This window comes from Tachyglossus aculeatus, chromosome 5, assembly GCF_015852505.1.
Source record: "Tachyglossus aculeatus isolate mTacAcu1 chromosome 5, mTacAcu1.pri, whole genome shotgun sequence".
In the NCBI taxonomy this organism is placed as follows: Eukaryota; Metazoa; Chordata; class Mammalia; order Monotremata; family Tachyglossidae; genus Tachyglossus; species Tachyglossus aculeatus.
Window position 1 is genome coordinate 54203523 of NC_052070.1, and position 124848 is coordinate 54328370.

At 44.9% G+C, this 124848-nt stretch overlaps 1 protein-coding gene and 1 long non-coding RNA gene across 4 annotated transcripts; one reads left to right on the forward strand and one right to left on the reverse strand.

Moving 5' to 3' along the window:
- Positions 1 to 14757: 14757 nt before the first annotated feature.
- On the reverse strand, positions 14758 to 20527 carry LOC119928348. The gene is made up of 3 exons (XR_005451073.1): positions 20476 to 20527; positions 16171 to 16271; positions 14758 to 15089 (listed from the first exon to the last, which is right to left on the reverse strand). It is a non-coding gene; the product is annotated as an uncharacterized LOC119928348 (long non-coding RNA).
- Positions 20323 to 115186, forward strand: SPEN (spen family transcriptional repressor). Of its 3 annotated transcripts, none has more exons than XM_038746518.1 (15): positions 20323 to 20518; positions 46366 to 46686; positions 49963 to 50439; positions 78423 to 78583; positions 80804 to 81004; positions 90197 to 90348; positions 94616 to 94741; positions 95073 to 95186; positions 96264 to 96377; positions 97566 to 97666; positions 102186 to 110148; positions 111698 to 112111; positions 112291 to 112485; positions 113184 to 113342; positions 114503 to 115186. In XM_038746518.1, the coding sequence occupies exons 1-15, from the start codon at positions 20436 to 20438 to the stop codon at positions 114632 to 114634; spliced, it is 10713 nt and encodes a 3570-aa protein (XP_038602446.1). In that variant the 5' UTR covers positions 20323 to 20435; the 3' UTR covers positions 114635 to 115186. The 3 variants fall into 3 exon arrangements, with proteins under 3 accessions (XP_038602446.1, XP_038602447.1, XP_038602448.1); XM_038746519.1 differs by having other exon boundaries at positions 78426 to 78583; XM_038746520.1 differs by lacking the exon at positions 96264 to 96377.
- Positions 115187 to 124848: the final 9662 nt, after the last annotated feature.

A 124848-nucleotide genomic window follows, 5' to 3' on the forward strand; every position in this document is an offset into this window, starting at 1 on the left:
TTCCCATTTATTGTGCACGTTTGTAGCTCAGATATAAAGGCATCTAAACCGACCCCAAAATATGTGGCACCCTGGCCAAGATCAGCGTTCAAAACCTCACCTTTTATTCAACGGATTTCAAATCATTAGGGAAATGGCTATTTTTAGGAGGTGGAGGATGAGGAGACTGATCTCTCAGGCATTTCTATTATTTTTAGCCATCTCGCTGAGTCCAAGAGCAACAAACCGATCTCTAAAAAAACAACAGAAAACCTCCCACTCATTACTTAAGCGCTTAGTACAGTGCTCTGCACACAGTAAGCGCTCAATCAATATGACTGACTGAATGAATGACCTATTGTAATTTACAAAAGACAAAAGGAACAGTACTAAATCCGAGTTTTGTAAGCCAAGACCCAAGAAAGATCTTTCTTCTTAGGGTAAATTAGTTACACAGAGTTCATTCATTCATTCACTCATTCAATTGTATTGATTGAGCGCTTACTGTGTGCAAAGCACTGTAGTAAGCACTTGGAAAGTACAATTCATTCATTCAATAGTATTTATTGAGCGCTTACTGTGTGCAGAACACTGTACTAAGTGCTTGGGAAGTACAAGTCGGCAACATACAGAGACGGTCCCTACCCAACAGCGGGCTCACGGTCTAGAAGGGGGAGACAGACAACAAAACACATTAGCAGAGTCGAGGATGACGCCAAGGTTGTGAGCTTGTGAGACGGGAAGGATGGTAGTGCCGTCTACAGTGATGGGAAAGTCAGGGAGAGGGCAGGGTTTGGGAGGGAAGATAAGGAGTTCAGTCTTGGACATATTAAGTTTTAGATGGTGGGCAGACATCCAGATGGAGATGCCTTGAAGGCAGGAGGAGACACAATTCAGCAACACAGACGGTCCATTTTATTTGCACATATTTATTTTATTAATGATGTGTATATAACTATAATTCTATTTATGTATTCTGATGGTATTGACACCTATCTACTTAATAATAATAATGATGGCATTTGTTAAGTGCTATGTGCAAAGCACTGTTCTAAGCTCTGGGGAGGATACAAGGTGATCAGGTTGTCCCACATGGGGCTCACAGTCTTCATCCCCATTTTACAGATGAGGTAACTGAGGCCCAGAGAAGTTAAGCGACTTGCCCAAAGTCACACAGCTGGCAGTTGGCGGAGCCAGGATTTGAGCCCATGACCTCTGACTCCAAAGTCCGGGCTCTTTCCCACACTGAGCCACGCTGCTTCTCTGTACTCTTAGTACAGAGTAATCAATCAATCAATCATATTTATTGAGCGCTTACTGTGTGCAGAGCACTGTACTAAGCGCTTGGGAAGTACAAGTTCGCAACATATAGAGACAGTCCCTACCCAACAGTGGGAGTAAATACAATTGAAAGACTGTGAGTCCCACTTGGGACAACCTGATCGCCTTGTATCCTCCCCAGTGCTTACAACAGCGCTTTGCACATAGTGTGAGCCCATTGTTGGGTAGGAACCGCCTCTATATGTTGCCGACTTGTACTTCCCAAGCGCTTAGTACGGTGTTCTGCACCTAGTAAGCACTCAATAAGAAGATTGAATGAAGGAATGAGTAGTAAGCGCTTAACAAACGCCATCATTATTATTGGCCGCCCTAGTTTCAGACAACTAGAGAAGCAATTGTCTAGAGACAATTAGAGAAGCAGCGTGGCTCAGTGGAAAGAGCACGGGCTTTGGAGTCAGAGGTCATGGGTTTGAGTCCCAGCTCCGCCACATGTCTGCTGTGTGACCTTGGGCAAGTCACTTAACTTCTCGGAGTCTCAGTTACCTCATCTGTAAAATGGGGATGATGACTGTAAGCCCCACATGGGACAACCTGATCACCTTGTATCCCCCCAGCGCTTAGAACAGTGCTTTGCACATAGTAAGTGCTTAACAAATGCCATCATTATTATTATTATTAACTAGAAGAAACAGAACCGGAGCAGCAACAGTCTTCCAGACTGTGAGCCTGCTCTTCTAGACTATGAGCCCGCTGTTGGGTAGTCACCGTCTCTATATGTTGCCAACTTGTACTTCCCAAGCGCTTAGTACAGTGCTCTGCACACAGTAAGCGCTCAATAAATACGATTGATAGATTGATTGATTAACAAACGCCATCATTATTATTGGCCGCCCTAGTTTCAGACAACTAGAAGAAACAGAACCGGAACAACAACAGCCTTTTAGACTGTGAGCCTGCTCTTCTAGACTATGAGCCCGCTGTTGGGTAGTGACCGTCTCTATATGTGGCTAACTTGTACTTCCCAAGCGCTTAGTACAGTGCTCTGCACACAGTAAGCACTCAATAAATACGATTGATTGATTGATTGATTAACAAATGCCATCATTATTATTGGCCGCCCTAGTTTCAGACAACTAGAAGAAACAGAACCGGAGCAGCAACAGTCTTCTAAACTGTGAGCCTGCTCTTTTAGACTGTAAGCCCGCTGTTGGGTAGGGACCGTCTCTATATGTGGCCAACTTGTACTTCCCAAGCGCTTAGTACAGTGCTCTGCACACAGTAAGTGCTCAATAAATACGATTGATTGATTGATTAACAAACGCCATCATTATTATTGGCCGCCCTAGTTTCAGACAACTAGAAGAAACAGAACCGGAACAGCAACAGTCTTTTAGACTGCGAGCCTGCGTAGGGTAGGGACCGTCTCTATATGTTGCCAACTTGTACTTCCCAAGCGCTTAGTACAGTGCTCTGCACACAGTAAGCGCTCAATAAATACGATTGATTGATTGATTAACAAATGCCATCATTATTATTGGCCGCCCTAGGTTCAGACGACTAGAAGAAACAGAACCGGAGCAGCAACAGTCTTCTAGACTGTGAACCTGCTCTTCTAGACTGTGAGCCCGCTGTTGGGTAGGGACCGTCTCTATATGTTGCCAACTTGTACTTCCCAAGCGCTTAGTACAGTGCTCTGCACACAGACTTGGAGTCCAGCAAAGGCCAGTCTTAGTCCTCATCAGTTGAGCACCTGTGGAACTGAGGACTTGGGATTGTACCCCCCACCCCCTTTCCATCCCCCCCGCCTTACCTCCTTCCCCTCCCCACAGCACCTGTATATATGTATATATGTTTGTACCTATTCATTACTCTATTTATTTTACTTGTACATATTTATTCTTATTTTATTTTGTTAATATGTTTTGTTGTCTGTCTCCCCCTTCTAGACTGTGAGCCCACTGTTGGGTAGGGACCCGTGTCTATATGTTGCCAACTTGTACTTCCCAAGCGCTTAGTACAGCGCTCTGCACACAGTAAGCGCTCAATAAATACGACTGAATGAATGAATGAAAGTAAGCGCTCAATAAATACGACTGAATGAATGAATGACAGGAGAGAAAGGGAGGTTTGTCAGCAGAAATGGGCCTCAGGCGCTGCCCTCCTCCACGTGACTTCTCGGCCGAGGCCGGGCTCTCGGGCGCCACGCGCCCCCCCGGCGGCCGGCCCCGGCTACTGCAGCCGCAGCTCCAGCGCCTGAAAACCCGGGCGCGCGCGCCCCGTCGCTCTCCACAAAATGGCGGCCACACACCCTCTCCTACAAAATGGCGCCCAGCGACCCGAGGAGGAAGGAGCAGGACGCGGAAAAGCTCGGCCTGAAAACGCCACAGAGGCCCAGAAATGCCTGCGCGCGGCTTTTAATATCATCGCCTTCGATTTAATATTTAGTCTGCTGCATTAGCGCCTCATTAAACTCATGTTTAATGAGACTGGGACTCCCAGACTGAGCCCCCTCCTTCCCCACAGGCCCTGTATGTGTTTGTACAGATTTATTACTCTATTTTACTTGTACGTATTTACCATTCTATTTGGTTAATCTGTTTTGTCTGTGTGTAATAATAAATTTATAATTTATTATTTATTGCTCTATTTTACTTGTACGTATTGACCATTCTATTTATTTTGTTAATGTTTTGTTGTCTGTGTGTAATAATAATACTGATGGCATTTATTAAGCACTTACTACGTGCAAAGCACTGTTCTAAGCGCTGGGGAGGTTACAGAGTGATCAGGTTGTCCCACGGGGGGGGGGGGGGCTCACAGTCTTAATCCCCATTTTACAGATGAGGTAACTGAGGCCCAGAGAAGTGAAGTGACTTGCCCAAAGTCACACAGCTGACAAGTGGCGGAGCTGGGATTTGAACCCATGGCCTCTGACTCCAAAGCCCAGGCTCTTTCCACTGAGCCAGACTGTGTAATAAATTTATTATTTATTGCTCTATTTCACTTGTACGTATTTACCATTCTATTTATTTTGTTTAATATGTCTTGTCTGTGTGTAATAATAAATATCAGACTGTGTAATAATAAATTTATTATTTATTGCTCTATTTTACTTATGTATTTACTATTCTATTTATTTTGTTAATATGTTTTGTTGTCTGTCTCCCCTTCTAGACTGTGAGCCCGTTGTTGGGTAGGCTCTCTTCCTCCCTTCAAAGCCCTACTGAGAGCCCACCTTCTCCAGGAGGCCTTCCCAGACTGAGCCCCCCCTCCTTCCCCTCCCCACAGCCCCTGTATATGTTTGTACAGATTTGTTACTCTATGCATTTTACTTGTATGTATTTACTATTCTATTTTGTTAATATGTTTTGTTGTCTGTCTCCCCCTTCTAGACTGTGAGCCCATTGTTGGGTAGGCTAGCTGTCTTCCTCCCTTCAAAGCCCTGAGAGCCCACCTTCTCCAGGAGGCCTTCCCAGACTGAGCCCCCTCCTTCCTCTCCCCACAGCCCCTGTATATGTTTGTACAGATTTATTACTCTATTTTACTTGTATGTATTTACTATTCTATTTATTCTGTTAATGTTTTGCTGTCTGTCTCCCCCTTCTATACTGTGAGCCTGTTGTTGGGTAGGCTAGCTCTCTTCCTCCCTTCAAAGCCCTACTGAGCTCACCTCCTCCAGGAGGCCTTCCCAGACTGAGCCCCCCTCCTTCCCCTCCCCACAGCCCCTGTATATGTTTGTACAGATTTATTACTCTATTTATTTTGTATGTATTTACTATTCTATTTATTTTGTTAATGTTTTGTCTGTCTCCCCCTTCTAGACTGTGAGCCCGTTGTTGGGTAGGCTAGCTCTCTTCCTCCTTTCAAAGCCCTACTGAGAGGTCACCTCCTCCAGGAGGCCTTCCCAGACTGAGCCCCCTCCTCCCACTCCTTCCCCTCCCCACAGCACCTGTATATATGTTTGTACGTATTTATTACTCAATTTTATTTGTACATATTTATTCTCTTTTATTTTGTTAATTCGTTTTGTTGCCTGTCTCCCCCTTCTAGACTGTGAGCCCACTGTTGGGTAGGGACTATCTCTCTATGTTGCCAACTTGTACTTCCCAAGCGCTTAGTACAGAGCTCTGCACACAGTAATTGCGCAATAAAGACGATTGGATGAATGAATGAATGTTGGGTAGGGACCGTCTCTGTATGTTGCCAACTTGTGCTTCCCAAGCGCTTAGTACAGTGCTCTGCACACAATAAGCGCTCAATAAATACGATTGAATGAATGTTTATCTCGCCCGACGGACACCATGAACTGACCACTAAATGCAGAATTATACTCGTAACAATCGTACAGATTCCGGATCACGCATGACAATATCGCTCGTAAATCAATGAAAATCGCGCCCCGTGCAGAAGTATTGATTTCTCTCAACAAAACTGGAAGGTTTTGCGCCTTTTTGTCCGCTCCCCACCCCCCCGTATTACCTTTTCTTTCCTCTCTCCAAGTGGCTTTTACTCAATGAGTAAAATCTGGAAAAAAAAAAAAAATACACAAAGCAACGACGGCCCGGGACCCCCTGCCCACCCCTGCACCCAGGACCAGTCCAGAGCAAGGCCGGGGGAGGAGTCGCCTTTGTGCCCCTTATGTTTTCCAGAGACGCAGCTTTCTCTCCAAGTCACAGAGGGGAGTGAGGGAGGCAAAAAGAAGAAAAAAAGGCGGAAAAGGAAAAAAAAAAAAAGAGGCACCCAAAAAATGTCAGTTGCAAAATTCAATCCTACTGGAGAGGGCCGAGGAAGAGACTCTGGTTGAGACTCTACATGGCCCAGGAGAGAGCTGCAGTTCCACGGGAGGAATTTCAGCCTTTATTCCACCATTTATACATCCATTCAGCACACTGTGTTTTATAAACGGCTTCCCCCGCCGGGATGGGGGGCTATGGCATAATCACCTCTTGCCCCCTCTCCCTCCCTCCTCCTGTCCCTGGTAAGGGCCCTGGGCAGGCCAGAGGAAGCAGCAGCTGTAGAAAAAATTTTCCCCCTTGCGTGAGGGTCTCTGAATGCCTCTGCTTGTCCCTCCATGGTTGGTTGCTAGGGAGGGTGGAGGAGTGCGGGTTGTTTTTTTTTTTTTCCCAACCCCCTTTCTCCTTGTTCCTTCTTTCCAGAAATTTCTCAGGGAACTCAGCGAAGCCGCGCATGCGCAAAGCGGGGAGGGGGAGAGAAGGCCGGGGGAGGAAGCTTTTTTGCCGCATAGCTACGCATGCGCGGTAGGCGTCTCACCGCGAAGGTGGCGGGGGGGGGAACGGCACCTTGAGCCAAATTGCTCTCTGCGCCTGCGCGCTGGAGGCTCTCCCAACTGAGCCTTATTTAGCCGCATTTTGTGGCTGCTCCTTTTTCCTAAAAGTAGATCTAAAAGCTGCATTTTTGGAATACTACCCCGGAGGCACTGCTGTTGATCCTTCCTGGTGGCACTCTGCCTGCCAGAGGCTCCTGCGCAGTTCCCATTTTTTGGGAGTTTGAGAATGGACTTTTGGGGGCCCTCTTTTTCTAGGATGAAGGATTTGAGGGTTTCTCATTCCCATGTAGTGTCTGTGGGCTCCCGGCCTGGAAAGCTGCGCTGGGCCTCGGTGGACTTGAGCAGTTGCAAGATGGAAGGCACCCTGACTAGAGGGCTGGATTAGTGTGGTGGTAATGGCTCGCACCCGTGTCGTCCCATTAAACCAAATAAAGAGGACACGGAAAACTACTCTTGTTTCCCAGAATGATCACCTGTTCTGCTTGCCCTTCGGCTGTGGATCGAGACAAAGGCCTGTTTCCAAAAGCCTCTGCTTCCTTTTGCAGGGTTAGTGCCTGGAGTAGGGCCTGTGGTAACCATAGAAACAGCAGTTACCATATCTTGGGATAGCTTTTTCTAAGGAATGCCGGGGAAATTGCTTCCCTGTTTGTGACATGATGAACGTGAACTTTTCCTCCCTCTCCACCTCCACTAAGGCTTAGCTGAGAAATATAGTTTGCCCGCGTTTCTTTGTTTGCCCTTCCATCCCCTAACCAGGTAACTCTTCACACTTCCACCTTCCTTGGCTTGTCTGCATTTCTGTGATACAATGAGTGCCTCGGGCGTGTGTGCTTTTGACTTGTAGAGCACTTTTAGGTCTTTAAACATTTAAAGAACTTTAAGCAGGCGATTTCTTGTTTTGAGGTGTTCTTGAAGAAAGCTACTAAAAAAAAAAGAGAGCGTTCCAGTTCACCGAGATTCCCCCACCCTACTTTGGCTCATTCCAGATTGGCCACGGTTTTTCCTTGAAGTGCCCAGGCAGGTTTTAGCATGCCCACAGGTGGGTGTGGGTGGGTGTGTGTTTGGAGGTGGGGGGAGAAAGAGGGAGAATGATCTATTTAGCCTCACAGAGGTCAGCCCAGGAGATCACTCCATTGAGCTAAACTACCCAGTGGAACTAACAAGGTGAGATCTTTCTTCTTGATGGGAATGCTGGTTGGATGCCAGATTCCTGTAAGGAACGCTTAGTACCCAAAAAGCTATCTGAAGAATGTTTGGGCAATGGCAAAGGCTGTGTACGTCTCCTCCAACTTTTGTGGTTGTAATAGAGGCTGGTGTAATTACATGAGTTCAAATGTCCCCAGCATTCACAGTATTTCTGTTGTGCACCGTCTTGCAGAAGTAATGGCTTGAATCTGGATACCAAAACTGGCAGACACCCTCAGGGCTCTAAGGCAATTAACTAAGGGAAAAAAGTTTGAGAAGATCGACTTCATCATTTTACATAACCTTAGTTTTAAATATTTCTAAAAATACGAGCAGCTACTTTTTTAGTGGCATTTATTAAGCGCTTACTACGTGCAAAGCACTGGGGAGGTTACAGGGTGATCAGGTTGTCCCGCGGGGGGCTCACAGTCTTCATCCCCCATTACAGATGAGGTAACTGAGGCCCAGAGAATTTAAGTGACTTGCCCAAAGTCACACAGCTGACAAGTGGCGGAGCCGGGATTTGAACCCATGACCTCCGACTCCAAAGCCCGGGCTCTTTTCACTGAGCCACGCTGCTTCTCTTATTGAGAGAGTAAATTATCTTGGTAGTATTTTTTAAAATCTGGTTGAGAAATCTTGCTCAGATGAGGGAAAGACATTTAAAAGTTAATTTAAAATGAAATGTACGCTTCAACTGATACCAGTGATTGTAGGTTTAAGCATCTATCTTGAGAGATGGGAGGAAAATATAATGAAACTCTTCTCGAAGGTCATACGCTTGTGAGCAGATAATGGCCGTGAACTTTTGTATTGGAAAATCACCTCTTGAAACGAGTCTGATTTTGCACATACCATGTTGGTTTTGAGAGCTTTGTAAAATAAATCTTTTTTTTTTTGTATTAATCTCTTGACATAGCTTAAGCTAAATGAGGCAAAGTTATGTTGAGGAATCCTCTCTTTCTTTTAATCCAAAAGTAATTTCCCAAAAGTCTTCTTAGGTATCTCAGTGGGCCGTTCAAGTGGGTTTGGCATTGCTTTAAGTAAGTTTCAAAATACTGCCATTTGGCTCTTTTTCGGCCACCATAAAAATAAAATCATGTGTGCTTAATGCAGAATGTTTCCTGCCCTCCTAATCTTTAAATAGAGGTGTGGTTTTATTTTTAAGCTTGAAAGGTTTCAAGTTTCCCCACTGTGGAATATTACAAAATTAGCAGCACTACCATTGTGCAGTGTGCGTGCCAGTTTTTGAGGCAGGGGGAAACATCCATAAAGAGAGGCCATTTCCAAAATTCAAAGGGCATTAATTTTAAGTGGCACTGAAAGAAAATTTGATATTTAAATTGCTACATCTTTTTTGGGGGGGGCGGGGAGGGTCTTTTTCAACCCGAATTTTTCACTTCAAACTTTTTCCAGATCTTGGAATGACATAAGATCCTAGTTTAAAAAAACAACAACAACAAAAAACCAGCTTGAAGCCTTTGATTTCTAGGCTGGTGGAATTCTTAATGGGTGACTTCAGAATGTTTAACTTGGAGCTGCTGTACTCTTTTTGAGACTTTACAGACTACTCTTAAATGGGGTGCAATGCTTTGGACTCTACGGTGGATGAGCTCGGCTGTGGGTGAACAGTTCTCCCACAGTTCAGAGGTAGATCCAACCTCTAGTAGAACATCATTTTCGCCCGGCTATAGGGTCTGTGGAAAAGATTTTATAAAAACTTGTTATCATTTTAAAGAATTATTGGATGACATATATCCCTCTAGATTGTAAGATTGTTACGGGCAGCGAACGTGTCTGCTAAATCTGCTGTACTCTCCCAGGAGCTTAATATAGTGCTCTGCACATAGTAAGGGCTCAGTAAATACCACTGGACTAGCTAATGGCTTTTATTCACTCATTCAATCGTATTTATTAAGTGCTTACTGTGTGCAGAGCACTCGTGGCTTTGTTGAAAGAGCACGGGCTTGGGGGTCAGAGGTTGTGGGTTCTAATCCCGGCTCTGCCACTTGTCAGCTGTGTGACTTCTCTGTGCCTCAGGTACTTCACCTGTAAAATGGGGGTTAAGACTGTGAGCCCCACCTGGGACAACCCGATTACCTTGAATGTACCCTAGTGCTTAGAACAGTGCTTGGCCCATAGTAAGTACTCAACAAACTAATTATCATTATTATTATTATTACTAAGTGCTTGGGAAAGTACAATTCAGCAATAAAAAATGACAGTCCCTGCCCACAACAAGCTCACAGTCTTGGTGGGGATGGGAAGATTTTGTTCTTCTGAATATTCTTCAGGCTGTAGTTGATGTCCATGCAACCTAAGCTACAAAAATACTGCCTGGCAGGAAGCCAGATACAACCTACGGAGTGCCCGTAGGCTCGCTCGGAGACTTAGCCTAATGCTTTGAGTAGCCTCTTGTTGGTCCGGTGGGGCTGTGGGAAATGGCTTCTGCAAGTTGCACAGGGCTTGCCGGGACTTTGTCATCAGTGGTGGGAAGCGGTGTGACCTCGTGGAAAAGAGGACAGGCCTGGGAGTTAGAGGTCCTGGGTTCCAACCCCAGTTCTGTTACTTATCTGCTGGGTGACCTTAGGCACATCACTTCTCTAGGCCTGTTACCGCGTTTGATTAGCTCATCTCTACCCTAGTGTTTAGTACCGTGCCTGGCACATAGTAAGTGCTTAACAGGTACCATAAAAAAACCCCGAAGAAAACAGTGGTGAAGGTTTCTGACAAGCCCTATAGGAATCCTGAGGAGTACTGCCTAACATGGGTGGCAAAGATCACAGCAGCGTCCAAGACTTATGTAACAGTAATGATAATTGTGGCACTTATGTTTTCCAGGGGCTGAGCACTGTACTAAGCACTGGGGTAGATAATCAGGTTGGATGCAGCCCTTATCCCATCTGGTGCTCAAAGTCTAAGTAGTTCCTGATTAACTCCCAATATCCCAAGGCATATCAATGTACTTCAACTCCCACTAGCATTTCATATTTATTTATACCCTCTCCTGGCATAAATAATATATATATATTATATATATTTGTATTATATATATATATTATATATATATATAAATATCCATATAATCAACTGTACAATTGAGTCTGATTACCCCTTTTGTAAATAGTTTAATGCTTGTCCTGCTAGGGTAGCAGCATGTCTCAATGGCAAGAGCATGGGCTTGGGAGTCAGAGGTCATGGGTTCAAATCCCGGCTCCACCAATTGTCAGCTGTGTGGCTTTGGGCAAGTCACTTAACTTCTCTGTACCTCAATTCCCTCAATTACCTCATCTGCAAAATGGGGGTTGACTGACCCCCCATGTGGGACAATCTCATCACCTTGTATCCTCCCCAGTGCTTAGAACAGTGCTTTGCACATAAGCACTTAACAAATGCCATTATTATTATTATTATTATTATTATTATTATTATAAGCTCCCTGTGGGCAGGGATTATGTTCAATATTTCTGCTGTTCTTTTTCATGCCCTTACTATAGGGCATTGTACCCAGAAGGCCCTCAATAAATACCTTTACATGCTTGCTTACTTATCAAGGCAATCACCTGCTGGATTATGGTGTTACTGTATCGTATTGGCAGTAAACTGTGGTTACTTTGGCCCAAAATGGGTCCAGCAGGTAAAAAATCTGGGCACACTTAATAATATTAATAATAATAATGGTATTTGTTAAGTCCTTACTATGTGCCAGGCACTTTACTAAGCGCTGGGGTGGATACAAGCCAATCAAGTTGGGCACAGTCCTTGTCCTTCGTGGAGCACAGAATCTCAACCCCCATTTTACAGATGAGGTAACTGAGGTGCAGTGAAGTGAAGTGACTCACCCAAGATCACACAGCAGACAAGTGGCAGAGCCGGGATTAGAACTCACCTTCTTCTGATTCCCAGGCCCATGCTGTATCCACTGCACCATAATATGTTGCACCCCTGCCCGCTTCCTTCCTCGTTGCATTCTGTGCTACAGTGGTAACCCAAGATAATGTAAGCCACTATCATCAGAATTAAATCCTCTGCACAGGTCTTCCAAGCTGAAGTCTGGCTGAGTTTCATCCATTGTTCTTGGCAGGAGCCACAAAAACCAGTCTTATAACCAGAGCTCTTGAAAGGGAGTATTGACTTCAGGGTATTAGGGACAACAGTGGCTTTTTTTCTAAATGGAAAGGCAAGAGTAGACTTATTGATGAATAAAAGTCAAATCGGACTAGCTAGAATTAAAAGGACATCCTTCTCTCTTGCAGGATTGAGAACCATTTTCCAGCTGCTTGGGAGAAGTGACTTTCTAGTTGGCAGACAGCATAAACCAGTTTATGAAATGGTATTGTGATCCCTATGTTGTTTGACCAAAGAAGAAATTCGCTGGAGAAAAATACGGCAAATCATTGATCAGTATACCGGAGATTTGATAATTTATGTAGAGATTATACCTCTAGGGCCCAGGCTCAGCCTGCTATATCAATGTTAAGTCTGTTGAATTAATGGGCTAGCCTCCCATTCAATTCTGCCCTTCATGAAGAGCAAAAGGGCAAACATATCCACTTTCCACGAACATCCTTTTGTGTTCATCAGCTATCTTAATCGCCATTCTAAAATAAATCTGTTATACTTAAGATACTGTAGCAAAATCAGCATTCGGAACCCTAGTCTGTAGAGCTCTTGTCTGGTTTCGTGCTTTGACTTTTGTCCTGTAATTGAATATTAATGGGTGTTAATAAGAGCCTAATAAAATATTTGATTATGGTAACTGCTTTTTTTTTAGTGTTTTAACAAGGAGATTTGGAGACAGATGAATTTCAGGAGCAGAAAGGTACTAAAGTTTAGAACACAGGCTTTGACTGAACACGTCCATGTGAAATAGACAACTGCTGACCAGCAATATGTGAAATATCTAGTAATTCTTCTGAACCCCTTGCTTAAACATTTCAGTACTGCGCATACCTGTTATAGCATTTAGCAACATTTAGAGAACCAGGGCGTATGCCTCGATCATTTCGCCAACTGCGTTTCCATATGCATGACTGAGTTTTCCAAGCCTGCCCAGCATTCTAAAGCCCATTGCTATTCAGTGTAAAAATAAAGTCGATTAAAAACATAGTCAGAAAATACCCCCTTTGCTTGTGGCTCCATTTTATTGTCACCACCCCCAAATCGTGCCTGAATATTAAAATAGGGAAATGCTTTTCACTCTCCGTTTATCTTACATAAAAGAGATCAGACACTGCCTTCTGACCTCATTTTCAATGGTTATCAATTATTCATTTTAAAAATAAGATGACTATAAAATCATTAGGGACAAACACACTGGATTGCATTTCTCACTTCCTTTGTCTCCAGACATGCTGTATAAATAGGGTCATGCCTGTAATATAAGGAATTCTACCTTGTAAACAAGAGCAGAAAGAGAGGTTTGCCAAACTTTCGTAGTATAATTCTGGGAGGAAGGAAGAGCACTGGGAAAATAAGTTCCTCTTCTGAGCTGTTGCAAAAAGTGCACTAATTATCCTATAAGTTGCATCAAAAGAAATGTCAGCAAAGATGGCTGGGAACTCCATGGGGCATAATGCACACTTGTTTGGAAGGGACTTGGCTCTGATAATAGCAGAGCACCTTCATCTGTTTAATTTTCTTAAGCGTGTCTTGCAGCTGATGGTTGCATTTGCTTTTTCAGTTTAACTAGAGTTGTAAGATAAGTAGGTCACTATTTCCAAATGAAATGAAGTAATGAAGTTTACTATTTGCTGCAGTGTCCATTTTAAAGTAGTTATAAAGGTTTTCCTTGAATTGCAACTTCTCCCCTTTGAATTGACCATAATAGAAAGTGTACTGTTTTCCTTTCATGGAAATTTTCTGTAAAGTCCCCTAACGAGAGTAGGACAGAGGGGCAGATTTGATCCTACTTATCATGGGAATCTCAAAATTATACCTGTTTAGACGTTTTCTGTCGATCTTAACTGACTTTCGATAGGTCTAACTTGAAATTAAAAATTAACTTTTGCATTAGAATGGTTGCTTCTGTTGCTCTTCACTATTTACCATTGACCACCCCCCCCCACCCACAAAGGAAGTTTGATACCAGCCCTGTAAAAATAGTCAAACACTAGAACTACCAAGAATTACCAAGAAGAAGCTGAAGGTGTTTGTCTTATTTTTGGATTTAGTAATCCAAGTAGCCTATGATCTTTGGTTGTGGGACCCCTTTTGGAATTTGTATATAATAGAAAAGAGAGTAGTCTTGAAGAGGATGCTCAATTTCAAATTACTCTTTAATGACTTTCTATTGTACCTTGTCCCTGAAAGAAAGAGAATTGGTTACAGTATTCTACAAAACCTCTAGCCTGCTCCTTCAGAATTGTCTGTTCTATATTGCTTTTTATTTTCACGTTATAGTCCCACATCTTCTATCATGAAGAAAGTAAATAACCCCTAATTGATTCTTCCCTACCACTTGTTTTTATGTATTTCTAGCGCATCCCCCCCTTGTAGTATTTCCATTTGTGTGTCCTTTCGAAAACCAGATAGAAATGATCATTACTTGTCATGATTACATATGTTTGCCTCCTTTCTAAACAGGCAGGAAAATAACACTTTCATCCCACAGAGCTAGGCCTCTTAGAAATTTCTTTGTCTTTCTTTGTACATTTTTTCAGTGATTAGAGCTCAAGATAGCATCCAAGGTGAGGTGTGCACTCTCTTTGTATAATCACATGGTTGAATTTTCTGAACCACTTGCATTTCCTAAATGCTGCTGTACCCTGAGCCAGCTTCTTCCTTTTGCTTTCGTTGGTGATGTTTACATCTTTCCCAAGAAGTTACCACTAATTCAGAATCCATCAGGTTTTATAAGAGTAATTTACATTGTTTCTTCCCATGCGCCTCGCCTTGCGGTTGCTTGCACTGAAATTCATTGTTCATTTTAAGACTGCAGACCAGTTAGGCTCACCAGCTGCAGCCACTGTATATTTTGTAGGCGGTTCGAGTTTAAGTAATAAATAGACCGGCAGTCACCAAACTCAATCTTGCTTTATTCTGGTACAGGAATTATCTATTTTTGTCTCCAGTCCTAAATCTCAGGGCCAATTATTTTCTCTTATTCCCTTTTTCAAGGGACCACCTCCACTGTCTTTTCAAAGATGACACCCATTTCATGCACTGGGATATTTGTTTTCTGGAGGACATTTCGATCCCTATCGCGACACTGTTTTATTATTTTCACCGTACTGTGAATGAATTCTGCTGGGATGTTTCTTCCAAACTGTAGACTTCCTTTTTCTTCCTCTTTCTGTTCCTCCCTGCAAAAGCGCAGAACAGTTATCTGCCGAAATAGAAGATAGAAACCACACTCCTGGAAAACACAAGTCAAGTAAGCCTTTTAATCAACATCCTACAACCTGGAGACTTGACAAGAAACCCGTCAAAGGCACAGATTCAGTTCATTGGAAAATCAAACCCCTTGGCAAGGTTGACCCAAGAGCCAGCTCACTATGTACTGTGCTTGTTGCTCTGGTGTGGTTATGGCATACAGTTTGTCGAGGGTGCAGTGTGGGGACTTGCTTAACCTTGAGAATGTACTGGGGGTGGGGGGGTGGAGAGAGATTCTCAATAGGCCCAAATGAGATGGCTTATCAAATCCAGGAAATTAAATGCAAGCAGATATTGAAGTGGTCAGGGGTTAGTGTGGCACTCGACTCTCTGCTCAACAAATAAGGTCATTATTTTGTTGGAAGTTAGAGGACTCGAAGGGGGGAAAAAAAACCCTGAAGGATTATTCTCTGTCACCGCAATAAGGTTGTAGTCAAGGTCACATGATTTCATAATATGAATCCAGAGTTCTACAGTGTGCAGTTTTTCTTGCTGTTCACTTTGTGAAAAGGGAAATTTAAACGTGAGTTTTCTATTGTTTTTAAAATGTGGGAATTCGCAAACTTGTCCAGGTCTAAAAAAGGCTTTCCCCTAGAGGGAAAATCCTGGCTTTGAAGGGAAGGTAATTAACGATCAGCCTGTTCAAAATGTGATTTGCGTGAGGGACTGATCTCTTCAATAGGGAAGAATGGCCATGGATATTGTAAATCCCATTCTGCAGGGCCGGTCTCTAGGCCATTCCATTCATGATGCTGTACCGTATTCCTGACCGGGCCCAGAAGTTGCCTCACCTCAATGCTCATTGTGTGAGTGAGTACAATAGGCTCAGTTTTGTGCAAATTAGCCAAATCCCTCAGGACTTTGCCTCTTAGCTGAGCAAAGACTGACGTTGCCCCCACATTGCATGTGCCATTTGGAGGAAGTGACTGGCCGGTGTTCCTTTTGTACCCGGGTACAAGCGCTTAGTACAGTGCTCTGCACACAGTAAGCGCTCAATAAATACGATTGAATGAATGAATGAATATTCCTAACATGGGTGATGCCCACAAAAGCAGACTCCTCACCAACACTCCTCGAAATTGATCTCACCGTCCAATTTTCATCCGATTGGAGCTACTTGAAGAGACATGAGAAGCCTTTTGCTTTCTCCTGTGGATTTCTCTTCCTGGTAGGAAGAAAATTCTTGAGGTCCCAGTGATGCCCAAATGATGACTACTCCTTAAAATGGTTTATACAGTCATTCTTTTATACAGTCATTTATACAGTCATTCTTTGAAAATCAGGTTACAAAAAATCTTGAGATTTTTTGAATAGCATATGTGGGGAAGGATGGGGGGGATGGGTGTTTTAGTCTTCCCCTGCAGTTAGGGGGGATTGAGGGAAGGTGTGGAAACATGGTGTGCCCCCGGGGTGGGCAAAGGCCTCAATCCCTGGGCCTTGTGGGACCAGAAAGGATTGTGGCTTATCCGGTGGTGGGAATCGGGTCAGGTGTTTAATAATAATAATGATGGTATTTGTTAAGCACTTACTATGTGCCAAGCACTGTTCTAAGCACTGGATATGCCCCCATGAAAGAGCCAGGACTCCTCCTTGCTTCCACCAGGGCAGCAGCTACAGATGCCTGTGAATCCCTGAGAAGCTGCTGTGTCTCCTTGGAAAGAGCCTGGGCTTTGGAGTCAGAGGTCATGGGTTCAAATCCCAGCTCTGCCAACTGTCAGCTGTGTGACTTTGGGCAAGTCCTCTCCCCCACTTCCCCCTCCCCATCCCCCCTGCCTTACCTCCTTCCCCTCCCCACAGCACCTGTATATATGTTTGCATGTATTTATTACTCTATTTGTACATATTTATTCTATTTAGTTAATATGTTTTGTTTTGTTGTCTGTCTCCCCCTTCTAGACTGTGAACCCGCTGTTGGGTAGGGACCGTCTCTATAATGTTGCCAACTTGTACTTCCCAAGCGTTTAGTACGGTGCTCTGCACACAGTAAGCGCTTGATACGATTGATTGAATGAATGAATGAGTGAACTTAACTTCTCGGTGCCTGTTACCTCATCTGGAAAATGGGGATTAAAATTGTGAGCCCCCGTGGGACAACCTGATCACCTTGTAACCTCCCCAGCACTTAGAACAGTGCTTTGCACATAGTAAGCACTTAACAAATACCAACATTATTATTATTATTATCCCTTCCTGAGGTGGAGAGGGCCTTTCTTCCTTGTCTTTGGAATGGGAGCAGGTCCCTCTTTCCCTCCCCTTCCTATCTCTCCACCTTACCTCCTTCCCCTCCCCACAGCACCTGTATATATATGTATATGTTTGTACGTCTTTATTACTCTATTTTATTTGTACATATTTATTCTATTTAGTTAATATGTTTTGTTTTGTTTGTCTGTCTCCCCCTTCTAGACTGTGAGCCGGCTGTTGGGTAGGGACCATTTCTATATGTTGCCAACTTGTACTTCCCAATAACTTATCCCCCCCGCCTTACCTCCTTCCCTCCCCCACAGCACCTGTATATATGTATATATTTTTGTACGTATTGATTACTCTATTTTTTTACTTGTACATATCTATTCTATTTATTTTATTTTGTTAATATGTTTTGTTCTCTGTCTCCTCCTTCTAGACTGTGAGTCTGCTGTTGGGTAGGGACCGTCTCTAGATGTTGCCAACTTGTACTTCCTAAGCGCTTAGTACAGTGCTCTGCACACAGGAAGCGCTCAATAAATATGATTGAATGAATGAATCTCTGTGTCTCTGTCCCTTCTGGACTCCGAGCCCACCGTTGGGTAGGGACCGTCTCTATATTGTTGCCAATTTGGACTTCCCAAGCGCTTAGTCCAGTGCTGTGCATACATTAAGCGCTCAATAAATGTGACTGAATGAATGACGGTGAGAGAAGTTGCTCAGGGTTGGACTTTGACTCCAACACGGGGGCGGGGGGCAGCAGGATGAGTGCATATTTGTACTCACTTGTACATACTTATTATTTTACTATTCTATTTATTTTATTTTGTTAATAGTTTTGTTTCCTCCCTTCAAGGCCCTACTGAGAGCTCACCTCCTCCAGGAGGCCTTCCCAGACTGAGCCCCTTCCTTCCTCTCCCCCCTCGTCCCCCGTCCATCCCCCCATCTTACCTCCTTCCCTTCCCCACAGCACCTGTATATATGTATATATGTTTGTACATATTTATTACTCTATTTTACTTGTACATATCTATTCTATTTTATTTTGTTAGTATGTTTGGTTTTGTTCTCCGTCTCCCCCTTCTAGACTGTGAGCCCACTGTTGGGTAGGGACCGTCTCTATATGTTGCCAACTTGGACTTCCCAAGCGCTTAGTCCAGTGCTCTGCACCCAGTTAAGCGCTCAATAAATACGATTGATTGATGGTCTGTCTCCCCCTTCTAGCCTGTGAGCCCGCTGTTGGGTAGGGACCGTCTCTACATTGTTGCCAACTTGGGCTTCCCAAGTGCTTAGTACAGTGCTCCGCACACAGGAAGCGCTCAATAAATGCGACTGAAGGAATGAGTCTAAAAGGGGAGTCTAATTTTAGACTCCCCCCCTTTATCATCATCATCAATCGTATTTATTGAGCGCTTACTGTGTGCAGATCACTGTACTAAGCACTTGGGAAGTACAAGTTGGCAACATATAGAGACAGTCCCTACCCAACAGTGGGCTCACAGTCTAAAAGGGGGAGACAGAGAACAACACCAAACGTAGTAACAAAATAAAATAAATAGAATAGATATGTACAAGTAAAATAAATAAATAGAGTAATAAATATGTACAAACATATATACATATATACAGGCGTTGTGGGGAAGGGAAGGAGGTAAAATCGGGGGGATGGAGAGGGGGACGAGGGGGAGAGGAAGGAGGGGGCTCAGTCTGGGAAGGCCTCCTGGAGGAGGTGAGCTCTCAGTAGGGCCTTGAAGGGAGGAAGCCCACTGTTGGGTAGGGACTGTCTCTATATGTTGCCAATTTGTCCTTCCCAAGCGCTTAGTACAGTGCTCTGCACATAGTAAGCGCTCAATAAATATATATATGTATATATGTTTGTACATATTTATTACTCTATTTTACTTGTACATACCTATTCTATTTATTTTGTTAGTATGTTTGGTTTTGTTCTCTGTCTTCCCCTTTTAGACTGTGAGCCCACTGGTGGGTAGGGACCGTCTCTGTATGTTGCCAATTTGTCCTTCCCAAGTGCTCAGTCCAGTGCTCTGCACATAGTAAACGCTCAATAAATATATATATGTTTGTACATATTTATTAGTCTATTTTACTTGTACATACGTATTCTATTTATTTTATTTTGTTAGTGGTTTTGTTCTCCGTCTTCCCCTTTTAGACTGTGAGCCCACCGGTGGGTAGGGACCGTCTCTGTATGTTGCCAATTTGTCCTTCCCAAGCGCTCAGTCCAGTGCTCTGCACATAGTAAGCGCTCAATAAATATATATATATATGTATATATGTTTGTACATATTACTCTATTTTACTTGTACATACCTATTCTGTTTTATTTTGTTAGTATGTTTGGTTTTGTTCTCTGTCTTCCCCTTTTAGACTGTGAGCCCACTGGTGGGTAGGGACCGTCTCTGTATGTTGCCAATTTGGCCTTCCCAAGCGCTCAGTCCAGTGCTCTGCACATAGTAAGCGCTCAATAAATATATGTATATATGTTTGTACATATTTATTTATTTTACTTGTACATATCTATTCTATTTATTTTGTTAGTATGTTTGGTTTTGTTCTCTGTCTTCCCCTTCTAGACTGTGAGCCCACCGGTGGGTAGGGACCGTCTCTGTATGTTGCCAATTTGTCCTTCCCAAGCGCCCAGTACAGTGCTCTGCACATAGTAAGCGCTCAATAAATACGATTGATGATGATGATGATGAATGTTCCTCACTCCACTTTTCCCAGTGGCTTCCCCTCCCCCCCCCCCCCTTTTATTTTTCTTTCGCGCCTGCGCCGTGCGGAGTTCCCGCTCCCCCGCCCTCCCGCGCCTGCGCGCCGGCCGTGAGGCCTCGTCAGGGCCGAAGCGCGCCCCCGCGGAGGGAGGTGGGGGGGGATAGGAGGAGCCGAAGGGGTCGGGCGCGCGCGTTTTCTCCCCCCCCCCCTCCGCGGAGCGGCCAGTGCGCATGCGCCGGCGCCGCGCGAGGCTCGGCCGCGCGCGCGCGTGCGGAGGAGCCAGAGCGGAGCGGGGAGTCCGGACGGTGGGAAGCCGGGGGAGAGGGATGGTGGCCGCGGGACCCGACCACGTCGTCGACGCCATCGCCTCCTCCCGGCTGTGAGGGGCCCGCCCGGGGAGGGAGCCGGCATGGTCCGGGAAACCAGGCACCTCTGGGTGGGAAACTTACCGGAGAATGTGCGGGAGGAGAAGATCATCGAGCATTTCAAACGGTGAGTGGCGAGGAGGGGGGAAGGGCCCGCGCTCCCTCCGTCCCCTCCCCTCGGCCGCCCCTCTGAGGAGAGCGGGGGGGGGGCTCCCCCGACGACGGAGGGCCCCGCCCGCCCGCACCGGGCCCCGTTGCTGCCAACGAACTGGGGGTGCAGCCCCCCCCCTCCGCCTCCTTCCAGCTGCGCCCCCGTTTCCGCGGTTGGTTTCCCAGCTGCCGCCCTGGAGGGTCTTGAGGCCTCCTCCGTTTCTGTGGTGGCCTCCACCTCCCCCAAGCCGCTCCTAATCAATCAATCAATCGCCTTTATTGAGCGCTCGCCGGGTGCAGAGCACTGGGCTGAGCGCTTGGGAAGTCCAAGTGGGCAACATCTAGAGACAGTCCCTACCCGTCGGTGGGCTCACAATCAATCAGTCAGTCGTATTTATTGAGCAATCACTGTGTGCAGAGCACTGGACTAAGCGCTTGGGAAGTCCAAGTGGGCAACATCTAGAGACGGTCCCTACCCGTCGGTGGGCTCACAATCAATCAATCAGTCGTATTTATTGAGCAATCACTGTGTGCAGAGCACTGGACTAAGCGCTTGGGAAGTCCAAGTGGGGAACATACAGAGACAGTCCCTACGCAACAGTGGGCTCACAATCAATCAATCGTATTTGTTGAGCAATCACTGTGTGCAGAGCACTGGACTAAGCGCTTGGGAAGCACAAGTGGGCAACATATAGAGACAGTCCCTACCCAACAGTGGGCTTCACAATCAATCAATCAATCGTATTTATTGAGCAATCACTGTGTGCAGAGCACTGGACTAAGCGCTTGGGAAGTCCAAGTGGGGAACATACAGAGACAGTCCCTACGCAACAGTGGGCTCACAATCAATCAATCGTATTTGTTGAGCAATCACTGTGTGCAGAGCACTGTACTAAGCGCTTGGGAAGCACAAGTGGGCAACATATAGAGACAGTCCCTACCCAACATCATCATCAATCGTATTTATTGAGCGCTTACTGTGTGCAGAGCACTGGACTAAGCGCTTGGGAAGTACAAGTGGGCAACATATAGAGACAGTCCCTACCCAACAGTGGGCTCACAATCAATCAATCAATCAATCGTATTTATTGAGCAATCACTGTGTGCAGAGCACTGGACCAAGCGCTTGGGAAGTACAAGTGGGCAACATATACAGTCCCTACCCAACAGTGGGCTCACAATCTAAAAGATCAATCAGTCGTATTTATTGAGCGCTTACTGTGTGCAGAGCACTGGACTAAGCGCTTGGGAAGTACAAGTGGGCAACATATCATCAATCGTATTTATTGAGCGCTTACTGTGTGCAGAGCACTGGACTAAGCTCTTGGGAAGTACAAGTGGGCAACATATCATCATCAATCGTATTTATTGAGCGCTTACTGTGTGCAGAGCACTAGACCAAGTGCTTGGGAAGTCTAAGTGGGCAACATATAGAGACAGTCCCTACCCAACAGTGGGCTCACAGTCTAAAAGATCAATCAGTCGTATTTATTGAGCGCTTACTGTGTGCAGAGCACTGGACCAAGCGCTTGGGAAGTACAAGTTGGCAACATTTAGAGACAGTCCCTACCCAACGGTGGGCTCACGGTCTAAAAGATCAATCAGTTGTATTGAGCGCTTACTGTGTGCAGAGCACTGTACCAAGCGTTTGGGAAGTACAAGTTGGCAACATACAGAGACAATCCCTACACAACAGCGGGCTCACAGTCTAAAAGATCAATCAGTAGTATTTATTGAGCGCTTACTGTGTGCAGAGCACTGTAGTAAGCGCTTGGGAAGTCCAAGTTGGCAACATATAAAGTCATCTTAGTTGGGCGGGGGGGAAGGGGGGGAATAAAAACAGATCCCACTGCGGACCCCCAGGTCTGTACCCCGTCTCCCCCCCCCCTTCAAACTATTCTTTAAGGGCAAGGGGGGGCTTGTGCTCCCCATCCGTGGAGAGAGGAGGCGGCTCTCTTTCTTTCTTGTGTGTGCGTCTGAGATCCCGCTACCCCTCCCCCAAATAGGATCCGTCTATCGAGTTACTGATTTTTTCCATCCTCCCTCGCCGACCCCCCCAACAACAACCCTCATGGACTCCAGGATGGGAAACTCTGGAGTCGCATAGCAACTCTTCCTCCTCCTGCTGCCGCTGCTACTCTTCCTCGCCCGGTGGACTCTTGTGTGTGGAAATAGCTGTGCTAAAGGGGTTTCAATGCGAAAGAAAACGAAATGCAGAAATGAAGATCTTTTTAGATTTTTTTTTTTGACCGAAAAATTTTGGATCTGGTTTTTAATCTGGAAATTTTTGATAGACAGTGGCGACTTTTCACGTCGAAGATTTACAGGCACAGAAGATAAATGGAAATAAATATATTTTGTGAGCAGCCTCGTGTCTGGAAATAACAGTTGGTGGTTCGCCTGTTCCCCTCTCCCTCTCTCCTTTCAACCATTTCCAGCCTCTGAATAAGGAGGTTGGTGGGAACTAGACGGTTACAAACTAAAAAAAAAAAAAAATAGAAATTCTCGAAGACACAAACCTCAAATAGAACCTTAGTTTGCAAGAAATCTCTGGATCTCTAATACCGCGGGCTGCACGGTATCGTTAATGGCATACTTACACTTATAAATCCGGTACTTTTCCCACCATAGACGCTTCAGTGTAATGGTTAAAAAAAAATGCATGGTTTTGATTAGAAGTTGTAACCTCCTCCCCCCTCCCTGTAAGTTTTGTCCATGAAATACAATAATGAAAGTGGCAGTGTATCCGTTTTTATTTAATTTAGCACCATTTGCTAATTTCTTTGTTTGGGAAAATATCCATGTAACTGCTGTGGGGAAGTAGGAGGAGTCCGGTGGAAAGAAGGCGCTCAGATTACCGCTTTACCTTAGAAACAGTTCGGGGTTTTTCGATGGGTTGTATAAAATATTATTTTAGAAGATCGTTTTGGAAAATCAGGGCCTAGAGTTTTTCAAGACCCCGAAAGGTCGGTGAGTTTTTTTTCTTAGCCCTCAAGTTCTCCTTCCTTCTGTGTAGTGAGTGGAGGAAAATTATGGAGCGTCCTTATTAGTGAGTCACCATGGGAAAAATAGACTCGGTTGCTAGCACATGAGCAGCTTGGACGAGGAAATGGAAGCAGTAGCAGCAGAGCTGCCGGGTGGCTTTTTTTTTTTTTAAATGGAGGATCATTGATTATTTTGGGGGTTGGTGCTTCGGGGATCTTAAATCTTACCGAGGGTGAAAAGGAGTTGTGCTAATAGTGCGACCATTCAGAAGCGCCTAAACCGGCCTTGGGAGGAGTGGGGGAGGCGCTCCCTTTTTCTCCGTCTTCCATCATCATCGTCATTGTTATTATTTACTCGGTTGTGAGCAAAAGGCCAGGGAAGCCTCCTTTGTAATTGTGATGTGAAGAGCGGTTTTGTAGGATGGATTTTTTTTTCCTCCCGTGGCCCCCTCCCAGGTTGCTCGTAAGAGGTGGAAAATCTGTGCGATTTAAGCGTCGATTACCAGAGCGGATAAACCTTTTTTTTTAGGTTAAACGTGCTCAGGCGGAGAGAGAGGCAGCGCTATCCTTTCTCCCCTTGTGGTCTTTCTCCGAGGGTCAGTGTCATCGGCTTCAGAGGCTGGGAAATTTCACATACACCAGGGTGCAAACACGTGCATTGCAGCATTTGCTTTGCTGTGCGGTGGCCTGCAGCCAGGCTTGTCAGCATGCAGCTTATCTCTGTAGGTTCCAGAAGCGTTGGTCTGTTTTTTTTTATTATTTCGCAGGGCACAGGGGCCCGGTTGAGGAGAGTAAGGGGAAGGAAGAGAGGAAACCTTCCCAAGGCGATTTAAGGAGTCTTTTCAGGGGAAGGCTGAGCTTGTGTGAATGACTTTCTAAAATGGCGGCTGGGGCCCAGTTTTCTGTGGGAAACAGCAGAGCAGGGCTCAGACTGCAGCGGGGGGTGGAGAGGCTCTGATCTGCAATCAGAAATAGCAGTTTAGCAAGACCCCACTTCACAATTGCACTTAGGAGATGGACCTGGCCACAGTGCCAATTCCATATTTCTTAGAGAAACTGGTTGTTCTCTAGACTAGCAGACCCTGGGCTGGGGCCCTCCCTTATTTTAAAGGCTCCCTCTCTCACCCCTAGTTAGCCAACTAGGGAAACTTCTATTTGGACACACTACTGCGCAATTTTTCCCCCCTCCTCTGCTGTACTGTCAGCCCGAGGGGGGTGGGTAACATCCAAAGGGATTCAGAGGGAATCTGGTTTCGGAATTCAGAAAAAGCAGGGAAGAAAAGGCGGCCGGGCCAGATTGTCTGCCCTTTTGGATGCAGTGATCATCATCAATCGTATTTATTGAGCGCTTACTATGTGCAGAGCACTGGACTAAGCGCTCGGGAAGTACAAATTGGCAACATACGCAATAAACCGTTTGGGTTGTTGAGAAATCCTGAGCGTTTTTGGTTGTTGAGAAATCGGAGTGAGGAGAACCTGATTAAGCCCTTCGTGTGAAACTAGATAAAAAAAAAGACCACTTTACCCCCAGCCGATCACTGCAGTACCTAATCACTCTCGTACGGGTTTACGTGGTTTATCGTGGGAACACGGTAGAAGACTATTTTCAGGAAAAAATATTCTCCGCAGCCATCTCCTACCCGCGCGGTTTACTTTTTAGAGCGTGTGTGCGGACGGGCAAGTGAAAATCTGGCAGCTTTCTAGCATTCTGGGGTTATTTTTCGGTTGTAAAAATAGCAGTGGCACTGTTCCATAAAGGTGGATCAGGAAGATGGCAGTGCCTGTGTCATCATTTTTTTTTTTTTGTCTCGCCTCTTGCCTTTCGATTTGGGAAATAAATGCAAATTGGTGTTAAACTACATATACACATTTTGCTTGGTTATTTTTAGCCAAAATTATAAAATAATTTCCATTGGAAAACGTGGAGGGATAGAAAAACCCTGATGAATACAAAGCACGGAAAATACTGTATCTTATCCTTAACCGGTATCTTCTAGTCAGGTATTTAAATATCTGCTGATTTAAAATTCGATGGTATAGCTGTTAAATTGCCCCAGCTACTGTTTTTGCACAATAGAGTCAGTCTTTTCCTTTGTATGTGTGGTGGCTGGAGACAGGGAGGGACAAGATAAGAGAATTGTATCACAGCCTTGTTTTTGTGGCATTAGGGCAAAAAATAAGTTGTGAATATGTGTGGATATATAAAGGCAACCCCTCGAATTTGAATATGTACTGAATAAAGCTTGCTAAGTAATTTTTGGCACTTTAAAGCTGTTTTTCAGATTTTGCTGATCTTGAGTAAATCAAATAATCAGGTTCCCACCCATCCCCCACCCTGAGAATAGGGTAAAGAATATGCAAAGAAGGTGACTGAGCGCCATTAAGAAGTCCCCTTTGTAGCAATAATTATTGTTTGAGCGAAATCTCCAGAATGGCAAAGGCCTTGTTTAGCCACAGAACAATGGATACCTGTTGTTCCGATATGCTAATTGAATTTTATTTATGTCAAATAGTTTTAGGGCTAGTGTTTTTCAATACTGCCTAATTCTAAAATGCCATAATGACTCTTCTGCATATGCGAAATCAACTCAGTGGGATGTATTGTTCAGCTCTGAGTTTTTCCTTTGGGACAGAGCAGTGTGTCATATTACAGAATATTTTCCTTTTCAGTATTTTGCTGTACTGCATTTTGATTGGGAGGAGTTATTTTTTTTCTTGACATTTTAGATTGACATTTGGTGACTGGCAAATGGTATCAGAATGCACTCTAAGAAAGGATAATATATTGAGGACATCTTATAAAGCTTTTTTTTTTTCCAGGGTTGGGGAAAGTGGGGAAGAGAGGTTATAGATTGACAAGGACTGTTGAAGGTGTTCCTTACAAAATCTCAATATTTTGAGGAATAGGTTTTAAAAACTTCCTTTAATGCATAAAATGTGATATTTTTTCCTTTAGAGAATATTGGGCCCAGTGCCGTGGAGAGGTTGAGTTCTGACTTGGTTCAAGGCTCCCCCTCCCCCCCAACTATATTACTAGACTTTTTATCCTGTACTTCTCTGGAGGTTTTAGGTGGTATATTTGTGAAGTAATTGTATTAATGCACTAGGAAGTTTTATATATTATATATACATATATATATGTTATGTTTATAGGCATACATATGTCAAGTGGGTGATGAAGTGGGCTGATATTTTATTGAAAAAATTTTCAAATGACTCGGTGGTGAAAGGCCTACTGATCTCAAACCTTGTTTTAAAATTGCTTTTTATATTAGAAAACTTTGATAGCAACTGGCATAGGAGATCGGAAAAAGCTTTTCATAGGAGGAAAACCTTTTTCCTCCTATGATTTCACTTCCTGATCCCTAATGCTTGAAATCTGAGTCCCAGTTAGCCGTAGAATTTAGTTAACTTTGTAATCTGGAAATACCTTCAGAATTCATGTCATCCTTCATTAAAATGGGTTCCAAATTGCAGTTTTGGATGGTAATAAAGAATACGCAGCACTACTGAAACAGATGTCCAGCAGTTTCAGAACAAGGAGACTAAATATAGTAACGTTTGTCCCTAGTAGAAGTGCCAACCTTCCATACTTTTTCCTTACTTTTTCTTCCCTCCACTTATTCAAGACTATGCTTTGTTGCCTTTAAACTACTCGCATTTTGAATGGAAATGCATACTGGTGGAGGCCAATTAGAATGTTTAATCATTGTTATTAGAAACCATGTAATTTTTGTATGATAGCTAGCTGGCTTTTAGGGCGTGGGAAACCAGGTTTGCAGTCAAAAGATGTTCTCAGCAGTGCAGATGAGTTTAAAGAATGTAATAATATTCAGCTTTTTTTGGCATAAGTCAGTCAGAAGTTAAAAGGTCAAAAAGGAAATACCATCTCTAAAAATCTTAGTGAATTTAACTTTTATCTTCTACCCTACAATCTTGGCTTTGGTTTGTGCTGATTTCAACCTTTAAAAATGTGGAGGAAATATAAACCAGCTTGTTTAATGATTCATGAAGTGTTCCTTATGGTTTTATGGATTATTTCTGGAAAGAATGTTAGGTAAACCAGTTCAGTATTAAATTTAGGCAAATACTGTACAATACTCAAAAGAAAAAAAATCACCATTAAGCTTTGGTCAGTTGAAGGGAATTTTTTTACAAGGAAATGGAGACCCAGTTTTTTCGTGGTGTTATTTAAATGTTTTATGCTTCTGATATTTTTATGAAAAAACATATAATTTGATGTGATGTTAAGCAACCAGTCTAGTTACCAGTGGGATAACTTTTCCCCATTTTATTGATTTACTCTCTTTGGTTGGAGAGTAGTCAAAATTCTGTTGATATTGGTAACGGGTGTAAAAATGTGTTTGCAAAGAATTTCGTGATTACTGGCACCCGAGGCAATGGAAGAGAACTGCAGGGTGTCTAAATGTTGTTCCCAGTGGAGTTTCATTAATTTCATCTTGTTACCTTTCACTGAATTTTTTTTTTTTTTTTGCTGTGCACCTATTCAGGCCAGAAATACTAGGTTTTTGCCACTTATTCAGGATTCTGAATAAAAATGCCACTTCTTCCTCCTGAGACTAGTCTTTTTTCCATATTAACTTGGGACAGCTCCTGAGTTGACTGTTCTTATATTGTAGCATCCTGCTTATTTCCCATCAATCAGTAGTGCTTAAAGAGCATTTACTGTGGGCTGTACTAAGTACGCAGGAGAGTTCACTATAAGTAGAAGACAAGGCTGTTGCTCTCCGGGAGCTTTACAGTATAATGGAGACAGAAACGAGCAGAAAAAACAGCAGGAGTATGGAAGAGTGAATATGAGATATGTAGTGTACAAAAATCAATGTATTCAGTTTAGATACTTTTATACAGGAATCAGTTTGTCCACATAGTGTGTTTTTACTGCCCAGTTTGGGAAGAATGCAATGGCAGGAAGGGAACATTCATTGGAAAATGGGTATTTGCCTGCATTACGCTTGATGTGCTTTCGCAGATAATGGTTGATTGTGTGCATGTGGCATCAGAAACCTAGTGACTACTACAGCATTAGTTTTCTTTATCCTGGAGTTATGCAAGAATGCAATCCCCTTGTTGAGTTGAACTGACTTTATTAAAATGCAGCTGGCTGTTGAATTACTTGCCCTAATGGAAACTTCTTCAGTGTAATTGTACTGTGTAGTGCAAAATATGTTTAGTTGAAGGTCTAACCTATTTAGTAAGTAGAATTTCAAACACAGTTGGGGCTTTAATTGATTTTCTATTATGAAAGATATTTAAGAGGCTACCTTGGGAAGGGTTCGGTACTAAGCACTTGGGAGTACATTAGAGATTAAAGACATTCCTATGGTCAAGGACCTTATCTAAGGAGGGAGACACAATTTGTTTACAGAGAGGGGATAGAGAATGGGAAGATAGGTCAATAAATATGTTTAGGAAGTAGATAATGCAAGTTGAGATGTACAAAAGTCCTAAAGTGTGGAGCAGAGGTGCTAACTCTTCGTTTTGAGTGCAGAGGTGAGAAGGGGGCATGGGAATTGGGAGGGGACAGACTTCCAAAGGCTAACAGGCCAGAAAGCCACTGTTTTGAGTCTTTTCAGTTCTGTGTGACACCTTCATGTTGGAGAACTGGGATGAGCAAATCTGTTCATACAGCTGTGGGGTCCTCAGTGTCCCCATGGAGTGGGCATCTATGACTTGGAGAAAAGAAAATTAATTGGGGAATATGCCTCCTGAATATGCCTCTGAACATGGGGGGGAAATGGTCTTCTGGGCTTCAAAGAGGAGGGATTTTCAGACAGGGGAAGACATGAGCAAGGGAATGAAGGCAGGAGGGGTGAAAGCAAGGAACTAGCTGGGTAAAGAGCAGTTGAATAGGAAAAAGCTGGTGGGGAACCCTGAAATCAGCTGTCGGTTGTTTTTGGTTGATTTTGGAGTTGGGGAAACATATCACTCTACCTATGGATAATTGGGGTTCCAATACAGTTTACAGAAGCAGCATGGCTTAGTGGATAGAGCATGCCTGGGAGTTAGAAGGTAATGAGTTTTAATCCTGGCTGTGCCACTTGTCTGCTTTGTGACCTTGGGCAAGTCACTTTACTTCTCTGTGCCTCAGTTACCTCATCTGTAAAATGAGGATTGAGACCGTGAGCCCCACGTGAGACAGGGACTGTGTCCAACCCGATTTGCTTGTATCCACAGTGCCTGTCACATAGTAAGTGCTGAACAAGTACTGTGATTATTATTATTGCTTATACAGATTTGGAAATATTGCAGGGTCCTGGAGGGTAAAGTAGTTCTGAGTTCTTGCCATTGAGGAATTTGCTGTCTTGGGTGGGATGGGATGAGAGGAAGAGTGGATAAAATAACACACCTTAATGTTTTAAATTGAACGTGTGTGTAGTTCAGGCTGCCCCCTTCTAGAGAGTCAGTTAAAGGGCGGGAACTGTACAATAGTGGGTGAGGAATGTTGGTCTTGTTGAGGCTGTCTAAGTTTTTTTCTTTCTCTAAATCCTAAGATTTTTAAGGACAAATTGTGTTCTGTTTCTTTTATTTGAAATGTTGATGTTGACTAATGTAAAGCATATGCACAGAGGGTTATATACTTTACAGGTATCCTTTAATTTTTCTTGATTCTCGGCTTTCCCAGTTTTTTTGGTAGTCACCATGAAATAATCCCTTGTTCTCCATAATGAGTTTTCAGACAGATGGTTTTATTGTTGACCCATTTCAGCATAAATTGCTTGGTCATTCTGAAAAGCAGAAGTCCAAAAGAGAAACTTTTTAGTCACAGCTTTGAGCCACACAGGGACATGGATAGCAAACTTGCTTGTAGGACAAGCTTGCTAATTTGATTTGTTGGAGTTGCACTGTGGGAATTCTAACATATATTGTGAGAGTTTTGAGAGTTTTGTAGAAAAGCTCTCAAGTGATGCTTTGGAAAATGCTATTAGTAATGGCTGGGTGTATTCCATGGATACTATATTTATGCTCTAAATTAGCATAATGGAAAGTTATTAAGTTTTGCTGACATTTTATAGTGTAGTACTTTTCTAGGAATTAGTGGGAGTTCATATCCTGAAGAGTCTTGTTTTGTAGACTTTCTAAAAGTTGAAAATCATGAGCATTGCATTTCTTGTCAGTTAACTTTCAGAGATGAGTAAGTTGGGGATCATATTTTTTATGTTCTCTTGTTCTTCCAATGGAGAGGTTCTACATGAGTAGTAGTTACTTTATAAAGTCAAAATATAGGAAGCTGTGTGCTTGAACTTGTAAGGAAAAATTACATTTTATTATTCCATTGATTCAATTGGAATTAACCTGTTATGTGGAAGGCGGCTTGAAGGTAGCACCATGATGGACGTTTTTGAGATACACGTTCCTGGATTATTGCTGCATCCACCACTAGCAGAATATTTTGCACCCTTGCCAACTTCAGTTTTCCTCAAAAACTAAAATGCCTGAAGTGACTTCTCTTAAATTGAGTCCATAAGTAAAATAATATAGGTTAGAGCAAGAAAGTTAACAATCTAACTGCATCATTACAGTTTTTGCTTCTGAAAAAGTTGATTAAAAAAATCTTTGGTAATATTTTGAAGAAGCATTTCTAAATCAATTTCAGCAAATGGGTGGCGGAGACTTTGGGTTACTTGAGCTTATTGCTCTTGTCTGCTCCATTTCTACCCATTTCTCACTTTCTCTTCCCACTTTTCTTTCTCAATTTAGGGGGAGTACTGTTTAGGGTTTTATGAAGTATTTCCTAATTATAAAGCTTTAAATATATTAATTTGGTATGTACCGATGACTTTTTAGTAAGAAAATTCCTTTTAGTGCCGTTAGTGGGTAAGCTTGGGGGGCAGGGGCTATTTGTCATTTAAAAAAAATGTTCCCAAGTGCTTAGTTGAGTGCAATACATCTGGATGAATTTGTTAATGCTGTTACTACATTAGATTGTAAGATTCTAAAGGGCATGGACCACTGTGTGTGACTTATAAGGTATGCTCCTGGTACTCTTCTCTGTATACAGTTGGCTGTTTGTAAATACTGATGAATGAATACAAAAAAATTACTTGGTGTATGGTCTTCCCAGAAAAGTCAGTAATGGCCCAAGCACTTGCTCTACACTCCCTGCTTATGCATTTCCAGCGCTTAGAACAGTGCTGGGCACATAAGTGCTTAACGAATGCCATTATTATTATTATTATTATTTTCTGATCTTGGCGGTTGATTCCCACCTTTCCCTGAGGTAGATCAAAGAAGGGGATTCTCTCAGATGAAATCTGTAAAAGAACTAGGTCTCTACTTGCCCTCCCTGGACATGTTAAGAATTCAATCGCTTTGAGACTTTGTGTTCTTCCAGAGACCATTTTGATTTCTGGTTGAAAACAGTAGGCTTTTGCAGTTTCCAGAGTTGTAGAAGTCCCAGAAAGTGTATTCATCTGTCTCTTTCAACCCCATTCCTGGGCACTATTCATGCATAGAAATTCATTGGGCTACCTAAGAATGTGGAGCTGACAAAGCTGGTAACTAAACCCAGCTCCTCTGGGGATATATTTAAGGCTCAATCTGGTCATCCAAAGATTGATTATATTTCTTCGAGGATTCTGAGACAGTTTACACGCAGGGTCAATGACCAATCTTGGTTACCCATTCAGAAAAGACGACTGATAAAATCTGGCAAGCAAAAATGCTCAAACCCTGTCGTAGAGCTGCTTAGCCAAAATCATATTCCCTCCATACATTAGGAAGCTCTAGGATTGAGTTTTTTTAAACTACTACTTGTTGGGGATTCCGAGAAGCTGAAATTTTGTGACCCAGGAGCGAGAGTGTGTAAGACAGCTATCTTGGGTATTAGAGATTTAAGGTGGAGACTGAAAGTATAGGAATGCAAGGCCTTTTCAGCAACAATATCTGAAACAGCCAGTCAGGCCAGTATTCAAAAGTGTAACAATGAAATCAGGAAGTGCTTGGAAAAATGTGGGTTGATCATCATATTTTTGAGTGTTGATAGATCTTCATTGTTCTAAGTTTAATACCGCCTTGGGGAGCATGATCAAGAGGATGGGAATCAAATGTTGTGCAAGTAGTTGATGTCTCACTTGGAAAACTCTGTGTTTTACTATTAGTACATGCCTACCGAGTCGTGGGACAAAGGTCGGCTTTGTTTTGGTGTCTTTCTAAACTGGACTTCAGTAAATAAGGTTTTCTTGGACCCATATTTTTACACTCTAGAGATAGTTAAATTGGCAAAGTGTTTTATTACAACCCTTCAGTCTTCGAAATGCTTTTCTCTCTTGTTTGGAGATAATTATTGGTATTCTAGTCTCGTAATGGCTTTTAAATGCCAACTGAAGGTAAATGAAATACTTTGAATAGTTCTTTACCACTTAACGTTAATATTTTGTATGATTCAAGCATGCTAATTCCAAGTAAATATGATCTATTTAATATGTCCCCTTGTTTCTTGGAGTATTGCAGAACACAGAGCATTTTAAAACATGTACTGATATTGTAGAAGAATAGATTACCATAAATATTTTGTACCGCAGCAGAGATAAATAAGCATTTTAAAAATAAAATGTGGAAAAGTCCTAAAAAAGGCCTTTGAGAGGGAATTCCAGGGCAAAGACCACAGTTTTAGGGATCTTTTTTTTTAGGGAAATGCATTTTCAAAAGTGTGACTTTAAATGACGAGGGGGCCGAAGTTTTCTTTTCAGCATGGGAAGCCAGTGAATGTGTGTTTTCATTTCTTGCCTGGTGTTCACCCTTGGGAAGTGGACTTTGATCCTGAACTTTGCCATCTCTAATATATAGAATTTTCTTTTCATCCCAAAGTTAATGAAATGGCTTGAAAAGTAATACCAGTATATGAGAAACATTCATAAAGACTTTGTGTGCAACCAGGAGAAGTCTTCCTAAAATTATCATGTAAATCAAATTTTATAACAGATTTCTGTGGTGCACAGCAGAAGGATTCCATTCCCACAGTGTACATAAAATTGCATTTGAAAATAAAAATCTGTTATATGGACTCAGGAATGCTTGAATTAGAAAATGTCTTTATGTTCATAAAATGATAGGTTTGCAATAAAACATTGCAACGTTTGGTCTGTTTACACGATCTGGGAGTAAGGAAACTAATTTTTTTAAAAGAAATCTAACCATTTGTGTCAAGGAAAGGGACATTTAATCATTTCATCCCTCTGTTTTTTCAGGTGTGCCATTAAAAATACTAAAACCACATTTGGAGAATATTTTTAATTTTGGTTATGTAAATTGACACCAAGACCATCTGAGTTTACTCTCAATTTTGGGGTTATACCAACTATTCTTTTTAGGGCTCATTTGCCTGTATCTGACCAAAGCAGTGCTTGATCTTTGTAGCTCACAGTGTTGTAAAGCGCTTAGTACAGTGCTCAGGCGCTTAGTACAGTGCTCTGCACACAGTAAGCGCTCAATAAATACGATTGATTGATTGTAAATGTGTTTCCAAATAGCTCTGAATCTTAAAAATGTGCTCTTTCACAACATCTCACATCTCCTCTTCTATACTGTAAGCTCTATATGGACTGGGATTGACTGTCCCAAGCCCTTAACACAGTGCTCTGCGTATAGGAAGTACCCAGTCAATACCATTGACTGGAAATAGTCAAAGTTACTTTCCCTGGGAGTTTATACAATCATTAAATTGTATTTATTGTGCCAAGCACTGTACTAACGCTTGGGAGAGTACAGTATAAAGAGTTGATAGACAAATTCCCTGTCCACTGTAAGCGTAAGTTGAGTCTAGTCTACAGTTTAGACCAACATCAGATGTTTGATTGCTGCGAAGATGCAAGTGATTTTAAAAGGAAAGAGTGGTAGGGTGAAGGAGGATGGTACTTTCGTGAGTAGCAACTCCTATACCCCCCACTTCCATTTGGTTGTTGCTGCCCCAGATCATAGCTTTTGGTTTTTTAATACCTCCTGATGGATGGGTGACGAGCTAGATTTGGAGTGGGTTGGGGTACAGGCAGGCTGAGAGCCTCCAACTATTAGTTCTCCAGGAGACCTGGCTTGACATCAAAAGAACCGCAAATAGCTCGAGCCAGATTTGAGGCACCCCTGCCCCTCAGCATTATTAGTATCAAATATTTATTGAGGTCCCATTAAGAGCCAAGACATTATTCTAGATACTGACGGGTCTTTAATGGTTTACAGTTTGAGCCTCAATAACTGTTCTAGCAAGAAAAGAGCCCTCTTACCCATAACTCACAATTCTCTTATTATTTGTATTCTTGTGTTGTTTTTTTGCATTTCACCATTTCCTTGGGTGGTAACGTCTCCTTCCCTCTCCTCCAATTAGATTATGAGCTCTGATTTGGGCCGGGGACCTGTGTGATTTATCCTCCATTGTGATCTTCCCCCTTTAATACAGTGCTCTGCACAAAGTAGTTCTCAATACATACTTTTGAATATCTTTCCTGATTTCTATAGTTACGAGACCCATAAGATTGTTAGGGCTTTGAATGCAAATACCATGTCTTTTGGGTGCATATAAGAGTAAGAATCCAGTACAGCGCTTTGTGCACAATAAATGCTGTTGGTATGGAGATAAATGTAGAATTTTAGGTGTGGCTTTTTTGAGGTACGCAGTTTATGGTGTTCAGACAAGAGAAAAGCTGGACTATTTTGGAAGGTCCAACGTTGTGTTTTATTGAGCTTGATTCTTCCAGATTTTGAAACGTTTTAAGCTCCCCTCTTTATAATTCTTCAGGGAAAACTAAAAAAACACTCACATTTCCATTAAGTGTAGCTGAGTTTTCACTCTTTGAGAAATGGCAGAATTACATTCAATATTAATAAATTATTCAAGAGCCTATGGATTCTTGGTCTGCCTGAAGTGCCAGGGTCCCAGAAACAGGAAACTTGGTGATAACATAAGAAATGCTATTATTGATTCAAGGTAATTCAGTATCCTGTCTGAGTGGCCACAGAGTGCTTGGAAGAACAGTGTGATGGTCCTCCTCTTTGACATCCTAATGCTTATGGAGGTACCATTCATTGTACATTCCTGATCTCTCCCCTCACCACCACCACCAACAGTGAATGTAACAAAACAAACAATGCTATTGCTGTGGAAAAATCAATCTTTTAGCCTCAAGATACAGATAGGTGGGTTTGGTAATCAGGAACAAAACTCAAAATTAAGATTTGAAAGGGGTCTAGTGGAAAGAGCCCAGGATTTAGGAGTCGAGACATGGATTCCAATCCCAACTCACTTGCCTGTGGTGTGACCTTGGGCAAGTCACTTAACTTTTATTAATCAATGGTATTTATTGAGCACTTTTTGTATGCAAGGCACTGTTCGAAACACTTGGAAAAATACACTTCAGGTGGTGGTGGTGGTATACACGATCCCTGCCCAAGAATCCAGAGGGGGAGACAAAATGAAAATAAATTATGGCTAGGTGAAGTAGAATACAAGGATATACTTACCCGGTTGCACAGTAAAGTGCATAGCCAACGCTCAGGGGGATGATGATTTTAGGAGGTGATGTGATTTTAGGAGGGTTTTGAAGGTGAAGGAGGGGTTGACTGTGGGATATGAAGGTGGGGGGAGGGAGTTCCAGATCCAAGGGAGCATGTGGGCAAAGGGTCTGTGGTGGATTGGATGAGATCAAGGTACAGATGTGCCTGTTTCTTCATCTGAAAAATGCATATTAAGTAAATATCTGTTCTCCTTCTCCCTCAGATTGTGAGCCCCAAACATGAAACAACTGTGTCTAATCTGATAGTATTTACTCCAGCTCTTAGCACCGTGCTTGGCATATAAGGGCTTAAGACGCATGCCACAATTGTCCAAAGAATAAGGAGGAAGTGTGTCTTTGCTGTACTATCGTTTCTGTTAGAGTGGAGCAAGAGATGTGGCTGATAATTGCTTTGTTCATTACCGTACTGTCTGACTTCAAAAAGAAATGGTCTTGAAGCTTTTCCTTTTAGTTATGAAAGTCAGTTAATTGGTTTTACGGTGCTAATAACCCAACTATATAGCGTCACTCTCCCAACCCTTTTTTACCATCGTGCTGCGTCCAGCTACTCTGGCCTTTGTGTTCTTGCCGATCCGTTAAACATTTCTTTTGAATATGGTACTACTTTATGATGATATGATTGAAAGGTGCTGATGGGACACAAAACCATTTTATGCCTAATGGAATATACCCTCATTAAAAAGTGACATAGTTTAGGTATTTTTGGCTAAGTTGCCTGAGTATTCAGAGTGGCTGATTTCTCTCCTCTGCCCTCTCCCCGCTCCCTTTGTCTTCAGCTGCATATTCACTGAAGACAGAGAGTGGCAGGCCATGGTAATAAAACTACCCATCTATTTTATGAATATATGCATATTGTTGTCTTTCATATTTGAAGTTGACACCCCGGATGGTGAAATTCACTATTGGGTCTGGGGGTGTGTGTGTTTAACCAAAAAGTTGAATTTTTTTATATGGTATTTAAGTGCTTATTGTGTGCCAGGCACTGTACTAAGCATTGGTATAGGTACAGGACAATCAGGTCGGACACAGACCACATCCTATATGAGGGCTCATAATCTCAATCCGCATTTTATAGATTAGGTAATTGAGGCACCAAGAAATTAAGTGACTTGCCCCAAATCACACAGCAGACAAGTGGTGGAGCAGGGATTAGAACACATGTCCTCCTAGAGGGGTGTCAGAATCAGCACGGTCTCATGGCTGAAGCATGGGCCTGGCATTTATAGTAGATTTAAAATAAAATTTCATTAAAGCCCATAGGTAAGAGCTCTATCAGCTCTGACAGACCTATCTTTAGCTGCTTTGACCTCATAAGACAATAAACAGAAGTTTTATTATTTTTTTTTACTAGAAAAAGGTGGGAGAATTTGATCTAACATGAAAAATTTAATAAAACCTGAATATTTACAGAATTTAGTTTTCACCAATGGAGATGTTATACTAAGAGTTTTTATTTAGGAGTTTGCTAAGCTAGTTGGTATGTGTAAAAACCTGTTTTGTAAAAGTCAGCAATAAAGGACCTCATCAGATGCTTTCTGCTGCAGATGTCCAGAAGACTGCCAGTACAATTGGATTGCCCGATCGTATTGCCAGACAGAAAAATTTCCCGCCTGTTTTTATGTAGTGAATTTCAGGCAGAGAATTGAAAAACACTGAAGGGTTGAATATGGAGATTCCTTTGAACCTAAACACTGATAAGCTTGGATTAAAGCAGTGCCTGCTCTTCTGAAAGCTTTAGAGAAAAGCATCTGATTTTGCAAGGCTAACTGCTGTTTCTGAGTTGGAGAGTGAGTTGAGATCTCTAAAGTTTCTACTATAGAAACAGTTTACTATCTGGATTTTCTCTGTTCAGGCTGTACATGTGTCATTTTCCCCTTTAGTCCATTTTGCTTTTTATTACAGTTTTTTTCTAATTTAATCTCAAATGTATTTCTCTTTTGTGTTTATAGCCTGTTTTTATAGTGTCTTTTAATGTCACCTTCACCTTTTACTATTTCTCACCTTTTTGCTTCTTTGTTATAACTCAGCTAGTAGAGGAAATTTAGAGTTGTCATTTCATGCTCCCAAAACTCAGCTGACTCAGATCTAAATTGAGATGAGACTATATAGGATGCAGAGCCCTGTGTATTGACGTTGAAAATAAAATAGCGTCTTTTAATTCCCAGGCCATCTGGAACAAATTTTCTAATTGATGGATTAGTTGGCATCTTAAAATGAACATCATAAAGCTTCTCGGTCCAAGAGCACCTCTGCGTGACCTTTGTCTGCGAAGCAAGAACATTTCAAAAGGCCTGTGTCTAAATTAACCTGGATTCCAGAGCACGTGGAAACCTCTTGTCAATGGGATCTCTAGGCTTGTGTTTATTTCTTGGATTTATGCTCTGTAGAATAAAACAAAGGTCTGTTCTGTCCAAATTGAAGAACAGAAAATAAACTGATTTTTTTTTTTAAATTATGGTATGTTTATAAAACAAGCAAGGTGTAGTGATGAAAGAGGTCTCCTGTTGGTTAGTAGAAGAGTCCCCTTGCCCCTCTTTGGGTAGTTATAGAGGCCCGGCCTTACTGACCGTACTATCCCACCATGGTCTGACAAAGAAAACTTCTGGAATTTGACCTACATAGGCTGCAACTTCCTGAAGATTCTTTAAAGCAGTTGGCTTTAGGACTGCATCATCAGTGTCTACAAAACATTTTAGATGTCTTGTGATAACTGCACTCTGGATGTATGTGACTTAGAGGAGCAGGCATTAAATCGTGTTTGGGGCGTTCCACCTACAATGAAATTCATCTAAGGTGTGGGCAAGAAGCACAGTCCCGACCTGATTTACATTTATAAACACCTATCTTCCCCCAAACGAAAACTATCCAAAAGCAGGATGCTTTATGCCCTGCTTCTCCAAGTCACATACATTAAGAGCACAGTTACAAGAAGGCATCTAAAATGACCATAGGCCCCAAGGACCCAGGCCAAAAGCCAACTGCATGAAAACCTTCAGGAAGTTGCATCGGAAGTTGATTTACACATTATTATAGGATATGTTGTGCAACATGCCCATTGCCTACTGGTTATTTTCGTTAGTTTAGCCATGGCCACTTGGTCTTGAAATGTTTACTTGCGAAAAACTGAAATTATGACAGTTCTAATCAATACTTAATTTGCTGTGAAGCCAGGCCGCTAATTGTCATTTGAACCACGTGCAAAGCTGTTTTTGGGAAGCCAGCTGTAGAGTAGTTTTTAATATTTGGGTTTCTCCTCCTTCTGCACTGATCCTTGGTGGTTTGAAGAATTGTTAGGGATGGGCAACTTTGGTCAACTCCATTATATCTCTCCCTCTGGCAGAGCAGGTTTCAGTGACACTTGAGCCCTGAGAAAGTGGAGGGAGATTTTCTTTGGGGGCTGGTATGTCTTAGCCTACGGTCACCCTGTGTGTTAGGGGAACTACAGAACGAGTGCTGATAGCAAGAGCCCCAGTGCCTTGATGCTAGAGGCCGCTGGATCTAGAAGATTGAAATTAAGAATCCCTTTTACTGGGCTCTGGAGATGCATTATGTAATTTGTAGGAACTGCCTGGTATAATAGTTTAAAAAGGTTAGCGTCTCTCTGATTTAGGCATTTCTAAAGTGCAGTTTCCAAGGAGAAACCAAAATAGCCCGCCGCCTGCATGGCTAGTTAATGATTAATTGGCACACGAAAGGAAAGGACATTAAAGAAGCAGTTGTGGTTGATGTGAGCTATTGTTCCGCCAGGGCTTCTTCATTTGTACTCTACTTTGGAAAATGTGGGTGGTCTTAAAGGCATCTAAGATCTGAGAACTCATTTTTAAAACTGTCAACTTTGCTAAAAGTTGTAAACTCTGTGGCTTACTATTTTCACTTTATGGTGTCATGCCCTGAAACGACTCGTGACCCAACGCCCATGTTTGGGCTCCTACCATCCCACTTTCTGGAATCTTAAATTCTTCGGGAAAATTGTAGGAAATATAGCTCCCGCTCCCCCCCGACCATTATTGTTACTTCCTCAAATCATTATTTCTAGGTACTATACTTGGCCTTGCCAGTAAACTTATGCCTTGTGATGCAGCACTGCAGATTTTCACTCTCCTTCAGGATCTGATAACATGGAGCGATGGAGTCCTGACAGCTGGTTCTGCAGGGCAGGAGCAGCTAAAAAACTAGCGTTTGGGAGGGGTCTGGCTGGGTCACTAAGGAGGGTAATCTGAGTGATCTGAAGACTAAGAATGTATGTATGGGTAATTCAATGTAGGGAGATGAAAATGCAGTCCTTCCTTACAGTCTGCATCACTCCTGTCCTCAGGGTTCTCTTGATGAGCTGCTAACACCCCCCCACCCCCACCCTTCCTACTCAAGATGATACTGTTGGTGAAATTCACCTGTGGTGTGGGTGAGACCCACCGTCCCATTCTCATTCTGCACACACAAAGACTGTCCCTCACTGTTCAAAGTAAACAAAGTGCATTGATGCTCTTGACCAACTAAATACAGGATTAAAAGGTGCCAGTGTTTGGTTTACAAGTGCCATTGCAGCATTAACAGGAAACCCAAGTAATAGTCTCACCCAGTTTAAGCAAAATGCTACCACCTGGAAGAATGCTTTTATACAGCAGACCCTAAGTGCAACCGTTTCAGTGATCTGGATTCCAAGGAAAAAAGTGGCCACAGATAGAAAATGTGTTTTGTTGGGTAGGGACCGTCTCTGTATGTTGCCAACTTGTACTTCCCAAGTGCTTAGTGCAGTGCTTTGCACACAGAAAGTGCTCAATAAATACGATTGAATGAATGAATGGTTTTTTTCCACCCTGGGAGTATTTGCACAAATTCCTTTTTAGATTTTCTTGTAAACCGCCACTCTCCCCACCATTAAAACCTTATCATAATTACATCTCCTCCAAGAGGCCTTCCCCTATTAAGCTTTCCTTTGCCCTACTCCCCTTCCCTTCTGTATTGCCTGTGTACATGGCTCTGTATCCCTTAAGCACTTGATATTTGGCCCAAAACACTTGTGTACATGTCTGTAATTTACTTTTTCTTCGTCTCTAGACTGTAAGCTCTTCATGGGTGGTCAATCATATGTATTAAGCATTTACTGTGTGCAGAGCACTTTACTAAGTGCTGTGGAAAGTACAGTGTAACAGGCACATTCCTTGGCCACACCGTGCTTGCGATCCAGAGGGGGAAACATTAATATAAATAAATTATGGATATGTGCATAAGTGCTGTTGGGTTGGAGCAGGGGGATGAATGAAGGGAGGAAGTCAAGTTGACGCAGAAGGGAGTGGAAGAAAAGGTAAAGAGAGTTTAGACAGGGAAGGCCTCTTGGAGGAGATGTGCCTTCAATAAAAGGCTTTGAAGCGGGGAGAGAGTACTTGTCTGATATGAAGAGGAAGGGCATTCCAAGCCAGAGGCAGGATGTAGGTGAGATGCTGGTGGCAAGGTAAGGGAGATCGAGGTACAGTGGGTAAGTTGGCATTAGAGGAGTCAAGTGTGCCTGCTGAGTTGGGGGAGGAGGATAGCGAGGGGGCAAAATGATTGAGTGCTTTAAAGTCAGTGATAAGGAGTTTCTGTTTAATGTGAAGGTGGATCGGCAACCACTGGAGGTTCTTGAGGAGAGGGGAAACATGGACTGAACGTTTTTGTAAAAAAAAAAAAAAATGAGGCAGTAAAGTATGGACTGGAGTGGGGAGAGACAGGAGGTAGGGAGGTCAGCAAGGAGACTGAGTAATCAAGGTGGGAAAGGATAAATGCTTGGATTAACATGGCAGCAGTTTGGATGGAGAGGAAAGGGCGGATTTTAGCAGTGTTGTGAAGGGAACAACATTGTGGGCAGGGAACGTGTACTTGACTCTCCCAAGTGTTTAGTACGGTGCTCTGCATCCCTTCAGTCATATTTGAGTGCTTACCATGTGCAGAGCACCGTACTAAGCGCTTGGGAAAGTATAGTACAACAATAAACAGACACATTCCCTGCCCACAACGACCTTACAGTCTAGAGTGGCACACAGTAAGCACTCAATAAATTCTAATGATTGGTTAGTTTTTTCCAATGGTGTTGGAGAGGAAGTTCCAGCTGGTGTCAGATTTGTAAATCCCTGTTTAACAAACATTTTATCTCACTTCTTAATACCTAATGAAAGCATTTGAGGAGGTGGGGCACACCTGTCCCACCTGTATGAGATTACCTTAATCCTTTTTATTCCTCCCCTCATTTTATTTTCAAATTCCTTTGTTTCTCTGTGTCCTTGATGCTACTTCTCCTCTTCCCTCCTTTGCATGTTTTCCGTGTCATATAGCCAGTAGGAGACCACTCTCAACTTCAGAGCCAAATAGGCGTACAAGTGAACCACTCATTCTTAGAAGTGAGAGGATCATGGGCTGTCTAATTTATTTACGGCTCACGTTTGCTGTGAAGATGCAGCCGGTGAACTGTCAATTCAAGGGCTGCAGCTGTTCTAGAGCCCCCCAGATTTTAATGGAGCCCTCCTTTTAGGTCTTTTTGCTCATAGCATACCTTTGGCTCAGAGATTCCAGTTTGTTAATGGAACTTTTAAAGTTTCCTGTAAAGAAAAAACATCACTTCTTCATTGTCCTTTTTCCCCCCTGCCCCCCTTCATCTGGGTGGCCAGGGGTAAGTTAGTGTTTAGAGTCATTTTGTAATAGATAAATAATCTGTTCATGTAGTTGAATTCATTCATTCATTCAATCATATTTATTGAGCGCTTACTGTGTGCAGAGCACTGTACTAAGCGCTTGGAAAGTACAAGTTGGCAACATTTAGAGACAGTCCCTACCCAACAACGGGCTCACAGTCTAGAAGATATAGAGATGGTCCCTGCCCAACAACGGGCTCACAGTCTAGAGGGGGGAAATGGCTTTGGTGGGGTAGTAAAGGAGGTATAAAAGATCTGGACTTATGGATTTTTTTAAATTGTTGCTAGATGACGGGTAAAAAGTTGGTGCCGTGTTTTATTAGAGACATCTTAATATTAAGACAAGCCAGAAAGTTGTCACATAGTGAACAAAGTGCCCTTTTGAATATGTACTCCTAGTAATAATAATATAATAATTTTGGTATTTAAGCGCTTACTCTGCCAGACACTGTACCAAGCACTGAGGTGGATACAGGCAAGTCGGGTAGGACACTGTCCACATGGGGCTCACAGTCTCAGTCCCCATTTTAGAGATGAGGTAACTGAGGCAGAGAGAAGATAAGTGCCTTGCCCAAGTTAATACTAATAATGATGGTATTTGTTAAGTGCTCACTATGTGCCAAGCACTGCTGTAAGCACTGGGGTAGACACAAGGTTATCAGGTTGTCCCGTGTGGGGCTCACAGTCTTAATCCCCATTTTACAGATGAGGTAACTGAGGCACAGAGAAGTTGTGATCTGTCCAAAGGCACATAGCTGACAAGTAGCAGAAGCAGAATTAGAACTCATGACCTTCTGACTCCCAGTGCTCTATCCACTAGGCCATAAGGGATGATGTCTGTCCTCACTATCTTCTATCTGCTATCTACTGCAGTGCTTAGCACAGTGCTTCATGTATAGCAAGTGCTGAACAAATACTATTGTTATTATTAGTAGTACTGTTATTCAGGAATGGGCCACACTTAGGGCAGTGCCTTCTGTGTCTCACTAATGTTCTGATAACATGCCTGCTTTCTTCTGCGAGTGCCTGCGGCTTTATGTCTCAGGGCTGGGCCTGTGGGAGTCAGAGCCAGCTGAGCTGGGCCCAGGGCTATTTATTGAGCTTAGTGGGAGCTTGAGTCAGGAGCTTCTGAAGCAGGAGGAGAATAAACTGGAGGAACCACACAAGGGCAAGGCTGACAATAATGAGCAATACCAGGGAAACGAAAGCAGCGTGGCGTAGTGGCTTCAGATAGAGGACAGTCCTGGGAATCAGAAGGACCTGGGTTCGTTCCACTCCCAGCAAAAAGCCTTTTTGCAGATACGTTATTCATGGGGTGCAAAAAAGCATTTATACTCACACAATCATGTGCATAAAAACATTTGCTGATTAAAAAGAAAATCCCCCACCCCCAAAAATACCTTCTAAACACGTAGCATGGCTTAGTGGAAAGAGTACAGGCCTGCGAGTCAGAGGACCTGGGTTCAAATACCAGCTCTGCAACTTACTGCTGTGTGACTTTGGGCAAGTCATTTAACTTACCTGTGCCTCAGTTCCCTCTTCCACGAAATGGGAATTAAATTATCAGTTGGCCTTCCTACTTAGATTGCAAGCCCCTTATGGAATCCTGATTATCTTGCATCTACCCTAGCCCTTAGTTCAGTGCCTGTCATATAGTAAGCACTCAACAAATACCACTATTATTATTAACACACCCCTTGCCAACAAATTTATATAAAAATGAAATCTGTAAACTTTCTCTTTCTCTGTGCTGTCAAAACTTGATTTCAGGATGATAGGTTTTATCTGGTAATATAAAAGCCTAAGGCAGAGCAGGAAGTCTCAGGCAAAAAAAAAAAAAGGCAGCAGCATGGTCTAGGAGATAGAGCGCAGTCCTGGGATCAGACAGATCTGGGTTCTAATTCCGGTTCCTCCACTTGTCTTTTGTGATCTTGGGTAATCCATTTCTCTGTGCCTCAGTTATCTCATCTGTAAAATGGGAATTCAGACTGTAAGCCCCATGTGGGACAAGGACTGTGTCCAACCTGATCAGCTTGTATCTACCCCAGCGCTTAGTAGAGTGCCTGGCACATAGTAGGCATCTAACAAATACCATTAAAAAAAATTGTGTGTGATATCACCTGCAGGGGAAATAAAGAATCATGACCTAGGGTTTCTAGCAGGTTAGGGAGGAACTGATTTTCAAATACCGTATTTTAAAACGTAATGTACGCCTTCTAGTAAAATTTATTGAGCACTTAATAGGTACAGCTCACTGTTCTAGGCACTTGGGAAGTACAAAATAAGGAGTCAATCAGTGAGTGTTATGCATATGAACATAAGTACTGAGGAAAGCATAAATAAGTTTGAGTTAAAGGGATGATATGGCTCAGGATGCTGGGAGATTAATTAGGGAAGAATTGGTGGAGAAGGTGAGATTTTGAGAGGGCTTTGAATGTGGGGAAAGCTGTGGTTTGTCTTACGTAGGGAACAGTGTGAGTGAGAGGATGGAGACAGAAGAATCAAGAATGAAGTACAATAAAAAAAAAAGTTGGTTTGGGAGAAAGAAAGACGAGTTGGGGAGTAGGGAGTAAAGAAATGGGGGAAATAAATGGTGGTGAGCCAGTGGAGGGTTTTGAGCTACTTTTAGAGGAAACAAAAGACTAAAGTTTATGAAAAGGCCTTTTGTAGTATCCTTTTAGTGAAATGGTCCCTTGAAAGTAACACTTAAGATGGATTCCTATTTGAATATAGACTTTTCTTTATTTTTAAATCAAATGTTTTAAGGTTCAAATGACCTTGCAAAGTAAATTTTCTAACAGGACATGCCCTCATTTAATGATTAGAAAAAATTGAAGGATGCCTGAAAGCACGTCCAGTTTATTAATTATTGTTAATATTATTGTGGTACTAAGCACTTACACCAATGTCAAGAACTTTGCCAAGTGCTGGGGTAGGTACAAAACTGAAATCAGACCAGATTCAGTCCCTGTTCCAAATGGGGCGCACAGTCCAAGGAGGAGGAAGAGCAGGTATGCAATCCCCACTTTGCAGATAAAGAAACTGAGGCAGAGAGAAGTGACTTGCCCATGGTCACATGACAGGCAGGTGGCAGAGCTGGTGTCAGAACCCGGGTCCCCAAGCGACCAGTTCCTTGCTCTTCCAGTGGTCATGTTATTTTAATTGAGTTATAAAATAGCTGAATGTGGTCACACTTTTTATTTTTAAGTGAAGACTTTTAGGATTTTATTTTTAGCTTTTTTGGCACTGTTAGATTTAATCATACTTCCTTCCACTCTGAATTGTCAAGATTTTTTTGAAACTCTCGCAACTTCATTCCAGTTAAGTGTCTTTGTAGTCAAAGATATTGCCATTTTCTATATTACTGTGTACTAGAAGATGGAAAGCCTAAATGTTTCAACTGATTAAATTATCCATGAATTAAATGTTCTCTTCTGATCAAGGGAAATATGAATCTTAATGGAGTGGTTTGTAGCATCAGAATGGAAAATTCTGTCCCTTACATGAAATTGCTTTGGAAGGATTTTTGGTTTCGAAAGCTTATTTAGGAAACGTGAGCGTGTTCCCTTGTATTGCTCTTTAGTCGTCGTCTTGATGTTTAGAACTGCACTGGCATAATTAACATATTTGCTTTTCTTCCCCTCCCAGATATGGACGTGTTGAAAGTGTCAAAATTCTCCCCAAAAGGGGATCCGAAGGTGGAGTGGCAGCCTTTGTGGATTTTGTGGACATCAAAAGTGCACAGAAGGCGCACAATTCAGTCAACAAAATGGGAGATAGAGACCTTCGGACGGATTATAATGAACCAGGCACCATTCCAAGTGCTGCTCGGGGATTGGATGATACAGTTTCCATAGCATCACGTAGTAGAGAGGTTTCTGGGTTCAGAGGAGGTGGTGGGGGGCCTACTTATGGCCCCCCACCATCACTTCATGCACGGGAAGGACGCTATGAGCGGAGACTTGATGGGTAAGTTCCAAGGTTTCTCTAGGCAGGTATTTTGTATTTGATATGGTGAGAAACACAAACTCATATATAGGGGCCCCAGATGGATTTAAAATTTTGGGCATTCTCTCTATGTTTCCTATTTCGGGTTGGAAACAGAAGTGATTCCCATCCCAGAGGCTGGTATCTTGTGGAGTCCTAGAGGATATTTCCTGCAGCTGGTTGGATATCTACTCTTGAGATAAGGTGGTGGTCTTAAGATGGAAGATTTCCTATGGCAGCACCATTTTTGGAGTTATCCTTCTTCTAGAGTTAATAATTCCTTTTCTTGGATAATGTTGAGGCCTTCCGCGGATATATCCCTACTACCAGATGGAGCTATTTTCTACGGCTTTTGTCGCAGTTCTATATGGAGTATCTTCGGAATACTAGAGCCTACAGAGAGTCTTTGAGAACATGATGTGGTTCTCAGTTTTCACTACATGCAGTTCACATATTAATTGGATTGTCACCAAAAAATAAAAATTCTAGCAGACTTTAATTGATGCAACAGCTTGGATTCTACAAACAACATTTAGACCTGGAAATGTGTAATTGGATGGCGAAGAGAGAAGGCAATGTTTGATGATTCCCTTTTGGATCTACATCATTTCCATGTTTACTGGGATTACTCTTCCTGATGGTATGGGAAAAAAAAATGAGATGATGGACGTTCCTAAAGCTTGGAATTATAGCCATTCTTCTCAAGTGCTGGAATAAGGACCACTGCCTTGAATTTATGGGATGGTATACAGTCAAGACTTCAGTAGCCCAGGGGGAGTGGATTACTATCTAGTTTCTTAAGCAGGTCGCTGCTGCCCTCTTAAAGATACCGTAGCTTTTAAAACATGGTGATATTCAGTTTGTGGATACGTCAATCAAAATTTGGCTGAGCTGGATGGCTACAAAGGTGGATTGCTTGCCAGCAACGTTGCATTCCTCAAACGTTGGGTATACTTCTACCAGCTGCTTGATTCAGACTTAGGGCTGGAATTTTTTTTTTTAATTTTTAATGTGGATGTTTTATAAATGTCTACTATCTCAAGAAAGAAGCCTGGGGCTTGAGAGTTACGGTTTCAGTCTGGGACAACTTGCTTCCAGTGGAATTTTTTTTGCCTTGCCACTAAGATTTTTTTTTTCTTGTTCATCTAAATATCATTTGACACCCTTGCCCATTAAGAAGGTGGATTACCCCTATAAGAGGGGCCAAATTGGGGAAGTTATGTTCACAATTCTCTCCCTAGATTTAATTGGGATTATAGGTCGTGTTTCCACACTTGGAAAAGGTTGGTATGTCCTGCCCTGTGTATATTAGCCCCTCTCCTAACCTAAGTCAAACCCTCTCTTTCCACTAACTCCAGTAGCACTTAGTACTAATAGATAAATTGAAAAAGCATTGTAGCCATTAGATTTTCAGCTCTGCTAGCTCTTGTGCCTGTCTTCTGTGTCCTTTTATTGGAGTAAGGATTTTGTTTCTGTTTTTCCTATCAGCTGTAGCAGTAACCTTTCTAGAAGTATTGTTTTCTTTTATACCATTAAACCAGCTATCTCTGATTAACATTTAATAGGGTGCTAAAATAGATCATTTATAGAACTGTTGATCTTGAGCCTTCCAAAAAAACCAACACTGTTTGCTAGACCTTGGATTAGCTTTCTAAATGGCAAAGTTGTGGCAGTTAAAATTCACTAGGTGCCTTTTTCAACTTTATTAAGTAGGGGAGTCATTATTACATTTTTATGTTGGCATTCTGTCACATTCTTGAGAGGGCTCTGAAATTGAAAATGCAGCCCCCGAGACAGATTGCTGTCAGGCAAAGAGTGAAGGGTAGAAAGTTTGAGTTTTTGGAATCCAGAGCAGATATATCTTGGGCACAGTTATAGTTAAGGTGGAGGCTTTTCAAGCTGCTCATCATCAAGGAAGATTTTAATTCCATCGTCAGTTTGAAAGAACATTGAAAACTTTGTCCATCATTCCTTACTCCCTTTGATAGAAGATATGTCAAGTGACTCAACTGAAGAGGAGAACTGGAGTGAGGTGGGCAACTAGGATCCAGGGAATTAGAGGAAATTGAATTGATTCCCAAAGGAAGAGTGGCAAGAAAGCGGGAAAGCTTAAGGTGTTCTTTATCAAATGGGAAGTACATTTGAAAATTAAGAGTGTATACACTTGCATTGTATTTCATAATTTTGCTTCTCTTTTTTTCAAGACCTCAACAGACTATCATTACTCACAACCTCAACTTTTCAATTGGAAAATTAATCTCAAAAGCCATACCATCCTGGTAGCTATCCTAAAGTGGAGCATTGAACCCTTCAAAATTTTCTTTTATCTTTTCACATTTTTGCTATTCTGTAATCTTATAAGAACGCATACCAACATTCTCAGCACATGCAACTAACTCTTAGTTGTATTCCAGAATGGGAATTTTGTTTTAACGTATGGCAGAAGGGAACTGTAAAAACCCATGCCTGTCAAATGAAGAATAAAACTTGCACAGAAAAGAATGTTGCAGCTAATATTCCTGGGACCTTTTGAATTCCATTTTGCTATTATTTGGACTTAGCATCCTAAGAATCCTAGTGATACCGGTGATGGAATATTTCTTTAGCAGGAAGCAATGTGCCTGGGAGTCAAGATATAATCATCTAATGGGGGCGGGGGGTGGGGGAGGCGCTTCCTAATAAAGGTGGATACATTTAATAGTGAAAACCTACATTTCTGAGTTTGTGTGGGAAGTATAACCCACTTTTTTGGAAGTGGCTTCTTATTGCTGGGTCATGCTTTGCACTGGGGCTTTCACGACTATGATCGTATTTCTTAGGATGAGTTTTCGGGAGGAAAAGAAGGCCAAAGATGCTCAATTGAATGTTTTTTTCCTCGAATGGGGGGAAGATTTGTAGTGAAATTTAATAATGTGGCCCCAGCGCTTTTGAAGTTTGAAGTGAAAGATGGAATTCCTCCTTATACCGAAAAAGAAAACTTTGCGAGTTTGACTTTGTATTACGTTGTTCTGTACAGCTCTGGTCGTGAAAGCCCAAGATATCAAAACAAAACGATTGCTCAGCTACACTGAATCAGAAAATAACTTTTGGAGTTGAGTAAAATGTTAAGCTCGTCAGTGTTCGCTTACTAGGTTATTGCCGACTAGAGCAGAACTGCCAAAGTCAAGTCAGTGCTGAGGTGAATGTTTGCATGATTGCTTTTAGTTTTGCTTGCCCCTTTCTGATTGATTAAATATTTTTCCCCCCTCCTAAATGCAGGGCTTCAGATAACAGGGAGCGTGCTTATGAACATAGTGCCTATGGACACCATGAACGGGGGACGGGAGGATTTGATCGGACACGGCATTACGATCAGGATTACTATAGAGATCCTCGAGAGCGGACTTTACAACACGGGCTCTATTATACTTCTCGGAGTCGAAGTCCAAACCGCTTTGATGCTCACGATCCCCGTTACGAACCTAGGGCCCGGGAGCAGTTTACATTACCCAGTGTGGTACACAGGGATATCTACAGGGATGACATTACGCGGGAGGTACGAGGCCGAAGGCCAGAACGGAATTACCAGCACAGCAGGAGTCGCTCACCACACTCATCCCAGTCTAGGAATCAGTCTCCCCAGAGGCTGGCTAGCCAAGCGTCTAGACCCACGAGGTCTCCTAGCGGCAGCGGTTCTAGAAGTCGATCGTCCAGTAGCGATTCGATCAGCAGCAGCAGCAGTACCAGCAGCGACAGGTAAGGTGAAAGGCCCTTTTGTTCTCTCCAATGCTCAAGACCAGTCTTGGGGCGACGGTTTCTAAAAGGGATTGATTCAATACAAGAGTCTGTATTCCCCGCCCCCGATAACCCGCCTAGCGAAGAACAAGAGCAAACATTAAGTAGTCCGCGGCCGTGGAATTGACCGTTTGTCGGGATCTGACGGAAAACGATCATTTCCACAGACGATCGTTTCGTCCCGGGTCTGCAACTGGGGTTGGGCAGTTGATTTTCAAGAAGGGAGAAGAGGTGGCCACATAGATGCCGGAAGCGTCTCTTCCAGATAGTCCTCACCCTTTCATTCATTCAATCGTATTTATTGAGCGCTTACTGTGTGCACAGCACTGTACTAAGCGCTTGGGAAGTACAAGTTGGCAGCATATAGAGACGGTCCCTACCCAACAGCGGGCTCACAGTCTAGAAGACTTTCCTCTCTGCACCCTTGAATCCAAGGGTCAATGAACTAAATGCAAGAAATTGACCGCTTTCTAATTTCAGTCAGTTCTTTCGTTCAAGGAAAATGTGTTTAAAGTGAAGAATTTATTGTTAAGTCACGAAAAACTCATTCATTTGCATCACCAAGATGCACAGAGCACTTTTCAACTCCGTAAATTTCAAAAGAATGTTCAAAATTCCAGTTGTAGCTTCATTCCAATGCCGAGGAAAGAGATGGTAACAGGATGGAAAATGCCAAATCAAGGGCAAGATGTATTCCCGACTTAGAATTCTGTAGAAGAAACCGACAATTGGAAACCATTGCAAATTAAAGTATCATTCATACTGAATAATAATCTGGTGTTCCGGAAAAAAACATTAAAATTGCTATTTTCTGGAGGTTTCTTATTAAAAAAGATTGAAATTTTCATAGTGTGATGGTCAGCACTAAAGAGCATTGCGGTCTCCTTACGGTATTATTTTCTCCATTTTCTGAAGGACCGTGCAAAAGCAGTAAATTTTCGACAGAGTGAATTAGATGATCCTTGTAAGGATCTTGAGACAAGGAGGCAAAAATGAAAACAGCTGCAGGGATTGCAAACATCCAACATGACAACACAGCAAGGAATAATATTTTTGTGTGTGTATGCAGTGTGGTTGGAATTGTGAGTCCCTCATTAGGCCTTTTCAGCCACATGGGCACCAATGTCATCATCAGTGCATTGAGTTGTCCTTGAGTACAAAGGACAACTATATGTCGATATAAAAAAAGAATCGTAGATGAGTGGACAGTATGCTTTTCATTTTGAAACAAAAAATTGATTAGGCTAAAGGTTGTTAAGTGCCCTGTCGTTGAAACCATCAGAGGTTTTTCAAAACCCACCCGATGTCCAGTTTCATTTCGCTGTCCTTGAAAATGTAAGCGAATCGCTATAAAAAAATGCTCACTAAATCCACAGTAGTGTTTTTGGTCTTCTGCTGAGATAAACGCTCAAGAAATGCGATTGAATGAATAAATCCATTTGCTGAAATGTTCCCTAGGATCTTTAATTGTAAAGTTTTGCCATGTCTCCAGAAACCCCCTGGGACATTCAGAGAAACAATGGTGCTATGTATCAATTGACTAGTGGTTAAAATATGTCGCTTTTACCTGTTTGTTTTTGTTTGCCCATCTACTGGAAAATGCTTTTTTCCTTCTGCTTAATTAAGACTGATTCAGTGAATAGATTCATAGCGATGCATTTCAAATGAGTAAACATTGGATTAATGGCACGCCTAGTTGTGAAGTCTTTTTAAAGACACACCTTGTGTTTCTGCAAGACTATTCACAGCATTTAACTGGTGTGAATTGGATCTTTATAGTGGAAATTTATCGCTACTGCCTGTGTTCTCTATTTGTCACTGTATAGGCCACTTAAGGAGTTGCTCTCGTTTAAAAGAACTATTTAATGGTAATTCTGTTGAAAGAGTTTCCGTTTGAATCTATTGATTAAAGAAATGGAAATAACATAACTAAGGATTCCTAAGAGCCTCTAATATTTACTCATTTACTTAATTAGCATATTTGTTTCCACCAGGGTGTGCCAATTAGATTTCTCAACATTTTCCTTTTTCTGCATCTTCACAGCATTTTTTCTGTTGCATGCATTTGAAACAGTTTAAGTGCAAGTTAAGTTTATTCAGAAATCACCCAGAGTTCCATAATGACTTTGAGAACAGACCATATATTTTTGGCCTTCTTGGCTCTTATCCCAGATAAAAGGTTATTGGAATCGGACCATTGTAACTTTTAATGGCTCTTAAATGGTGAAAGTTTGGGGTCAGTGTCTCAGAGGTGATCACTAAGTGCCTCCTGAACAAAGTGCTCGCGAGTGCAACAGAGAGAAAACAACTTTCCGTCCTACACCCCAGTCCACAGTCCACGTTCATGACCTCCTCACTGGAGTTCATTTGCGGATCTCTTCCCTGGAAGTCCCTAAACCCTCAAATCCAGCGCGCTCCTCCTTGCCTCCTCTCCAAAGCCCTTCTGAAATCACACCTCCTCCGGGAGACCGGCTCTGGTTAATTTCTCATTTCCCTAACTGCCCCTTCCACTTCAGCATCACCTAAGCACCTTCCCCTCCTCACCCCAGCATCCTTTACATGCATATTTTAGTGTGCTATCACTTCCAGCTTTCTGTATTTTATTTTAGGTTCAAGACTCCCTTTGGTAGATTGTAAAAGTACTTGAGGGCAGGGCTAATGCCCACCAATTCTATTGTATTCTCCCAGGCACTTAATGCAGCCAGCCCTCTGTGAAGATTAAGGGATAAATATCAACACAAGGAATTTACAGTCCAGATGGATGAAATAATAATCTGCATGTAATAGTCATTGTTACCAAAAGTAGTTCTTTTTCCTTCCATTGTCTTTCATATTTGGTCTCTTGCCTTTACGCCTGCCATGCACAATTGTCAGTTGTGCTGTATATCAAGTAACTGCAGAAGTTTACTTTTAGGCATAGAGTTTAAATGTTTAGATGACTTCTTGATTATACTGTACATTAGGGAGGAAAGATAATGTTTGAAAAATAACTTTTGAGGACTGCTGTTCTGTTTATTTAAGCTACATGACTTTCATTAAACCACACTAGTAACTGTGAGGGTAGAACTACTAGATTTTGGTCACATGGCCTTGTTTGAAAAGGGCTCTGAACAAGGTTTCCTTAACAGGCCGGTTGTTTCTGGTTCTCAAGATTGAGTTGACATTTGTATCTTGTGAACCTCGTGTAGTAAAATCCCCTTTTACTTCTCATTATTGGTTATGTTGAAAACAGCAAGGTATTAATTGCGTAGATGATTAGGGGAGGTGCTGGGAAGAGGGAAAGTGAAAGAGACCATCAGTCTCTCCGGAGTAATCAGACAGGAAAAACCGATTTCTGTGAAACGCCTGTGTGATTCATGCTGTTTGAGTGTTACTCTGAGAGCAACCTACAGAGTTTTGAGCAACAAAGACCTCATGGGGTGGGGTTTTTTTGGTTTTTCTTTTAGCAGTTAAGTGGTGGCACCTTTTTTCACCCTAGAGAATATATTCCAGAGGTTCCTTTTTTCATCTTGATTTTTAAGGGTTGGGTAGGAGGAAAAGGGAAATCGCACATGTTTTTTTTTAAATCCCAGCTGAAATCTGATTGATAAAACACAATTTATTCACTCTTGTAAATTGCAAACTTGTATCTTTTTTTAAAAAAAAACTCAAAAACAAGAATATGTGGCAGTTAGTTTGCAATTACCACAGAGCTGAAGAAAGATTTTTGTTATTGCTTGTCTTGGCAAATGCTTTTAGTTACTGAATTTAACAAAAACTGGTAGACCATGTGATGTTCCATTCAGCTAGCAACTATGCACACAGTTCTCCTTGTCCTAAAAGGACTTCTCTTCCTCTCTAGACTGCAAAAAGGAATGTGGTGGCCCTGTTGTGAAAGTCTTTTTTTTTATAATTAAAAAAAGTAACAATCTCTGTTCTTCAGACCAAAGATGGTAGAATTTAGGATTTCTTTACGATTTCCTTGGTAGTGATATGGGTGAGGGCAATTTCATCAAATAGAAGTGTTGTTTTTTCCTTCCAGCATACAGTTTTGAAAGAGTAGCTGGTTTCCTGCATTTTTTGGTTCATATTTGTGCTGAAATATTTCCCTCCAGCACTGGCTGGAAATGTTTCTGCATTTCAGTGATCTTGCATCGGGGAAAACTTCCGTCCTGATGCAGAAAGGGGTGAGCAAGATCATTATGAATGGGTGGCGTAGCATGTGTTGAGATGACTGATGGATTTTCTTACATTTTAATTTTTTTAAGAATATTTATTTGGGTATTTGTGATGAGGGGAGTGATAATACTGATTTACTAGCTTGCTGCACAGTTAGTTCTGATTTGCATTATCGAATGAAAACTGATGTCCAAATTTGGCAAGTTTTAGCATATGCAAAAAGTAATGTTGATTTTTAACCATTAATAGCGATCCCAATTAGTCACTCGCATAGCATTGTATCAAATTTGAGACAAACTAGAATAGTTCCTGAGGTGCATTTGTAGAGTTTTAAGTTCCTAATAAAATTAGCTCAATTATACTAGGTGAATGAATGGGCAGAGAACCTGCAGATTGTTGGAGGTAGTTATCTCTTTCTGTTTGCTTTTATTAAACTCCAGTACAGTTCCCATTCTGAAGCAGCAGATGTGTTGTGATTATTGTTGTATTTGAGGGGTTATGATGTGTCAGGGCATTGGTGTAAGCACTGGCGTAGAGAGAAGTTAATCAGGCTGCACAGTCTGTGTCCCTCGTGGGTCTCACAGTCTAAGTAGGAGAGAGAACAGGTATTGAACTCCCATTTTACAGATGAGGAAACAGGCACAGAGAAATTAAGTGGCTTGCCTCCACTTACCTGCAGACAACTGGCACTGCTGGGATTAGAACCTAGTCCTTCCATTTCCCAGGCCCGGGTTCTTTCCACTAGGCCACACTGCTTCTCATAGTTGGGAACCAAATTTGTGAGTTACTCATTGACTTTTTAAGCATGCGATATACCAAGGAAATCCACTATCATATAGATTAGTGCATTTTAATCTTAGAAAAACTGATGCAACTAAATTGGTGATTAGAAGCATAATCTCTTCTGGTGATTTTCCTTGCAGCCTCATATGGCTGGTGTGAAAGTAAAAATTAGTGAATTTAAGTTCACTGCATAATTCTAACCTCCCCTCCACCGCCCCCACTCACCAACCCTATTTGCTGCTCATATTCCACTTGCCAGCCAAGGTGATACACATAATTTAAAAATGAGACTTTTTGCTGGGGACAGCTGAATGAAACCATTGGAAGTTTATGCTAAGTTGTGAATGGAAATGTTTGAGCCTTGATGTTAAAAATTCATACATGTAGGGAATTATTTAGGAGTAAAGTATTTTCCCCCTCTTTTGCCTTTCACATCAAAATTGCATATGGAGGAATGCAGATTCAATTGTATTTATTGAGTACTTACTGCAGTTCCTTTGCACGTTTCTTTGCAAACCTTCCTTTGAACGTTTCCTTTGCAGATGTAAAGGAAAACTGAGGAAGGACAATAGATTATCTTGTAATTTCTATATCTATGAAACGTATTACTTATTTTACTTTTTAAGTGAAATAACGGGTTTCCTAAGCGCTTAGTACAGTGCTCTGCACATAGTAAGCGCTCAATAAATACGATTGATTGAAATGGTTTTTCAGACCAAATCTTAACAATTCTCCGTGATTTTTATTTATGGATTTAGTAGTAATCTCTCATTCTCATGTTGTCTTTCAGTACTATTTTTATTTCACTGTCCATTTCATGTCTCTGGAAAACTAATCTCTACGAAAAAGCAAATCCTATTAACTGAAAATGCGTATGAATCTGCAGAAAGGGGGAGAAAAAAGATCTTGCCGTAGATGTATCGTGATGCCGGCGCTTGGGCCTTCCAGCCGCTTAAGTGAAGCCTGCATATTGAAATTGGCGATGGAAACCAGTAAAAGCCAATTAGCAGTTTAATTGTATGAGGTGGATTAAATATTTATTCCCCCCCCCCCCTCCTGAAATGCAGGAGCCCGAACGCTTAAAAGGATTGGCTCTTTAGAAAAGGGGAGGGGTAGAGAGAGAGAGAGGAAGGAAGGGGGAAAAAGCATGCACGTTGTATTAGATCATCTGGAGCTCTCTCATCTATTAAAAATGTGCATCGCATAATAGGTTTTGTTGTTTTTTTTTTGTTCCGAGTGTGTGCCGGCTCAGACGCCTACCATTTTCCAGAGGCTTTGGCCTTGGCTACATTGTAGAGTCGGTGGGCTGTGGAGGAAGGGGTCACCCCAATTTTTATGGTTCTCCCCTGCGAAAACTGCAAGGAGGCCTGTGGCTCCCCCGAACGTTTTCGGGGCACCGTTCCCGTTCAGGCGGCCCGTTTTTTCCCTACTCATGTCTTGCGTTTGAGTAGGAGAAGAGGCCCCTCGGGAAACGGGACTGGGTTTTTTTGGGAATGGTCGTGGAAGGCCCGACGCCCCAGGATGCGACGGCACCGCAAGGTCTTTCCCCGCCGCCGGTCCCCGGGGGGGGCAAGTCTTTGTGGAGACCCACGGCCTTGGGAAGGGGGGGAGGTTGGGAAAAAGAAGGCACGGCTCGTTTGTGTCTCCAGAACCGGCCTCAACTGGAATTATCCAGTCTGGAATTGGCCGGCCGCCACCTCCCAGGGGCCGGGCCTGCGCGCCGCTTCCTTAAGCCTGCCTGCCTTTGCTGCCGACAGCAGGGAAGGGGGGCGGGAGAAGGGGAAAAGGAAAGAAGGGAAAAAGGAAAAAAAGGAAAAAAAAACCAGACAGGAAAAGGGGAGGGGGCTCCAGCCCCGTGACACGTGTCTGTGGTTGAAAGGGGAGGGGGCGCTTGCAGAGGTGAAGTGGTTGCCGATTTCACCCGGATATGTTCCAAAGGAGGTGGTTCAATTCAATTCAGTCCAATCGTATTTATAATAATAATGTTGGTATTTGTTAAGCGCTTACTATGAGCAAAGCACTGTTCTAAGCGCTGGAGAGGCTACAAGGTGATCAGGTTGTCCCCTAGAGAAGCAGCGTGGCTCAATGGAAAGAGCCCGGGCTTTGGAGTCGGAGGTCATGGGTTCAAATCCCGGCTCCACCAATTGTCAGCTGTGTGACTCTGGGCAAGTCACTTCACTTCTCTGGGCCTCAGTTATTTCATCTGTAAAATGGGGATTAAGACTGTGAGCCCCCTGTGGGACAACCTGATCACCTTGTAGCCTCCCCAGCGCTTAGAACAGTGCTTTGCACATAGTAAGCGTTTTATTAATGCAATTATTATTATTATTATTATTATTATGTGGGGCTCACAATCCTAATCCCCATTTTGCAAATGAGGTAACCGAGGCCCAGAGAAGTGAAGTGACTTGCCCAAAGTCACACAGCTGACAATTGGCGGAGCCGGGGTTTGAACCCATGACCTCTGACTCCAAAACCCGAGCTCTTTCCACTGAGCCGCGCTGCTTCTCTTATTTATTTTATTTATTGAGCGCTTACTATGTGCAGAGCACTGTACTAAGCACTCGGGAAGTACAGAGAGAAGTAGAGAAGCAGCGTGGCTCAGTGGAAAAGAGCCCGGGCTTTGGAGTCAGAGGTCATAGGTTCAAACCCTGGCTCTGCCAATTGTCAGCTGTGTGACTTTGGGCAAGTCACTTAACTTCTCTGGGCCTCAGTTACCTCATCTGTAAAATGGGGACTAAGACTGAGAGCCCCATGTGGGACAACCTGATCACCTTGTAGCCCCCCCAGCGCTTAGAACAGTGCTTTGCACATAGTAAGCGCTTAATAAGTGCCATCATTATTATTATAGATCGGCAACATATAGAGACAGTCCCCACCCAACAACGGGCTCACAGTCTAGAAGGGTTCAGATAGGGTGAAGACGAACGTGGGCGGCTGGAGGAAACCGGAATCAATTGAGCTAATAATAGTGTTGTCATTTGGTAAGCGCTTACTATGTGCGAAGCACCGTCCTAATTGCTGGGCAGGGGGGCAAGGTGATCAGGCTGACCCCCGTGTGGCTCACAGTCTTCATCCCCATTTTGCAGAGGAGGGAACTGAGGCTCAGAGAAGTTAAGTGACTTGCCCGAGGTTGTACATATTTACTATTCTATTTATTTTGTTTTGTTAATGATGTGCATCCGGCTTTACTTCTATTTATTCTGATTAATTCATTCGTTCAATTGTATTTATTGAGCTCGTACTGTGTGCAGAGCACTGTACTAAGCGCTTGGGAAGTACAAGTTGGCAGCATATAGAGACAGGCGCTACCCAACAGCGGGCTCACAGTCTAGAAGGGGGAGACAGGCAACAAAGCAAAACATATTAACAAAATAAAATAAGTAGAATAGTAAATATGTGCAAGTAAAACAGAGTAATAAATCTGTACAAACATATACACAGGTGCTGTGGGGAGGGGAAGGAGGTAGGGCGGGGGGGTGGGGAAAAAGGGGGCTCAGTCTGGGAAGGCCTCCTGGAGGAGGTGAGCTCTCAGCTCACAGTCTTCATCCCGTTTTTCTACATGAGGGAACTGAGGCTCAGAGAAGTTGTGACTTGCCCAAGGTCACACAGCAGTCGTGGTGGGGCTGGGATTAGAACCCATGACCCCCCTTTCCAAAACGAGGTCATGGAACACCCCCCAAGCAAACGGCTCCTGCTGCCCTACCAACCCTGGCTGACCTGGTGCTAAAGGCAAGGACTTCCCAAGCGTTTAGTACAGTGCTCTGCACACAGTAGGCGCTTAATAAATACGATGGATTGAATGAATGAATGAATTCATAAGGAAAGGCCTGCGGTTGTTTTTTTCCAAGGCTCCCGCCTTCTCTCACTTTCTTCCCCCATCTCCCTGGAATCCCTCATCCATTTAGAGTCTCCCGGTGCCCCCCGTAGGCCGGGAAGAATTTAGAAGTTGGCCTGTTTCAATGAGCTTTTTCCTGAAATCTGTTGTTGTTGCTTTAGCTTTGGGTGGTGGGGCCTATTCAGGGTGAGTAGGGCAGAAAAATGCAGAGCAAGAAGCCAAGCTCACCACCAACTTGGACTTAATTTGCCTTTAAAACCGAAATTTTTTAAAAAAAATCCACACGAGCCGAAACAATAGATCGCCGCAGACATCATTTCAGGACCGAATGCTTAGCTGCTTTGTGAACAGTGTAATGTAGTTGTGTGAGCCCGAATTGTTCTGATAGGAAAACTCACCTGAGACATTTAGGCCACGAAACCCAACATGAGAGGAGGAGGCAGCTGAGATAACTACTCCTTTTGTGACCAAAGATGACTTCTAAAATTTACAGGTCCTTTGAATAGTAAAACAGCTCCAAACCACAACAAAGGGCAGCTTTAGAGAAAGTTAGTCGCCCCATCGCTTTACTAGGCACTGAAGAAAAGTCAGAAAAGCCGCTGAGAGAAAAGTGTAATAATCTATAGCTTTCATTTTTAAAGCGTTTAGTCCTTTGAGACTTTAATGACGAGCAAAAAAAAAAAAAAAACCCTCACTACACGCCTTGGTTTAACCCATACCCTGCCTTGTAAGTGGGATCCCCTCCCCCGTTCTGATTCTACCCTTACATCCGGTTTTTCACCACTTGCTTAAGTCATGGAGTAATTTCATTTTTTTTTAGAGTATTAATCATGTCACAATCTAGCATTTCTGCTCGATTCCGTAAATGTCAGAAAAAATTTCGCTTTAGGAGCAGAACTGGTTGATCCTCTTGTTGAATATATGTATATTTTTTTAAGGCTGAATTTAGATTTATGCCCCACGGGTCAAAATTCCCTCCAGGAAGACCGTTTTCTGTAGCGTAGGATCTTTTTCCTGATGATGGGCTTCCAATCCTGGAGAAAAAGAAAAGAGCGCCCTCTAGTAATTTCACTACGGTTTTTAATCCGTTTTAATCATCCTTCTGCTGACCGAAGTTAAACCCTAGGCCTTTTTTTAAAAAACAAAACAAAAAACAAACTGCCTCGTTATTAAACTATGAACGCAGCCCTTTCTTTCCAAGACAGGGATGAAACAAACCCCGGGTAAAAAGGCAACTAATCCGTTCTTAACCCAGACGTTTTGAAATGTCCATTGTTTTCCCTTCACTCGTACAATTTAATAGCTTTCTAAAAAAAAAAAGAGAGAAATGTGATTGGGATGCAGGGAGAGGACGATGCTGTTTTTATGTTGTTGTCTGTCTCCCCCTTCTAGACTGTGAGCCCGCTGTTGGGTAGGGACCGTCTCTACGTGTTGCCAACTTGTACTTCCCAAGCGCTTAGTACAGTGCTCTGCACACGGTAAGCACTCAATAAATACGATTGAATGAATGAATGAAAAAAATACTCTGGCATTATTAGTAGTTGGGAGTTTATATTTTATATTTATAAAATTTATAGATTTATAGTTTATATTTATATATAGTATATTTAGTATATTACTAAATATTACTATATTACTATACTATATTAGTATATTGCTATAGTAATATAGTATACTTGTATATATAAACTATATATACATATAGTTTATAGTTGAAATGTAGTGGGAGACTTTCAAAATTTGGGGAGTTTGTCAGCGCTAATGGTTGACCTTTTTACTTGAAGCCACAAAGGCTTCAAGGAAAACCTTTTTGTGTAATTTTATTATATTAACACCTGTTTGTTATTGCATTTTTCCTTCAAAATCCTCATCAACAAATGGAAAATTAAAAAGAGGAAATGAATCAGCCAGATTACACAGACATTCCTCTCCAATTAGTCCTGTTATTGCTTAAAATAAAAGGTTAACCTTTAGCAGCATAATACTCGGTTATTTAACTGCAGGACTATACATTTTGTTAAAATCCAGGTCTGAAATAATGTGAGTTTTTTCTTGCTGGGATTGTGGCTTTTTTTTTTTTGAGAGTTTGGTGCAATGGCAAATGTTTTTAAAAGTGCTAAACTTTCACGAAGTGATATCTCCCATAAATGGAGTTTCTATATTAAGTCTCCACTTGTGCGCTGGGCCTTGCTTAGCCGAGGCATTGTTTATCAGCTGTTTATTTTGGCAAAGCTTCTTTTTGGACTCCCATTTGCAGTACAATTTCATTATTGGAGAGGTTTCACGATCTTGAAATTACTTTAGTTCCCAGCAAACTAAAGTGCCCATTGGTGGTATTTTGTACAATCAGGCATACTTCCTATTCTGCTAGAGGATAAGGGGAAGGAAGAAGTGGGGAGGGGGTTTTAAAATGGAACATTCCTAAGGCCCTTGTATTTTATTTGTTTTGTATGGATTACATCTCAGCTGGAAGTGATTTTATGAAATCTTGGGCCTAGCAATACAGTTTGGTTTCCTGATAGCTGTATTTGGCAGATTTGGAGTTGGTCAGTCCAAAATACATTTAGGGTATACTCACTTTTAAGAGCCCCAAGGGAATTTTTCATCTCTTGCAAAGACAGTTAGGCCAAAAAAATAAATTGACTTGTGTTCTCAGGAGTAAGATTTAAATGCACTTTTAACTGGAATTTTTTAAGGGTCAAAAATCGTTAGAAAACCCTATTAAATTGTTTTTTAGAAACAATTTATGAGGAACAGTTGTAGATGTCAGTTGTTCAAAATTTTCCTACTTTTAAAAACTGAATATTTCCAGGTCAGGAGAGTTGTTGAATCCACTTAGACGTAATATGCATTCCCATTACAAACGCCTTCAGTCAGATATATGTTGCCAACTTGTACTTCCCAAGCGCTTAGTACAGTGCTGTGCACACAGTAAGCGCTCAATAAATATGATTGAATGAATGAGTGAATTACTGGATCTAAACAGGATGTAGTCAATTTGGGTCTCTTCTTGGCTCCAATAAACAAGGTGTTTCTCAATTAATAAGAAATAATACCCACTTTAATATGCATGGATGAAGTAAGACTAGTTCAAGAGTAATCTGCCCCAAAGAGTACACATTTACCAAGCACAGTAAGCCATTTCGGGAGTGATGTTTGTGTTTTCAATAGGTGTTGTAGTATTAAAATTACCCCTGTATTTAGCCAGTGAATAAGCAACTGGATGAGTAAATTGCACTGCCCTATCATAGAAATTGTGGGAAGGAAGATGAAGCATTCTAAAGAGCATTTGGGATTGGAGATCTCCTCCAGGAAGGATTTTTAGCACCTTTTTGAGGGTTAGCGCTATTGGCCAAAACAAGGATCAACAACTGGAGGAAGCATAATTCTACACTAAAGGAGGAAATAACGTACCCGGAAGAGTAAGGGAATGTGGTCATTGGGACAGCATTTAAATGACAAAAGCTACTTAAATGGTTTGAAATCCCAGATCCCCTTCCCTGTGAATTTGGTTCAGGAATGACACAGGCTACAACAAAAGTAAATCAACTTACTGCTGTCTTGTTCCCTCAAATTGTGTAGTGTTAGGTTATTTTGGCTCAATCCTGACTTGCACTTTATTCTCAGGTCTGAATCTTTCTAGTAGAGAGCAATTTTCTAGATTTATAAAAGTAAGATTAATTGAGGAGGGAGGGGGACAACAGTTGCGCAAAGGCAGCTCTTTATGGCTATGTGTTTTAAACAATTTATCCCTTGAGTGGGACGTGAGGTGGGTTTTCTAAAAGGTTTCGTGGCCATTGCTCGGGAGGTTTTCATGCTTCCTAGGGTAAGAGTCATCATGCCTGTGCTGCGTTTTCAACTTTATTCTAGCAGTATACAAGCTTGATACTTACAGACCAGAGATTTTTGAGTGGCAGAGTTTCAGAGTCTTGGGAGATTGCCAGGAATGTCATGAATTTGCATTCCAGCACACTTTTAGAATAAAACACAAAAGGCCAAGGTTGCGGACTCGGTGTAAATATGTGGAAAGAGGATTAATTATATCACCCCACCCTCTTTGAATCCTGGGCCCATTGCATGTTTGTACAAGTAGAAACTGCTGACAAATCTGTTCATGAAATGGGAGAGCAAAGTTTGAGTAGTTCTTCATACTATTCCATTTATCTCCTCTTTATCCATTTTAACCAAGTTTCAAGTGAGACCTTTAATGGCAAGCCTCCAGTATAATTACCCGAAGAGAATTCCTACAGAGTATCTTTGTACTCCTTGTCCTAGACTCGAAGAGGGACAAATCATTCTTAGTCACAGGCTGCAATGTAGCCTTGCAACAGGTTAATGTAATACAACAGAGCCACCAGTAACTGATCCCATTTCCATTTAGGTCAGTGGTATTAGAACAATCAGCTCGGAGATCAAGCTTGCTAAATAAGCCTACATGCCAGGACTCTCGAGGTTACAAAAGCCATGTTTTTTAGGACAACTTTTGACCCTGTTGTGTGTGCCAGAGCAGAAGTATGGATTACTACAGTTTGCTAATGGCCAGCCCTAATTAGCTTAGGGTTGATCAGAGAGAATGTTATGAAAGAGAAAAGAGAAGTCTTAGTTCATCCGGGTTTGAGAACAATAAAGGTTTATAGTTGGGGCTCCCAGGGGATTTGGAGTTCTTACAGTATCAGGTACTCAGCACAGATGTATTTTACGGGCCGCTCCTTCGGATACACCAAGGCTTTTATGCAAGTGTGTGTACAAGCGAATGCCAATCCACCCTTCCTTCATGGAAACCTGCAACTCTGTTTGACCAGTCAGTCAGTTGTATTTACTGAGTGCTTACTGTGTGCAGAGCGTTGTACTTAAGCGCTTGGGAGTGCACAATACAACAGTAAATTTATCTGTAACTTGTTAATCAATCAATCGTATTTATTGAGTGCTTACTGTGTGCAGAGCACTGTACTAAGCGCTTGGGAAGTACAAGTTGGCAACATATACAGACAGTCCCTTACCCAACAATGGGCTCATAGTCTAGCAGGGGGAGACAGAGAACAAAACCAAACATATTAACAAAATAAAATAAATAGAATGGATATGTACAAGTAAAATAAATAGAGTAATAAATATGTACAAACATATATACATATATTTATGCATATGAATGCTGTCTCCCCCTCTAGACCGTGAGCTCACTGTGGGTAGGGAATGTGTCTGTTACATTGTACTCTCCCAAGCGCTTAGTACAGTGCTTTGCACACACTAAGCGCTCAATAAACACGATTGAATGAATGGATGACTAAACAGATGCATTCCCTGCCCACAGAGTTTACAGTCCAGAGGGGGAGAAAACATTGCAGCCTGGCAAATGGAGTTGATAGAATTGCTTTCATATTAAGCAACATCATTGACCTCACCCCAATTAGTAAACTCTGTTTATAGATGATGCGCAGCTAGGTGGAATGATTGAAAATCCTGCTGGGGACAACGGTCAGACAAGCCCCCGGGCCCTTGCAGAGGAGTCGGTTTTGCAAAGTGTCACTTTCCCTGTCTTTGCTCACCCGATCGTGTTTCCTCTGGGGCAGTGGGAGCAATGGGCAAGTTGGCTGGCCAAGATGGCAAAGGGCCTCCTAAGGCCCTTTGAGAAGCAGCGTGGCTCAGTGGAACGAGCACAGGCTTTGGAGTCAGAGGTCATGGGTTCAACTCCTGGCTCCGCCAAATGTCAGCTGTGTGACTTTGGGCCAGTCACTTAACTTCTCTGGGCCTCAGTTACTTCATCTGTAAAATGGGGATTAAGACTGTGAGCCCCGCGTGAGACAACCTGATCACCTTGTAACCTCCCTAGCACTTAGAGCAGTGCTTTGCACATGGTAAGCGCTTAATAAATGCCATCATTATTGTTATTGTTATTACTAAGGGTTTATGTGTGCGGGATGAAATGACCACAGGACTGGGAAGCAGCATGGTCTAGTGGATAGAGCCCGGGCTGGGAGTCAAAAGGACTGGGGCTCTAATCCTGGCTCTACCACTTGTCTACTGTGGGACCTTAGGCAAGTCATTTCACTTCTCTGAACCTAACCTGCGAAATGGGGACTAAACTCACGAGCCCCATGTGGGGCGTGGGCTGTATCCAACCTTATTTACTTGTATTCACCCCAGCACTTAGTACAGTGTTTTGCACATAGTGTTTTACAAATATTGTTATTATTATCATTATTATGCATCATCATGGGGCCACGACCCACCACAAAGACCAGCTGTTGTGGTCTTTGTCATCCTCATTGTTCACCACCACCCTAGACTAGAACCCAGGCCTTTGGATTCCCAGAACGGTGCCCTTTGCACTAGACCCACATCAAGGTTAATTTATTACCCCCGAGGCCTTCATTGAGTTTAGTCCTTTGTGATCACAGCTAACCACTTAATGGATAGTGTCCTGCACACAGTAAGCGCTCAATAAATACGATTGAATGAATGAATGAATGGATATTTTGAGGAGCCGAGTTTCTCGATTTACCACTTGCTGCTGTACTAACATTACGACTTGCTAGAATGAAGCCTTGCTGAAAGTTTAGCCCGTTAGTAGATTTTTTTCCCCCATGACAGAGTATAGACTAGAGGCAGAAGAAGAAATTGGATTTAACTTTTGCCAGGTTTGTCTTGAAGAAAGATACGTACAGCTTATGAGCACCCCATATGTCCTTTGGAATGTGCTAATTTACCACAGCCCCATTCTTTGGAGGTAATCAATTCCTCACTTCCCAAATGCTCTGCACTGCTCCCAACAGATTCCTGCCCCCCACCCTCCCAAAACTGATCCTCCCCACCCACTTCAACATTTTTTTCTTTTTTTTTTTTTTGAATAAGGCCGTCCAGTGGTGTTGCCACCAGATATTGCTGCAAAGCCATAGGGCACAGTCATGCCCTCCCCACTTTTGTTTTCCACTTTAGTTAATCATTAATATTCATTGAGTACCAGCACTGTACCGAGTATAGTCCTAAGCACTTGGGAGAGTACAGCAGTCTTGGAAGACACCTTCCCTGCCTTCAAGGAGCTTTCACCCTAATAGGGAAATGGAAATGTCACATACATTTACCTGTAGGTACTTAAGTGCTTAGGACACTTGAAGGCCCAGCTCCAGAGATGGGAATAAGAGGATAGGGAAAGACCAAAGTAAGGTGGTTGTAGCTTGGGAAGGGACGTGCGGACATACGAATGCCCGCTCCAGCCCTTACCCACCCTCATCTCTGTTCTCAGCTTTGGCTTTGTTGGGAAAGGCTGGAAGCCACTGAAGGGGAAGTGTTAATGGCTGCCGTGGTAGCCTCTAAGGTTAAAATTAAAGGTGCACCAAAGACTGAAAGCACTGAACAGTTTTGTTCACAGAGAGCAGAAGAGCTGCTGGGAACAGCAGAGAGGAGGGGAAGGGTGGCGGCCAGAGGGGATGGGAGCTCCATGAATGCAGGGATCGCGATTACCTACTCTATTGAACGGTCCTCTGCCAAGCACGTAGCACAGGGTTTTACTCACAGTGAGCACTCAGTAAAAACCTTGAAGTCCTCAGTTCTGATCCCGCCCTGCCACTTGCCTGCTGTGTGATCTTAATTTCTCTGTACCTCAGATTCATCATCTGAAAATGGGGATTCAGTAATTATTCTCTCTCCCCTTTGGGACTGTGTCCAACTTGATCAGCTTTATTTACCCCAACACTTAATACAGGGCTTGGCACGTAGTAAGCGCTTAACAGTTGTTATTGTTACTACAAAATTAGTTTGTTTCAGTATAGTTTATGAAGAGAAAGGGTGCTGCTGATCCTTAGTTGGGCAAATTCTTCAGCGTTTGAAGGGTCACCTCCAAAGTCAGCAGTATAACTTTGTATTCTCACAGCCACTTGCAAAGATTCATAATCGTATTACAACTTTTCATATAATGTTGTGCTTTCCATTACCTTAACAGAGTTTACACCATTAAAGAGAGGTGTCACATTACGGTATAGCAATCAGTCAATCATTTATTGAGTGCAGGGTGCTGTACTAAATGCTTGGGAGAGTACAAACAACAATATAACAGACACATTCCCTGCCCACAACGAGTTTATAGTCTAGAGGGATTGTAGTCTGTAGTACACGGTTAATCGTAGGTATTTATTGAGGGCTTACTGTGTGCAAAACACTATACCAAGCACTTGAGAGAGTACAATAGAGTAAGTAGACACTACCTTTGCCCTCAAAAGGTTTATCGTCTAATCAGCGAGATAGCCTTTAAAATAAATTACAGGTAGGGGGAACAACTGAATATAAAGTTATGAAAATAGATAGTGCTGTGGGAATTTCACACCAATAAAGGAATGTATTTTCCCTGGGTTTTTGGGTCAGATTCTGATTTATAACGGTAGGCCTCTGGGCTAATGTACTCTACAATCCAGCCATTAATGAGTCAACCACACTTTCAAGGAGCATAACTGGTATCATGGGATTTGTTTGTGTAGTAAATTGGGCCATACAAAGCGCCAGAGTATTTTGAGTTCAACTTTTTATTGCTCTTAGCAGAACCTTTCCAAAACTTTGGCGTTTCAGTAAATCTAGTCAGAACATAGGTTTTTCTCTTTTTAAGATACATTCAGAGTTCAGAAGACCATTAGAGGTTAAAAGTTTTTAGTGGAATTTCAGTTGTGCCCAGAAATCTTTTGGGGGGAAGTGCTGTTTGAGGGCAGGGATTGTCTATTGTACTCTCAAGTACTTAAATCACTGCTCTGCACTACACTAAGCAGCCAATAAATGCACATCGAATGAAATAGTTGCTGATAATCTTGCATTCCAGAAATATTACAAGAATGATGAGAGAAAACATTGCTGTTGCGTGAGATTGGTTGATTACTTTTCTCTTAGCACAACGAATAATGTTTGTAGATTTACTTGATGCTCATAAATGCCTTCCAGTGGATTTGTCTCTTTTTTTGTGGGACAAGATTAGAAGTCATTCTTACTAGTGGGTTGAATCATGAGCAATTCTTGGTTACTTTTATGTGAACTTCTCTAGTGGCTGTGTTTGAAAAAAAAAATTATACAGTAGTTCCATTATAAACTTCAGCTTGTGAGGCATGTTTGTTTGGTTCTGGACTGTATCTTAATTTTGCTTTCTGTGAAACGAGTGAAAAGAATTTAGATGGCTTTTTCTCATCTCTGACTAGAGGAGGGCTTAATTTGTAAAGAGGAAGTTAAGAAACACACAGCTGTTAGTACTCTTGGGGTAATTTATAAAAACTCTAGGCTTTCAGAGTTTCCTTATTTCTGTTTCAGTAATAAAGACAGCAGTAGCAGCAGTTACAAGCTGACTCAGGACTTGGAAATCAATTCTGAGAACTGCAGTTGTCCCAATTTTTACAGTTTCACAAGGCTACGGCAGGTCGCGATATCCCTTGCTTCAGCAGTCTCCTATTGACAAAAACAGCAGGAAGCCTGTTCCATTGACCGGTTTGGACTCTTTCATCGCTTTTTGCTGAGGAACAAAAAGAATCACTCACTTTGTATTTTTTTCCTCAAACTCAAATATTTCAGAAATAAATGAATAAATGTAATTTCTCCTTCCAGATTAATTCTTGAGCTTTCTGTAAAAACGAGGGAAAGTCCTGGTTTCTTCTAAAATCAGTTATCCAATAATAAGAGAAACCCAGTCATGATCTTTGTAGAATCCTCCTTAGAAGCACATTTCAGGGATAGAACGAATTAAATGTTACCAACTAGAAAACCCACTTTATGATTGGTTGTAATGAATTGAGACTTGCAGTTGTTTTTAGGTTCCATTTATCAACCATATTCTTTGAGTAACACCAGACTTTCACAAAACAGATTTCCCTTCGTTTTTAACATTCTCAGAAGCCACTCCCGTATTGGGAAAGGTCAGTAACATTATGAAATTATGCACCACTGATCTTACCCCAGTCTCACAATAGTTATGTAGTTATGTAAATGTCCTTACAGCCTCCTCTTTCCTCTGTCCCTAATCTAGTTTAATGTGGACCTTATGGTCAGGGATTGCATCTGCCAGCTGTGTTGAATTGTACTTTCCCAAGTGCTCAGTACAATGTTTTGGACACAATATGAGCTAAATAAACAACCATTAATTGATTTAGATGCATTACTAATAGGGACTGGGCCTTAAAAATCAGTGAACAAGCCAAACAAAAGATGGAAAGATTGCAAAATAATGCTTTGAATTTTGTGTAGTATATTTCTGATGATGGTGAACGCATGCAGAGCTTTTTTTTTTATCTCCCCCCGGCCCTCCCAAATATCACTGTGAGGGAAGAAGGGGACATGATCTATTCCTGCTTTACAAATAGGGGAAACAGGACGTGAAGTCAGTATGGAACTGCAGCTACATGTGGGGTGCTTGGAATTCCTGGCCCACTTCTCTCTCTTGCCTAGATTAATCTGATTGGGAAGGCTTGTCTGTAGATTAACAAGGCTGTGTTTTTATATCAGGGGGCTGCTGAAGCTTTTGATGTGTTCAAGTGCTTGAGAATTATGCGGCAATTAAAGGATTTCTTTTAAATCCGAGACAGGGACTAAATAAGGAATTTTTGGTGGTGATTAAATTCATCTGGATCGGCAGTACTCAAAAAGCACCTTTTTAGGGAACTTTCTCTTGACCCAAATCCACGTATTGATTATGTGAATAAAAAAAGGTCAGGCACCGACTGGAATGTGGTTTGTTGAAAAATGTCATATAAGGTCAACTGTTTGCCCTTTATGCTGCTTTCTTGCTGTTCTAGACACAAAGGTTAAATAACTGCTTTGGAATATTTCACTTCCTAAATTAACTATTGATGTTTCTAAAAAAAAAGTTTTTCGGGATGTTTTCTCATTTGAACTTTCAATCACTTAGGCATAATTTTTCATTTGGGACTGGTATGGGGATAGCAGATAGGGGATGCCCACAGTAGAATACTGAGCAATGTCTGATGTTCATCTTGAGGTCAGGCTGAAATTTAGTGAAAATTACCCCTCTAAATAGGTGATAAATGCATAGTAGTTACTATAGTCAAAAAGAAATTGCAGATCTGCAAGCTCTTTATTCTTTTGAAGTTGTCAAGTTGGCCTTTCTAAAGCCGTAATTTGTTCTGGGTCCTATTTTCCCTTATTCGTTCATCAGTGATTTTTCTTTCTTTAAAATGTTGCTTATTTTGGTACTTCTGGCAGAAAACTCCTATGCTTTTCAGCTATACCTCTGCTGAGCTGCCTGCCTCCTTGGGCTTTTTTTCCCTGTTCAGTAAAGTTTAATGAAAAGCAAAAAACTTAAAAAAAAAAAATTGACACCCAGTTTTCTCCTGCTGAATTGAAAGATTCCCATTTAATATTAATACTTAAACATTGGGAACTCTATTGCTATAGATGCACAAAGACAGCTTTTCCACAGTATTTTAAAAGCTTTTCTGATTTATATTGGCCACCCACATCAAAGAGGATAGTAGCTTTAAAAGAATGAAACTCATCCAGACAACTGTTGGGAAACTGATAAATTTGTCAACACTTAGTTGCTCTTCATTTTCCTATACAAGGAAGTCTGGAACAACTGCTTCGTTGCCGGTATCTTGGAACAAACTAAAGTGTAAAAATGTGTTTCATAATCACCTGTAAATCTTTTTTACTCTCGCAAATGAAATAGTTTAGCAGGTACAGTCAGTTCTTGCAGAATGTGTCCTCACTATGTGTTTCGGGTATAACGCAATGCCAGAATTAGGGCAGGTGCTCCCTGGCTATCATTAGATTGTAAGCTCCTTTGGGGCAGGGATCTTTTCTTTGTCGCCTGTGAATCTCATGTCTCCCCCGACCCCTCACCCACATCCTTCCTCTGGCCTGGATCTCCCTTCCTCCAGATATCTGACAGACAATTACCACCACCCCCAAAGTCTTATTGAAGGTACATCTCCTCCAAAAGGCCTTCCCTGATTTAGCCCTCCTTTCCTCATCTCCCACTCCCTTCTGGTTGTACATATTTATATATATATATAAAAATATATATATTATATTATATTATAAATATATAAATATATATATATATTATATATATATATAAATATATTATATATATATTTATATGTACAACCATATAAATATGGTTGTACATATTTATTACTCTGTTTATTTATTTATTTATTTATTTTACTTGTACATTTCTATCCTACTTATTTTATTTTGTTGGTATGTTTGGTTCTGTTCTCTGTCTCCCCCTTTTAGACTGTGAGCCCACTATCGGGTAGGGACTGTCTCTATGTGATGCCAATTTGTACTTCCCAAGCGCTTAGTACAGTGCTCTGCACATAGTAAGCGCTCAATAAATACGATTGATTGATTGATTGATTCTGCGTCACCCTGACTTGCTCCCTTTATTCGTTCAGTCGCATTTGTTGAGCGCTTACTGTGTGCAAAACACTGTACTAAGCGCTTGGAAAGTACAAGTCGGCAACATATAGAGACGGTCCCTACCCAACAACGAGCTCATGGTCTAGAAGGGGGAGACAAACAACAAAACTAAACATGTGGACAGGTGTCAAGTCGTCAGAACAAATAGAAGTAAAGCTAAATGCACATCATTAACAAAATAAATAGAATAGTAAATATGTACAAGTAAAATAGAGTAGTAAATCTGTACAAACATATATACACGTGCTGTGGGGAGGGGAAGGAGGTAGGGCCGGGGGGATGGGGAGGAGGCCCCACAGCACCTGTGTACATATCTGTAATTTATTTATATTAATGTCTGTCTCCCCCTCTAGACAGTAAGGTTGGTGTGGGCAGGGAATGTGTCTGTTGTTGTACTCCCCCAAGTGCTTAGTACAGTGCTCTGTACTCAGTAAGCACTCCAGTAAATAAGATTGGAAGAATGAATAGCAACTCCATTCAACTGGTTGGTTCTCGTGGTCTCTTTACTATTATTCAGGACCCCAAAGTCTTGTGTTAAGTGAGCTTAAGCCAAACAATTGTTAAGTAGAAACACAAGACTTACAATTGTCAAGAGAAGGCCAGGTAAATTCCACTTTCAAAATGTCTCCCTTGCTAGAGTGGGCTCCTTGTGACAGGGAATGTGTCACTTGCTTCTTTTGAAGCAGTGTGGGGAAGCAGCATGGCTCAATGGAAAGAACCCGGGCTTTGGAGTCAGAGTTCATGGGTTCGAATCCTGGCTCCGCCAACTGTCAGCTGTGTGACTTTGGGCAAGTCACTTCACTTCTCTGTGCCTCAGTTACCTCATCTGTAAAATGGGGATTAAGATCGTGAGCCCCCCGTGGGACAACCTGATCACATTGTAAACTCCCCAGCGCTTAGAACAGTGCTTTGCACATAGTAAACACTTAATAAATGCCATTATTATTATTATTATTGAACTTTCCAAGCACTTAGTACAGTGCATTGCACCCAGAGGACACTCAGTATATACCACTGCTATTGAAAAGGAATAAGTAGGAGTAGACTGTAATCCACTTGCAGGCAGAATTTGCGTCTACCAACTCTCTTGTATTGTACTCTCTCAAGGGCTTAGTATAGTGCTCTGCACAGTAGGCACTCAGTAAATACTACCGATGGACTGAAGAAGCCCTACTAAAATCCCGTCTCCTTCGAGAAACCTTCCCTGACTAATTTCTCATTTCCCCAGTATCTAGATTGTAAACTCATTGTGGTCAGGGAGCACTTGGTAGGCAGCATGGTCCCGCGGCAAGAGCACAGGCCTGGAAGCAGGAGGACCTGGGTTCTAATCCCAGCCCTACCACTTCCTTGCTGTGTGACCTTGGACGAGTCACTTAACTTCTCTGTACCTCAGTTCCCTCAACTACAAAAAGGGGACTAAGTACCTGTCCTCCCTCTTACTTAAACTGCTCCCCATTTGGGATAGGGACTGTGATTCAGCTGGATTAGCTTTGTATTTTCCCCAGTGCTTAGAGCAATGCTTAGTGCTTAAAAGTACCATTAAAAAAAGGTACTCTCCCTAGCACTTTGTACAGTGCTCTGCAGAGTAAGGGCTCAATAAATACCATCGATTGATTATGTCTTCTTCCAGTCCCTTAGTACAGTGCTCAGCACCAAGTAAACACTCAGTAATTACCCCTGATTGTTTACTAAAACATGAATTGTCCATATCGAGGGGTTCTCCAAGAATTCAACCCCCACATTATAGGAGAACTGACAGTAAGTAAAATGTAGAACTAAAAACATACAATGTTGGAAAGACCCTAGACTTTCAGGCTCCTGTTAGTTTAATACCCCTGACATAGGTGTAGAGAAAACACTTCAGCATTCGAAGACTACTCCGCGAGGGGAAAAACACACCTTAATGAGGCTAATATGTACTACTAGAGAAGTAGTGTGGCCTAGTGGAAAGAGGGCCTAATCTTAGCTCTGCCACATACCTGCTGTATGATCTTGGGCAAGCCACTTACCTTCTGTATGCCTCAGTTTCCTCATCTGCAGAGCAGGGATTCACTACCTGTTCTCCCTCCTTCTTAGACTTGAGCCCCATGTGGGGCCTGATTCTCTTGTATCCACTCCAGTGCTTAGTCCAGAGCTTGGCACATAGTAAATCTTAATATATGCCATTATTATTATAATTACTACTAAGATGCTTGTTTTGTGCAGGAAGATTTTTTTTTTAATGGTATTAAGTGCCTACTGTGTGCCAGGCAGTGTACGAAGTGCTGGGGTAGATACAATAATAATAATAATGATGGTATTTTTTAAGCACTTACTCTGTATAAAGAACTGTTCTTAGCGCTGGGGAGGTTACAAGGTGATCAGGTTGTCCCACGGGGGGCTCACAGTTTTAATCCCCATTTTACAGATGAGGTCACTGAGGCACAGAGAAGTGACTTGTCCAAAGTCACACAGGTGACAGTTGGTGGAGCCGGGATTTGAACCCATGACCTCTGACTCCATATCCCGTGCTCTTTTCCACTGAGCCACGAAGTTAATCAGGATTGAACAGTCCCTGTCCTACATACGGCTCGCAGTCTCAATCCCTGTTTTCCAGGTGAGGTAACTGAGGCCCAGAGAAGCCAAGTGACTTGTCCAAAGTCACAGAGCAGACAAGTGGCGGAGTCGGGATTAGAACCCAGGTCCTCCCGACTCCCAGGCCCTCGGTCTATCCACCAGCCCCGCTGCTTCGCAGATTACAGGTTAGACTTTAACCAAGAGTCTTGCCCCTTATGCCTGCAGGTTAGTGATTAATGGCTTTCAGGAGCACCATTTGCCTGACCCCTTTAGCCATCACTATAGGGCTTTGGACAGGAAAACCTAGGGGCCAAGAATATCCCTGAGCAAGGAGCATTGTGATGTCAAGCGCTCAGTACAGTGCTTTGCACCCAGTAAGCCCGCAAATACGACTGAATGAATGGCAGGTTTGCCCAGGGGAGCCGCAGAGTGAGATGTGCCCCCCAGAGTTGTCTGTTATATTGTCCTGTTGTACTCTCCTAAGCACTTAGTACAGGGCTCTGCACACAGTAAGCACTCAATAATGCGATTGCCAGGCAGAACCTATTTATGTCCAGGGTGACTTCAGGATAATACTGCCGCACCATTGCCCCCCCCCCCACACTAGCCAGCTGCTTTTCAGGCACTTCTTGGTGGGGCATCCAGTTAAAAACCCATCACCATTGATGATATAGCCCCAGCAGGCACCCTCTTAGCCACCTCCTCCTCTCCCCCAGATCCCCTCAAACCATAATGAGATGCGAGTCGACTTTCCCATCATTATTTTGTCAGTTTTGCCAGTTAATGCGTTCATTTGTGGCTTGCATTTTATAATCCGCTGCCAAGATTGGTGAGCTAAATTCTAGTTCTTGTGGAACAGCGAGCATATTTTTGGAAAACAATGTTTTGACTTTACTCAGCACCAGAAAGCATTCATTCTAGGTTATTAACTAAAACGAAGTTTCCCTTTCCACTACCCCAGATTTATTGTATCCAGAAAAACCCAGTCCTTTCCCCCACCCCTTTTTATTTTGCCCAAGCATCTTTCCCTTAGGTTGCTATAGAGAGGTGATGTAATTTCACAGGGTATGAATTCATATCCTATATTGTGGCTGTGTATGACTTTTAGTCATAGTTTTGCTGCAGGGAACTTTTCCTTGCCCAGTTATGAAGTGTAGTTTGTCTTCTACTACAAGGCCTCACTGTCAACACAATTGGTTCTCAAAAACTGTTTTAAGTCAAAGCATAAGTTGGAATTAATTTTATCATACAAAAAAATGATCTAACTGGGGAACTGATTCCTGAACCAAAGTTGCTGCCATATTTTTTCCCAAGTTACTCAGAATTGTGCACACAATTAACAAGGACTAGCATAGTCATTTATTAATATATTAATATATAAGCATATATAATATATAAGCATACATTTATTAATATATTTATATTGTCAGGTTCCACAATACAGTTGTCGTTAATGGATTTTAAACTGGTTTCCCCATGGCTTCTGTGTGTGGGTTGTTGTGTCTCCCCGCTTCTCCCCCCACCCCCCGTGCCTGGTCCTGAAATAATGCCACAAAAGTGACTTGTGATGTGAAATTGAATCTGATACCTGGTAAAACAGAAAAAGAGGAAAGTTTAAAAGGTTATGTGTTATTTATTTTAACTTGTAATGTCTTAAGTCAAGGAATTCTTGTTTATGAAATGAGCTTTGGACTCCTTAGTAATGTTAACTGCCTATAGTGGTCACTTGCTAAAACCACTATTAGGGAGTAAATATCATTAAACTCCCCAATTGAAATGAAATAATTGCCCTCACAACTATCAATCTAGTCTCAGGGAAGAAATCTTGGAACAGCAACAGCCGAAAAGGTTAACGATGCAGGGCACAGGAAATGATTAGAAAGCAAGTCCAAAGGCAAAGCTTTGCCATTAAATAAAACCATGGTGCACCATTATACCTGAAATCCTGAAGACAGTTCTGGTCACCGCATTTAGGATGAGCATAGTCGAGCTAGGAAGATTTTTTTTTTAAAAAAGGGCAGCCAAGGTGATAAACAAGGACTCTTCAGTTTAGAAGGGCAGAAGCTGAGTGTGTGCACAATCTGCACAATTATAAAGATCATGGACAGGGTGATCTTGGAATTACTGTTCACCAGATTCCACAGTACTGGAATGAGGGAACACCCATTGAGCCTGGAAATTGGTATGTCCAAAATAAACAATAGGAAGCACCTCCACACAAATCCTAAGCCCACATGATAGTAATAATTGTGACTTTCTTTTTTCACAGTGTTAAGAGCTTACTGTGTGCCAGTCTGGAATAAGCGCTGGAATAGGTAGAAGCTCATCAGGTTGGGCATATTTCGTGTCCCACAATGGCCTCACAGTCTTAATCCCCATTTTACAGGTGAGGTATAGCTGAGGATCAGTGAAGTGATTTAGCAAGGTCACGCAGCAGACAAGGGGTGGAGTGGGATTAGAACCCAGACCTTTTGACTCCCGTTTAAGTAAACACTTATTGTGGGCCAAGCACTATTCTGAGCGTCCAGACAAATACAAGTTAATCAGGTCGGAAACAGTCCCTGTCCCACACGGGGCTCACAGCCCAAGGGGTCGGGAGATCGGGGATTGAATCTTCGTTTTACAGATGAGGCAACTGAGGTACAGGGAAATTGTGACTTGCCCAAGGTCACACCGCAGGCAGGTGGCAGGGGTGGCCTTAGAACCCAGGTCGTGACCTGTGCTTAAATTCAAGGTTCAGTGGTCAGTTAGAGGTTGCTAGAGGGAAAGTTAGAGATGTAGAAGGAAAAGGTATAGAATGTTAGGTAGTTTCCCCCTAATAGTACTGACGTCAAATAGGGAAACCACCACAGTTCTTCCAACCATCCGTTCGCCATTGTTGGAGTAAGAATCCTGGGCCGTTAGACCATTGGTCTGACCAGTTATATTATTGTTTATGTTCTCATCCAACTCTCAAAACATTGTCAAATTAATTTAATTAGTTGAAAGTACTGTTCAGTAGCCTTTTGTAGATGTGGACTCGATTACAGAACCTTGGATCTTTTCACAAAAGTTTTTACTCTTCTTCTGTAACTTGGAGTGTCGTAGTAATAATCCAGGGGGAACAAATTGCTTCAAGAAACACCAAATCCATATAATGGGCCCAATTTTTATTGAAATTCTTACTTGCCTGCCTTCTGGCTTCCTCTTGGCAGTTCCTAGTTTCTTTTAGGGTCTTGGTTTGGTTGAGTTTGGCTCGTTTAATCGTTCTCATGGTCATTTCATTTTTAACTTAAAGGGCAGTTGCGATAAACTGCATTTGTGTGTTTTTAGGCAATGGCAAGTGTTCAAGGGTTATTTTATTTTGAAGATGAGGCTTATATCTAGTGAAGAGGGCCTTTTCGAAGCAAATTTCCTCACTGTCAGTAATACCTGGTCATACCACAATTTTCCCTTATATGTGCGAGAATGCTGAAGATCATTTTAAGGCCTCAGCAGGCTTGCCCGCTGTTTGCTCGGATAATTTGAGTCTTTCCACACTGTTCCCAGTCTTTTGAAGCTCTCTTAAATTTTGTCAGCATAAAAGTTACAGGTTCCATTTGTTACTTTCTCCACGTTTGCTTCCTTTAGGCTGTATCCCTAGAGGATTTTTTAAAAGGAAATTGGAAGAGGACAGACTTGATGTGTGTTGTCAGGATAAGAAAAGGAGATTCTAAAACACAGGATGATTAGCTCCCCAATGCCACCCACCCATTTGAAATACAAAATTATATCTACACTTGGAACTATAGTTCATAAGAAATCTAACTCAGCACCCCCTACGCTTTTCAGTGTTCGTTTGAAGCTGATACTTTTAGAAGTGGCCTCTGTATCTTATGAAATGAAGTATTGTTTGCCTCGCTGTTCAGTTTTGTTTTTGAAGTACAGGAGTTTGCACAAATGACATGAGATCAGGATTGATTTTTAAATATTCCCATTTTAAATGTGCCTCATCCCTAAGAAAGAAATAAATGGGAGGATTCTCCGCAAAAGCATCAGGCCTAAAGACCCGAGATTGGTTTCAGTAGCTTGAGGGAAAACAGCACTGTAAGATTGACCACAGATGGAAGCTTTCTGAAAATGACTTTCAGTAGTCAGAAAATGTTAACTATATTTTTGCAACCAATTCTCTGTTGTCTTGGTACTGAGTTTGCATTTCACCTCCCCCCCCCCCACCCTGCAGCAGTGATTCCAGCAGTAGTTCAAGTGATGAGTCCCCGGCCCGGTCGGTTCAGTCTACAGCCGTCCCTGCACCCACTTCCCAGCTGCTTCCATCTCTGGAGAAGGATGAACCCCGTAAAAGTTTCGGGATCAAGGTTCAAAATCTTCCAGTTCGCTCTACAGGTAAAAAAAAAAAAAAATATGTGGAAGAAAGGGAAAAAAAATAGGTCAGTAGTGGCGAGCTGGGTAGGACCAGCAACCATTACTCTGCAGATGTTACTTTTAAGTAAATAATGGTTTTTGTTAAGCAAAAGTTGGGGTTGTTTCAAGATAATCAGGTTTACCAAGGTTTCTGTCCCACATGGGAGTTCAGTCTTAAAATGGGAAGGAGAGCAGGAATCTGAAGCACAGAGCAGTTAGGAAATCTGCCCAAGCAGCAGGCAGGAAGAGGAGGAATTGGAATTAGGACGTGGGTCCCTGGCCCCTAGGCCCATGCTCTATTTTTACTATTATTTCTAGCTCCACTACTGAATGGGAAATTGCACTGCATTTTCACAGGCCATCGCTTGCAAAGCTTAACTACTTGGTTATCATGCTGGTATTGTAATAATTTCAGATATGGCCAAAGAACCCGAAAAGGTCCCCATCTCTATTTTCATGGGACAGTGTGCAAATGGACACAGTAGTCTCCCTCAGTGACACTCAGGTTTATAGACACAATCTATATTATTTAAATATTGCCTTTGTTGGGGGTTGCGGAGTGTGTGTGGAGATATGTTAAGCATTTACTGTGTGCCAGGCACTATATTGAGCTCTGGAGTAGTTTCAGGCTAATCAATAAATCACATTTATTGAGCGCTTCCTGTGTGCAGAGCACTGTACTAAGCACTTGGGACAGTACAATACAACAGAGGTGTTAGAGACATTCTCTGCTCACAAAAGGTTTAAAGTCTAAAGGGAATGGACACAGTCCATGCCCTGTTAATCCTCATTTAGCAGGTGAGGGAAGTGAAGCGACTTGCCCAAGGTCACAGAGCATCAAGTGGCAGAGCTAGGATTAGAACCTAGGTCCTCTGACTCCCAAGCCCGGGCTCTTTCCACTAGGCCACACTGATTCTCCAGTGATTTGTCCTAAAATTGAAGGACATCTCTACTTGCTCTTCCTTAAAACAGTATTTGGTAATGAGAAAAATTTTGACATATCGGAGGCAGCGTGGTCAAGTGGAAAGAGCAATGGTTCAGGAGTCAGAAGACCTGTGTTCTCATCCCAACTTCACCACTTGTCTGCTGTGTAACCTTCATAAGTCAGTTAACTTTTCTGTGCCTGTTTCTTCAACTGTGAAGTGGAGATTAAATCCCATTTAGAGTGTGAGCCCCATGTGGGACAGGGCCTGGTCCAACTTGATTATAATGTATCTACCCCAGTACTTAACACATAGTGAACGCTAATAGTAGTACTAATAGCACGCTGATAGTACGTACTAATAGCACGCTAATAGTACGTACTAATAGCACGCTAATAGTACGTACTAATAGCACGCTAATAGTACGTACTAATAGCACGCTAATAGTACGTACTAATAGTACACTAATAGTATGTACTAATAGCACGCTAATAGTACGTACTAATAGCACGCTAATAGTACGTACTAATAATGACTTATTATAGTACGTGTTAAGCACTGTTACTGTTGGAAGTTAGAAACCACCCACTGTTTTAACAGGTAGTTGCTAGCCCCTTGCATGCTATTGAATACACCAAAACAGCCATTTTTAGTAAATTTTCACATATGTCTCTGGTCCAATTTTGTATTGAAAGCTATAAGGAAGGTAACACATTCAAATTTGAAAAATCTGAATTCAAGGCTACACTAGTCCTGTTCCTTGCCTTCTGATTAAAGGAAGTGGGGAATTAAGGCATGCAGCACAATCAATACCAATGAACATTACAGGAAAAAAAAATTCGATATAACCTCAACAAAACAACAACTCCTGGCACGTTCCCTTTTAAGTCGCTCCAGGATGACATGGTAATTTCAAGCAAGATTCAGCAAACTAAACAGCAAGATGAAAGCTAGCGATATCAAGATTTTAAAGACGTCCTAGGTCACCTGGCAAATGAAAAAGAGAGCAGGGGCGAGTCGGTGTTCTCCTGACCTGTCAGTCCAATGCTGCACCACTGGCGTTTTTTCCTAGTTGTTTAATTTGACAGGTGAAATTAGAAATCGGAGAAACAGTTTTCAGCATCATTAGTGTGACAGGTTTTTTGGGGCTAGAAATTATTATTATTCTAAAGATGGAGAGAATTTAGTCATTCACAGCCTGCATAAAGACCTGACACTTTTTTTCTCTATTGCAATAGAAAGGAAATAACTGTGTGATTTCTGTCCGGGTGGGGTTTAGACACAAGCCTTAAAGATGGTCTTTTCCACGAGTTTAAGAAATATGGAAAAGTAACCTCGGTGCAGATCCACGGGGCCTCAGAAGAACGGTATGGCCTGGTTTTCTTTCGGCAACAAGAAGATCAGGAGAAGGCACTGAATGCATCGAAAGGAAAACTCTTCTTTGGCATGCAGATTGAAGTGACAGCATGGATAGGGCCAGGTAAGAAAAGTAGAACTGTATGTCATCTCAATTCTTGTCGATGTTAAATAGAGCAGTATAACTGGTCCCCTCCATAGAAGACTTTTGGTGTCTCTTGTATGTGTTGAAGTAAGCGGCGGAATTCTGACCTAGGATGATTTGCCAAGTTAAGGAAAGGCCATTGCTTTTTTAGAGTCTGAAAGATCCGGGTTGGCGGCTACCCAGGTGCAGCCTTTTCAGAGAGGTGGGTTTGGCGAATCAATCAGTGATATCTATTGAGCTGTTATTATGTGCAGAGCACTGTACGAAGGGATTGGAAGCGGGCAACACAACAGTTAGCAGGCACATTTTAATCAATCAGTCGTATTTATTGAGCACCTACTGTACTAAGCGCTTGGGAGAGTACAGTAACAACCCAACAGTGTAACAGACCCATTCCCTGCTCAGAGGGAGCTTACAGTCTTATAGGAACCCTTGGGGATAGGGCTGTACATTTATCAGGGGCTTAAACGGATGGCTCTTGCTAGTTTTTGTTAGTGATGCCTCAGAGAAGGTGCTCTCCCTGTGAGGAAGAACATTAGGTGAGGCATGTTAAACTCGCAGGCCACACAGGGACCACTGTGAGGTTGGCTGGAACCCACAGTCCGACTGGGCTGCAGACGGCAGGACGGGACAGAAATGGAGACTGAAAGAGGCAGCCAAGCTTTCCCACCACTGCCGCGACCCGCAGCGGCTCTCTCCACACAGACACCTGGTGGGAAGGGGCTTGATATTCCAGCCAAGGCTGCTTCCCAGGATTGTAGGGATGCGGCCACTTTCTCCCTCAGCTCTCTCAGGATTCCAAAACAGGGGAGCTGCTGTAGACTGGAAGCTCGTTCTGGGCAGGGAACGTGTCTGTTCATTGTTGTACTCTAATCTCCCAAGCACTTAGTACAGTACAGTACGTACAGTAAGTGCTCAATAAATACGCTTGACTCACTGGGAGCTGAAGGCAGAGCTGCAACGGAGCAGGCCACGGGCTGCATTTTGCTGTTGCAACAGCTGCTGCCCAAAAGGAATGTCAGCTGCGGGAATCTTTTTCTTTCTCCTTCCGTGTGTCTCCCTTTCCTAGTTTCCTCTCCCCTCTTATCTTGGACTGCTGCCTCCCCCGCCCACGAAAGTCCTGTCCATTAACGTTACACCTCCAAGGAATTCATATAAAGGCGGTTTTACGCCCCAATTTCATTTACTTTTATTCCGCTTAATAATAATGCCGTAGGTCACTGATGGTTTTACACAAGTTTTACTGGTATACCCTGATTAGCACTCTCGTAATTGGTTCCATGGAAATAGCGTTAAGCGCAAGAGCGCTAAATGTAGTTTAATTTCCCATAGGAAATATTGTAAAGTGCATTAATGCGTTCCCAGGAACCCCAAAAGAATCAAGACAATATAAATTTATTTAAAGTGACTTAAAATACAGTGTAGTCATGTGATCAAAAAGCGAAGCGTGTACTGCGAGGTAAAGATTTTGAATGTGTGCGCATATGTAAATTCAGGGCTTAATTTTCAGTGTGACTTTTCACATCCTATTCAGCCCAAAGGCACCTTCTGCTAACAGCTTTTACGTTAATGCATAAGAGAGCTAGTATTATTTTGATGCCACCCGTAGATCTGGCCACTGGAAATTACCTAAGCAAATTTGGCTGCCCTGAAGAGTTGATCGGTACTCTGTGACTATTTGATGGTGGCACTACTGGCCGGGTCAGAGCTGAGCCCACTGTTGGGTAGGGACTGTCTCTATATGTTGCCAACTTGTACTTCCCAAGCGCTTAGTACAGTGCTCTGCACACAGTAAGTGCTCAGTAAATACGATTGATTGATTGATTGTTAGATCCAATCACCATTACCGGTGGAGTAAAGCAGGGAAGCGTAGAGGCCCGGTCCTGTTCAATTGATTGTATTGCAGTCAGGCCGGAAGGTGCAGCAGGGGAACTTGAATGTAGGTGTTAGAGCACCTTTCCACACCTGGAAAATTCCTGCCATTCAACACATTTCGAGCATCGTCCAGAAACCTAGAAGCAGTCATCCAAGAGCGACTGATTGCAGACGGATGTGCCCTAGAGGCCTTACCCAAGAAGGGATACAGAAAAATGCTTGTCAACAGTTTCGCCCTAATCAGGCAGCTGTTACGGCTTGACAATACATTTCAAGAAAACCAAGGTGGTCTATCAACCTGCCCCTTGGGAGCCGCCCGCTCAACCGAAAATGCATGTGGGTAACAGGGCTGGATATTGTCCTTACCTGGGCAACACGTTGACTGGTAATAGCCCAGGAAAGAGAAAACTGAAACAAGAAAGCGGGCACATCGCTTGGGGGATTGTCAGAGTGTAGCCGGGGGGCGTGGTGTCTGGCCAGGGTCCGAACCAAAGGTGTATAGAACCGTAGTGTCGTCTCACCTTCTCTATGGCTGGGCCACCTAAAGCCACCAGAGTGCCATCCCCATTCGCTGAGCATCATTTACAAGCCATTTCCGTATCAAATGGCAAGACAAGAATATGAACGACCGAGTTTGGGACCCTAGCCAGTCTCCTAGTATCAAAGCTGCACTCACTTCAACACAGTTATGCTTGGTAGGACATGAGGCAAATGAACTGCTGTGTGTGTGTGTGTGTGTGTGTGTGTGTGTGTCCGCACACATGTGTAATGATGGTGGTATTTGTTAAGCGCTTACTGTATGCTGCACATTACTAAGCGTGAGATGGATACGAGCAAATCGGGTTGGACACAGTACCTGCCCCACATAGGGCGCTAAAATTCTCAGTCCCCATTTGACAGATGAGGTAACTGAGGTACAGAGAAGTGAAAACTCGTCCAAGGTCATACAGCAGACAAGTGGCAAAGCCGGGATTAGAACCCAGGTCCTTCAGACTCCTAGGCCCGGGCTTTATCCACTAGGCCTCACTATATATTTAATATATGTATATACATATATATGGTAAATGACATTTGTTAAGTGCTTACTATATGCCAGGTAGATACAAGACAGGTTGGACACAGTCCATGTCCTTTGTGGGGCTCACAGTATTAATTCCCATTTTACAGAAGAGTGAACTGAGGCACACAGAAGCCAAGTGAATTGCCTTGGGTCACATAGCAGAAAAGTGGCAGACCCAGGTCCCTTCTGATGACTCCGAGGCCTGTGCTCTATGCACTAGGCATCACGGCTTCCCTGTATCCAAATTACTGCTGTACGGAGAGCTTAAATTGGGAAACTAAAAGCAACAGGGGCCGAAGAGATATTTCTCATACCCCAGCCGAAAACTCAGTCAGTTGCCGAGGATAAACCAGCTTGGCAAACTGCTGTCACACAAGGGGTGGCTCTTTTTGAGCAAAAGCCTCAAGAGGACTGAGATCCAAGAAGATGTAAGAGAAAAACAATGCCAGGCGCTGCCCACGTGGAACTGAACACAGGACAGCTTTTTTGTGTGCGCCTTGTGACTGGGATTCTGGGTCCTGCGATGGCCCTTTCAGAATTTCACCATCAGTGGTGTTTTCTTTGAGTTCAAAGGATAACTATATCTGTACCTCTCGAAATAGCATCATTTATCACTCGAGTCAGTTAAAAGACTTCAAACTTAGATGATTGATGTTTAGGCAAGTAAGTATACCTAGTATTTGAGGGCCTGCTTGGTACAGGAAATAGTACTAAGTGCTTGGAAAGTACAAAACAAAGTGACACAGTCTTCCTTAAGGCATTTACTCTATAAGGTCTTAGCTGTGTGACCTTGGGCAAGTCACCTAACTTCTCTCCTCATCTCTCTAATGGGGATTAAGACACTGAGCTAGAGATGGGTCATGGACTGTGGCCACTTGATTAGGTTGTGCTTTGCACATAGTAAGCGCTTAATAAATGCCATCATCATTATTATTATTACTCCAGTGCTTGATATAGTGCCCAGCGATTAGTAAGCAGTAACAAATACCATTAAAATGTGTATATATGTTTATGTGTGTGTATAGCGGTGTGGATAGCTGGGTTAGTATTTAAGGCTTTCTTTTTAGGAATGTAAAACTACACATGCAGTCCATAAACAAGAGTGAGTTTGATGTACCTGAATTAGAGCAGGCACTACAACTTTCATGATTTGAGACATTAGGAGCTCAGGACAAATTCTCTAAATGGAGGCCTTGCACTCAGTCCTTCCCTAATGTGTATTTTCCCTGCTTTTTTTGGCTAGGATGCTGCAAGAAAATTAGGATACGTTCTTCCTCCAGTGTTTGTGTCTCAGGCATCTAAAGATGTGATTGAGTGCCTGCATACTATAACCCAGTTTTTCTTGAGGCTCTACTTGGCAAGAGTGTAACCTCTGCATATATAGTGTCCGCTTCTTAAGCTGTTGTTTGGCCCACCTGGAAAGACAGGAAGAGCCTTCAATTCATTTTTCTATTAAGTGAATATAAATTCCCAGATATTCTTCTGGAATTCAAAACTGCAGCCCGCTGGGAACATAGATATTGAACCTCTTGCTTTGGCCTTTCTATTAGACTCGTTGCACATTAGTGGAAATTTCTAGTTCCTTGGCACCACCTCAAACGTTTAGTCCTAAATTTTATGGTGCTTTGTAGCTTCGAGGGACAGTACATCGGGCCAGAGACTAGGGAGATGGCAACCTCTCTGACCTTTCTGTTTCCCAGCAGTGAAGTTGTCCATTGCTCTCTTTCTTCAATATATAATAATAATAATAATGACATTTATTACGCGCTTACTATGTGCAAAGCACTGTTCTAAGTGCTGGGGGGATACAGGATGATCAGGTTGTCCCACGGCGGGGGGCTCACAGTCAACCCCCATTTTACAGATGAGGGAACTGAGGCCCAGAGAAGCGAAGTGACTTGCCCAAGGTCTCACAGCTGACAATTGGCAGAGCCGGAATTTGAACCCACGACCACTGACTCCAAAGCCCGGGCTCTTTCCACTGAGCCACGCTGCCTCTCATGCTGCTTCTCATATATCCAGTTCTTTTTCAGGGTCCGGGCTGTGGTAACAAGAACTTTGTTGTTTGTAGTGTGAAAGAAAAGAACTATCCTTCACTGGACTTTTAACTATTTGGTCTTGCCATTTCTGTAAAGTTAGGCAGTTCCTTTTCCCAAAGAAGCTTTTTTTAAAAATTTCGAGAGAGAGAACGGTCACTGTGGTGTGAGGCTTTTTTGTTGTTGTTTTTAAATGGTACCTATTAGGCACTTACATAGTGCCAAGGAGTGTACTAAGCACCAGGGTAAATACAGGTTAACCAGGTTGGATACAGTCCTTGTCCAATATGGGGCTCACAGTCCAAGTAGGAGGGAGTAGGATTTAATCCCATTTTCCATAAGAGGAAGCTGAGGCCCAGTGAAGTGAGTTGCCAATGGTCACACAACAGACAAGTGGCAGAGCCAGTATTAGAATCCAGGTGTTTCTGACTCTCAGGCTCAGGTTCTTTCCATTAGGCCTTGCAGCTTCCAAGTTGTGCCATGCCACATATTGTCACTAAAAGTTTTGGTTAGACCCTGACAGCAGAGTCACGTCCACGTCCGACTGGGTAGAGCACGATGCATTGCTGGCAGAGGTGATTGTATGACTCTGGTGGAGGACATGGAGCGAGCTCTACCATGCAAATCAATCAGTCATATCTGAGAGCTTACTGCATGCAGAGCACTGTACTAAGCTCTTGGGAGAGTACAGCGCAGCAGTTGGTAGACACATTCCCCTCCCACAATGAGCTCACAGTCTAGAGGGAAGACAGGCATCAATACACATTAATAAATTATGGGTATGTACATAAGTGCTGTGGGGCTGACGGAGGGGTGAATAAAGGAAGAAATCAGGGTGACGCATAAGGGAGTGGGAATGGTGGAAATGAGGACTTAGGGAAGGCCTCTAGGAGAAGATATGCCTTCAATAAGGCTTTAAAAATGGGGAGAGTAGTCGTCTGTCAGATATGAAGAGGAAGGGCGTTCTAGGCCCGAGACGAGATGTGGACAAGAGGTTGGTGGGGAGATAGATGAGATCCAGGTACAGTAAGTAGGGTGGCATTAAAGGGACCAAGTGTGTGGGCTGGGTTGTAGTGGGAGGGCAGCGAGGTGAGGTAGGAGGGGGCAAGGTTAAATTTCACGTGATGTGAGTTTCTGCAAGGTGGCAACCCCTGTAGTGTAGGAGAACTGGGTGTATATATATCTTTAAAAGCGCCTGAGCTAAAAATCTACTGCTGACTACTCAAAAAGTTCACCTGATCAACTGCTTCCTCTGGCCTCCCAAGGGAGGAGCGTTTCGTCATTGAGAATGGAATAGTTTTAGCAATAAGGAAGGGAGGTTTCAGCCCCTGATCGGCAGAGGATGGGGCTGTTACCTTTCTAGATGTCGCATCCTGAATTGCCATCTCCCCCAGTCCCTACTTCACGCTCCCGTGGGGTTGAACCTTTCTGTGGGGCTTGCTTGCCGGAAGATGGCTAGCCAGAGGCCATGCCTTGGCAAAAACAGACATTTTTTGCCTGTGAATTAGTGTCCTTTCCAATAGATGAAAAATCTGTAACCCAGCAGCCTCCCAACGAGATCTTTTTCTTTGCAGTGATATTTCACTTCAGATGATAGATCTGAATTCTTGTCATTCTTTTTCCTCTGAAAAGTGCAAAGTATCCCAATTGAAGAAACTAACAATCAGGAATTACATTTTTGCTGTAAGCAGCCTGTGTTGCAGTGTGGGCACATCTGCTTTTGAGGGTCAAAACTCCAGGGCCTATAGTATTTAGGCTTTCCCCAGGATTTCTTTCTCTTGAAAGAAGATGAAGAGGCTAGCTAAAACTTAGCTGCTAAAGAAATTCCTAGCTACGGAATCATTCTTCACGTAGCTGCAGTATCTTTCGTCTGCTCATCTTAAAACTATTCACAACCAGTTAAGGAATGAATCCTCAGAGCATCACTGTAAGGTATCGAGTGACCCTGTTTTTTTGAAGGCAACGTAATCTCAAATGTCGGCTCGTTTCCCAAGCTCTGTAGTAAATTGGCTTTGACCACTGCCTTGCCATACTAAGTGCATGAACACCATTCATTCATTCATTGTCGTATTGAGTGCTTACTGTGTGCAGAGCACTGTACTAAGTGCTTGGGAAGTACAAGTCGGCAATATATAGAGGTGGTCCCTACCCACCAATGGGCTCACAGTCTAGAAGGGGGATACAGACAACAAAACAAAACATGTAGATGGGTGTCAAAACTGTCAGAATAGAGTTATAGCTATATGCACATCATTAACAAAATATAGAGTAGTAAATATGTACAAGTAGAGTAATAAATCTGTGCAAATATATAGAAGTGCCAAGCAAATACTAAACAGGTCCTGTTGAATTATATTGGAAAATTTTAGTTTTGCCGTACTATGTAATGGTGGTCATAAAAATAATAATAATGATGGCATTTGTTAAGCGCTTACCATGTGCCAAGTACTGTTCTAAGCACTGGGGTAGATACAAGGTAATCAGGTTGCACCACATGGGGCTCACAGTCCCAGTTCCCATTTTACAGAGGAAGTCACTGAGGCCCAGAGAAGTTAAATGACTTGCCCAGAGTCACACAGCTGACAAGGGGCGGAGCTGGGATTAGAACCCACGACCTCCGACTCCCAAGCCCGGGCTCTTTCCACAAAGCCACTCTGGTCATAATTGCATTGATAAAGTCCTTTGAGCACAGTGCACCCCGCAATAAGTGCACCTTATTTTCAACTCTGGAAAAAAGCCAAGTTGATTTTTTTCGAGGATTTTTGGATCTTACAACCTGATTTTGCTTAGTCCACACTGTGCTTTCATGAGTTGATTGGGCTATCTGGAAGAATTAGGGAACACTGTTCCCATTATACGGGTCCGTGGATATAACAGATGGGCACAAGAAGATCCGGAGCAGGAAGAAATGTAGAAATGTAGAAAGTTATGTTCCTGTGGCAGTCTTCAGCCAAGATGTAGAGCTGCTGCACTTACTTCCCAGCATCCGTCCCAGCTTTACTCTACTGAACCCCTTAACGACCTTACTTAACTGATCCCTTTAAATTTGTAACTTTGCAGTATCTAAAACAGCCAAATGGCAATGAGTGTAACATGATCGGCTAGTAGCGAATGTATCCACGTTGAAGGAACTTGTAGCGAAAAATGCCAGTCGAGGTACCCTCAAACCATCTATTCCCCCTACAGTGTCTATTTCCGTCGAGTTCCTATAACACACTCTCCCCATAACACAAGGTTCTTCCTGTAACAGAAGAACATCCTGTATTTTTGACCCTGCGTAGGTGTTGCAGAGCTTAAAGGCCCTTGGAGTTCATTCCAGGGTCAGGAAGGATATTCAGAGCTTTCCTCATTCCCCTAGTCAGAAACCGAGTGAATATTTATATACAGTCCCCTCCCTGAGAGTGTGCCTGAGGAAGTTCAGAGACAGCTGGTCGCCTAAGATGCGAGTCCATCCAGGATCAGAAATGTAATCACAAAATACCAGGCACACTCAGGAGGGCTTTTTTGGTGGGGTGGTGGGAAAGGGGGGCTCCCAAAGGAAAATTTGACTCAGTGGTGAACAAAATCAATGCACTAATTCTGAATCAGATCATCACATTTTGGTTGAGAATTGTGGTTCGAATTTTCAATTACATCTTGCTTGGCTTTGAATCATCATCTCCTGAGAGCCTGGGGTGGTTCCCAAACCACGCTCTTGATTGATCTCAGGAGAGCTGCCGGTGCTTGAAATGCTGGCAACCGTCATCTTAGGTGTGGTGGTTGGGTGGCGAGGGAGGAGCTCGAAGACCGGAAGGTGCCAATCTTTCCCGTCTCGGAGCCAGGCCCCGCCAGAAATGTAACCAAGATTTGCTTCTGGTGATTCCTGTCATTTGGTGAAGTCAGGCAAACTGAACAAGTTCCCGGCCATCAGTTTCTCTGTTGCCGTTGGGGCATTTTTCTGAGTAAGCAGGGTTACTGTAGAATGAGGCTCCCGATTCACCCAGCTACTCCAAAGGTTTCACCTACTCATCTGTTGCTCAGCATAGGAAGTTGTATGTAGGTGAACTACAGATGAAGCTGCAAAGAAAATGCATTTTTGGACCCTTATGGTTGGTCAGAACCCATTTAGTTTTAATCCTTAAGGAGAGGTTGTTTTCTCAAGAAACTGAATACAAGACATTTACTAAAACTCTATTAAAAAACAACCTTTCCCGCCTGCAGAAACAGAAAGCGAAAATGAGTTCCGCCCCTTGGATGAAAGGATAGATGAATTTCACCCAAAAGCAACAAGAACTCTCTTCATCGGCAACCTCGAGAAAACTACCACCTATCATGACCTGCGTAATATCTTTCAACGCTTCGGAGAAATCGTGGTACGTTGCTGTTTCTTTGAATTCAGAGTTATTTTTGACCTTTGTCGTGTTCAGAAGAGCTGCCTTGTGTTTTTGTAGTGATCTCGGGCTGGCGTCATTAATATTCATCCCTTCTCTTTGTGAGACTGTGAATGTCTTGGTTGTGTTTTTTTCTAATGCCGACCTTCTCACTGTACCTCGATCTCTTCTATTCCACCACTGACCCCTTGCCCATGTTCTCTCTCAGGCCGGGAACTCCTTCCCCCTTCATGCACGACACGCACCATTCTCCCCACCTTCAAAACCCTCTGACAGTCCCATCTCCTCCAAGAGGCCTTCTCTGACTAAAACCTCATTTCTCCGCCCACCCCTCCTCTCTGTGTCACCTGTGAACTTAGCTGTGTATTCCTTAACCACTTGGAAACTCACCCCAGCCCCACAGTACTTATGTACACATCCTTATACCCTATTTTCCCCTCTCTGTAATTTATTTTAATGTCTCTCTCCCCGTGTCGACTGTAAATTCCTTGTGGGAAGGGAAAGTGTCTACCAACTCTTGTTACAGTCTAGTTTCTCAAGCGCTTGGTTCAGTGCTGTGCGTACAGTAAGCTCTCAATAAATATCATTGATTGATTTTTAAGCAGTTATTTCTGCCCAGTATAGGGCCTGTCAGAAGTTACTGTATTTGGTGCTCATTACATAGTAGCTCGAGTTCAGCCTCCAGTCATCAGTCCTCGTCAGCAAAATCTGACTGTTGTGGCTCTCTGGGGATTTTATGGAAGTTAAGAATGCTTTGGTATTGTGCTCCAGGCCAACTTGGATGTCAGTGGGAAGCATTGCATTGGAAGGCCAAATTCACTTTTTACTGTGTAGTCAGTATGACTTTTTGTACCACTTCAGCTGCTCACTGAAATGAGTACGATAGGGTTTCCCCACTTCTCAGGAATAGTAGCTACCAACAATGGGATGAAATTCAAGGGGAACTCTGTAGCCTCATGGACAGAACACAGGCTTGGAAGTCAGTAAAATGGGGATAGACTGAGCCCCATGTGGGACAGGGACTGACTTGATTAGCTTGTATTGATCCCAGAGCCTAGTATAGTGCCTGACACATAGTAAGGGCTTTAAAAAGACTTAAAAAAAAAAAGTCAGCACCCAGGGTACGGTTTGGCTCTCCTTTCAAGCCTGCTTGGTGTGAGGGGAAATGGGGAAACTGTGTTTCCCAGTTTCAGTGAGACACTCAGTTCTCCTTTAACACGTGTCTTAACTACTGCACGTTTTGGCCAGAACATTAGGGAATTAGGGACTATCTGTCAGCACAACCTGTGTGGTTATGACGCTGTGGAATAAGATAAAATAGTCTATATGCATGTACGACTGCAGCATAGAAATGGAGAGTACTTAGCTTCAGTTTTCTTCCACAGGGGTTTTGCAAGCACACAACCCCTAGGTTGTAGGAGAAATGAATGTTTTGGCCATTGAGAAATGGTCCTGTCAAGCCTAGAAAGCAAAATCGTTCCACTAAGTACTAAGTCTTATTGTGCTTGGACTAGAGGAGCAAATTCTGCTGTCCACTTGGCAGTACACATCATAAGCTTTGTTGTACAATAGTGTCTCCTACCTCATGTTTACACTTCTATATATTTAAAAGGGGCACGATTAAGTTCATTGGATTTTGAATACCATCTAATTTGCATCCGAAGGGCACCGTCTCTGTAAGCAGATTGGGACCTACTACATAGAAGAGGCCCAGTGTATCAGGAATTTATATAACTCAGGAAATGTGCATAGAGAACTCTCTCCGAAGATAGCGGTAGATGGTGCAGCCTTTAAGTTGTGAATTCTAATTCCAACTGTGTAATTCAGTAAGGTCAATGAATTGTGCCAGCTTAAGTCCCTTTCAGCCTGGCTCTCAAGTCTGTGGAGCAAGGTCAGACACCCCAAACTTGTGAAAGGAAACTGCTTCTAAATAGAGTGGCTGTAGGAGCATGTACCTAAAGGTACATCTCGCTTCCCCTCCCTCCCCCTCAATGAGTTGGTAATAACATCTCTCTCTCAAACCACGCTTCCCTCCCCCAAAGACCGAATCGTCAGTTTGACTGTGCCTCTCTAACAGTAGTAAGGTGGTCACGAGGTTCTGCTCTCTGGGTTAAGGTTTCCCCTTCAGTGAAAGTGCTGCTCATCTGTGTGACAAGATCAAGGTTGAGAGAGTCGAGACTGGGGAGAACAAACAGGAAGGGAATGGCCTGGTTCAGTTCCTTATTTCTTATCCTATTCATCTGGTAGAGTCCCTCTATCCTCACCATCTGTGTTAATCGAGTGACTACAGTGTCCCAGTGTACTGTCACTGTACTGGGCGGTTGGGAGCATACACTAAATGTAGAGGGTTAGGCGCTTACATTCTGTTGCGAGAGCCGTACGAACTGCATTGCAAAGTGTAATGCTCCAGTTCTTTTAGTTTAGCACATCTGGATTTGTTTTCTTTCAGAGCACCCTTATACCTTTTTGATTGTATCGATCAATCAGATGGTATTTATGTGTGTAGAGCATTGTACTAAATGTCTAGAAGAGCAGAATATAACAGAGTTGATAGAAACGTTCTTTGCCTTCAGCACACTTACTGTCTAGAGAGGGAGACAGGTATTTTTGAAATAAATTATAGGGCATAAGTGCTGTGGGGCTGGAGGGTTGAATGAGGCGGAGGGAGGGGGAATCCAAATGTACGGATGACACAGAAGGGAGAGGGAGAAGATGAAATGAGGGCTTGGCTTCTCAGAAGTGCCTTCAATAACGCATTGAAGCGGGAGAGAGTGATCATCCCTCAGATGGGAAAAGGGGAGGGTATTCCAGCCACAGGGAGCACGTGGGCGAGGGGTCAGTGGCGAGACAGACGAGATCGAGGTGCAGCAAGTAGGTTGGTGTTACAAGAGGAGCGAAGAGAGTGGATATCTGCTGCTCTTAGCTTTTTGGAGCCCTGTGTATGGAATTGCAGCCTGGAGTCAGGGAAAGTGAATGATAATTATGGTGTAGGAAAAACTACAGTTTTTTGTCAGGATGAGAATCTGTGAGGTGAATTTTTAAGCACCCTAATTTTAAGTCTTTTTAAGTACCATCCAATTTATAGTAGCTAATAAAGTTGTCACACTTCAAGCCACATGTGGCTCTGGCAGAATGGATTAGCCCTAATCAGCATTCCACTTAAATCATTATCCTGGAGTTTTATGCTGCATCTGTGGGTATAAATTGGCCCCGCTTTCACTTTCTTTGAACACCATTTTACAGGTCAGTTTTCTGAATTTAAACCATTTTCTCTAACCCACCAGTTTAAGCCACAGTTCCCCATCTTAGCTTTTATTTAAATTTCTAATATGTATAGATGGCTTACAATAAAGACTCTGTGAGCGGTAAATAATATTGATCCGCGCAGACTACCACTCTTTCAACATGGGGCAAGTCATCTATGGTCATTGGGCACCTAACCCTGTCGTAGGGGCTAATCAGAACATAGATAAGATGGCCCTTGCCCCTGCCTTGTGGGAGCTTTTAGTCTAATGAAGACTTATACTGAGACTTTATCTGAATATCAATTTAGGATTGGATTCTTGAAAATCTGGTTCCTTTATACATATACTGTGATCGGGTGCTACTTTGAAATTATTGTATTCTGTCGTAGGTTAATTTTTTTACTTTTTGGTGTTTCCTGGCAGGTGCAGTTTTAATCTTGGGTTTTGCCCATACCCAGTTAATACAGATTTGTTTGAGAAAATGAGTAGAGAATCAGTATATTGTAGATCAGATCCTTGTAGAATAAACAGTCATTTTGGCTCATTTTTTCCTCCCAAACCGAGGATTAATTTGGAATTTGGGGGGAATCTAGGATACTTCATAAAGCCATGATTGTAGGAAAATACAGGCTGTTCTTTATTGGAGTGGCCCTGGAGTAGTTATTTTAAATGAGCTACCTTGAATTGATTAGCATAAAAACTTCGCTTCCCCTGGCAGTAAGCAACACAGTCTCGAGTAGCCATTAGTGTCATTCTTGGTTTTAAGAGAAACACTTGAGTAGCTTTTCTGAGGGGTTTTACTTTTGAAAGGCTGTCCAGTGGATGTACTGTGGCATCACACATCATCCTTTCAACTAATGTTTTAAAGCTTTTAAGATGAAATCAACAGTGCTTACTGAGGAGTTCGATTAGTTTGGGGAAGAAACATTACCTGTAGATTTGGCTACTCAAATCTGTATCCGTGTTGGCATATTGCTGACTGATATTGATTGATTTTTTTTCAGGATATTGATATTAAGAAAGTGAATGGAGTTCCTCAGTATGCATTCCTGCAATACTGTGATATTGCAAGTGTCTGCAAGGCTATTAAGAAGATGGATGGGGAATACCTTGGAAATAACCGGCTCAAGGTAAAGAAAGAAAATCACGTTTTTTCTATTTTTCTGTTTTATTGCATATAAAACCTGTAATTCTTTGTGTCTGAAATTTCTGGAAGTAATACAGTTAAATCGTACGTTTCTTTCTGTTCTCCATCCTGGTTTGTTAAAGTTTGAGTATGTACATAGCTAGGGCAGGTTTGCTATTTTGTAAAAGTACATCTTGATTTTGATCTGCTCGCTCTTTTCACTTGAGAAGCCTGTTTGATAAAAAATCCCTATGGAATCTGAATTAGCTTTCTCAGAATGCTTTAGTGGAATGATTGTGAATTTTACTGATGGAAATCTCACCTTTTATATTCAGCTGGGTTTTGGAAAGAGCATGCCTACAAACTGCGTGTGGTTAGATGGGCTTTCTACAAACGTAACGGATCAGTATTTAACTCGACATTTCTGCCGCTATGGGCCTGTGGTAAAGGTAGGTGGGAGGTTTTGGTGTGTGGTTTGAAGTTGTTGCTGTCTTTCTTTCTTTACATCCTGTCCTTTCCACCCCCAGGCTTCAGCATCTTTAGCTCATGCAAAGAAATTTTCTCTGGATTGAAATTCGGCCTGTAGGGGATAGTTTTCTAGTCTGTTTACAGTGCAAGCGAGTATTTTTCAAAAGCAACTATTTTGAACCAGCCGAGATAATGAATTTTTAAACAGGTCCGTAGTACTTAGCTACGTAAGACTTCATGCACAGTTTCATAGGGATTTCTAGAATTTCATTTCACGTGAGAATAAAGCTGTCTAATTACGTGATTATACGCAATCATGCTAATTATGTAATTAGGCGTAATTCTATTTTTAGAACTAGACACTGACTTTTAAAAGGGAAATTCACACAACAAACAGTTCATCAAAAAAACCTTACAGTTGTGCAACATACCCACAGAGACTGGGCCCTGGGTAGAATGAAGCCTTCACCCTTGAGTGGAAATTTCTTGGGGCCGTGTGGGTTTGTAACATAGCTTTAATGGTCTTTTAATGTGACTTTTGTTGTTTGGAAAAAAAAAAAGGTTTGGAAGGGTTTCCAAACAGATCTAGCAAATGATAAATTCAGCAGCTCTGAGACAATACTGCTGCTTGTAACCAAAACTCGTATTCTTCATTGACTTAGTATTCCATCGACCTTTTTTCCCCCCCTTCAAAAATTCTGATTTTTTTTAAAAACAAAAAACAAAAACAAAAAAAAGAACTGCATCCAAAACAGTGCACAGACAACATTATACCCAGTCCTCAAGGAAAATGCTAAAGTAAAATACAGAAAAACAAAATAAAGGCATAATATACCTCAAGCCACAATATCCACAATTCAAAACAGTCCCTGCTCCTTTTATCGTCTTTTCACTGCAATGTGCATCATCAGAAAAGTCTGAAAATTTTACGGAGTAAAAAAAAAAATACATATTTTCTTAATGGTGTCCTCATGACTTAGGATTTTGTTGGGACTGACATTAAGTCCAGTGGATGAGGCTCTTATTTGGTTTTTGTTTTGTTTTTTTGTTTTTTACAGGTGGTGTTTGACCGCTTAAAAGGCATGGCCCTGGTTCTCTACAATGAAATTGAATATGCACAAGCAGCTGTAAAAGAGACCAAGGGGAGGAAAATCGGTGGGAATAAAATTAAGGTGTGCAGAACGACCTTTAAAAAGAAACAGCCAAAATTGCATTCAGAACTTCCCCCCTTAGATTGCTGGCATTTTGCAGATTGCCAGTCAGGGGAATGCTTAACAGGACATATTCTTACCAAATCCTCCACGTCCAAAGAGTATTTCAGATTTTTACACTCGGCTTATCGAAGGTCTAGGGTTCTGAATGATTAGACGTAGCACCTTCTGGTGTATCTTGTTTGTTTGGTCAAACGGGCCTCTCTAAGCTCCTGGATGCTTGGTGACTGTCCTTGATACCTATGCTAGATGGCAAGCCAATCATTCAGGGACACCAAACAGATCCAGAAACTTGGAGCGTCAGTCCAACTTTCTGAATTATCCTCTCCTCCTCCTCCTTTTTCCTCCTCTCCTAAAGAGTGGGTAACCACTTCAAGCATGATCTTTTTTTTTTTTCCTTGTCTGGTGTATTTGTCTTAAAAACTCAATGTTTATGGTGGTTGGAAGGAGTCAACGTGTTTAACTGTGATGGTTGTATTGAAGTGACAGTTGTTTTTACCAGAAATAAAAATGGCCAAGGCATTTATCGATGTGAGTACCTTTTGCTATGAGGTTGTTGATTCAGCTGTAAGGTAAACGTCAAATCGAAGGCCTTTCTTTGGTTCTGTGCTCCCGCTGTCCCGGTTCCAGCAAGTTTCTGCACAATACAGACTGTTGGATCGTATGACTAGATCACATAATGTGACAAACTGGAATCCTGGAACAAAATAGAGCATGAGGGTTTCAGTTCTTCGGATAATAATCATAACTATATTTGTCCAGCGCTTACTCTGTGCTAAGCACTGGGGTAGATATGAGAGAACTGGCTCGGACCTGATCAATTACCCTCACCATGGGGCTTTGCATTAGCTGGCCATTTGAAATGAGAGCCCCTAACCTGGATTTGGTGCAGAAGTTAGGCCCTGTTTGGAGAGAAGTTGTACTAATCTGAAACCCAAGTGACCTATCGGTCGTTGGATTATTTTTCTCCAATTTGAGACCATTCTCTCCTTTCTGTCTTTGATCGTCACCCTCTCCACAGAAGATTTCTGAAATCCAGTAGAAAGGGCTGCTTTGGGGAAAACGTGCTGATCGGCTAACCTTTTATATCACTAGCAACCTGAAGGATTGTCTGTATTTTTATCAAATGTGCTTTCTTTTGTATTTTAGGTGGATTTTGCAAACCGCGAAAGTCAACTGGCATTTTATCATTCCATGGAGAAATCAGGTCAAGATATCAGAGACTTTTATGAAATGCTAGCTGAAAGAAGGCATGTATCTAATACAAATGTTGCATTTACCCACATTTCCCTCAAAACTTTCAAACATAAATTGAGCCCTAGGACTTTAATAGTTGAGGCAACCTTATGGCTTGGACTTTCTCTTTAGTGGTTCACCTTTGTGTTGATTCTTCTGTAGTGAGAATTCCTTTGAGACTTGCATTTCGTAGTTAACTTTTTGTGATCTATAATAATCTGCCCATAACCTTTTCACTGAAATCCACAATTTGTCAGGTTAGTTCCTGTTAACCTAAATTCAGATAGTTGAATTCGTTTTCATTTTTCAGGATGTTTTGCCTGGTGATAGGACAGGTTTACCTGCTACCCCAAGTGCCCATGATGGAAACTTTTAATTCTAGTATTTGACGAGTTTGTCTCCAGATCCTGGTTCTCACCATCCTGCATTTACTCAGGAACCTGAAGTAGCCTTCTGTTTGACCCCAATAGCATTCTTATTTTGAATTCTCCTCCGCACTGTTCCTAAATAATGTATGCTTGCATAAGCCTGAACAAAATATTGCATTTGGGCAGACTGTTATTTATATATTTCCTCTTAACACTAATAATAACAACAATAATAATAGCATTTATTCAGAGCTTACTTTATTCCAAGCACCTTGCTAAACTCTGGGGAAACTATAGTCCCTTTCCCAAATGGGACTCACAGTTTCCAAGGGAAGGAAAACAGGTATTTTTCTAAGGGTAATGCTTTAAATCACAGTGCAAGAACAGTTGTTGCTAACAGCCATTCATTTGTTTCGCTAGGAATGTTAGGCATGACAACCGTGTTAGCTTTTTTCACTTTAGCAAGATGTCCGTCATCGTTTTGAGTGACCTGGATGAGACTAGCACTTTAAGATAATCCTGATCATTTTTTCAGATCCCAGTATATTGAAGGGTCCTATCGTAATGCTGCCAGAATCCCAAAAGCCTAGGTTAATCAGTTTTTTAGCCATCTGTTGGGCAGCGCAGTTCAATCTGTCCTATTGTCCCTCGTGCCCCCAGTCTCCCTCTCCCACCAGCCGCCTGGTTAGCACTCATGGAATGCTTTAATTATTAATAATAATAATAAGATTTGTTAACGCTTACTATGTGCCAAGCACTGTTCTAAGCACTGAAGTAGATACAAGATAATCAGGTTGTCTCACAGTCTCAATCTCCATTTTACACAAGGTAACTGAGACCCAGTGAAGTGACTTGCTCAAGGTCACACAGCAGACAAGTGGCGGAGTTGGGATTAGAACCCACATCCTCTGACTCCCAAGCCCATGCATGCTCTTGCCACTAAGCCACGCTAATACTCCCAGAAGAACATACATGAGTGAGAAATGCCCGTTGTTGGGTAGGGACTGTCTCTATGTGTTGCCGACTTGTACTTCCCAAGCGCTTACTATGGTGCTCTGCACACAGTAAGCGCTTAGTAAATATGATTGAAGTGGCTTTGGATACTTGATAAGGACTAACTGCCCAGCCCTTTTACAGTTATGAAGCAATTTCTGGCCATCACATCACTGATGTTTAGCTCATACCAGCATCTGGACATTTTCTCCACACCCCCTTTTATCCTGCAGTGCTTTTTTTTATTTTTTTTAAATGTGGATTTCATGACTGAGAAGAATATCTGAAAGGAAGATGCGTAATGTTCATGGAATTCTTAGGACCATCCTGATCCAAGACATTTCCAACACTGCCAGACTGCACAGGGCCACCGTAATCCTAGGCTTTTATGGCTGAGAGCCTATGCATCATAAATCTGATGCCAGGAGGCAAAAAAGTGTGTGGGCCACTGATGGGAAACCTTTAGTCTTGGCATTCAATCCCAGCCCCACTTCTGTGCATGGTTAGTGTCCATCTCCATCAGCAATTCTAGAATGTCACTGCTCACGAAATTGAGGACTGCATGAAGAACTCTCTTCATCATAACTCAAGCAGGTAGAAAGAATGTTTGCTATAGGCTTAACTGCAAGATGACTTGGGAAAAAAAAATCCAGCATCCCTGTATACACACATAACCGTGTTTAAAAAGAGAAATGTTTTGTTAAGGTTGGGTAATGCTGGATGGGTTTTAATTTTACTGTGCTACCATTTGGAAACACCCAGCTGAGTGATCTGCCAGTGCAGAAGAGAGGTTTTTGTGGTCATCTTTGGTGCTGGCTGGCAGTTTTTGTCCCTTTTAGAGTAGAGCTTAAAATTCCAAAAGAGGAGGAACCCATTAGCATGTTCATTTTCCTTTCTGGCGACACATTCTCAGAATCGGACATCCATGGTCTTTGTGATTTAATGCACCAGATAGAAGATAGGCTATCCCATCTTCCATTGTAGACCCCACCCATCTTAGTTTTTGCCTAGCTTGTACATTTTCAGCAGGGAAGAAATGCTGTACTTTGTACATGAACCGCATTTTTCACCATCCCTGGAGGTCACCATCATTATATATGAAATGCTGCTCACCTACTCATGGCATTGTGAGAGCTAGTGGAAAAGTTCCCAATCCCTGTTGTCCGGGAGTTCACCATCTAAAGCAGAAAATGTTTACAAGCAAGAAGGATATACTAATGCTAATATACGGCACCCAAATTATTTGCAGCACATTAACCCAGCCCAAAGTCACTTGAGCAAAGATTCCATGAACTCCAGCCTTCTCGGTAGCGTGGTTTTCCCAGGAGTTTACTTTTGAAGTAGCCACTTTTTTTAAAAAAAATCATTAAATGGGTATTTTTCAGACACTTTGGGAGCTTCTAATTTTTCCTAAAATTTTCCAAGACTTTAGACAAGATTCTGATTATTACAGTTTTTTTTGAGGGTTGGGGGTCACCATTTCAGCTTCTGTTCAAAATGCCAGTTATGCAGTGCAGTTTGACAGTCTTCCTGATGGTCCATTGACTTCCATGGGCCTCTGAGGGCTATAGGATATAGACTGAATGATCCACACTGGAAGGCTTGTGACAAGAAGAACCACTCAGGAATGAAAAATAATAAGTAGCTTAAAAAATGGCTTTTGTAAACCAGTAATTTAAACTTTGTTTTCCAAATTGGTGTCTTTTCCTTTCCCCACGCTTCCCCACAATCAAATAGGGCTGTAAATAGAGTAAGATGTCATAACACCGGGGTCGTGGCACATTATGGACAGGGCTGTGTGGAGTCAGAACCCGTCTTCCCAGCCTCCCAAGGAAAGGAATCTCTGCACACCCCCAACCAGTGTTTGGAGCTGGGAAAAGGATATTTGAAATGTGTTGTGGAATGATTTTAGGAAACTCAGTGGAAAAGAAAAATCTCAAGTCAGGTCCAGGAGAGGCTAGCGCTGTGGATCAAGTCTCATAGGATGTATGGCAGAGTGTTTTCTGGTGAAATCCATTTCAGTAGAACTCCTCATCTTCCCACTCAAGCCTTGCCCACCCCCTGACTTTCACTGTAGACAGCCCCACAATCCTTCCTGCCTCATAACCCGTAATATTGGCGTTATCTTTGACTCCTCTCTCTCATTCAACCCACATATGCAGTTCATCACTAAATCCTGTTGGTCTCACCTTCACTACGCAGCTAAAGTCCTCCCTTTCCTCTCCATCCAAATCGCTGCCATGTTAATCCAATCACTTCACCTATCCCACTTGGTCTGCTGCATCAGCCTTCTTGCTGTCCTCCCTGCCTCTTGTCTCTCCCCATTCCATTACTTCACTCTGCTGCCTGGATCACTTTTCTACAAAACCGTTCAGTCCATGTTTCCCCTCTCCCCAAGAACCTCCAGTGGTTGCCCATGTACCTCTGCTTCAAACAGGATCTCCTTACCATTGGCTTTAAAGCACTCAATCAGCTCTCTCCCTCCTACCTTCCCTCTCTGATCTACTACAACCCAGCCCGCTCACTTTGCTCCTCTAAAGCAAACTTATCATTGCTAACCCCTTGCCTACATCCTGCTTCTGGCTTGGACCTTTCCCTCTCTCCCCTCCCACCCAAATATCCGACAGGCTGTCACCCTCCCCACCTTCAGAGCCAAGAGGATATGCCCAGCTGAGCCCTTGTTTTCTCTTCTCCCACTCTATTTTGTACCACCTTAGCCCCCTCAGCCCCTTCAGCACTTATGTACTTATTTACCCCCCTCCCCAGCGTGTAACCATACTGTGGCTAGGGAACGTGCCTGCCACTCTTATAGTGCACTGTTTCCGGCGCTTAAGTAGAGTGCTCTGCACACAGTAAGCACTCGATAAATATTGATCCTGTGATATTTCCCAAACTAGGATTAAGGGGCTAAGGGTTGATGAGGAGGAACATTTGGAAAGATACGAAAAGCAGCATCTAGGGGTCTGACACCATTGGAATGAGTCATCGTTTGTTTTAGGGAATAAAATGAGCTATGAATAACAGGTAGACTTCCACCACCCTCTAATTTTGCACGTAATACTGAAATCAGCAGTTCTGTGGCTCAAAAATGAAACTTTCTCACCTCATTTAAAAAAATGTAACAGCACTGAGCTGGAAATAAGTAACCAACACATTTTTGTCCCTCTGGCAGAGATGAAAGACGGGGCTCCTATGAATACGCCCCTGATCGCACATATTACGAGACGGTTCGAACTCCAGGCACATATCCGGAAGATCCCCGGAGAGAATATCCAGCCCGAGGGAGGGAGTTCTATGCAGAATGGGATCCTTACCAACCGGACTATTACGATCCACGCTATTACGATGATCCTCGGGACTACAGAGATTACAGGAATGACCCGTACGATCAAGATATAAGGGAATACAGTTACAGGCAGAGGGAGCGGGAAAGAGAACGAGAGCGGTTTGAATCCGATCGGGACAGAGAACACGAAAGGAGGCCAGTTGAACGCAGCCAGAGCCCAACTCACTCGCGGCGCCCACAGAGCCCCGGGGGATCTCCTCCACCGCCCGAGAGACTGCAGAGTGAGCCAGAACGGAGGATTTACAGCAGGTCCTCTGACAGGAGCGGCAGCTGCAGCTCACTCTCTCCCCCAAGATATGATAAACTTGACAAAGCCCGCATAGAACGCTACACCAAGAATGAGAAGACCGAAAAGGAGCGCGCTTTTGAACCGGAGAGGGTAGACAAAGAGAAACGCGTGGTGCGGAAGGAAAAGCCGGAAAAAGTAGAGAAGGAGAAGACGGAGAAGCAGAAACGCAAAGCCAAAATTCATTCGCCCAGTTCTCAGTCCTCCGAAACAGACCAAGAAAATGAGCGAGAGCCCAGTCCAGAAAAACTAAAGGGCAACACCAAACCGAGCAAAGAGAAGGTTGACAAAGAAGGGACGGCCAAAAACCGACTGGAGCTGTTGCCTTTTGTGATTCTGACTCGAGTGAAAGAAAAGGAGGGGAAGGTTATCGATCAGCCTGCCTTAGAAAAGCTGAGGGCAAAGATTGATAATGATACCGCTAAGCCTCCTCCTCCCCCTCCCCCGCCCCCACCGCCACCACCTCCTCCACTCGACCAGAAGCTCCAGGCCTCTCAAGTCGAGCCAGCAAAACCTGACCAGTCTAAACCGGAGCCTGTCCGAACTAAGGTGCCAAAGGAGAAGGCCCTGGCAAGCCACGTCGAAGTGGTCGACAAGGAGGGAAAGCTCAAGCCCAAGAAGCACCCGAAAACCGAGCCGGCTCCCGAAGGGGCGAACGTGGTAGACCTGGACAAGCTGGAGGCCCGAAAAAGACGCTTCGCCGACGCCAACCCAAAAGCCGAAAAACCAAAAGCAGAAGTCAAAAGAAGCAGCCCAGATGAAGAGGATTCTCGGGTTGTGGTAAAAAAGCAGCCGGAGGTGTCTTCCCGGGATGCGGCGGTGCCCAGGGAAGGGGACCCTGAGAAGAAGCCTGTGAGGAAAGAGGTGCTGAAGAGAGAGTCCAAGAAAATCAAACTGGAGCGACTCGCTACCGTTACCAGCCCCAAGGAGTGTCAAGAACCCGCCGGGGGCTCCCTGGGAACTGGTTTAAGGCCCAGCCTGGATCAACAGGCAAGGTTAGGAGAGCCAGTCGAGGAACCGGTGGAAAATCCAGAAAACCCACCTAAAAAACTTAATCCTCTAAAGCCCCAGCTCAAACAGCCGCCGCCAATAGAGGACCAGGGAACTGAGAGGGAGGATATTCGGAAAAATTACTGTGGCCTCCCCGAAGAAATGCCCGATCATAAACCTGGCCAAGAGAAACCACTCTCAGCAGAGACCGAAGAAAAAATTGGCATCGATATCGATCACACTCAAAGTTACCGGAAACAAATGGAGCAAAGCCGCAGAAAACAGCAGATGGAGATGGAAATTGCGAAGTCTGAGAAGTTTGGCAGTCCTAAAAAGGAGGTAGATGAATACGAGAGACGGAGCCTCGTTCACGAGGTGGGCAAACCCCCTCAAGATGTCACCGACGACTCGCCTCCGAGCAAAAAGAAGAAGATGGATCATTTGGATTTTGAAATTAGCACTAAAAGAGAGCGAAACTACAGAAGCTCCCGGCAGGTGAGCGAAGAATCCGAAAAGACCACCGGTTCCCCTAGCGCCCGCCATTTTCCTTTTCACGAAGAGGAAGAGTCGGGCGAGTCCCCAAAGCCGGCGCCCTTGAAAGAAAGCAAAGAGTCTCCTAAAATAGATGAGAAAGGGCTTTCCTTTCCCAACCTGACAGTCCGGGAAGAGTGCCTAAAATCGAATCCCTATGATTCCAGCAGGAGGGAGCAGGTGGCAGACGTGGCCAAAATCAAGCTTTCAGGCTCGAATTCCGAAGAGGAGTCCAGTCGGTGGGAGGCTCAAGTGAAACCAGAACCTGGCAGAGTGGACGTCAGCTTTCCGAGCAGCATAATCAAGAGAGAGGGCATAAGAAAGAGATCCGTGCGCGACCTGGAGCCCGGAGAGGTGCCCTCTGACTCGGATGAGGATGGCGAACACAAGTCCCGGTCTCCCAAAGCCTCCTCGTTACTAGAGAGTTCCCGGCTCTCTTTTTTACTAAGAGACAGGGAAGACAAACTCCGTGAGAGAGATGAGAGGCTTTCGAGTTCTTTAGAAAGAAATAAGTTTTATTCTTTTGCCTTGGATAAGACTATCACGCCAGACACTAAGGCCCTGCTTGAAAGAGCGAAATCCCTCTCTTCTTCCAGAGAAGAGAACTGGTCTTTCCTAGATTGGGATTCGAGATTTGCTAGTTTTCGAAACAACAAGGACAAAGAAAAAGTAGACTCGGCCCCAAGGCCTATCCCGTCGTGGTACATGAAGAAGAAAAAAATCAGAACTGACTCGGAAGGGAAGATGGATGACAAAAAGGAGGATCACAAAGAGGAGGAGCAGGAGAGGCAGGAACTGTTTGCCTCCCGGTTCCTACACAGCTCGATCTTTGAGCAAGACTCGAAGCGTCTGCAGCACTTGGAAAGAAAAGATGAAGAACTCGACCTCCTTTCCGGGAGGCTGTACGGGAGGCAGGCGTCAACTGATGGGGCAAACAGCGCCTCTGATTTGGTTCAGGAGCCCGTAGTTCTGTTCCACAGTAGATTCATTGAGCTCACCCGCATGCAGCAGAAAGAGAAGGAGAAAGACCAGAAGCCCAGGGAGGCGGAGAAGCCGGAAGACAGAGAGGCCCGGCCCAAGTCCCCGGAATCGGTTTCTGAAAACAAAGAACCGGAGCCTAAACCCTCAGCCGCAATGGGGCCTCCGACAGCCCCCGCCGACCCCCAGGAACCGGGGCCCTTGGCGCCCGAGAAGGCCGCAAATGAAAAGGCAGGCGAGGGGCCTCCTCCAAAAGAGGAGAAGCCGGCGGAGCATGCCCCCGTAGCCGAAGAGCCTAACTCGGGGCCCGAGCCGGCCGCTTCCGTCACTGCGGACCCCCCGGGACCAGTAGACCCGACCCCGGCAACCGAGACTAGCAAGGAGGTGGTTCCCACTCAGCTGGTTCCCGAGGACAACTCCGTGTCCACTGAGCATCCCTCGTATTTAGATACCAAGCCCCCGACCCCCGGAGCCTCATTTTCTCAAGCGGACGGCGGCACAGATCCAGAACCCGAAAGCGCCGCATTGAACCCACCCTCTTCCAAGCCCGCCCTGACGGCTGAGGAGCCGGGCGAGCCTCAGGAGGAGAAACCGGTGCCCGCCGTCAATCCAGACCCTAACGCCAACCCGAAAGCCGAGGTGGCTCCGGAGATTCAGCCCCAGGGCTCGGACAACGATCTGGAAGTTGATCCTCCCGTGGTGGTAAAGGACAAAAAGTCATACAAAAGCAAACGCTCCAAGACGCCGGTTCAGTCAACCGTGGCGAGCGTCGCCGAGAAGCCGGTCACGAGAAAGAGCGAGAGGATTGACCGGGAAAAGTTGAAACGGTCCAGTTCGCCCCGCGGAGAGGTACAGAAACTCTCGGAGTTGAAGGTGGAGGCGGAGAAGGTGGCGAGGAACGCCGCCAAGTCCCCGGGCTCCGCGGCGGAGCCGGAAAACACCGAGCCAAGCTTACCCGTCAGCCGGACCAGGCGCAGAAATGTGAGATCGGTGTATGCCACCACGGGGGACAACGAGGGCCCGTCACCCATCAAGGACCCAGTCGACCAGCCCCGGACCACCAGGAAACGAGGTGAAAAAGAGCCCCAGGAGACGGCCACGGTCCCCACTACTCCCAGGCGGGGAAGGCCTCCCAAAACGCGCCGCAAGCCCGAGGAAGACGTGTCCCCCGTCAAAGTGGAGCCGGCTCAACAGGAGCCAGAGGAGCCAGAGGCTAAAGAGACGGTCGAACCCCCCAAAGCCGTCGAGGGCTGGAGGTCTCCCAGGGCCCAGAAGGCGGCGGCCGCCGGCGGCCAGCAGGGCAAGAAGGGGAAAAACGAGCCGAAAGCCGAAGTCGCGGCCGAAGCGTCGGAGGACGGGCCCGAGGCGGGCTCCCAGGAGCCGCATGCCGCTGAAAGCGGTTCAAAATCCAAGTCTGACAAAGAGGAGGCGGGACCTGAGCAGAAGCGGGACAAGAAGGAAGCAGACCCGGACCGAGAGCCCACCGAAACGCCGCCGGTGGAGATCGTGGAGAAGAAGCCGGTCGCGGAAAAGAGCACCAAATCGAAGAGGGGGCGGTCTCGCACCGCCAAGGCTGCCGTGGACAAAGCCCCGCTCTGTCTGAAAAACGTAGAGATCCGCCTCAACGTCGATGAGGTGAAAGGGGCCCTGCGGCCCACCGAAGAAGAAGCAGAGCCCGTGGTGGCGTCCCCAGGGAAGATGAAGAGCCCTCCCCCGAAGGACGACGGTCCGGCGCTCCAGTTTGCGAAGGCCGAGCCGGGGCCTGCCCCCGGTCAAGACACGGAGAAAGAGGTACCACGGGAGCCGAGGCAGTCTCCGGAAGCCGCCCAGTTAGCCAAGCAGATTGAACTGGAGCAGGCCGTGGAGAACATTGCCAAGCTCACCGAGACCCCGTCCATCGCGGCTTACAAAGAACAGGCAGCCGACGTGACGGAGGCTCGCCCGGACCAGGAGGAGGGTGACAAACCCGCCCACCAGGCTAGCGAGACCGAACTGGCCGCGGCCATCGGCTCCATCATCAACGACATCGCCGGCGAGCCGGAGGGCTTCCCGGCTCCCCCGACGTACCCCACGGACCCGGAGGCGGAGCTCTCCGCGGATCCGCTCGTCTTGCCGTCGCCCCGGGAGGAGATGGAGCCGGAGACGGACCAGGCCGTCTCGGGCCTCTTGGACAGCGACGCCCCCGGGGAGCCCCCGGCGGGGCAGCCCGGGAGCGGCCCGGTCGCCCCGGCGGTCGTGGCGGAACCCAAGGAGGCCGAGGTGAGCTTCAGCGAGTCTTCCAGTTCAGCCCAGGAAGCGGAGACGCTGCAGGAGGTGGACGTGTCCCGGAAAGACAAGGGCCGGCAGAAGGCGACCCGGTACCGCCGCAAGAGAAGCATGAGCAAGAGGGGGGAGGCCGCGGAGACCAACGCGTTTGAGCCGGAACACGGGCGGAGCAAGTCTCCCGGGGCCAGCGAGGTGAAGTTCAAGCCCCAAGAGTTGCCGAAGGAGGACAAGCCGACGGAGAATCCCCACCCCGCCTCCCCGGAACCAAGCGTGGCCGACCTGGGCAAGGACCCCGTTGCCGAGCCGGACCCGCCGGGCCCTCCGGCCGAGGACGACGCCCCCGTTGAAGTTCCGGACCCGCCCCCTCCGTCCGGGGACGACGGGAGTCCGGCTGGTCTCAAGCTCCGGTCGGCTGCCGAAAACGCCCCGGCCACCCCGCCGCCGGGTTTGCTCAGCACGCCTGCGCCCGCGCCGCCCTCCGCGACGGCGACGAAGCTCCCGGCCCCACCGGCCGCCGGCCTCGTCCCCCTCCACCCCGGCGGCGCCAAGGTGACCGAGTGGATCTCCAGGCACGAAGAACCCCGGGCCCGCACTACCCCGCCCCCGGCCCTCCCCCCAGATACCAAGGCCTCCGACATAGACACCAACTCCAGCACCCTGAGGAAGATCCTCATGGAGCCCAAGTACGTCTCGGCGGCGAGCATCGCCTCCACGCACGTCACGGCCGCCATCGCGGAGCCGGTCAGCGCCCCCCGCCTGGAGGAGGTCCCGCGTCCCGCCGTAGAGTCCGTGAAACCGGTCTCGGAGGACAAGCCGGCGGTGCCCGTGACCAACGCCTCCGACCCGCCGGCGGCCGAAGCCCCGGCGTTCCCCGAGAAGGAGAAGGTCAGCACGGTCATTGCCCCCAAAGCCACGTCGGTCATCAGCCGGATGCCCGCGAGCATCGATTTGGAGGAGACTCCGAGGATCGCCCTGATGAAGCAGGCCCCGGCGGCCCAGACGTGTCTGGTGAACGCCCCGTCGCCGAAGTACAAGCAGAGGCCGACCGCCAACGACAACAGCAGGTTCCACCCGGGGTCCATGTCCGTGATCGAAGACCGGCCCGTGGAGCCTGGCTCCGGCCCCGGCCTGCGCGTGAACACCTCCGAGGGCGTCGTGCTGCTCAGCTACTCGGGGCAGAAGACGGAAGGCCCCCAGCGGATCAGCGCCAAAATCAGCCAGATCCCCCCAGCCAGCGCGGTGGACATCGAGTTCCAGCAGTCCGTGTCCAAGTCCCAGCTGAAGCAGGAGCCCGCGGCTCCCTCCCAGCCGGCGCCCAAGGGTCCGCAGACCCCCGGGCCCTACGGGAGTGTCCCCGCCCACCCGTCCCTGGTCCTGGGCTCCCCGCCGTACAGCAGCGCGCCGCCCGTGATGGCCGCGGTGAAGCAGGAGCGGCCTTCCCTGGACAAGCCCGAGGCCAGCCACCTGGCGGTCTCCACGCCCGCCACCCAGGCCGGCCCGGCCAAAGTCCTCTCGCAGGCAGCGAACACTCCGCCGGTGCTGGTGCACAGCCAGATGGTCCTCCCTCCGGCCGCGGCGGCCGCCGCCAACAAGAAGCTGCCCGAGCCCGTCACCCTCAAGGTGGAGACCAAGGTCCTCCAGCCCGCCAACTTGAGCCCGGGGCTCAGCCCCCTCCACCCTCCTTCCTTAGCGGGCAAGCTGCACCCGGACGCCAACCACGTGGGCTCCGGGCCCAGCACGCCGACGGACCGAGCCATCTCCCACCTGGGCGTCCCGAAGCAGGAGCCCCACTCGCCCCGCACCAGCGGGCACTCCCCCGCCCCGTTCCCCCGGGCCTGTCACCCGAGCGGCACCTCCTCCCCGGCGCTGTCCGGGAACGCCTCCGTCCTGCTGGCCCCGGGCATCCCGGTGCCCCAGTACATCTCCAGCATCCACCCCGAGCAGTCCGTCATCATGCCCCCGCACAGCGTCACCCAGACCGTGTCCCTCAGCCACCTGTCCCAAGGGGAGGTCCGCATGAACACCCCGCCGCTGCCGGGCATGCCCTACGGCATCCGGCCCGAGGCCCTCCACTCCCCGCGAGCGGCCCTGCAGCCCCCGCTGGAGATCCGGCCCCAGCGGTCCAGCACTCCCCAGCCGGCGCCAGTCCGGGACATGGTCATCCCCCCGCTGCCCGCGCAGCACCCCGCCGACGAGGAGGTGCACTACCACCACCCCGTCTGCCGCGGGTCGGCCCCCGTGCAGTCGGACGTCCTGGTCATGCAGCCGGACTACCGCCTCCACCCCCCGGGCATCCGGCTGCACGACCAGTACAGCGTGCCGCGGGACATGAGGATGATCATGCACTCGCACATGGCGGCGGTCGGCGACCACCACCCGGAGTCGAGGCGGTCCCGCACCCCCGATGGGTCCGTGAAGACGCCCCCGGCCAGCAAGACCCCCCAGCCCGGGAAGGAGACCCCCAAGGCCTCGGATGTCAAAATGGCCCACTCGCCCCACAGCGAAGCCCGCCTCCTCAGCGTCCCGCCCAGCGGCCAGCTGCCGGGGCTGCCCCTCACCCCGCCCGTGGTGGTGCCCCACGGGGTGCAGATCATCCACCCCTCCGGGAGCTCCTTCCACGAGTACCGCTCGGTGTACGGCGACATACGGAACTATCACACGGCCGCCCAGCTGGGGCACCCTCAGTTTCCCGGCGCCTCCTCCATCGGCATGTCTTCCCGAAGCATGACCCCCTCTCAGGTGAGGAAGGGGGACGCCCCCTCTCTCTCTTGCCTCGGTGGCCTCGAGGGCCCTGCCCGCGGAGGGCCCTCGCGGGGGCTTCCCAACCGCGGAGCTCCGATCCAGAGGGGCGGGGAGAGGGCGCGAGGAGAGGAGTCGTCAGGTCTTTCCTCCGTGCTGCTGCGCGCGGAGGAAGCAACCGGTCGATCCGTCTGTCGGTGGAATTTATCGAGCACTTAACGTGGGCGGAGCACAGGGCTGAGCACGCGGGAGAGTACGGTAACTTTGGCAGATATCCTCAAGACGCTATCGTACTCTCCCGAGTGCTCAGTCTTGCGGGGGAGGCAGCTACGGTTAGGAGAAGCGGGACCGTAAAAGGACGTGGGCGTGTGCAGTGGGGTGAGTAACGAAGCCTAAGGGGTATGGGTCCAACTCTAGAGGTGATGCAGAAGAGAGGGCAAAGGCGAAGAGAGAGGGGAAGCCAGAGGCGAGTCGGGGCAAGCCTCTCGAAGGAGATGTGGTGGTAGTAGGGTTTTGAAGATGGGGAGGTGACGCCGTCTCAGATGTGAGTGTGGAAGGGGAGGGGGCTCCGGGCCAGAAGGAGGATGTGAGCCAGCGGTCAACGGCGAGAGAGGTGAGACGGAGGCACGACAAGCAGGTTGGCTTTAGAGGACGGAGCGGGCGGGCAGGGTTGTTAGCGGGAGATGAGTCAGGTCACGTAGGCGTTGGGGAGAGCCGATCGAATAATAATAATAATAATGGTATTTATTAAGTGCTTACTATGTGCAAAGCACTGTTCTGAGCGCTGAGGAGGTTACAAGGTGATCAGGTTGTCCTACGGGGGAGCCTCACAGTCTCAATCCCCATTTTACAGATGGGGTAACCAAGGCACAGAGAAGTGAGGTGACTTGCCCAAAGTCACAGAGCTGACAGTTGGCGGAGCCGGGATTTGAACCCATGACCTCAGACTCCCAAGCCCGGGCTCTTTTCCACCGAGCCATGCCGCTTGCCTTTAAGCCATGGGTGGTCAGCTTCTGTTTTGCGTGGAGATGGAGAAGGGATCGTTGGAAGGTTTTGTGGGTCTGGAAGATGTCAGCGTTAAACAGATATCCGAACAGTTAAAAGACTCCAACCCGCATGTGGGAGGAAGCTAGTGAGCCATTAGAAAGAACACTGGTAGGGAAGAGAGGGGCCCTCTGGGGGAGTGGGGATATTCGGTGGGAGGTGTTTTGAGCAGTCCCGCTGGGGGACGGGGAGAGGGACCAGATACAGGGTGGAGGATTGCGAACGATCTTTTGGGACCCGGCATCCGAGCGCTGGATTTTCTTTCCCCTCCCAACGGGGAGGAGGAGGGAAGCGACGGTTCAGAGTTGGGGGTCACTGACTCCTTTTCCGGAGGGACTCCAGGGTCAGTCAATCAATCAGTCGTATTTATTGAGCGCTTACTGTGTGCAGGGTCACCCAGGCCTTGCGTTTCCCCGTTGGAGGCGGTCGTAGGTGAGGCTAATAAGTGTTCGGAGTCGGTTTTGACGTGTGGTCCGCCTCTCCCCTCCGCCTTTCCTCTCTCCAGGGTCTGCCCGAAGGGGAACACTCCCATCCCAGCCAACCCGTACGCAGCAAAACCCCACAGGTCTCCCAGGATGCCAAGGGGCCCCCAACGGGAGGCCCCGAACCGTCCCACCTCCCGACTGTAAATAGACACGCCGGCCAGATGGACCCTCACATCCACCTGCAGCGGGCCCAGGCCGAAACGGGTCAGACCTCTTATCCCTCGCCGGTGTCCATCTCCATGAAGCAGGAGCTCCCTTCGCCGCACCCGCCTCCGGCCGTTCAGAAACAGCCCTTGTTCATTCCGACCACCTCGGGCCCGGGGGCCCCGCCGGGACTGGCTCTGCCGCGCCCCGAGTCCCAGTCTGTCCTCAAGCAGGATCCGCCTTCTCATCCCGTGTCCCAGAGACCCGTGGATATGGTGCAGCTGTTAAAGGTAAAGGTGGGCTGCCCCTCCCCGCATCTCTGCTGCCCCATGGTCCCTCCCGGGGCTGGCGGGAGGGGGATCTGAGCTCCGGCTGGTTTCCCGGGACGACCCCGCCCGCGGGCCCCCTTGCCTTTCTCCTTTTGACAGGTTGGGTTTTTCTCTCTCTCTTCCTCCCTCCTTTCCCGCAGAAGTATCCGATCGTATGGCAGGGCCTCCTGGCGCTCAAGAACGACACGGCCGCGGTCCAGCTCCACTTCGTCTCCGGGAACAACGTCCTGGCCCACCGGTCCCTGCCGGCCCCTGAGGGGGGGCCCCCGCTGAGAATCGCCCAGCGGATGCGGCTGGAGACCTCGCAGCTGGAGGGGGTGGCCCGCAGGATGATGGTGAGCCCCGCCGGGCCCCGCCTTTTCTCCTTCAACCCCCAAGCCCAGCTGCCCCGGTCTAACGGGACGGGGAGGGATTTTGGTCCTTCAGAGGGCTGCTCTCGATCCTCTCTGCTCCCCGCCTCCCCCGGAGGAGAGGGAATGTCCTCGAGCTGCAGTCTGTGAGCCCGCTGTTGGGTAGGGACTGTCTCTATATGTTGCCAATTTGTACTTCCCAAGCGCTTAGTACAGTGCTGTGCACATAGTAAGCGCTCAATAAATACGATTGGTTGATTGAAAAGGGCAGCGGCCTCCTCAGAAGCTCCCGGAGAGGCCGGCCGGGGGTGATTAGATCTGCGGCCTCCGTCGCGGATGAACCCTGCGAGAATGGCGCCGGGAGCTCCTTCCCGCAGGGGCCTTTCTCTGGGCTGCGTGGCCTAGTGGAAAGAGCACGGGCCTGAGAAGGAGCTGGGTTCTCATCCTGGCTCCGCCGCTTGCCTGCTGGGTGACCTTGGGCAGGTGACTTCACTTCTCTGGGCCTCACTTTAAGACCGTGGGGAACAAAGACTGTCCAACATGGTTGCCTTGTATCTACCCCAGCACTTAGTATAGTAAGCGTTTAACAAATACCACTTAAAAAAAAAAAAGCCACGTCCTTGACCCTCCCTCCGCCCCCTTAATCTAGCCTGCTCAAATGGGCCCCTCTCCTCCCTGCCCAGGTGGAGAGTGATTATTGCCTGCTGCTGGCGTTGCCCTGTGGCCGCGACCAGGAGGATGTCGTGAACCAGACGGAGTCCCTCAAGGCAGCGTTCATCACCTATCTGCAGACCAAACAGGCTGCAGGGATCATCAACGTTCCCAACCCCGGCTCAAATCAGGTCTGTGGTCCCGGGGTGGGGCGTGGGGCCGGGGCCCGGACTCGGAGGGGCGGGAGGGCGCCCACTCAACAATGGAAGGCAGTGGGGTTGGCAAAGGGGCACCGGATAGGCACGTGCGTCCCTCCCAACACCCCGGTCCCTTCCCGACAGTGGTGCTTATCGGGAGAAGCAGCCCGGTGTTGTGGATAGAATACAGGCCTGGGATTCTAACGCCGGCTCTGCCACTTGTCTGCTGTGTTGACCTTGGGCAAGTCACATCATCTCTCTGGGCCTCAGGGTTACTCATCTGCAAAGTGGCGATTGAGACTGTGAGGCCCACGTGGGACAGGGACTGTGTCCAACCCCATTTGCTTGTAACAATAATAATAATAATGATGGTATTTGTTAAGCACTTACTACGTGCCCAGCACTGTTCTGCCCCAGCACTTAGTATAATGCCTGGCACGTAGTGTTTAACAAATACCATAATTACTTTTATCAAAGTAATTGCCACCATCTTTGATTCATCTGGGATGTACAGTTTACATGGAAAAAAGAAAAAAAAAAACATACAAAAGGGAAAATCTCCATTTTCCTTCCTGGTGGGATGTGCAGAACTCAGTGGGTGTGTGTATATATAACTATATAATATATATATGTATATAACTGTTTTCTGGGTGTCAGACGCAGTGGGCTAAATATTGGAGCAAATCCAGGCTAGTCAGGGGGCCCAAGGCCCGGATTTTTTCCAGTGGGCCAGGCGGCCTCTCTTCTTCCCCCATTGACAGCTGCACCCGAGGGCCAGCGCACGTCCAATCCTCGGACTGCGGTGGGCTGAGGAGCCTGATTTGGACCTTGGCAGTGATGGTGGGTGGTGCTCTCAGGCAGAACAGAGAAGGGTGGGGGGGCTCCCCCAAGGCCCAGTGGACAAGGAGTGGCATTTTCCTCCTAGAAAGGCTCCAGGCAGGGGGCTTGCTTAGCCTGGGGGGCCAGGGCTGGGGCCCGAGGCCGGTCCTCGGGGACGGATTCCCGCGAGGGGCCCCAAGGGCTGCCCCCCCATCTCCATTCAGGCCCTTGAGTGATCTTCCCTGGGGGGGGGGATTGCGGGGAAAGGCGCTTTTCACTACGGTTTGCTCCGGTCACTCAAGCCCTCCCCTCCCACCTTCCCTCCCCGTCCCCAGCCCGCTTACGTCCTGCAGATCTTCCCGCCCTGCGAATTCTCGGAGAGCCACCTGTCCCGCCTGGCCCCGGACCTGCTCGCCAGCGTCTCCAACATCTCCCCCCACCTCATGATCGTCATCGCCTCCGTATGAGCCGCCGCCGGGGGCCCGCTTCGGTTTGCGTTTTCCACGGCCCTGCAGCGGAAGAGCGAGCGAGCGAGCTAGGAAGACAGCTGGAAAGCGGCAGGAGGACGTGCTGCCGGGCGGGAGGACAGACGGACGGGCGGGCGGACGGACGGACAGCCAAACCTCCCGTCTCACTGGCCTCGATGACACTTGTCGCTGGGTAGTGGTGCTGCTACCTTGTATGTTTACATATCGCTTTAGCTTACGGACAACCGATGCACTCAGCAGGCACGTTGGGGTTGGGTTCTCAAACCTCCTTTCGGCGAAAGGAAGAGGGTGGCGGAATGAGGATTTTTTTTTTTTTTTAAACAAATGGAAAAAGAAAAAAAAAAAAAACAGACAAGCAAACCCCGAACTGCCTTTGCACTAAATTAGTGACTTGGATTTTTGCCCAGTTGAAGACATGCTGTGATGCTCTGGATGTCTCGACACACATTGACATGCATTGTGGACTCGAATGCGGGACTTGGGAATTTCTGCAGAAATCGAGGGGTCAAGGAACATTTCATACAATTCTTCCCCCCCCCCCCCCCCACTCCTCCCCCGTCCTCTCCCCATCTTTTCTGGAAGTGTGACCCTCCTTAATCACTTCTCTCTCGCTGCCACCATCTTTGATTCATCTGGGATGTACAGTTTACATGGAAAAAAGAAAAAAAAACATACAAAAGGGAAAATCTCCATTTTCCTTCCTGGTGGGATGTGCAGAACTCAGTGGGTGTGTGTATATATAAATATATATATAATATATATAAATATATATAATACTGACTTTAAAAAAATCAAATCCCCCTGACATACATTTTTTTTTAATCTGTGCCAAAAATGTGTTTTCAGAGAAAATCTTATTTTCATACTCAGACTTTGTATTGTCACTCATTTGTAAGTGCGCTTCATTTAAACATGATACCCTTTCCCCTCCTTCCCCCCTGATGTGGAAGTGTTATACACTTGTACAAAGAGACTTTTTACCCCTCTCCCCTCCCCGGCCCACCGCCCCCTTCCCCCCCAGCCCCATCCTAACACTTATTAATTTATGGAACTGTTTTTCTCAGCGCAGTTTTGTTTTGTGTGTCCATTGGATTACAAACTTTATTAAAAAATACAAAACAAGTCGAGCGTGGATGCGATGGCCGGCTCCCCGCGGGGACGGAAGGAGGGAGCGGCCCGTGGGGACCCTCCTCACCCACCCTTGGCATCTGTAGGGGCGCGGGGGTCCACCTGGGACGTTTGTACAGCGGGAAAGACGACTTCCCGGATCCAACTGGATAACAACCGCGTTTCGGCTGGGCGGGTAGATATCGCTGAGACCCCTGAGTAACATCGAAGGCACTTAATACTCCGATACCCGCGGGAAACCACCACCCAAGCTTCCACATCGGCCGGAGGCTTTGGCCGCTTGTTTTCCCCGCTCCACGCCGGACTCTAGCCCTGAAAAGGAAGCGCTGGGAGCTTTTTGGGGGAAGAAACCAGAAGTACCCACCCTCCACCAATCCGCAAGTGTGCAAAAAGTTCATCGACGCGTGGGGCAGGACTGGAAGGCTCACGGCGTGCGTAGCACGTACAACTTAACCGGCCCGGTAGACGAGATTTCTTTCCTAAAGGGACTCGGCTTGGGTGTAAGATCTTGGTGCAGCCCGTCGTCCCGTGGGAGAAACAGGGAAGAGTTTCATCCGCTTGGGAATTGTGTTATCCCAGCTCGGGGCAGAGTCTGCTGCCCCGGTACCGCCTTGGTCTTCTCTTGGGCGAGGTGTCGGATGGAGGTCGTCTTTGATTTTCAGTTGCCTCGTCTCCAGGCTGGATTTCTTTCAGAGGGACAGACTGGGAAAAGGGCAAAAGAGAGGTCCAGTCCCAGCCTGAGGCCCTTGGAGAAAATTGAAACCCATTAGTGCTCTGCGCACAGTAAGCGCTCAATAAATACGATTGATGATGATGATGATTAGGCATGATCACCCTAAAAATCTCCCCTGCTCCTCTCCAGGCCCTCCCTCATTCCCACCAGGAGCACAAGAGATCTCCCGCGTGGCTCAGTGGAAAGAGCCCGGGCTTGGGAGTCAGGGGTCATGGGTTCTAATCCGGCCACTTGTCAGCTGTGTGACCTTGGGCAAGTCACTTAACTTCTCTGCCTGTTACCTCATCTGTAAAATGGGGATTAAGACTGTGAGCCCCAGGTGGGATAACCTGATTACCTTGTATTTATCCCAGCGCTTGGCACATAGTAAGCGCTTAACAAATACCAACATTATTACCATTATTATTACAACCCCCTCTCTTCCCTCCCTGTCTGCCATCTTCAACCTTTCCCTTTCCAATGGCTCCTTCCAGGCTTTCAAATGTGCTTTAATCCCCTATCCTAAAAAAATATAAACTCCCTGGACCGCACAGCTCCTATCAGGCGGTACCCGCTACTCCCACTTTTTGTGTGTGCACTAAGCACTTTGTGCAAATCACTGTGCTATGCCCTGGGGTTGAGAGAAGATAATCAAGTGGGATACAGTCCCCTTTCCCACAGGGTTTACAATCTAAGGAGGGAGCAGGGCTTAATCCTATTTACAGTTGAGGAATCTGAGGCCCAGAGAAGGTAAGTGAGGTACCTATGGTAATAATAATAAAGATAACGATGGCATTTGTTAAGCGCTTACTTTGTGCAAAGCACTGTTCTAAGCGCTGGGGAGGTTACAAGGTGATAATAATAATAATAATGATGGTATTTGTTAAGCGCTTACTATGTGCAAAGCACTGTTCTAAGCACTGGGGGGAACACAAGGAGATGAGGTTGTCCCATATGGGGCTCACAGTCTTAATCCCCATTTTACAGATGAGGGAACTGAGGCACAGAGAAGTGAAGTGACTTGCCCAAGGTCACACAGCAGACGTGGGGGAGGCAGGATTCGAACGCATGACCTCTGACTCCCAAGCCCGCGCTCTTTCCACTGAGCCACGCTCCTGTGATCAGGAGAAGCAGCGTGGCTCAGTGGAAAAAGCACGGGCTTTGGAGTCAGAGGTCATGCGTTCGAATCCCAGCTCCGCCACATGTCTGCTGTGTGACCTTGGGCAAGTCACTTCTCTGAGCCTCAGCTCCCTCATCTGTAAAATGGGGATGAAGACTGTGAGCCCCACGTGGGACAACCTGATCACTCTGTACCCCCCTCAGCACTTTAGAACAGTGCTTTGCACATAGTAAGCGCTTAACAAATGCCAACATTATTATTCTTATCATCAGGTTGTCCCACCGGGGGCTCGCAGTCTTCATCCCCATTTTACAGATGAGGAAACTGAGGCCCAGAGAAGTGAAATGACTTGCCCAAAGTCACACGGCAGGCAGACGGAGCTGGGATTAGAACCCAGGTCATCTGCTCTCTAGGTGTTCTTTCCGCCAGACCACACTGCTTCCCTTCTCCAATTCCCTCCTTGACCCCCTCCAATCTGATTTCCACCCCCTTCACTCCACAGAAACCGTGGAGTAACCCGGCCGAATCCAACGGCCTCCACTCCACCCTAATCCTCTTGGATTTAATCAATCAATCAATCGTATTTATTGAGCGCTTACTGTGTGCAGAGCACTGTACTAAGCGCTTGGGAAGTACAAGTCGGCAACATCTAGAGACGGTCCCTACCCAACAGCGGGCTCACAGTCTAGAAGGGGGAGACAGAGAACAAAGCCAAACATATTAACAAAATAAAATAGATATGTACAAGAACACAGCAGAGTATGAAAAATAACACAGTGGCTTCTTACCTTCGTTTTGGATTACTTCAGGATATTAAAATTCTTAATTTCTTCTGGCAGAAAAAATCAATCGTATTTATTGAGCGCTTACTGTGTGCAGAGCACTGGACTAAGCGCTTGGGAAGTCCAAGTTGGCAACATAGAGAGACGGTCCTTACCCAACAGTGGGCTCACGGTCTAAAGAAATCTAAAAGTTGGTTTAGTCCTTCAGAGCTCCCAGAGGCCCAAGTAGAAAGTCATCTGATCACTTTGTACCCCCCTCAGCGCTTAGAACAGTGCTTTGCACATAGTAAGTGCTTAACAAACGCCAACATTATTATTATTATTATCAGGTTGTCGCACCGGGGGCTCGCAGTCTTCATCCCCGTTTTACAGATGAGGAAACTGAGGCCCAGAGAAGTGAAATGACTTGCCCAAAGTCACACGGCAGGCAGATGGAGCTGGGATTGGAACCCAGGTCATCTGATCTCCAGGTGTCCACCCGTAACCATATCAATCGATCGATCGGATTTATTAAGCGCTTACTGTGGGCAGAGTCCCTTGGAGAACTCATTCCCCCCCATGGCTTCAACTTCCATCTCTACACTGATGATTCCCACAGTGCTAAGCGCTTAGTACAGTGCTCTGCACGTAGTAAGCGCTCAATAAATATGATTGATGATGATGATGATGATGATGATCTACCTCTCCAGCCCTGACCCTGGCTGTCGGCTCACATTTCCCCCCGCCCGACTTGGGGGTCCTGCCAGCGCCTCAAAAAGCTTAACGTGTCCAAAACAGAGCCCCTCATCTTCACCCCCCGCCCTCCCACTTGACCTTCCCTTCCCTGTAGTGGACACCACCCCCCTCCCTCATCCTCCACTTGTCCCCCCTCCTTCAATCTGCGACTAAATCCCGTCGGTTCCGCCTTCGCGGCGTCGCTGAAATCCATCCTTTTCTTTCCAGCCGGACTGCTGCCGTGCTGATCCAAGCCCTTTGATCTTCATCATCATCAATCGTATTTATTGAGCGCTTACTATGTGCAGAGCACTGGACTAAGCGCTTGGGATCTTGCCTCGATTACCACACCAGTCTCCTCTCCGACCTCCCTGACTCCTGTACCGGCCCACTCCAGTCCATATATCGTTCAGTCAATCAATCAATCGGATTTATTGAGCGCTCGCTGTGTGCACAGCACTGTACTAAGCGCTTGGGAAGTACAAGTGGGCAACACAATCCGATCCAGTCAGCTGTATGGATCGCATTTTTTCTAAAAGCTCAAGTCCACGTCTCTCCGCTCTTTCAGAACCGTCGGTAGTTGTCCATCCACCTCCATATTAAACTCTCACACTCAAACCACCTCTCGCCCTCCTAATTTACCTCGCTGATTCCCTACTACAATCCAGTCCCCACACACTTCGTTCCTCTAATAATAATAATAATAATGATGATGGCATTTATTAAGCGCTTACTACGTGCAAAGCACTGTTCTAAGTGCTGGGGAGGTTACCAGGTGATCAGGTTGTCCCACATGGGGCTCACAGTCTTAATCCCCATTTTACAGATGAGGTAACAGGCACAGAGAATATTAATAATAATGATGGTATTTATTAAGCGCTTACTATGTGCAAAGCACTCTTCTAAGCACTGGGAAAGTTACCAGGTGATCAGGTTGTCCCTCAGAAGGCTCACAGTCTTAATCCCCATTTTACAGATGAGGTAACTGGTACAGAGAATAATAATAATAATAATGATGGCATTTATTAAGCGTTTACTATGTGCAAAGCACTGTTCTAAGCGCTGGGGAGGTTACCAGGTGATCAGGTTGTCCCTCAGAAGGCTCACAGTCTTAATCCCCATTTTACAGATGAGGTAATTGAGGTACAAATAATAATAATAATAATAATAATAATGATGGCATTTATTAAGCACTTACTATGTGCAAAGCACTGTTCTAAGCGCTGGGGAGGTTACCAGGTGATCAGGTTGTCCCTCAGAAGGCTCACAGTCTTAATCCCCATTTTACAGATGAGGTAACTGGCACAGAGAATAATAATAATAATAATGATGGCATTTATTAAGCGCTTACTATGTGCAAAGCACTGTTCTAAGCACTGGGGAGGTTACCAGGTGATAAGGTTGTCCCTCAGAAGGCTCACAACCTTAATCCCCATTTTACAAATGAGGCAACTGAGGCACAGAGAATAATAATAATGATGATGGCATTTATTAAGCGCTTACTATGTGCAAACCACTGTTCTAAGCACTGGGGAAGTTACAAGGTGATAAGGTTGTCCCTCAGAAGGCTCACAGTCTTAATCCCCATTTTACAGATGAGGTAACTGAGGCACAGAGAATAATAATAATGATGATGGCATTTATTAAGCGCTTACTATGTGCAAAGCACTGTTGTAAGTGCTTGGGAGGTTACCAGGTGATCAGGTTGTCCCTCAGAAGGCTCACAGTCTTAATCCCCATTTTACAGATGAGGTAACTGAGGTACAGAGAATAATAATAATAATGATGGCATTTATTAAGCACTTACTATGTGCAAAGCACTGTTCTAAGCACTGGGGAGGTTACCAGGTGATCAGGTTGTCCCTCAGAAGGCTCACAGTCTTAATCCCCATTTTACAGATGAGGTAACTGGTACAGAGAATAATAAGAATAATAATGATGGCATTTATTAAGCGCTTACTATGTGCAAGGCACTGTTCTAAGCGCTGGGGAAGTTACCAGGTGATAAGGTTGTCCCTCAGAAGGCTCACAGTCTTAATCCCCATTTTACAGATGAGGTAACTGAGGCACAGAGAATAATAATAATGATGGCATTTATTAAGCGCTTACTATGTGCAAAGCACTGTTCTAAGTGCTGGGGAGGTTACCAGGTGATCAGGTTGTCCCTCAGAAGGCTCACAGTCTTAATCCCCATTTTCCAGATGAGGGAACTGAGGCCCAGAGAAGTGATGTGACTTGCCCAAAGTCACACAGCTGACAATTGGCGGAGCTGGGATTTGAACCCATGACCTCTGACTCCCAAGCCCGGGCTCATTCCACTGAGCCACCCTGCTTCTCTAATGCCAGCCTGCTCCCTGTACCTCTCTGTCCTCCATCTTGCCACCCACTCCTTGCCCCAAATGTCCTCCTGGCCTGAAACTCCCTCCTGCTAAAGAGCACAAGCCTGGGAGAAGCAGCGTGGCTCCGTGGAAAGAGCCCGGGTTTGGGAGTCAGAGGTCATGGGTTCAAATCCCAGCTGTGTGACGTCGGGCAAGTCACTTCACTTCTCTGGGCCTCAGTTCCCTCATCTGGAAAATGGGGATGAAGACTGTGAGTCCCCCCCTTGGGACAACCTGATCACCTTGTAACCTCCCCAGTGCTTAGAACAGTGCTTTGCACCTAGTAAGCGCTTAATAAATGCTCAAGCGCTTAGTCCAGTGCTCTGCACACAGTAAGCACTCAATAAATACAATTGAATGAATGAATGACCTGGGTTCTAACAGTCACCTGCTGTGCGACCTGGGGCAAGTCATTTCTCTGGGCCTGTTCTCTCATCAGCAAAATGGGGATTCAATAACTGTCCCCGAGTATAATAAGCCCCATGTGGTACCTGATTATCTTATTCCTAGCCCAGTGCCTAGTACAATGCTTTGCACAGAGTAAATCTTAATAATAATAATTATTATGGTATTTATTAAGTGGTTACTACGTGCCAAGCACTGGTCTAAGCGCTGGGGCGGATACGAGGTGATCTGTGGGGTTCAGTCTTAATCCCCATTTTCCAGAAGAGGTATCTGAGGCCCGGAGAATCAATCAATCGTATTTATTGAGCGCTTACTGTGTGCAGAGCACTGGACTAAGCACATGGGAAGTCCAAGTTGGCAACATATAGAGACGGTCCCTACCCAACAGTGGGCTCACAGTCTAAAAGAGAGAAGTGAGAAGGGAAGTGACTTGCCCACGGTCACACAGCAGACAAGTGGCGGAGCCAGGATTAGAACCCACATCCTGTGACTCCCAAGCCCATAACTTTGGCGTCATCCTCCTCTCGTCCGCTCTTACCATTAGGCCACGCTGCTTCTCATTAATTAGCTCGTTTCAAGCCCTCACAACACTCCTCCTCCTCCTCATCAATCGTATTTATTGAGCGCTTACTGTGTGCAGAGCACTGGACTAAGCGACGCAAGGCAGGCATTTTACAGATGGGGAAACTGAGGCACACGGGCACGTGGCAGGCTAACGAGACGGGGCCAGGCCAACCCGGGCCTTCCGGCTTCTTGACCTACCGCTTCCCCTCAGATACCACAATTCTCCCCGACTTCAAATCCTTCCTAAAATCACATCTCCAAGCGGCCCCCCCAACTAAGCACTTCCATCTGAACCCTTTAAAGCACTTGATAGACACTCCGCCCTCAGCCCCACAGCACAATAAATTAACACAATATAATACAGCGCAAGAATAAAGCTCAACAAAAACAATACAGCACAATATCTAGATATCTATCCCTAATTTACTGTGACCGCTGTTGGGTAGGGACCGTCTCTATATGTTCATTCATTCAATCGTATTTATTGAGCGCCTACTGTGTGCAGAGCACTGGACTAAGCGCTTGGGAAGGACAATTTGGCAACGTATAGAGACGGTCCCTACCCAACAGTGGGCTCACAGCCTAGAAGTGCCAACTTGTACTTCCCAAGCGCTTAGTACAGTGCTCTGCACACAGTAAGCGCTCAATAAATCCCGCCTCCGCCACTTGTCAGCTGTGTGGCTTTGGGCAGGTCACTTCACTTCTCTGGGCCTCAGTTCCCTCATCTGTAAAATGAGGATTAAGACTGTGAGCCCCACGTGGGACAACCCAATCACCTTGTAATCTCCCCAGTGCTTAGAACAGTGCTTGGCACATAGTAAGCGCTTAATAAATGCCATTATTATTATTAATAAATACGATTGAATGAATGAATGTGACCTCTGTCTGCCCGTCTAGACTGCAAATTCCCATGAGGGCAGGGACTGTAGCTTCTAACTCTGTTGTATTTCACTCTTCCGAGCGCTCAGTACAGTGCTCTGCACACAGTAAAAACTCAATAAATACCACTGATTGGTGGCTCAGGGAAGGGCTGGTTGGGGTCTCATGGGGAAAGGGGTGGGGGAATAATAATAATAATAATGACGGCATTTATTAAGCGCTTAGTATGTGCAAAGCACTGTTCTAAGTGCTGGAGGGATTATAAGGCTGTCCCCCAGGGGGCTCAGTCTTAATCCCATTTTACAGGTGAGGTAACTGAGGCCCAGAGAAGTTAAGTGGCTTGCCCAAGGTCACACAGCAGACATGTGGCAGAGCCGGGATTTGAACCCAAGACCTGTTTTCCCTGTTCTGAGGAGGTTGGGGGCAGATTGTGATGGGGGGGAGGTTGCAAGCAGCCCCTCCCCGTCGTAGAGCTCCCAAAAAGTGATGGCGCTGGGGATGGAGCCGGTGCCCAACTTGGCATGCGGGGCAGGCGCGGGACCGGGCCACATCCCTTTGAGCCGGGCCAGGTGGAATTAGGGGATTATAGAGAAGCAGCGTGGCTCAGTGGAAAGAGCCCGGGCTATGGAGTCATCATCATCAATCGTATTTATTGAGCGCTTATTGTGTGCAGAGCACTGTACTAAGCGCTTGGGAAGTACAAGTTGGCAACATATAGAGACAGTCCCTCCCCAACAGTGGGCTCACAGTCTAGAAGAGTTCATGGGTTCAAATCCCGGCTCTGCCAACTGTCAGCTGGGCGACTTTGGGCTCTGGGCCTCAGTTCCCTCATCTGTAAAATGGGGATGAAGACTGTGAGCCCCCCGTGGGACCACCTGATCACCTCTGTAACCTCCCCGGTGCTCCGAACAGTGCTTTGCACATAGTAAGCGCTTAATAAATGCCATCATCATTATTATGATGATCACCTCTGCAGAAGTGCTCTTTGCCTCTCACCTTTGAAGGAGTCACCCAGCTCCCGTCCTGGAAAGTCGTCGCTGCTGGGGTTAAGTTGGCGGGACACGTGGCGGCGGCGGCGGCCGACTGGGTTTGTGCCTCGGCGCCCTGGGGGACGCAAGGTAGGTTCCGATAAGGCTCGTGTTTACATTAGACAACTTAGATGGGGTGGGGAGATCGGCGGGGGTGGGAAGGGTGTTCTTTCTCCGTCTGTTCAGATCAAACACAATCCACAAATTCATTCTATTTATTTGATTTTGTTAATGTGTTTTGCTGTCCGTCTCCCCCTTCTAGACTGTGAGCCCGCTGTTGGGTAGGGACCGCCTCTAGATGTTGCCGACTTGGACTTCCCAAGCGCTCAGTCCAGTGCTCTGCACGCAGGAAGCGCTCAATAAATACGACTGAATGAATGAATGAACGGGGCGGACGCACGGCAGGAGTCAAGCCAGAGGCCGCGATGCTCCCCCACCTCTGCCTCCGCGTCGCGTGGCATTCGTTATTTTGGGATTGGTGTT

Excerpts from the sequence above, each read along its gene's own strand:
- SPEN (XM_038746518.1), top strand. The coding sequence starts at position 20,436 with ATGGTCCGGGAAACCAGGCACCTCTGGGTGGGAAACTTACCGGAGAAT. Across the intron at positions 90,349-94,615 it reads AACGCTTCGGAGAAATCGTG|GATATTGATATTAAGAAAGT; the intron begins GTACGTTGCTGT and ends ATTTTTTTTCAG. Across the intron at positions 110,149-111,697 it reads GAAGCATGACCCCCTCTCAG|GGTCTGCCCGAAGGGGAACA; the intron begins GTGAGGAAGGGG and ends TCCTCTCTCCAG.